The sequence below is a fragment of the Pristiophorus japonicus genome, chromosome 29 (assembly GCF_044704955.1).
Source record: "Pristiophorus japonicus isolate sPriJap1 chromosome 29, sPriJap1.hap1, whole genome shotgun sequence".
Lineage (NCBI taxonomy): Eukaryota > Metazoa > Chordata > Chondrichthyes > Pristiophoridae > Pristiophorus > Pristiophorus japonicus.
This window is the reverse complement of record NC_092005.1, coordinates 12818860-12961715: the sequence shown is the minus strand read 5'-3', so window position 1 is coordinate 12961715 and position 142856 is coordinate 12818860.

The following is a 142856-nucleotide window of genomic DNA, read 5'->3' as shown; positions in this document are numbered from 1 at the left end:
ATTGTGTAGAGTGATGTGCAGAGTGATGTTTTCAATGTTGTGTAGAGTGATGTGTAGAATGATGTTTTCAATGTTTTGCAGAGTGATGTGTAGTGTGATGATTTCAATGTTGTGTAGAGTGATGTGTAGCGTGATATTAAATGTTGTGGAGAGTGATGTGTAGAATGATGTTTTCAATGTTCTGTGGAGTGATCGATAGAGTGATGTATTCAATGTTGTGCAGAGTGGGGTACAGAGTGATTTTTTCAATGTTGTGTAGAGTCATGTGTAGAGTGATGTTTACAATGTTGTGTAGAGTGATGTATAGAGTGATGTTTTCAATGTTGTGTGGAGTGATGTGTAGAGTGATGTTTTAAATGTTGTGTAGAGTGATGTATAGAGTGATGTTTTCAATATTGTGTAGAGTGATGTGTCGAGTGATGTTTTCAATGTTGTGTAAAGTGAAGTGTAGAGTGATGTTTTCAATGTTGTGTAGAGTGCTGTGTAGAGTGATATTTTCAATATTGTGTAGAGTGATGTGTAGAGTGATGTTTTCAATGTTGTGTAGAGTGATGTGTAGAGTGATGTTTTCAATATTGTGTAGATTGTTGTGTAGAGTGATGTTTTCAATGTTGTGTAGAGTGCTGTGTAGAGTGATGTTTTCAATATTGTGTAGAGTGATGTGCAGAGTGATGTTTTCAATGTTGTGTAGAGTGATGTGTTGAGTGATGTTTTCAATGTTGTGTAGAGTGCTATTTGAGTGATGTTTTCAATATTGTTTAGAGTGATGTGCAGAGTGATGTTTTCAATGTTGTGCAGAGTGATGTGTTGAGTGATGTTTTCAATGTTGTGTAAAGTGAAGTGGAGAGTGATGTTTTCAATGTTGTGTAGAGTGCTGTGTAGAGTGATGTTTTCAATGTTGTGCTGAGTGATATGTAGAGTGATGTTTTCAATGTTGTGCAGAGTGATGTGTAGAGTGATGTTTTCAATATTGTGTAGAGTGATATGTAGAGTGATGTTTTCAATGTTGTGCAGAGTGATGTGTAGCGTGATATTTCAATGTTGTGGAGAGTGATGTGTAGAGTGATGTTTTCAATGTTCTGTAGAGTGATGTGTAGAGTGATGTTTTCAATGTTGTGCAGAATGATGTACAGAGTGACTTTTTCATTGTTGTGTAGACTCATGTGTAGAGTGATGTTTACAATGTTGTGTAGAGTGGTGTGTAGAGTGATGTTTTCAATGTTATGCCGAGTGATGTATAGAGTGATGTTTTCAATGTTGTGTAGAGTGATGTGTAGAGTGATGTTTTCAATATTCTGCAGAGTGATGTGTAGATTGATGTTTTCAATGTTGTGCAGATTGTTGTGTAGAGTGATGTTTTCAATGTTGTGTAGAGTGAAGTGTAGAGTGATGTTTTCAATGTTCTGTAGAGTGATCGATAGAGTGATGTATTCAATGTTGTGCAGAGTGGGGTACAGAGTGATTTTTTCAATGTTGTGTAGAGTCATGTGTAGAGAGATGTTTTCAACGTTGTGTAGAGTGCTGTGTAGAGTGATGTTTTCAATATTGTGTGGAGTGATGTGCAGAGTGATGTTTTCAATGTTGTGTAAAGTGATGTGTTGAGTGATGTTTTCAATGTTGTGTAAAGTGAAGTGGAGAGTGATGTTTTCAATGTTGTGTAGAGTGCTGTGTAGAGTGATGTTTTTAATGTTGTGCTGAGTGATATGTAGAGTGATGTTTTCAATGTTGTGCAGAGTGATGTGTAGAGTGATGTTTTCAATATTGTGTCGAGTGATGTGTAGAGTGATATTTTCAATGTTGTGCAGAGTGATGTGTAGCGTGATATTTCAATGTTGTGGAGAGTGATGTGTAGAGTGATGTTTTCAATGTTCTGTAGAGTGATGTGTAGAGTGATGTTTTCAATGTTGTGCAGAATGTTGTACAGAGTGACTTTTTCATTGTTGTGTAGACTCATGTGTAGAGTGATGTTTACAATGTTGTGTAGAGTGATGTGTAGAGTGATGTTTTCAATGTTGTGTCGAGTGATATATAGAGTGATGTTTTCAATGTTGTGTAGAGTGATGTGTAGAGTGATGTTTTCAATATTCTGCAGAGTGATGTGTAGATTGATGTTTTCAATGTTGTGTAGAGTCATGTGTAGAGTGATGTTTACAATGTTGTGTAGAGTGATGTATAGAGTGATGTTTTCAATGTTGTGTAGAGTGATGTATAGAGTGATGTTTTCAATGTTGTGTAGAATGCTGTGCAGAGTGATGTTTTCAATATTGTGTAGAGTGATGTGTAGAGTGATGTTTTCAATGTTATGTAGATTGTTGTGTTGAGTGATATTTTCAATGTTGTGTAGAGTGATGTGTAGAGTGATGTTTTCAATGTTGTGTAGATTGTTGTGTAGAGTGATGTTTTCAATGTTGTGTAGAGTGCTGTGTCGAGTGATGTTTTCAATATTGTGTAGAGTGATGTGCAGAGTGATGTTTTCAATGTTGTGTAGAGTGATGTGTAGAGTGATGTTTTCAATGTTTTGCAGAGTGATGTGTAGTGTGATGATTTCAATGTTGTGTAGACTGATGTGTAGCGTGATATTAAATGTTGTGTAGAGTGATGTGTAGAGTGATGTTTTAAATGTTGTGTAGAGTGCTGTGCAGAGTGATGTTTTCAATATTGTGTAGAGTGATGTGCAGAGTGATGTTTTCAATGTTGTGTACAGTGCTGTGTAGAGTGATGTTTTCAATATTGTGTAGAGTGATGTGTAGAGTGATGTTTTCAATGTTGTGTAGAGTGATGTGTAGAGTGATGTTTTCAATATTGTGTAGATTGTTGTGTAGAGTGATGTTTTCAATGTTGTGTAGAGTGCTGTGTAGAGTGATGTTTTCAATATTGTGTAGAGTGATGTGCAGAGTGATGTTTTCAATGTTGTGTAGAGTGATGTGTTGAGTGATGTTTTCAATGTTGTGTAGAGTGCTATGTAGAGTGATGTTTTCAATATTGTGTAGAGTGATGTGCAGAGTGATGTTTTCAATGTTGTGTAGAGTGATGTGTTGAGTGATGTTTTCAATGTTGTGTAAAGTGAAGTGGAGAGTGATGTTTTCAATGTTGTGTAGAGTGCTGTGTAGAGTGATGTTTTCAATGTTGTGCTGAGTGATATGTAGAGTGATGTTTTCAATGTTGTGCAGAGTGATGTGTAGAGTGATGTTTTCAATATTGTGTAGAGTGATGTGTAGAGTGATGTTTTCAATGTTGTGCAGAGTGATGTGTAGCGTGATATTTCAATGTTGTGGAGAGTGATGTGCAGAGTGATGTTTTCAATGTTCTGTAGAGTGATGTGTAGAGTGATGTTTTCAATGTTGTGCAGAATGATGTACAGAGTGACTTTTTCATTGTTGTGTAGACTCATGTGTAGAGTGATGTTTACAATGTTGTGTAGAGTGATGTGTAGAGTGATGTTTTCAATGTTATGCCGAGTGATGTATAGAGTGATGTTTTCAATGTTGTGTAGAGTGATGTGTAGGGTGATGTTTTCAATATTCTGCAGAGTGATGTGTAGATTGATGTTTTCAATGTTGTGCAGATTGTTGTGTAGAGTGATGTTTTCAATGTTGTGTAGAGTGAAGTGTAGAGTGATGTTTTCAATGTTCTGTAGAGTGATCGATAGAGTGATGTATTCAATGTTGTGCAGAGTGGGGTACAGAGTGATTTTTTCAATGTTGTGTAGTCATGTGTAGAGAGATGTTTACAATGTTGTGTAGAGTGATGTATAGAGTGATGTTTTCAATGTTGTGTAGAGTGATGGTAGAGTGATGTTTTCAATGTTGTGTAGAGTGCTGTGCAGAGTGATGTTTTCAATATTGTGTAGAGTGATGTGTAGAGTGATGTTTTCAATGTTGTGTAGATTGTTGTGTAGAGTGATATTTTCAATGTTGTGTAGAGTGATGTGCAGAGTGATGTTTTCAATGTTGTGTAGATTGTTGTGTAGAGTGATGTTTTCAATGTTGTGTAGAGTGCTGTGTCGAGTGATGTTTTCAATATTGTGTAGAGTGATGTGCAGAGTGATGTTTTCAATGTTGTGTAGAGTGATGTGTTGAGTGATGTTTTCAATGTTGTGTAAAGTGAAGTGGAGAGTGATGTTTTCAATGTTGTGTAGGTTGCTGTGTAGAGTGATGTTTTCAATGTTGTGCAGAGTGATATGTAGAGTGATGTTTTCAAAGTTGTGCAGAGTGATGTGTAGAGTGATGTTTTCAATATTGTGTAGAGTGATGTGTAGAGTGATGTTTTCAATGTTGTGCAGAGTGATGTGTAGCGTGCTATTTCAATGTTGTGGAGAGTGATGTGTAGAGTGATATTTTCAATGTTCTGTAGAGTGATGTGTAGAGTGATGTTTTCAATGTTGTGCAGAATGATGTACAGAGTGATTTTTTCAATGTTGTGTCGACTCATGTGTAGAGTGATGTTTTCAATGTTGTGTCGAGTGAAATGTAGAGTGATGTTTTCAATGTTGTGTCGAGTGATGTATAGAGTGATGTTTTCAATGTTGTGTAGAGTGATGTGTAGAGTGATGTTTTCAATATTCTGCAGAGTGATGTGTAGATTGATGTTTTCAATGTTGTGTAGATTGTTGTGTTGAGTGATGTTTTCAATGTTGTGTAGAGTGAAGTGTAGAGTGATGTTTTCAATGGTGTGCATAGTGATGTGTAGAGTGATGTTTACAATGTTGTGTCGAGTGATGTTTAGAGTGATGTTTTCAATGTTCTGTATAGTGATGTGTAGATTGATGTTTTCAATGTTGTTTAGAGTGAAGTGTTGAGTGATGTTTTCAGTGTTGTGTAGAGTGATGTGTAGAGTGATAGTTTCAATGTTGTGTACAGTGATGTGTAGAGTGATGTATTCAATGTTGTGCAGAGTGATGTCTAGAGTGATGTTTTCAATGTTGTGTAGAGTGATGTCTAGAGTGATGTTTTCAATGTTGTGTAGAGTGATGTCTAGAGTGATGTTTTCAATGTTGTGTAGAGTGATGTGTAGAGTGATGTTTTCAATGTGATGTAGAGTGATGTGTAGAGTGATGTTTTCAATGCTGTGTAGAGTGATGTCTAGAGTGATGTTTTCAATGTTGTGTAGAGTGATGTGTAGAGTGATGTTTTCAATGTTCTGCAGAGTGATGTGTAGTGTGATGATTTCAATGTTGTGTAGAGTGATGTGTAGCGTGATATTTAAATGTTGTAGAGAGTGATGTGTAGAGTGATGTTTTCAATGTTCTGTAGAGTGATCTATAGAGTGATGTATTCATTGTTGTGCAGAGTGGGGTACTGAGTGTTTTTTTCAATGTTGTGTAGAGTCATGTGTAGAGTGATGTTTACAATGTTGTGTAGAGTGATGTATAGAGCGATGTTTTCAATGTGATGTAGAGTGATGTGTAGAGTGATGTTTTCAATGCTGTGTAGAGTGCTGTGTAGAGTGATGTTTTCAATATTGTGCAGAGTGATGTGTAGAGTGATGTTTTCAATGTTGTGTAGATTGTTGTGTAGAGTGTTGTTTTCAATATTGTGCAGAGTGATGTCTAGAGTGATGTTTTCAATGTTGTGTAGAGTGATGTGTAGAGTGATGTTTTCAATGTTCTGCAGAGTGATGTGTAGTGTGATGATTTCAATGTTGTGTAGAGTGATGTGTAGCGTGATATTTAAATGTTGTAGAGAGTGATGTGTAGAGTGATGTTTTCAATGTTCTGTAGAGTGATCTATAGAGTGATGTATTCAATGTTGTGCAGAGTGGGGTACTGAGTGGTTTTTTCAATGTTGTGTAGAGTCATGTGTAGAGTGATGTTTACAATGTTGTGTAGAGTGATGTATAGAGTGATGTTTTCAATGTTATGTAGAGTGATGTGTAGAGTGATGTTTTCCATGCTGTGTAGAGTGCTGTGTAGAGTGATATTTTCAATATTGTGTAGAGTGATTTGTAGAGTGATGTTTTCAATGTTGTGTAGATTGTTGTGTAGAGTGATGTTTTCAATGTTGTGTAGAGTGATGTGTAGAGTGAAGTTTTCAATGTTGCGTAGATTGTTGTGTAGAGTGATGTTTTCAATGTTGTGCAGAGTGCTGTGTAGAGTGATGTTTTCAATATTGTGTAGAGTGATGTGCAGAGTGATGTTTTCAATGTTGTGTAAAGTGAAGTGTAGAGTGATGTTTTCAATGTTGTGTAGAGTGATGTGTAGAGTGATGTTTTCAATGTTGTGCAGAGTGATGTGTATCGTGATGTTTTCAATGTTGTGTCGAGTGATGTGTAGAGTGATGTTTTCAATGTTGTGTAGAGTGATGTGTAGAGTGATGTTTTCAATGTTCTGTAGAGTGATGTGTAGAGTGATGAATTCAATGTTGTGCAGAATGGGGTACAGAGTGATTTTTTCAATGTTGTGTAGAGTCATGTTTAGAGTGATGTTTACAATGTTGTGTAGAGTGATATATAGAGTGATGTTTTCAATGTTGTGTGGAGTGATGTGCAGAGTGATGTTTTCAATGCTGTGTAGAGTGCTGTGTAGAGTGATGTTTTCAATATTGTGCAGAGTGATGTGTAGTGTGATGTTTTCAATGTTGCGTAGATTGTTGTGTAGAGTGATGTTTTCAATGTTGTGTAGAGTGCTGTGTAGAGTTATGTTTTCAATATTGTGTAGAGTGATGTGCAGAGTGACGTTTTCAATGTTGTGTAGAGTGATGTGTTGAGTGATGTTTTCAATGTTGTGTAAAGTGAAGTGTAGAGTGATGTTTTCAATGTTGTGTAGAGTGATGTGTAGATTGATGTTTTCAATGTTATGCAGAGTGATGAACAGAGTGATGTTTTCAATGTTGTGTAAAGTGAAGTGGAGAGTGATGTTTTCAATGTTGTGTAGAGTGATGTGCAGAGTGATGTTTTCAATGTTGTGTAGAGTGATGTGTTGAGTGATGTTTTCAATGTTGTGTAAAGTGAAGTGGAGAGTGATGTTTTCAATGTTGTGTAGAGTGCTGTGTAGAGTGATGTTTTCAATGTTGTGCTGAGTGATATGTAGAGTGATGTTTTCAATGTTGTGCAGAGTGATGTGTAGAGTGATGTTTTCAATATTGTGTAGAGTGATGTGTAGAGTGATGTTTTCAATGTTGTGCAGAGTGATGTGTAGCGTGATATTTCAATGTTGTGGAGAGTGATGTGCAGAGTGATGTTTTCAATGTTCTGTAGAGTGATGTGTAGAGTGATGTTTTCAATGTTGTGCAGAATGATGTACAGAGTGACTTTTTCATTGTTGTGTAGACTCATGTGTAGAGTGATGTTTACAATGTTGTGTAGAGTGATGTGTAGAGTGATGTTTTCAATGTTATGCCGAGTGATGTATAGAGTGATGTTTTCAATGTTGTGTAGAGTGATGTGTAGGGTGATGTTTTCAATATTCTGCAGAGTGATGTGTAGATTGATGTTTTCAATGTTGTGCAGATTGTTGTGTAGAGTGATGTTTTCAATGTTGTGTAGAGTGAAGTGTAGAGTGATGTTTTCAATGTTCTGTAGAGTGATCGATAGAGTGATGTATTCAATGTTGTGCAGAGTGGGGTACAGAGTGATTTTTTCAATGTTGTGTAGTCATGTGTAGAGAGATGTTTACAATGTTGTGTAGAGTGATGTATAGAGTGATGTTTTCAATGTTGTGTAGAGTGATGGTAGAGTGATGTTTTCAATGTTGTGTAGAGTGCTGTGCAGAGTGATGTTTTCAATATTGTGTAGAGTGATGTGTAGAGTGATGTTTTCAATGTTGTGTAGATTGTTGTGTAGAGTGATATTTTCAATTTTGTGTAGAGTGATGTGCAGAGTGATGTTTTCAATGTTGTGTAGATTGTTGTGTAGAGTGATGTTTTCAATGTTGTGTAGAGTGCTGTGTCGAGTGATGTTTTCAATATTGTGTAGAGTGATGTGCAGAGTGATGTTTTCAATGTTGTGTAGAGTGATGTGTTGAGTGATGTTTTCAATGTTGTGTAAAGTGAAGTGGAGAGTGATGTTTTCAATGTTGTGTAGGTTGCTGTGTAGAGTGATGTTTTCAATGTTGTGCAGAGTGATATGTAGAGTGATGTTTTCAAAGTTGTGCAGAGTGATGTGTAGAGTGATGTTTTCAATATTGTGTAGAGTGATGTGTAGAGTGATGTTTTCAATGTTGTGCAGAGTGATGTGTAGCGTGATATTTCAATGTTGTGGAGAGTGATGTGTAGAGTGATATTTTCAATGTTCTGTAGAGTGATGTGTAGAGTGATGTTTTCAATGTTGTGCAGAATGATGTACAGAGTGATTTTTTCAATGTTGTGTCGACTCATGTGTAGAGTGATGTTTTCAATGTTGTGTCGAGTGAAATGTAGAGTGATGTTTTCAATGTTGTGTCGAGTGATGTATAGAGTAATGTTTTCAATGTTGTGTAGAGTGATGTGTAGAGTGATGTTTTCAATATTCTGCAGAGTGATGTGTAGATTGATGTTTTCAATGTTGTGTAGATTGTTGTGTTGAGTGATGTTTTCAATGTTGTGTAGAGTGAAGTGTAGAGTGATGTTTTCAATGGTGTGCATAGTGATGTGTAGAGTGATGTTTACAATGTTGTGTCGAGTGATGTTTAGAGTGATGTTTTCAATGTTCTGCAGAGTGATGTGTAGTGTGATGATTTCAATGTTGTGTAGAGTGATGTGTAGCGTGATATTTAAATGTTGTAGAGAGTGATGTGTAGAGTGATGTTTTCAATGTTCTGTAGAGTGATCTATAGAGTGATGTATTCAATGTTGTGCAGAGTGGGGTACTGAGTGGTTTTTTCAATGTTGTGTAGAGTCATGTGTAGAGTGCTGTTTACAATGTTGTGTAGAGTGATGTATAGAGTGATGTTTTCAATGTTATGTAGAGTGATGTGTAGAGTGATGTTTTCCATGCTGTGTAGAGTGCTGTGTAGAGTGATATTTTCAATATTGTGTAGAGTGATGTGTAGAGTGATGTTTTCAATGTTGTGTAGATTGTTGTGTAGAGTGATGTTTTCAATGTTGTGTAGAGTGATGTGTAGAGTGAAGTTTTCAATGTTGCGTAGATTGTTGTGCAGAGTGATGTTTTCAATGTTGTGCAGAGTGCTGTGTAGAGTGATGTTTTCAATATTGTGTAGAGTGATGTGCAGAGTGATGTTTTCAATGTTGTGTAAAGTGAAGTGTAGAGTGATGTTTTCAATGTTGTGTAGAGTGATGTGTAGAGTGATGTTTTCAATGTTGTGCAGAGTAATGTGTATCGTGATGTTTTCAATGTTGTGTCGAGTGATGTGTAGAGTGATGTTTTCAATGTTGTGTAGAGTGATGTGTAGAGTGATGTTTTCAATGTTCTGTAGAGTGATGTGTAGAGTGATGAATTCAATGTTGTGCAGAGTGGGGTACAGAGTGATTTTTTCAATGTTGTGTAGAGTCATGTTTAGAGTGATGTTTACAATGTTGTGTAGAGTGATATATAGAGTGATGTTTTCAATGTTGTGTGGAGTGATGTGCAGAGTGATGTTTTCAATGCTGTGTAGAGTGCTGTGTAGAGTGATGTTTTCAATATTGTGCAGAGTGATGTGTAGTGTGATGTTTTCAATGTTGCGTAGATTGTTGTGTAGAGTGATGTTTTCAATGTTGTGTAGAGTGCTGTGTAGAGTTATGTTTTCAATATTGTGTAGAGTGATGTGCAGAGTGACGTTTTCAATGTTGTGTAGAGTGATGTGTTGAGTGATGTTTTCAATGTTGTGTAAAGTGAAGTGTAGAGTGATGTTTTCAATGTTGTGTAGAGTGATGTGTAGATTGATGTTTTCAATGTTATGCAGAGTGATGAACAGAGTGATGTTTTCAATGTTGTGTAAAGTGAAGTGGAGAGTGATGTTTTCAATGTTGTGTAGAGTGATGTGCAGAGTGATGTTTTCAATGTTGTGTAGAGTGATGTGTTGAGTGATGTTTTCAATGTTGTGTAAAGTGAAGTGGAGAGTGATGTTTTCAATGTTGTGTAGAGTGCTGTGTAGAGTGATGTTTTCAATGTTGTGCTGAGTGATATGTAGAGTGATGTTTTCAATGTTGTGCAGAGTGATGTGTAGAGTGATGTTTTCAATATTGTGTAGAGTGATGTGTAGAGTGATGTTTTCAATGTTGTGCAGAGTGATATGTAGCGTGATATTTCAATGTTGTGGAGAGTGATGTGCAGAGTGATGTTTTCAATGTTCTGTAGAGTGATGTGTAGAGTGATGTTTTCAATGTTGTGCAGAATGATGTACAGAGTGACTTTTTCATTGTTGTGTAGACTCATGTGTAGAGTGATGTTTACAATGTTGTGTAGAGTGATGTGTAGAGTGATGTTTTCAATGTTATGCCGATTGATGTATAGAGTGATGTTTTCAATGTTGTGTAGAGTGATGTGTAGGGTGATGTTTTCAATATTCTGCAGAGTGATGTGTAGATTGATGTTTTCAATGTTGTGCAGATTGTTGTGTAGAGTGATGTTTTCAATGTTGTGTAGAGTGAAGTGTAGAGTGATGTTTTCAATGTTCTGTAGAGTGATCGATAGAGTGATGTATTCAATGTTGTGCAGAGTGGGGTACAGAGTGATTTTTTCAATGTTGTGTAGTCATGTGTAGAGAGATGTTTACAATGTTGTGTAGAGTGATGTATAGAGTGATGTTTTCAATGTTGTGTAGAGTGATGGTAGAGTGATGTTTTCAATGTTGTGTAGAGTGCTGTGCAGAGTGATGTTTTCAATATTGTGTAGAGTGATGTGTAGAGTGATGTTTTCAATGTTGTGTAGATTGTTGTGTAGAGTGATATTTTCAATGTTGTGTAGAGTGATGTGCAGAGTGATGTTTTCAATGTTGTGTAGATTGTTGTGTAGAGTGATGTTTTCAATGTTGTGTAGAGTGCTGTGTCGAGTGATGTTTTCAATATTGTGTAGAGTGATGTGCAGAGTGATGTTTTCAATGTTGTGTAGAGTGATGTGTTGAGTGATGTTTTCAATGTTGTGTAAAGTGAAGTGGAGAGTGATGTTTTCAATGTTGTGTAGGTTGCTGTGTAGAGTGATGTTTTCAATGTTGTGCAGAGTGATATGTAGAGTGATGTTTTCAAAGTTGTGCAGAGTGATGTGTAGAGTGATGTTTTCAATATTGTGTAGAGTGATGTGTAGAGTGATGTTTTCAATGTTGTGCAGAGTGATGTGTAGCGTGCTATTTCAATGTTGTGGAGAGTGATGTGTAGAGTGATATTTTCAATGTTCTGTAGAGTGATGTGTAGAGTGATGTTTTCAATGTTGTGCAGAATGATGTACAGAGTGATTTTTTCAATGTTGTGTCGACTCATGTGTAGAGTGATGTTTTCAATGTTGTGTCGAGTGAAATGTAGAGTGATGTTTTCAATGTTGTGTCGAGTGATGTATAGAGTGATGTTTTCAATGTTGTGTAGAGTGATGTGTAGAGTGATGTTTTCAATATTCTGCAGAGTGATGTGTAGATTGATGTTTTCAATGTTGTGTAGATTGTTGTGTTGAGTGATGTTTTCAATGTTGTGTAGAGTGAAGTGTAGAGTGATGTTTTCAATGGTGTGCATAGTGATGTGTAGAGTGATGTTTACAATGTTGTGTCGAGTGATGTTTAGAGTGATGTTTTCAATGTTCTGTATAGTGATGTGTAGATTGATGTTTTCAATGTTGTTTAGAGTGAAGTGTTGAGTGATGTTTTCAGTGTTGTGTAGAGTGATGTGTAGAGTGATAGTTTCAATGTTGTGTACAGTGATGTGTAGAGTGATGTATTCAATGTTGTGCAGAGTGATGTCTAGAGTGATGTTTTCAATGTTGTGTAGAGTGATGTCTAGAGTGATGTTTTCAATGTTGTGTAGAGTGATGTCTAGAGTGATGTTTTCAATGTTGTGTAGAGTGATGTGTAGAGTGATGTTTTCAATGTGATGTAGAGTGATGTGTAGAGTGATGTTTTCAATGCTGTGTAGAGTGATGTCTAGAGTGATGTTTTCAATGTTGTGTAGAGTGATGTGTAGAGTGATGTTTTCAATGTTCTGCAGAGTGATGTGTAGTGTGATGATTTCAATGTTGTGTAGAGTGATGTGTAGCGTGATATTTAAATGTTGTAGAGAGTGATGTGTAGAGTGATGTTTTCAATGTTCTGTAGAGTGATCTATAGAGTGATGTATTCATTGTTGTGCAGAGTGGGGTACTGAGTGTTTTTTTCAATGTTGTGTAGAGTCATGTGTAGAGTGATGTTTACAATGTTGTGTAGAGTGATGTATAGAGCGATGTTTTCAATGTGATGTAGAGTGATGTGTAGAGTGATGTTTTCAATGCTGTGTAGAGTGCTGTGTAGAGTGATGTTTTCAATATTGTGCAGAGTGATGTGTAGAGTGATGTTTTCAATGTTGTGTAGATTGTTGTGTAGAGTGTTGTTTTCAATATTGTGCAGAGTGATGTCTAGAGTGATGTTTTCAATGTTGTGTAGAGTGATGTGTAGAGTGATGTTTTCAATGTTCTGCAGAGTGATGTGTAGTGTGATGATTTCAATCTTGTGTAGAGTGATGTGTAGCGTGATATTTAAATGTTGTAGAGAGTGATGTGTAGAGTGATGTTTTCAATGTTCTGTAGAGTGATCTATAGAGTGATGTATTCAATGTTGTGCAGAGTGGGGTACTGAGTGGTTTTTTCAATGTTGTGTAGAGTCATGTGTAGAGTGATGTTTACAATGTTGTGTAGAGTGATGTATAGAGTGATGTTTTCAATGTTATGTAGAGTGATGTGTAGAGTGATGTTTTCCATGCTGTGTAGAGTGCTGTGTAGAGTGATATTTTCAATATTGTGTAGAGTGATGTGTAGAGTGATGTTTTCAATGTTGTGTAGATTGTTGTGTAGAGTGATGTTTTCAATGTTGTGTAGAGTGATGTGTAGAGTGAAGTTTTCAATGTTGCGTAGATTGTTGTGTAGAGTGATGTTTTCAATGTTGTGCAGAGTGCTGTGTAGAGTGATGTTTTCAATATTGTGTAGAGTGATGTGCAGAGTGATGTTTTCAATGTTGTGTAAAGTGAAGTGTAGAGTGATGTTTTCAATGTTGTGTAGAGTGATGTGTAGAGTGATGTTTTCAATGTTGTGCAGAGTGATGTGTATCGTGATGTTTTCAATGTTGTGTCGAGTGATGTGTAGAGTGATGTTTTCAATGTTGTGTAGAGTGATGTGTAGAGTGATGTTTTCAATGTTCTGTAGAGTGATGTGTAGAGTGATGAATTCAATGTTGTGCAGAGTGGGGTACAGAGTGATTTTTTCAATGTTGTGTAGAGTCATGTTTAGAGTGATGTTTACAATGTTGTGTAGAGTGATATATAGAGTGATGTTTTCAATGTTGTGTGGAGTGATGTGCAGAGTGATGTTTTCAATGCTGTGTAGAGTGCTGTGTAGAGTGATGTTTTCAATATTGTGCAGAGTGATGTGTAGTGTGATGTTTTCAATGTTGCGTAGATTGTTGTGTAGAGTGATGTTTTCAATGTTGTGTAGAGTGCTGTGTAGAGTTATGTTTTCAATATTGTGTAGAGTGATGTGCAGAGTGACGTTTTCAATGTTGTGTAGAGTGATGTGTTGAGTGATGTTTTCAATGTTGTGTAAAGTGAAGTGTAGAGTGATGTTTTCAATGTTGTGTAGAGTGATGTGTAGATTGATGTTTTCAATGTTATGCAGAGTGATGAACAGAGTGATGTTTTCAATGTTGTGTAAAGTGAAGTGGAGAGTGATGTTTTCAATGTTGTGTAGAGTGATGTGCAGAGTGATGTTTTCAATGTTGTGTAGAGTGATGTGTTGAGTGATGTTTTCAATGTTGTGTAAAGTGAAGTGGAGAGTGATGTTTTCAATGTTGTGTAGAGTGCTGTGTAGAGTGATGTTTTCAATGTTGTGCTGAGTGATATGTAGAGTGATGTTTTCAATGTTGTGCAGAGTGATGTGTAGAGTGATGTTTTCAATATTGTGTAGAGTGATGTGTAGAGTGATGTTTTCAATGTTGTGCAGAGTGATGTGTAGCGTGATATTTCAATGTTGTGGAGAGTGATGTGCAGAGTGATGTTTTCAATGTTCTGTAGAGTGATGTGTAGAGTGATGTTTTCAATGTTGTGCAGAATGATGTACAGAGTGACTTTTTCATTGTTGTGTAGACTCATGTGTAGAGTGATGTTTACAATGTTGTGTAGAGTGATGTGTAGAGTGATGTTTTCAATGTTATGCCGAGTGATGTATAGAGTGATGTTTTCAATGTTGTGTAGAGTGATGTGTAGGGTGATGTTTTCAATATTCTGCAGAGTGATGTGTAGATTGATGTTTTCAATGTTGTGCAGATTGTTGTGTAGAGTGATGTTTTCAATGTTGTGTAGAGTGAAGTGTAGAGTGATGTTTTCAATGTTCTGTAGAGTGATCGATAGAGTGATGTATTCAATGTTGTGCAGAGTGGGGTACAGAGTGATTTTTTCAATGTTGTGTAGTCATGTGTAGAGAGATGTTTACAATGTTGTGTAGAGTGATGTATAGAGTGATGTTTTCAATGTTGTGTAGAGTGATGGTAGAGTGATGTTTTCAATGTTGTGTAGAGTGCTGTGCAGAGTGATGTTTTCAATATTGTGTAGAGTGATGTGTAGAGTGATGTTTTCAATGTTGTGTAGATTGTTGTGTAGAGTGATATTTTCAATTTTGTGTAGAGTGATGTGCAGAGTGATGTTTTCAATGTTGTGTAGATTGTTGTGTAGAGTGATGTTTTCAATGTTGTGTAGAGTGCTGTGTCGAGTGATGTTTTCAATATTGTGTAGAGTGATGTGCAGAGTGATGTTTTCAATGTTGTGTAGAGTGATGTGTTGAGTGATGTTTTCAATGTTGTGTAAAGTGAAGTGGAGAGTGATGTTTTCAATGTTGTGTAGGTTGCTGTGTAGAGTGATGTTTTCAATGTTGTGCAGAGTGATATGTAGAGTGATGTTTTCAAAGTTGTGCAGAGTGATGTGTAGAGTGATGTTTTCAATATTGTGTAGAGTGATGTGTAGAGTGATGTTTTCAATGTTGTGCAGAGTGATGTGTAGCGTGATATTTTAATGTTGTGGAGAGTGATGTGTAGAGTGATATTTTCAATGTTCTGTAGAGTGATGTGTAGAGTGATGTTTTCAATGTTGTGCAGAATGATGTACAGAGTGATTTTTTCAATGTTGTGTCGACTCATGTGTAGAGTGATGTTTTCAATGTTGTGTCGAGTGAAATGTAGAGTGATGTTTTCAATGTTGTGTCGAGTGATGTATAGAGTAATGTTTTCAATGTTGTGTAGAGTGATGTGTAGAGTGATGTTTTCAATATTCTGCAGAGTGATGTGTAGATTGATGTTTTCAATGTTGTGTAGATTGTTGTGTTGAGTGATGTTTTCAATGTTGTGTAGAGTGAAGTGTAGAGTGATGTTTTCAATGGTGTGCATAGTGATGTGTAGAGTGATGTTTACAATGTTGTGTCGAGTGATGTTTAGAGTGATGTTTTCAATGTTCTGCAGAGTGATGTGTAGTGTGATGATTTCAATGTTGTGTAGAGTGATGTGTAGCGTGATATTTAAATGTTGTAGAGAGTGATGTGTAGAGTGATGTTTTCAATGTTCTGTAGAGTGATCTATAGAGTGATGTATTCAATGTTGTGCAGAGTGGGGTACTGAGTGGTTTTTTCAATGTTGTGTAGAGTCATGTGTAGAGTGCTGTTTACAATGTTGTGTAGAGTGATGTATAGAGTGATGTTTTCAATGTTATGTAGAGTGATGTGTAGAGTGATGTTTTCCATGCTGTGTAGAGTGCTGTGTAGAGTGATATTTTCAATATTGTGTAGAGTGATGTGTAGAGTGATGTTTTCAATGTTGTGTAGATTGTTGTGTAGAGTGATGTTTTCAATGTTGTGTAGAGTGATGTGTAGAGTGAAGTTTTCAATGTTGCGTAGATTGTTGTGCAGAGTGATGTTTTCAATGTTGTGCAGAGTGCTGTGTAGAGTGATGTTTTCAATATTGTGTAGAGTGATGTGCAGAGTGATGTTTTCAATGTTGTGTAAAGTGAAGTGTAGAGTGATGTTTTCAATGTTGTGTAGAGTGATGTGTAGAGTGATGTTTTCAATGTTGTGCAGAGTGATGTGTATCGTGATGTTTTCAATGTTGTGTCGAGTGATGTGTAGAGTGATGTTTTCAATGTTGTGTAGAGTGATGTGTAGAGTGATGTTTTCAATGTTCTGTAGAGTGATGTGTAGAGTGATGAATTCAATGTTGTGCAGAGTGGGGTACAGAGTGATTTTTTCAATGTTGTGTAGAGTCATGTTTAGAGTGATGTTTACAATGTTGTGTAGAGTGATATATAGAGTGATGTTTTCAATGTTGTGTGGAGTGATGTGCAGAGTGATGTTTTCAATGCTGTGTAGAGTGCTGTGTAGAGTGATGTTTTCAATATTGTGCAGAGTGATGTGTAGTGTGATGTTTTCAATGTTGCGTAGATTGTTGTGTAGAGTGATGTTTTCAATGTTGTGTAGAGTGCTGTGTAGAGTTATGTTTTCAATATTGTGTAGAGTGATGTGCAGAGTGACGTTTTCAATGTTGTGTAGAGTGATGTGTTGAGTGATGTTTTCAATGTTGTGTAAAGTGAAGTGTAGAGTGATGTTTTCAATGTTGTGTAGAGTGATGTGTAGATTGATGTTTTCAATGTTATGCAGAGTGATGAACAGAGTGATGTTTTCAATGTTGTGTAAAGTGAAGTGGAGAGTGATGTTTTCAATGTTGTGTAGAGTGATGTGCAGAGTGATGTTTTCAATGTTGTGTAGAGTGATGTGTTGAGTGATGTTTTCAATGTTGTGTAAAGTGAAGTGGAGAGTGATGTTTTCAATGTTGTGTAGAGTGCTGTGTAGAGTGATGTTTTCAATGTTGTGCTGAGTGATATGTAGAGTGATGTTTTCAATGTTGTGCAGAGTGATGTGTAGAGTGATGTTTTCAATATTGTGTAGAGTGATGTGTAGAGTGATGTTTTCAATGTTGTGCAGAGTGATATGTAGCGTGATATTTCAATGTTGTGGAGAGTGATGTGCAGAGTGATGTTTTCAATGTTCTGTAGAGTGATGTGTAGAGTGATGTTTTCAATGTTGTGCAGAATGATGTACAGAGTGACTTTTTCATTGTTGTGTAGACTCATGTGTAGAGTGATGTTTACAATGTTGTGTAGAGTGATGTGTAGAGTGATGTTTTCAATGTTATGCCGAGTGATGTATAGAGTGATGTTTTCAATGTTGTGTAGAGTGATGTGTAGGGTGATGTTTTCAATATTCTGCAGAGTGATGTGTAGATTGATGTTTTCAATGTTGTGCAGATTGTTGTGTAGAGTGATGTTTTCAATGTTGTGTAGAGTGAAGTGTAGAGTGATGTTTTCAATGTTCTGTAGAGTGATCGATAGAGTGATGTATTCAATGTTGTGCAGAGTGGGGTACAGAGTGATTTTTTCAATGTTGTGTAGTCATGTGTAGAGAGATGTTTACAATGTTGTGTAGAGTGATGTATAGAGTGATGTTTTCAATGTTGTGTAGAGTGATGGTAGAGTGATGTTTTCAATGTTGTGTAGAGTGCTGTGCAGAGTGATGTTTTCAATATTGTGTAGAGTGATGTGTAGAGTGATGTTTTCAATGTTGTGTAGATTGTTGTGTAGAGTGATATTTTCAATGTTGTGTAGAGTGATGTGCAGAGTGATGTTTTCAATGTTGTGTAGATTGTTGTGTAGAGTGATGTTTTCAATGTTGTGTAGAGTGCTGTGTCGAGTGATGTTTTCAATATTGTGTAGAGTGATGTGCAGAGTGATGTTTTCAATGTTGTGTAGAGTGATGTGTTGAGTGATGTTTTCAATGTTGTGTAAAGTGAAGTGGAGAGTGATGTTTTCAATGTTGTGTAGGTTGCTGTGTAGAGTGATGTTTTCAATGTTGTGCAGAGTGATATGTAGAGTGATGTTTTCAAAGTTGTGCAGAGTGATGTGTAGAGTGATGTTTTCAATATTGTGTAGAGTGATGTGTAGAGTGATGTTTTCAATGTTGTGCAGAGTGATGTGTAGCGTGATATTTCAATGTTGTGGAGAGTGATGTGTAGAGTGATATTTTCAATGTTCTGTAGAGTGATGTGTAGAGTGATGTTTTCAATGTTGTGCAGAATGATGTACAGAGTGATTTTTTCAATGTTGTGTCGACTCATGTGTAGAGTGATGTTTTCAATGTTGTGTCGAGTGAAATGTAGAGTGATGTTTTCAATGTTGTGTCGAGTGATGTATAGAGTGATGTTTTCAATGTTGTGTAGAGTGATGTGTAGAGTGATGTTTTCAATATTCTGCAGAGTGATGTGTAGATTGATGTTTTCAATGTTGTGTAGATTGTTGTGTTGAGTGATGTTTTCAATGTTGTGTAGAGTGAAGTGTAGAGTGATGTTTTCAATGGTGTGCATAGTGATGTGTAGAGTGATGTTTACAATGTTGTGTCGAGTGATGTTTAGAGTGATGTTTTCAATGTTCTGTATAGTGATGTGTAGATTGATGTTTTCAATGTTGTTTAGAGTGAAGTGTTGAGTGATGTTTTCAGTGTTGTGTAGAGTGATGTGTAGAGTGATAGTTTCAATGTTGTGTACAGTGATGTGTAGAGTGATGTATTCAATGTTGTGCAGAGTGATGTCTAGAGTGATGTTTTCAATGTTGTGTAGAGTGATGTCTAGAGTGATGTTTTCAATGTTGTGTAGAGTGATGTCTAGAGTGATGTTTTCAATGTTGTGTAGAGTGATGTGTAGAGTGATGTTTTCAATGTGATGTAGAGTGATGTGTAGAGTGATGTTTTCAATGCTGTGTAGAGTGATGTCTAGAGTGATGTTTTCAATGTTGTGTAGAGTGATGTGTAGAGTGATGTTTTCAATGTTCTGCAGAGTGATGTGTAGTGTGATGATTTCAATGTTGTGTAGAGTGATGTGTAGCGTGATATTTAAATGTTGTAGAGAGTGATGTGTAGAGTGATGTTTTCAATGTTCTGTAGAGTGATCTATAGAGTGATGTATTCATTGTTGTGCAGAGTGGGGTACTGAGTGTTTTTTTCAATGTTGTGTAGAGTCATGTGTAGAGTGATGTTTACAATGTTGTGTAGAGTGATGTATAGAGCGATGTTTTCAATGTGATGTAGAGTGATGTGTAGAGTGATGTTTTCAATGCTGTGTAGAGTGCTGTGTAGAGTGATGTTTTCAATATTGTGCAGAGTGATGTGTAGAGTGATGTTTTCAATGTTGTGTAGATTGTTGTGTAGAGTGTTGTTTTCAATATTGTGCAGAGTGATGTCTAGAGTGATGTTTTCAATGTTGTGTAGAGTGATGTGTAGAGTGATGTTTTCAATGTTCTGCAGAGTGATGTGTAGTGTGATGATTTCAATGTTGTGTAGAGTGATGTGTAGCGTGATATTTAAATGTTGTAGAGAGTGATGTGTAGAGTGATGTTTTCAATGTTCTGTAGAGTGATCTATAGAGTGATGTATTCAATGTTGTGCAGAGTGGGGTACTGAGTGGTTTTTTCAATGTTGTGTAGAGTCATGTGTAGAGTGATGTTTACAATGTTGTGTAGAGTGATGTATAGAGTGATGTTTTCAATGTTATGTAGAGTGATGTGTAGAGTGATGTTTTCCATGCTGTGTAGAGTGCTGTGTAGAGTGATATTTTCAATATTGTGTAGAGTGATGTGTAGAGTGATGTTTTCAATGTTGTGTAGATTGTTGTGTAGAGTGATGTTTTCAATGTTGTGTAGAGTGATGTGTAGAGTGAAGTTTTCAATGTTGCGTAGATTGTTGTGTAGAGTGATGTTTTCAATGTTGTGCAGAGTGCTGTGTAGAGTGATGTTTTCAATATTGTGTAGAGTGATGTGCAGAGTGATGTTTTCAATGTTGTGTAAAGTGAAGTGTAGAGTGATGTTTTCAATGTTGTGTAGAGTGATGTGTAGAGTGATGTTTTCAATGTTGTGCAGAGTGATGTGTATCGTGATGTTTTCAATGTTGTGTCGAGTGATGTGTAGAGTGATGTTTTCAATGTTGTGTAGAGTGATGTGTAGAGTGATGTTTTCAATGTTCTGTAGAGTGATGTGTAGAGTGATGAATTCAATGTTGTGCAGAGTGGGGTACAGAGTGATTTTTTCAATGTTGTGTAGAGTCATGTTTAGAGTGATGTTTACAATGTTGTGTAGAGTGATATATAGAGTGATGTTTTCAATGTTGTGTGGAGTGATGTGCAGAGTGATGTTTTCAATGCTGTGTAGAGTGCTGTGTAGAGTGATGTTTTCAATATTGTGCAGAGTGATGTGTAGTGTGATGTTTTCAATGTTGCGTAGATTGTTGTGTAGAGTGATGTTTTCAATGTTGTGTAGAGTGCTGTGTAGAGTTATGTTTTCAATATTGTGTAGAGTGATGTGCAGAGTGACGTTTTCAATGTTGTGTAGAGTGATGTGTTGAGTGATGTTTTCAATGTTGTGTAAAGTGAAGTGTAGAGTGATGTTTTCAATGTTGTGTAGAGTGATGTGTAGATTGATGTTTTCAATGTTATGCAGAGTGATGAACAGAGTGATGTTTTCAATGTTGTGTAAAGTGAAGTGGAGAGTGATGTTTTCAATGTTGTGTAGGTTGCTGTGAAGAGTGATGTTTTCAATGTTGTGCAGAGTGATATGTAGAGTGATGTTTTCAAAGTTGTGCAGAGTGATGTGTAGAGTGATGTTTTCAATATTGTGTAGAGTGATGTGTAGAGTGATGTTTTCAATGTTGTGCAGAGTGATGTGTAGCGTGATATTTCAATGTTGTGGAGAGTGATGTGTAGAGTGATATTTTCAATGTTGTGTAGAGTGATGTGTAGAGTGATGTTTTCAATGTTGTGCAGAATGATGTACAGAGTGATTTTTTCAATGTTGTGTCGACTCATGTGTAGAGTGATGTTTTCAATGTTGTGTCGAGTGAAATGTAGAGTGATGTTTTCAATGTTGTGTCGAGTGATGTATAGAGTGATGTTTTCAATGTTGTGTAGAGTGATGTGTAGAGTGATGTTTTCAATGTTGTGTAGATTGTTGTGTTGAGTGATGTTTTCAATGTTGTGTAGAGTGAAGTGTAGAGTGATGTTTTCAATGGTGTGCATAGTGATGTGTAGAGTGATGTTTACAATGTTGTGTCGAGTGATGTTTAGAGTGATGTTTTCAATGTTCTGTATCGTGATGTGTAGATTGATGTTTTCAATGTTGTTTAGAGTGAAGTGTTGAGTGATGTTTTCAGTGTTGTGTAGAGTGATGTGTAGAGTGATAGTTTCAATGTTGTGTACAGTGATGTGTAGAGTGATGTATTCAATGTTGTGCAGAGTGATGTCTAGAGTGATGTTTTCAATGTTGTGTAGAGTGATGTCTAGAGTGATGTTTTCAATGTTGTGTAGAGTGATGTCTAGAGTGATGTTTTCAATGTTGTGTAGAGTGATGTGTAGAGTGATGTTTTCAATGTGATGTAGAGTGATGTGTAGAGTGATGTTTTCAATGCTGTGTAGAGTGATGACTAGAGTGATGTTTTCAATGTTCTGTAGAGTGATCTATAGAGTGATGTATTCAATGTTGTGCAGAGTGGGGTACTGAGTGTTTTTTTCAATGTTGTGTAGAGTCATGTGTAGAGTGATGTTTACAATGTTGTGTAGAGTGATGTATAGAGCGATGTTTTCAATGTGATGTAGAGTGATGTGTAGAGTGATGTTTTCAATGCTGTGTAGAGTGCTGTGTAGAGTGATGTTTTCAATATTGTGCAGAGTGATGTGTAGAGTGATGTTTTCAATGTTGTGTAGATTGTTGTGTAGAGTGATGTTTTCAATGTTGTGCAGAGTGATGTCTAGAGTGATGTTTTCAATGTTGTGTAGAGTGATGTGTAGAGTGATGTTTTCAATGTTCTGCAGAGTGATGTGTAGTGTGATGATTTCAATGTTGTGTAGAGTGATGTGTAGCGTGATATTTAAATGTTGTAGAGAGTGATGTGTAGAGTGATGTTTTCAATGTTCTGTAGAGTGATCTATAGAGTGATGTATTCAATGTTGTGCAGAGTGGGGTACTGAGTGGTTTTTTCAATGTTGTGTAGAGTCATGTGTAGAGTGATGTTTACAATGTTGTGTAGAGTGATGTATAGAGTGATGTTTTCAATGTTGTGTAGAGTGATGTGTAGAGTGATGTTTTCCATGCTGTGTAGAGTGCTGTGTAGAGTGATATTTTCAATATTGTGTAGAGTGATGTGTAGAGTGATGTTTTCAATGTTCTGTAGAGTGATCTATAGAGTGATGTATTCAATGTTGTGCAGAGTGGGGTACTGAGTGTTTTTTTCAATGTTGTGTAGAGTCATGTGTAGAGTGATGTTTACAATGTTGTGTAGAGTGATGTATAGAGCGATGTTTTCAATGTGATGTAGAGTGATGTGTAGAGTGATGTTTTCAATGCTGTGTAGAGTGCTGTGTAGAGTGATGTTTTCAAGATTGTGCAGAGTGATGTGTAGAGTGATGTTTTCAATGTTGTGTAGATTGTTGTGTAGAGTGATGTTTTCAATGTTGTGCAGAGTGATGTCTAGAGTGATGTTTTCAATGTTGTGTAGAGTGATGTGTAGAGTGATGTTTTCAATGTTCTGCAGAGTGATGTGTAGTGTGATGATTTCAATGTTGTGTAGAGTGATGTGTAGCGTGATATTTAAATGTTGTAGAGAGTGATGTGTAGAGTGATTTTTCAATGTTCTGTAGAGTGATCTATAGAGTGATGTATTCAATGTTGTGCAGAGTGGGGTACTGAGTGGTTTTTTCAATGTTGTGTAGAGTCATGTGTAGAGTGATGTTTACAATGTTGTGTAGAGTGATGTATAGAGTGATGTTTTCAATGTTGTGTAGAGTGATGTGTAGAGTGATGTTTTCCATGCTGTGTAGAGTGCTGTGCAGAGTGATATTTTCAATATTGTGTAGAGTGATGTGTAGAGTGATGTTTTCAATGTTGTGTAGATTGTTGTGTAGAGTGATGTTTTCAATGTTGTGTAGAGTGATGTGTAGAGTGAAGTTTTCAATGTTGCGTAGATTGTTGTGTAGAGTGATGTTTTCAATGTTGTGTAGAGTGATGTGCAGAGTGATGTTTTCAATGTTGTGTAAAGTGAAGTGTAGAGTGATGTTTTCAATGTTGTGTAGAGTGATGTGTAGAGTGATGTTTTCAATGTTGTGCAGAGTGATGTGTATCGTGATGTTTTCAATGTTGTGTCGAGTGATGTGTAGAGTGATGTTTTCAATGTTGTGTAGAGTGATGTGTAGAGTGAAGTTTTCAATGTTGCGTAGATTGTTGTGTAGAGTGATGTTTTCAATATTGTGTAGAGTGATGTGCAGAGTGATGTTTTCAATGTTGTGTAAAGTGAAGTGTAGAGTGATGTTTTCAATGTTGTGTAGAGTGATGTGTAGAGTGATGTTTTCAATGTTGTGCAGAGTGATGTGTATCGTGATGTTTTCAATGTTGTGTCGAGTGATGTGTAGAGTGATGTTTTCAATGTAGTGTAGAGTGATGTGTAGAGTGATGTTTTCAATGTTCTGTAGAGTGATGTGTAGAGTGATGAATTCAATGTTGTGCAGAGTGGGGTACAGAGTGATTTTTTCAATGTTGTGTAGAGTCATGTTTAGAGTGATGTTTACAATGTTGTGTAGAGTGATATATAGAGTGATGTTTTCAATGTTGTGTGGAGTGATGTGCAGAGTGATGTTTTCAATGCTGTGTAGAGTGCTGTGTAGAGTGATGTTTTCAATATTGTGCAGAGTGATGTGTAGTGTGATGTTTTCAATGTTGCGTAGATTGTTGTGTAGAGTGATGTTTTCAATGTTGTGTAGAGTGCTGTGTAGAGTGATGTTTTCAATATTGTGTAGAGTGATGTGCAGAGTGACGTTTTCAATGTTGTGTAGAGTGATGTGTTGAGTGATGTTTTCAATGTTGTGTAAAGTGAAGTGTAGAGTGATGTTTTCAATGTTGTGTAGAGTGATGTGTAGAGTGATGTTTTCAATGTTATGCAGAGTGATGTGCAGAGTGATGTTTTCAATGTTGTGTAAAGTGAAGTGGAGAGTGATGTTTTCAATGTTGTGTAGGTTGCTGTGTAGAGTGATGTTTTCAATGTTGTGCAGAGTGATATGTAGAGTGATGTTTTCAAAGTTGTGCAGAGTGATGTGTAGAGTGATGTTTTCAATATTGTGTAGAGTGATGTGTAGAGTGATGTTTTCAATGTTGTGCAGAGTGATGTGTAGCGTGATATTTCAATGTTGTGGAGAGTGATGTGTAGAGTGATATTTTCAATGTTCTGTAGAGTGATGTGCAGAGTGATGTTTTCAATGTTGTGCAGAATGATGTACAGAGTGATTTTTTCAATGTTGTGTCGACTCATGTGTAGAGTGATGTTTTCAATGTTGTGTCGAGTGAAATGTAGAGTGATTTTTTCAATGTTGTGTCGAGTGATGTATAGAGTGATGTTTTCAATGTTGTGTAGAGTGATGTGTAGAGTGATGTTTTCAATATTCTGCAGAGTGATGTGTAGATTGATGTTTTCAATGTTGTGTAGATTGTTGTGTTGAGTGATGTTTTCAATGTTGTGTAGAGTGAAGTGTAGAGTGATGTTTTCAATGGTGTGCATAGTGATGTGTAGAGTGATGTTTACAATGTTGTGTCGAGTGATGTTTAGAGTGATGTTTTCAATGTTCTGTATAGTGATGTGTAGATTGATGTTTTCAATGTTGTTTAGAGTGAAGTGTTGAGTGATGTTTTCAGTGTTGTGTAGAGTGATGTGTAGAGTGATAGTTTCAATGTTGTGTACAGTGATGTGTAGAGTGATGTATTCAATGTTGTGCAGAGTGATGTCTAGAGTGATGTTTTCAATGTTGTGTAGAGTGATGTCTAGAGTGATGTTTTCAATGTTGTGTAGAGTGATGTCTAGAGTGATGTTTTCAATGTTGTGTAGAGTGATGTGTAGAGTGATGTTTTCAATGTGATGTAGAGTGATGTGTAGAGTGATGTTTTCAATGCTGTGTAGAGTGATGTCTAGAGTGATGTTTTCAATGTTGTGTAGAGTGATGTGTAGAGTGATGTTTTCAATGTTCTGCAGAGTGATGTGTAGTGTGATGATTTCAATGTTGTGTAGAGTGATGTGTAGCGTGATATTTAAATGTTGTAGAGAGTGATGTGTAGAGTGATGTTTTCAATGTTCTGTAGAGTGATCTATAGAGTGATGTATTCAATGTTGTGCAGAGTGGGGTACTGAGTGTTTTTTTCAATGTTGTGTAGAGTCATGTGTAGAGTGATGTTTACAATGTTGTGTAGAGTGATGTATAGAGCGATGTTTTCAATGTGATGTAGAGTGATGTGTAGAGTGATGTTTTCAATGCTGTGTAGAGTGCTGTGTAGAGTGATGTTTTCAATATTGTGCAGAGTGATGTGTAGAGTGATGTTTTCAATGTTGTGTAGATTGTTGTGTAGAGTGATGTTTTCAATGTTGTGCAGAGTGATGTCTAGAGTGATGTTTTCAATGTTGTGTAGAGTGATGTGTAGAGTGATGTTTTCAATGTTCTGCAGAGTGATGTGTAGTGTGATGATTTCAATGTTGTGTAGAGTGATGTGTAGCGTGATATTTAAATGTTGTAGAGAGTGATGTGTAGAGTGATGTTTTCAATGTTCTGTAGAGTGTTCTATAGAGTGATGTATTCAATGTTGTGCAGAGTGGGGTACTGAGTGGTTTTTTCAATGTTGTGTAGAGTCATGTGTAGAGTGATGTTTACAATGTTGTGTAGAGTGATGTATAGAGTGATGTTTTCAATGTTATGTAGAGTGATGTGTAGAGTGATGTTTTCCATGCTGTGTAGAGTGCTGTGTAGAGTGATATTTTCAATATTGTGTAGTGTGATGTGTAGAGTGATGTTTTCAATGTTGTGTAGATTGTTGTGTAGAGTGATGTTTTCAATGTTGTGTAGAGTGATGTGTAGAGTGAAGTTTTCAATGTTGCGTAGATTGTTGTGTAGAGTGATGTTTTCAATGTTGTGTAGAGTGCTGTGTAGAGTGATGTTTTCAATATTGTGTAGAGTGATGTGCAGAGTGATGTTTTCAATGTTGTGTAAAGTGAAGTGTAGAGTGATGTTTTCAATGTTGTGTAGAGTGATGTGTAGAGTGATGTTTTCAATGTTGTGCAGAGTGATGTGTATCGTGATGTTTTCAATGTTGTGTAGAGTGATGTGTAGAGTGATGTTTTCAATGTTGTGTAGAGTGATGTGTAGAGTGATGTTTTCAATGTTCTGTAGAGTGATGTGTAGAGTGATGAATTCAATGTTGTGCAGAGTGGGGTACAGAGTGATTTTTTCAATGTTGTGTAGAGTCATGTTTAGAGTGATGTTTACAATGTTGTGTAGAGTGATATATAGAGTGATGTTTTCAATGTTGTGTGGAGTGATGTGCAGAGTGATGTTTTCAATGCTGTGTAGAGTGCTGTGTAGAGTGATGTTTTCAATATTGTGCAGAGTGATGTGTAGTGTGATGTTTTCAATGTTGCGTAGATTGTTGTGTAGAGTGATGTTTTCAATGTTGTGTAGAGTGCTGTGTAGAGTGATGTTTTCAATATTGTGTAGAGTGCTGTGTAGAGTGATGTTTTCAATATTGTGTAGAGTGATGTGCAGAGTGACGTTTTCAATTATGTGTAGAGTGATGTGTTGAGTGATGTTTTCAATGTTGTGTAAAGTGAAGTGTAGAGTGATGTTTTCAATGTTGTGTAGAGTGATGTGTAGAGTGATGTTTTCAATGTTATGCAGAGTGATGTGCAGATTGATGTTTTCAATGTTGTGCAGAGTGATGTGTAGAGTGATATTTTCAATGTTGTGTAGAGTGATGTGTAGAGTGATGTTTTCAATGTTGTGTAGATTGTTGTGTAGAGTGATGTTTTCAATGTTGTGGAGAGTGATGTGTTGAGTGATGTTTGCAATGTTGTGGAGAGTGATATGAAGAGTGATATTTTCAATGTTGTGTAGAGTGATGTGTAGAGTGATGTTTTCAATGTTGTGTGGAGTGATGTGCAGAGTGATGTATTCAATATTGTATAGATTGATGTCTAGAGTGATGTTTTCAATGTTGTGTAGAGTGATGTGTAGAGTGATGTTTTCAATGTAGTGTAGAGTGATGATTTCAATGTTGTGTAGAGTGAAGTGTAGAGTGATGTTTTCAATGTTGTTTAGAGTGAGGTATAGAGTGATGTTTTCAATGTTGTGTAGAGTGATGTGATATGTATAGTGATGTTTTCAATGTTGTGCAGAGTGATATGTAGAGTGATGTTTTCAATGTTGTGTAGAGTGATGTGTAGAGTGATGTTTTCAAAGTTGTGCAGAGTGATATGTAGAGTGATGTTTTCAATGTTGTGTGGAGTGCTGTGTAGAGTGATGTTTTCAATGTTGTGTGGAGTGGGTTCTTGAGTGATGTTTTCAATGTTGTGTAGAGTGAAGTGTAGAGTGATGTTTTCAAATTTGTGCAGAGTGATGTGTGGAGTGATGTTTTCAATGTTGTGCAGAGTGATGTGTAGCCTGATGTTTTCAATATTGTGCTGTGTGATGTGTAGAGTGATGTTTTCAATGTTGTGTAGAGTGATGTATAGAGTGATGTTTTCAATGTTGTGCAGAGTGATGTGTAGAGTGATGATTTCAATGTTGTGTAGAGTGATGTGTAGCGTGATATTTCAATGTTGTGGAGAGTGATGTGTAGAGTGATGTTTTCAGTGTTCTGCAGAGTGACGTATAGAGTGATGTATTCAATGTTGTGCAGAGTGGGATACAGAGTGATTTTTTCAATGTTGTGTAGAGTCATGTGTAGAGTGTTGTTTACAATGTTGTGTCGAGTGATGTGTAGAGTGATGTTTTCAATGGTGTGCAGAGTGATGTGTAGAGTGATGTTTTCAATGTTGTGTAGAGTGATGTTTTCAATGTTGTGTAGAGTGATGTGTAGAGTGATGTATTCAATATTGTATAGATTGATGTGTGGAGTGATGTTTTCAATGTTGTGTAGAGTGATGTGTAGAGTGATATATTCAAAGTTGTGTAGAGTGATGTGTAGAGTAATGTTTTCAATGCTGTGCAGAGTGATGTGTAGAGTGATGTTTTCAATGTTGTGCTGAGTGGTGTGTAGAGTGATGTTTTCAATGTTGTGTGGAGTGATGTGTAGAGTGATGTTTTCAATGTCGTGTAGAGTGATGTGCAGAGTGATGTTCTCAATGTTGTGTCGAGTGATGTATAGAGTGTTGTTTTCAATGTTGTGCAGAGTGATGTGTAGAGTGATGTTTTCAATGTAGTGTATAGTGAGGTGTAGCGTGATGTTTTCAATGTTGTATAGAGTGATGTGATATGTATAGTGATGTTTTCAATGTTGTGCAGAGTGATATGTAGAGTGATGTTTTCAATGTTGTGTAGAGTGATGTGTAGAGTGATGTTTTCAATGTTGTGCAGAGTGATATGTAGAGTGATGTTTTCAATGTTGTGTGGAGTGATGTGTAGAGTGATGTATTCAATATTGTACAGATTGATGTGTAGAGTGATGTTTTCAATGTTGTGTTGAGTGATGTTTTCAATGTTGTGTAGAGTGCTGTGTGGAGTGATGTTTTCAATGTTGTGTAGAGTGGTGTGTTGAGTGATGTTTTCAATGTTGTGTAGAGTGAAGTGTAGAGTGATGTTTTCAAATTTGTGCAGAGTGATGTGTGGAGTGATGTTTTCAATGTTGTGCAGAGTGATGTGTAGCCTGATGTTTTCAATATTGTGCTGTGTGATGTGTAGAGTGATGTTTTCATTGTTGTGTAGAATGATGTATAGAGTGATGTTTTCAATGTTGTGCAGAGTGATGTGTAGAGTGATGATTTCAATGTTGTGTAGAGTGATGTGTAGCGTGATATTTCAATGTTGTGGAGAGTGATGTGTAGAGTGATGTTTTCAGTGTTCTGTAGAGTGACGTATAGAGTGATGTATTCAATGTTGTGCAGAGTGGGATACAGAGTGATTTTTTCAATGTTGTGTAGAGTCATGTGTAGAGTGATGGTTACAATGTTGTGTAGAGTGATGTATAAAGTGATGTTTTCAATGTTGTGCAGAGTGATGTGTAGAGTGATGTTTTCAATGTTGTGCAGAGTGATGTTTTCAATGTTGTGTAGAGTGATGTGTAGAGTGATCTTTTCAATGTTGTGTGGAGTGATGCGTAGAGTGATGTATTCAATATTGTATAGATTGATGTGTGGAGTGATGTTTTCAATGTTGTGTAGAGTGATGTGTAGAGTGATATATTCAAAGTTGTGTAGAGTGATGTGTAGAGTAATGTTTTCGATGCTGTGCAGAGTGATGTGTAGAGTGATGTTTTCAATGTTGTGCTGAGTGATGTGTAGAGTGATGTTTTCAATGTTGTGTGGAGTGATGTGTAGAGTGATGTTTTCAATGTCGTGTGGAGTGATGTGCAGAGTGATGTTCTCAATGTTGTGCAGAGTGATGTGCAGAGTGATTTTTTCAATGTTGTGTCGAGTGATGTATAGAGTGTTGTTTTCAATGTTGTGTAGAGTGATGTGTAGAGTGATGTTTTCAATGTAGTGTAGAGTGATATTTTCAATGTTGTGTAGAGTGAAGTGTAGAGTCATGTTTTCAATGTTGTTTAGAGTGAGGTGTAGAGTGATGTTTTCAATGTTGTGTAGAGTGCTGTGCAGAGTGATGTTTTCAATGTTGTGTAGAGTGATGTGTTGAGTGATGTTTTCAATGTTGTGTAGAGTGCTGTGTAGAGTGATGTTTTCAATATTGTGTAGAGTGATGTGCAGAGTGATGTTTTCAATGTTGTGTAGAGTGATGTGTTGAGTGATATTTTCAATGTTGTGTAAAGTGAAGTGGAGAGTGATGTTTTCAATGTTGTGTAGAGTACTGTGTAGAGTGATGTTTTCAATGTTGTGCAGAGTGATATGTAGAGTGATGTTTTCAATTTTGTGCAGAGTGATGTGCAGAGTGATGTTTTCAATGTTGTGCAGAGTGATGTGTAGAGTGATATTTTCAATGTTGTGTAGAGTGATGTGTAGAGTGATGTTTTCAATGTTGTGTAGATTGTTGTGTAGAGTGATGTTTTCAATGTTGTGGAGAGTGATGTGTTGAGTGATGTTTGCAATGTTGTGGAGAGTGATATGTAGAGTGATATTTTCAATCTTGTGTAGAGTGATGTGTAGAGTGATGTTTTCAATGTTGTGTGGAGTGATGTGCAGAGTGATGTATTCAATATTGTATAGATTGATGTCTAAAGTGATGTTTTCAATGTTGTGTAGAGTGATGTGTAGAGTGATGTTTTCAATGTAGTGTAGAGTGATGATTTCAATGTTGTGTAGAGTGAAGTGTAGAGTGATGTTTTCAATGTTGTTTAGAGTGAGGTATAGAGTGATGTTTTCAATGTTGTGTAGAGTGATGTGATATGTATAGTGATGTTTTCAATGTTGTGCAGAGTGATATGTAGAGTGATGTTTTCAATGTTGTGTAGAGTGATGTGTAGAGTGATGTTTTCAAAGTTGTGCAGAGTGATATGTAGAGTGATGTTTTCAATGTTGTGTGGAGTGCTGTGTAGAGTGATGTTTTCAAATTTGTGCAGAGTGATGTGTGGAGTGATGTTTTCAATGTTGTGCAGAGTGATGTGTAGCCTGATGTTTTCAATATTGTGCTGTGTGATGTGTAGAGTGATGTTTTCAATGTTGTGTAGAGTGATGTATAGAGTGATGTTTTCAATGTTGTGCAGAGTGATGTGTAGAGTGATGATTTCAATGTTGTGTAGAGTGATGTGTAGCGTGATATTTCAATGTTGTGGAGAGTGATGTGTAGAGTGATGTTTTCAGTGTTCTGCAGAGTGACGTATAGAGTGATGTATTCAATGTTGTGCAGAGTGGGATACAGAGTGATTTTTTCAATGTTGTGTAGAGTCATGTGTAGAGTGTTGTTTACAATGTTGTGTCGAGTGATGTGTAGAGTGATGTTTTCAATGGTGTGCAGAGTGATGTGTAGAGTGATGTTTTCAATGTTGTGTAGAGTGATGTTTTCAATGTTGTGTAGAGTGATGTGTAGAGTGATGTATTCAATATTGTATAGATTGATGTGTGGAGTGATGTTTTCAATGTTGTGTAGAGTGATGTGTAGAGTGATATATTCAAAGTTGTGTAGAGTGATGTGTAGAGTAATGTTTTCAATGCTGTGCAGAGTGATGTGTAGAGTGATGTTTTCAATGTTGTGCTGAGTGGTGTGTAGAGTGATGTTTTCAATGTTGTGTGGAGTGATGTGTAGAGTGATGTTTTCAATGTCGTGTAGAGTGATGTGCAGAGTGATGTTCTCAATGTTGTGTCGAGTGATGTATAGAGTGTTGTTTTCAATGTTGTGCAGAGTGATGTGTAGAGTGATGTTTTCAATGTAGTGTAGAGTGAGGTGTAGCGTGATGTTTTCAATGTTGTATAGAGTGACGTGATATGTATAGTGATGTTTTCAATGTTGTGCAGAGTGATATGTAGAGTGATGTTTTCAATGTTGTGTAGAGTGATGTGTAGAGTGATGTTTTCAATGTTGTGCAGAGTGATATGTAGAGTGATGTTTTCAATGTTGTGTGGAGTGATGTGTAGAGTGATGTATTCAATATTGTACAGATTGATGTGTAGAGTGATGTTTTCAATGTTGTGTAGAGTGATGTGTAGAGTGATGTTTTCAATGTTCTGCAGAGTGATGTGTAGTGTGATGATTTCAATGTTGTGTAGAGTGCTGTGTAGAGTGATGTTTTCAATATTGTGTAGAGTGATGTGCAGAGTGATGTTTTCAATGTTGTGTAGAGTGATGTGTTGAGTGATGTTTTCAATGTTGTGTAAAGTGAAATGTAGAGTGATGTTTTCAATGTTGTGTAGAGTGCTGTGTAGAGTGATGTTTTCAATGTTGTGCAGATTGTTGTGTAGAGTGATGTTTTCAATGTTGTGCAGAGTGATGTGTAGAGTGTTGTTTTCAATATTGTGTAGATTGTTGTGTAGAGTGATGTTTTCAATGTTATGTAGAGTGCTGTGCAGAGTGATGTTTTCAATATTGTGTAGAGTGACGTGCAGAGTGATGTTTTCAATGTTGTGTAGAGTGATGTGTTGAGTGATGTTTTCAATGTTGTGTAGAGTGCTGTGTAGAGTGATGTTTTCAATATTGTGTAGAGTGATGTGCAGAGTGATGTTTTCAATGTTGTGTAGAGTGATGTGTTGAGTGATGTTTTCAATGTTGTGTAAATTGAAGTGGAGAGTGATGTTTTCAATGTTGTGTAGAGTGCTGTGTTGAGTGATGTTTTCAATGTTGTGCTGAGTGATATGTAGAGTGATGTTTTCAATGTTGTGCAGAGTGATGTGTAGAGTGATGTTTTCAATATTGTGTAGAGTGATGTGTAGAGTGATGTTTTCAATATTGTGTAGAGTGATGTGTAGAGTGATGTTTTCAATGTTGTGCAGAGTGATGTGTAGCGTGATATTTCAATGTTGTGGAGAGTGATGTGTAGAGTGATGTTTTCAATGTTCTGTAGAGTGATGTGTAGAGTGATGTTTTCAATGTTGTGCAGAATGATGTACAGAGTGACTTTTTCGTTGTTGTGTAGACTCATGTGTAGAGTGATGTTTACAATGTTGTGTAGAGTGATGTGTAGTGTGATGTTTTCAATGTTGTGTCGAGTGATGTATAGAGTGATGTTTTCAATGTTGTGTAGAGTGATGTGTAGAGTGATGTTTTCAATATTCTGCAGAGTGATGTGTAGATTGATGTTTTCAATGTTCTGTAGATTGTTGTGTAGAGTGATGTTTTCAATGTTGTGTAAAGTGAAGTGTAGAGTGATGTTTTCAATGTTGTGTAGAGTGCTGTGTAGAGTGATGTTTTCAATATTGTGTAGAGTGATGTGTAGAGTGATGTTTTCAATGTTGTGTAGATTGTTTTGTAGAGTGATGTTTTCAATGTTGTGTAGAGTGATGCGTAGAGTGATGTTTACAATGTTGTGTAGAGTGATGTATAGAGTGATGTTTTCAATGTTATGTAGAGTGATGTGTAGAGTGATGTTTTCCATGCTGTGTAGAGTGCTGTGTAGAGTGATATTTTAAATATTGTGTAGAGTGATGTGTAGTGTGATGTTTTCAATGTTGTGTAGATTGTTGTGTAGAGTGATGTTTTCAATGTTGTGTAGAGTGATGTGTAGAGTGAAGTTTTCAATGTTGCGTAGATTGTTGTGTAGAGTGATATTTTCAATGTTGTGTAGAGTGCTGTGTAGAGTGATGTTTTCAATATTGTGTAGAGTGATGTGCAGAGTGATGTTTTCAATGTTGTGTAAAGTGAAGTGTAGAGTGATGTTTTCAATGTTGTGTAGAGTGATGTGTAGAGTGATGTTTTCAATGTTGTGCAGAGTGATGTGTATCGTGATGTTTTCAATGTTGTGTAGAGTCATGTGTAGAGTGATGTTTTCAATGTTGTGTAGAGTGATGTGTAGAGTGATGTTTTCAATGTTCTGTAGAGTGATGTGTAGAGTGATGAATTCAATGTTGTGCAGAGTGGGGTACAGAGTGATTTTTTCAATGTTGTGTAGAGTCATGTTTAGAGTGATGTTTACAATGTTGTGTAGAGTGATATATAGAGTGATGTTTTCAATGTTGTGTGGACTGATGTGCAGAGTGATGTTTTCAATGCTGTGTAGAGTGCTGTGTAGAGTGATGTTTTCAATATTGTGCAGAGTGATGTGTAGTGTGATGTTTTCAATGTTGCGTAGATTGTTGTGTAGAGTGATGTTTTCAATGTTGTGTAGAGTGCTGTGTAGAGTGATGTTTTCAATATTGTGTAGAGTGATGTGCAGAGTGACGTTTTCAATGTTGTGTAGAGTGATGTGTTGAGTGATGTTTTCAATGTTGTGTAAAGTGAAGTGTAGAGTGATGTTTTCAATGTTGTGTAGAGTGATGTGTAGAGTCATGTTTTCAATGTTATGCAGAGTGATGTGCAGAGTGATGTTTTCAATGTTGTGCAGAGTGATGTGTAGAGTGATATTTTCAATGTTGTGTAGAGTGATGTGTAGAGTGATGTTTTCAATGTTGTGTAGATTGTTGTGTAGAGTGATGTTTTCAATGTTGTGGAGAGTGATGTGTTGAGTGATGTTTGCAATGTTGTGGAGAGTGATATGTAGAGTGATATTTTCAATGTTGTGTAGAGTGATGTGTAGAGTGATGTTTTCAATGTTGTGTGGAGTGATGTGCAGAGTGATGTATTCAATATTGTATAGATTGATGTCTAGAGTGATGTTTTCAATGTTGTGTAGAGTGATGTGTAGAGTGATGTTTTCAATGTAGTGTAGAGTGATGATTTCAATGTTGTGTAGAGTGAAGTGTAGAGTGATGTTTTCAATGTTGTTTAGAGTGAGGTATAGAGTGATGTTTTCAATGTTGTGTAGAGTGATGTGATATGTATAGTGATGTTTTCAATGTTGTGCAGAGTGATATGTAGAGTGATGTTTTCAATGTTGTGTAGAGTGATGTGTAGAGTGATGTTTTCAAAGTTGTGCAGAGTGATATGTAGAGTGTTGTTTTCAATGTTGTGTGGAGTGCTGTGTAGAGTGATGTTTTCAATGTTGTGTGGAGTGGTGTCTTGAGTGATGTTTTCAATGTTGTGTAGAGTGAAGTGTAGAGTGATGTTTTCAAATTTGTGCAGAGTGATGTGTGGAGTGATGTTTTCAATGTTGTGCAGAGTGATGTGTAGCCTGATGTTTTCAATATTGTGCTGTGTGATGTGTAGAGTGATGTTTTCATTGTTGTGTAGAATGATGTATAGAGTGATGTTTTCAATGTTGTGCAGAGTGATGTGTAGAGTGATGATTTCAATGTTGTGTAGAGTGATGTGTAGCGTGATATTTCAATGTTGTGGAGAGTGATGTGTAGAGTGATGTTTTCAGTGTTCTGCAGAGTGACGTATAGAGTGATGTATTCAATGTTGTGCAGAGTGGGATACAGAGTGATTTTTTCAATGTTGTGTAGAGTCATGTGTAGAGTGTTGTTTACAATGTTGTGTCGAGTGATGTGTAGAGTGATGTTTTCAATGGTGTGCAGAGTGATGTGTAGAGTGATGTTTTCAATGTTGTGTAGAATGATGTTTTCAATGTTGTGTAGAGTGATGTGTAGAGTGATGTATTCAATATTGTATAGATTGATGTGTGGAGTGATGTTTTCAATGTTGTGTAGAGTGATGTGTAGAGTGATATATTCAAAGTTGTGTAGAGTGATGTGTAGAGTAATGTTTTCAATGCTGTGCAGAGTGATGTGTAGAGTGATGTTTTCAATGTTGTGCTGAGTGGTGTATAGAGTGATGTTTTCAATGTTGTGTGGAGCGATGTGTAGAGTGATGTTTTCAATGTCGTGTAGAGTGATGTGCAGAGTGATGTTCTCAATGTTGTGTCGAGTGATGTATAGAGTGTTGTTTTCAATGTTGTGCAGAGTGATGTGTAGAGTGATGTTTTCAATGTAGTGTAGAGTGAGGTGTAGCGTGATGTTTTCAATGTTGTATAGAGTGATGTGATATGTATAGTGATGTTTTCAATGTTGTGCAGAGTGATATGTAGAGTGATGTTTTCAATGTTGTGTAGAGTGATGTGTAGAGTGATGTTTTCAATGTTGTGCAGAGTGATATGTAGAGTGATGTTTTCAATGTTGTGTGGAGTGATGTGTAGAGTGATGTATTCAATATTGTACAGATTGATGTGTAGAGTGATGTTTTCAATGTTGTGTAGAGTGATGTTTTCAATGTTGTGTAGAGTGCTGTGTGGAGTGATGTTTTCAATGTTGTGTAGAGTGGTGTGTTGAGTGATGTTTTCAATGTTGTGTAGAGTGAAGTGTAGAGTGATGTTTTCAAATTTGTGCAGAGTGATGTGTGGAGTGATGTTTTCAATGTTGTGCAGAGTGATGTGTAGCCTGATGTTTTCAATATTGTGCTGTGTGATGTGTAGAGTGATGTTTTCATTGTTGTGTAGAATGATGTATAGAGTGATGTTTTCAATGTTGTGCAGAGTGATGTGTAGAGTGATGATTTCAATGTTGTGTAGAGTGATGTGTAGCGTGATATTTCAATGTTGTGGAGAGTGATGTGTAGAGTGATGTTTTCAGTGTTCTGTAGAGTGACGTATAGAGTGATGTATTCAATGTTGTGCAGAGTGGGATACAGAGTGATTTTTTCAATGTTGTGTAGAGTCATGTGTAGAGTGATGGTTACAATGTTGTGTAGAGTGATGTATAAAGTGATGTTTTCAATGTTGTGCAGAGTGATGTGTAGAGTGATGTTTTCAATGTTGTGCAGAGTGATGTTTTCAATGTTGTGTAGAGTGATGTGTAGAGTGATCTTTTCAATGTTGTGTGGAGTGATGCGTAGAGTGATGTATTCAATATTGTATAGATTGATGTGTGGAGTGATGTGTTCAATGTTGTGTAGAGTGATGTGTAGAGTGATATATTCAAAGTTGTGTAGAGTGATGTGTAGAGTAATGTTTTCGATGCTGTGCAGAGTGATGTGTAGAGTGATGTTTTCAATGTTGTGCTGAGTGATGTGTAGAGTGATGTTTTCAATGTTGTGTGGAGTGATGTGTAGAGTGATGTTTTCAATGTCGTGTGGAGTGATGTGCAGAGTGATGTTCTCAATGTTGTGCAGAGTGATGTGCAGAGTGATTTTTTCAATGTTGTGTCGAGTGATGTATAGAGTGTTGTTTTCAATGTTGTGTAGAGTGATGTGTAGAGTGATGTTTTCAATGTAGTGTAGAGTGATGTTTTCAATGTTGTGTAGAGTGAAGTGTAGAGTCATGTTTTCAATGTTGTTTAGAGTGAGGTGTAGAGTGATGTTTTCAATGTTGTGTAGAGTGCTGTGCAGAGTGATGTTTTCAATGTTGTGTAGAGTGATGTGTTGAGTGATGTTTTCAATGTTGTGTAGAGTGCTGTGTAGAGTGATGTTTTCAATATTGTGTAGAGTGATGTGCAGATTGATGTTTTCAATGTTGTGTAGAGTGATGTGTTGAGTGATATTTTCAATGTTGTGTAAAGTGAAGTGGAGAGTGATGTTTTCAATGTTGTGTAGAGTACTGTGTAGAGTGATGTTTTCAATGTTGTGCAGAGTGATATGTAGAGTGATGTTTTCAATGTTGTGCAGAGTGATGTGTAGAGTGATGTTTTCAATATTGTGTAGAGTGATGTGTAGAGTGATGTTTTCAATGTTGTGCAGAGTGATGTGTAGCGTTATATTTCAATGTTGTGGAGAGTGATGTGTAGAGTGATGTTTTCAATGTAGTGTAGAGTGAAGTGTAGAGTGATGTTTTCAATGGTGTGCAGAGTGATGTGTAGATTGATGTTTTCAATGTTGTGTAGATTGTTGTGTAGAGTGATGTTTTCAATGTTGTGTAGAGTGAAGTGTAGAGTGATGTTTTCAATGGTGTGCAGAGTGATGTGTAGAGTGATGTTTACAATGTTGTGTCGAGTGATGTTTAGAGTGATGTTTTCAATGTTCTGTAGAGTGATGTGTAGATTTATGTTTTCAATGTTGTTTAGAGTGAAGTGTTGAGTGATGTTTTCAATGTTGTGCAGAGTGATGTGTAGAGTGTTGTTTTCAATATTGTGTAGATTGTTGTGTAGAGTGACGTTTTCAATATTGTGCAGAGTGATGTGCAGAGTGATGTTTTCAATGTTGTGCAGAGTGATGTGCATAGTGATGTTTTCAATGTTGTGTCGAGTGATGTGTAGAGTGATGTTATCAATGTTGTGTAGAGTGATGTGTAGAGTGATGTTTTCAATGTTCTGCAGAGTGATGTGTAGTGTGATGATTTCAATGTTGTGTAGAGTGCTGTGTAGAGTGATGTTTTCAATATTGTGTAGAGTGATGTGCAGAGTGATGTTTTCAATGTTGTGTAGAGTGATGTGTTGAGTGATGTTTTCAATGTTGTGTAAAGTGAAATGTAGAGTGATGTTTTCAATGTTGTGTAGAGTGCTGTGTAGAGTGATGTTTTCAATGTTGTGTAGATTGTTGTGTAGAGTGATGTTTTCAATGTTGTGCAGAGTGATGTGTAGAGTGTTGTTTTCAATATTGTGTAGATTGTTGTGTAGAGTGATGTTTTCAATGTTATGTAGAGTGCTGTGCAGAGTGATGTTTTCAATATTGTGTAGAGTGACGTGCAGAGTGATGTTTTCAATGTTGTGTAGAGTGATGTGTTGAGTGATGTTTTCAATGTTGTGTAGAGTGCTGTGTAGAGTGATGTTTTCAATATTGTGTAGAGTGATGTGCAGAGTGATGTTTTCAATGTTGTGTAGAGTGATGTGTTGAGTGATGTTTTCAATGTTGTGTAAAGTGAAGTGGAGAGTGATGTTTTCAATGTTGTGTAGAGTGCTGTGTTGAGTGATGTTTTCAATGTTGTGCTGAGTGATATGTAGAGTGATGTTTTCAATGTTGTGCAGAGTGATGTGTAGAGTGATGTTTTCAATATTCTGCAGAGTGATGTGTAGATTGATGTTTTCAATGTTGTGTAGAGTGATGTGTTGAGTGATGTTTTCAATGTTGTGCTGAGTGATGTGTAGAGTGATGTTTTCAATGTTGTGCAGAGTGATGTGTAGCGTGATATTTCAATGTTGTGGAGAGTGATGTGTAGAGTGATGTTTTCAATGTTCTGTAGAGTGATGTGTAGAGTGATGTTTTCAATGTTGTGCAGAATGATGTACAGAGTGACTTTTTCGTTGTTGTGTAGACTCATGTGTAGAGTGATGTTTACAATGTTGTGTAGAGTGATGTGTAGTGTGATGTTTTCAATGTTGTGTCGAGTGATGTATAGAGTGATGTTTTCAATGTTGTGTAGAGTGATGTGTAGAGTGATGTTTTCAATATTCTGCAGAGTGATGTGTAGATTGATGTTTTCAATGTTCTGCAGATTGTTGTGTAGAGTGATGTTTTCAATGTTGTGTAAAGTGAAGTGTAGAGTGATGTTTTCAATGTTGTGTAGAGTGCTGTGTAGAGTGATGTTTTCAATATTGTGTAGAGTGATGTGTAGAGTGATGTTTTCAATGTTGTGTAGATTGTTGTGTAGAGTGATGTTTTCAATGTTGTGTAGAGTGATGCGTAGAGTGATGTTTTCAATATTGTGTAGATTGTTATGTAGAGTGATGTTTTCAATGTTATGTAGAGTGCTGTGTGGAGTGATGTTTTCAATGTTGTGTAGAGTACTGTGTAGAGTGATGTTTTCAATGTTGTGCAGAGTGATATGTAGAGTGATGTTTTCAATGTTGTGCAGAGTGATGTGTAGAGTGATGTTTTCAATATTGTGTAGAGTGATGTGTAGAGTGATGTTTTCAATATTGTGTAGAGTGCTGTGTAGAGTGATGTTTTCAATGTTGTGCAGAGTGATGTGTAGAGTGATGTTTTCAATGTTGTGAAGAGTGATGTGTAGAGTGTTGTTTTCAATATTGTGTAGATTGTTGTGTAGAGTGATGTTTTCAATGTTATGTAGAGTGCTGTGCAGAGTGATGTTTTCAATATTGTGTAGAGTGACGTGCAGAGTGATGTTTTCAATGTTGTGTAGAGTGATGTGTTGAGTGATGTTTTCAATGTTGTGTAGAGTGCTGTGTAGAGTGATGTTTTCAATATTGTGTAGAGTGATGTGCAGAGTGATGTTTTCAATGTTGTGTAGAGTGATGTGTTGAGTGATGTTTTCAATGTTGTGTAAAGTGAAGTGGAGAGTGATGTTTTCAATGTTGTGTAGAGTGCTGTGTTGAGTGATGTTTTCAATGTTGTGCTGAGTGATATGTAGAATGATGATTTCAATGTTGTGCAGAGTGATGTGTAGAGTGATGTTTTCAATATTGTGTAGAGTGATGTGTAGAGTGATGTTTTCAATATTGTGTAGAGTGATGTGTAGAGTGATGTTTTCAATGTTGTGCAGAGTGATGTGTAGCGTGATATTTCAATGTTGTGGAGAGTGATGTGTAGAGTGATGTTTTCAATGTTCTGTAGAGTGATGTGTAGAGTGATGTTTTCAATGTTGTGCAGAATGATGTACAGAGTGACTTTTTCGTTGTTGTGTAGACTCATGTGTAGAGTGATGTTTACAATGTTGTGTAGAGTGATGTGCAGTGTGATGTTTTCAATGTTGTGTCGAGTGATGTATAGAGTGATGTTTTCAATGTTGTGTAGAGTGATGTGTAGAGTGATGTTTTCAATATTCTGCAGAGTGATGTGTAGATTGATGTTTTCAATGTTCTGTAGATTGTTGTGTAGAGTGATGTTTTCAATGTTGTGTAAAGTGAAGTGTAGAGTGATGTTTTCAATGTTGTGTAGAGTGCTGTGTAGAGTGATGTTTTCAATATTGTGTAGAGTGATGTGTAGAGTGATGTTTTCAATGTTATGTAGATTGTTGTGTAGAGTGATGTTTTCAATGTTGTGTAGAGTGATGCGTAGAGTGATGTTTTCAATATTGTGTAGATTGTTGTGTAGAGTGATGTTTTCAATGTTGTGTAGAGTGCTGTGTGGAGTGATGTTTTCAATGTTGTGTAGAGTACTGTGTAGAGTGATGTTTTCAATGTTGTGCAGAGTGATATGTAGAGTGATGTTTTCAATGTTGTGCAGAGTGATGTGTAGAGTGATGTTTTCAATATTGTGTAGAGTGATGTGTAGAGTGATGTTTTCAATATTGTGTAGAGTGATGTGTAGAGTGATGTTTTCAATGTTGTGCAGAGTGATGTGTAGAGTGATGTTTTCAATGTTGTGTAGAGTGCTGTGTAGAGTGATGTTTTCAATATTGTGTAGAGTGATGTGTAGAGTGATGTTTTCAATGTTGTGTAGAGTGATGTGTAGAGTGATGTTTTCAATATTGTGTAGAGTGATGTGCAGAGTGATGTTTTCAATGTTGTGTAGAGTGATGTGTTGAGTGATGTTTTCAATGTTGTGTAAAGTGAAGTGTAGAGTGATGTTTTCAATGTTGTGTAGAGTGCTGTGCAGAGTGATGTTTTCAATGTTGTGTAGAGTGATGTGTTGAGTGATGTTTTCAATGTTGTGTAGAGTGCTGTGTAGAGTGATGTTTTCAATATTGTGCAGAGTGATGTGCAGAGTGATGTTTTCAATGTTGTGTAGAGTGATGTGTTGAGTGATGTTTTCAATGTTGTGTAAAGTGAAGTGGAGAGTGATGTTTTCAATGTTGTGTAGAGTACTGTGTAGAGTGATGTTTTCAATGTTGTGCAGAGTGATATGTAGAGTGATGTTTTCAATGTTGTGCAGAGTGATGTGTAGAGTGATGTTTTCAATATTGTGTAGAGTGATGTGTAGAGTGATGTTTTCAATGTTGTGCAGAGTGATGTGTAGCGTTATATTTCAATGTTGTGGAGAGTGATGTGTAGAGTGATGTTTTCAATGTTGTGTAGAGTGAAGTGTAGAGTGATGTTTTCAATGGTGTGCAGAGTGATGTGTAGATTGATGTTTTCAATGTTGTGTAGATTGTTGTGTAGAGTTATGTTTTCAATGTTGTGTAGAGTGAAGTGTAGAGTGATGTTTTCAATGGTGTGCAGAGTGATGTGTAGAGTGATGTTTACAATGTTGTGTCGAGTGATGTTTAGAGTGATGTTTTCAATGTTCTGTAGAGTGATGTGTAGATTTATGTTTTCAATGTTGTTTAGAGTGAAGTGTTGAGTGATGTTTTCAATGTTGTGCAGAGTGATGTGTAGAGTGTTGTTTTCAATATTGTGTAGATTGTTGTGTAGAGTGATGTTTTCAATATTGTGCAGAGTGATGTGCAGAGTGATGTTTTCAATGTTGTGCAGAGTGATGTGCATAGTGATGTTTTCAATGTTGTGTCGAGTGATGTGTAGAGTGATGTTTTCAATGTTGTGTAGAGTGATGTGTAGAGTGATGTTTTCAATGTTCTGCAGAGTGATGTGTAGTGTGATGGTTTCAATGTTGTGTAGAGTGCTGTGTAGAGTGATGTTTTCAATATTGTGTAGAGTGATGTGCAGAGTGATGTTTTCAATGTTGTGTAGAATGATGTGTTGAGTGATGATTTCAATGTTGTGTAGAGTGCTGTGTAGAGTGATGTTTTCAATGTTGTGTAGATTGTTGTGTAGAGTGATGTTTTCAATGTTGTGCAGAGTGATGTGTAGAGTGTTGTTTTCAATATTGTGTAGATTGTTGTGTAGAGTGATGTTTTCAATGTTATGTAGAGTGCTGTGCAGAGTGATGTTTTCAATATTGTGTAGAGTGACGTGCAGAGTGATGTTTTCAATGTTGTGTAGAGTGATGTGTTGAGTGATGTTTTCAATGTTGTGTAGAGTGCTGTGTAGAGTGATGTTTTCAATATTGTGTAGAGTGATGTGCAGAGTGAAGTTTTCAATGTTGTGTAGAGTGATGTGTTGAGTGATGTTTTCAATGTTGTGTAAAGTGAAGTGGAGAGTGATGTTTTCAATGTTGTGTAGAGTGCTGTGTTGAGTGATGTTTTCAATGTTGTGCTGAGTGATATGTAGAGTGATGTTTTCAATGTTGTGCAGAGTGATGTGTAGAGTGATGTTTTCAATATTGTGTAGAGTGATGTGTAGAGTGATGTTTTCAATATTGTGTAGAGTGATGTGTAGAGTGATGTTTTCAATGTTGTGCAGAGTGATGTGTAGCGTGATATTTCAATGTTGTGGAGAGTGATGTGTAGAGTGATGTTTTCAATGTTCTGTAGCGTGATGTGTAGAGTGATGTTTTCAATGTTGTGCAGAATGATGTACAGAGTGACTTTTTCGTTGTTGTGTAGACTCATATGTAGAGTGATGTTTACAATGTTGTGTAGAGTGATGTGTAGTGTGATGTTTTCAATGTTGTGTCGAGTGATGTATAGAGTGATGTTTTCAATGTTGTGTAGAGTGATGTGTAGAGTGATGTTTTCAATATTCTGCAGAGTGATGTGTAGATTGATGTTTTCAATGTTCTGTAGATTGTTGTGTAGAGTGATGTTTTCAATGTTGTGTAAAGTGAAGTGTAGAGTGATGTTTTCAATGTTGTGTAGAGTGCTGTGTAGAGTGATGTTTTCAATATTGTGTAGAGTGATGTGTAGAGTGATGTTTTCAATGTTGTGTAGATTGTTGTGTAGAGTGATGTTTTCAATGTTGTGTAGAGTGATGTGTAGAGTGATGTTTTCAATATTGTGTAGATTGTTGTGTAGAGTGATGTTTTCAATGTTGTGTAGAGTGCTGTGTGGAGTGATGTTTTCAATGTTGTGTAGAGTACTGTGTAGAGTGATGTTTTCAATGTTGTGCAGAGTGATATGTAGAGTGATGTTTTCAATGTTGTGCAGAGTGATGTGTAGAGTGATGTTTTCAATATTGTGTAGAGTGATGTGTAGAGTGATGTTTTCAATATTGTGTAGAGTGATGTGTAGAGTGATGTTTTCAATGTTGTGCAGAGTGATGTGTAGAGTGATGTTTTCAATGTTGTGTAGAGTGCTGTGTAGAGTGATGTTTTCAATATTGTGTAGAGTGATGTGTAGAGTGATGTTTTCAATGTTGTGTAGAGTGATGTGTAGAGTGATGTTTTCAATATTGTGTAGAGTGATGTGCAGAGTGATGTTTTCAATGTTGTGTAGAGTGATGTGTTGAGTGATGTTTTCAATGTTGTGTAAAGTGAAGTGTAGAGTGATGTTTTCAATGTTGTGTAGAGTGCTGTGCAGAGTGATGTTTTCAATGTTGTGTAGAGTGATGTGTTGAGTGATGTTTTCAATGTTGTGTAGAGTGCTGTGTAGAGTGATGTTTTCAATATTGTGCAGAGTGATGTGCAGAGTGATGTTTTCAATGTTGTGTAGAGTGATGTGTTGAGTGATGTTTTCAATGTTGTGTAAAGTGAAGTGGAGAGTGATGTTTTCAATGTTGTGTAGAGTACTGTGTAGAGTGATGTTTTCAATGTTGTGCAGAGTGATATGTAGAGTGATGTTTTCAATGTTGTGCAGAGTGATGTGTAGAGTGATGTTTTCAATATTGTGTAGAGTGATGTGTAGAGTGATGTTTTCAATGTTGTGCAGAGTGATGTGTAGCGTTATATTTCAATGTTGTGGAGAGTGATGTGTAGAGAGATGTTTTCAATGTTGTGTAGAGTGAAGTGTAGAGTGATGTTTTCAATGGTGTGCAGAGTGATGTGTAGATTGATGTTTTCAATGTTGTGTAGATTGTTGTGTAGAGTGATGTTTTCAATGTTGTGTCGAGTGAAGTGTAGAGTGATGTTTTCAATGGTGTGCAGAGTGATGTGTAGAGTGATGTTTACAATGTTGTGTCGAGTGATGTTTAGAGTGATGTTTTCAATGTTCTGTAGAGTGATGTGTAGATTTATGTTTTCAATGTTGTTTAGAGTGAAGTGTTGAGTGATGTTTTCAATGTTGTGCAGAGTGATGTGTAGAGTGTTGTTTTCAATATTGTGTAGATTGTTGTGTAGAGTGATGTTTTCAATATTGTGCAGAGTGATGTGCAGAGTGATGTTTTCAATGTTGTGCAGAGTGATGTGCATAGTGATGTTTTCAATGTTGTGTCGAGTGATGTGTAGAGTGATGTTTTCAATGTTGTGTAGAGTGATGTGTAGAGTGATGTTTTCAGTGTTCTGCAGAGTGATGTGTAGTGTGATGGTTTCAATGTTGTGTAGAGTGCTGTGTAGAGTGATGTTTTCAATATTGTGTAGAGTGATGTGCAGAGTGATGTTTTCAATGTTGTGTAGAGTGATGTGTTGAGTGATGATTTCAATGTTGTGTAGAGTGCTGTGTAGAGTGATGTGTTCAATGTTGTGTAGATTGTTGTGTAGAGTGATGTTTTCAATGTTGTGCAGAGTGATGTGTAGAGTGTTGTTTTCAATATTGTGTAGATTGTTGTGTAGAGTGATGTTTTCAATGTTATGTAGAGTGCTGTGCAGAGTGATGTTTTCAATATTGTGTAGAGTGACGTGCAGAGTGATGTTTTCAATGTTGTGTAGAGTGATGTGTTGAGTGATGTTTTCAATGTTGTGTAGAGTGCTGTGTAGAGTGATGTTTTCAATATTGTGTAGAGTGATGTGCAGAGTGATGTTTTCAATGTTGTGTAGAGTGATGTGTTGAGTGATGTTTTCAATGTTGTGTAAAGTGAAGTGGAGAGTGAAGTTTTCAATGTTGTGTAGAGTGCTGTGTTGAGTGATGTTTTCAATGTTGTGCTGAGTGATATGTAGAGTGATGTTTTCAATGTTGTGCAGAGTGATGTGTAGAGTGATGTTTTCAATATTGTGTAGAGTGATGTGTAGAGTGATGTTTTCAATATTGTGTAGAGTGATGTGTAGAGTGATGTTTTCAATGTTGTGCAGAGTGGTGTGTAGCGTGATATTTCAATGTTGTGGAGAGTGATGTGTAGAGTGATGTTTTCAATGTTCTGTAGAGTGATGTGTAGAGTGATGTTTTCAATGTTGTGCAGAATGATGTACAGAGTGACTTTTTCGTTGTTGTGTAGACTCATGTGTAGAGTGATGTTTACAATGTTGTGTAGAGTGATGTGTAGTGTGATGTTTTCAATGTTGTGTCGAGTGATGTATAGAGTGATGTTTTCAATGTTGTGTAGAGTGATGTGTAGAGTGATGTTTTCAATATTCTGCAGAGTGATGTGTAGATTGATGTTTTCAATGTTCTGTAGATTGTTGTGTAGAGTGATGTTTTCAATGTTGTGTAGAGTGAAGTGTAGAGTGATGTTTTCAATGGTGTGCAGAGTGATGTGTAGAGTGATGCTTTCAATGTTGTGCAGAGTAGTGTATAGAATGATGTCTTCAATGTTGTGTAGAGTGATGTGTACAGTGATGTTTTCAATGTTGTGCAGAGTGATGTGCAGAGTGATGTTTTCAATTTTGTGCAGAGTGATGTGCATAGTGATGTTTTCAATGTTGTGTCGAGTGATGTGTAGAGTGATGTTTTCAATGTTGTGTAGAGTGATGTGTAGAGTGATGTTTTCAATGTTCTGCAGAGTGATGTGTAGTGTGATGATTTCAATGTTGTGTAGAGTGATGTGTAGCGCGATATATAAATGTTGTGGAGAGTGATGTGTAGAGTGATGTTTTCAATGTTCTGTAGAGTGATCTATAGAGTGATGTATTCAATGTTGTGCAGAGTGGGGTACAGAGTGATTTTTTCAATGTTGTGGAGAGTCATGTGTAGAGTGATGTTTACAATGTTGTGTAGAGTGATGTATAGAGTGATGTTTTCAATGTTGTGTAGAGTGATGTGTAGAGTGATGTTTTCAATGTTCTGCAGAGTGATGTGTAGTGTGATGATTTCAATGTTGTGTAGAGTGCTGTGTAGAGTGATGTTTTCAATATTGTGTAGAGTGATGTGCAGAGTGATGATTTCAATGTTGTGTAGAGTGATGTGTTGAGTGATGTTTTCAATGTTGTGTAAAGTGAAATGTAGAGTGATGTTTTCAATGTTGTGTAGAGTGCTGTGTAGAGTGATGTTTTCAATGTTGTGTAGATTGTTGTGTAGAGTGATGTTTTCAATGTTGTGCAGAGTGATGTGTAGAGTGTTGTTTTCAATATTGTGTAGATTGTTGTGTAGAGTGATGTTTTCAATGTTATGTAGAGTGCTGTGCAGAGTGATGTTTTCAATATTGTGTAGAGTGACGTGCAGAGTGATGTTTTCAATGTTGTGTAGAGTGATGTGTTGAGTGATGTTTTCAATGTTGTGTAGAGTGCTGTTTAGAGTGATGTTTTCAATATTGTGTAGAGTGATGTGCAGAGTGATGTTTTCAATGTTGTGTAGAGTGATGTGTTGAGTGATGTTTTCAATGTTGTGTAAAGTGAAGTGGAGAGTGATGTTTTCAATGTTGTGTAGAGTGCTGTGTTGAGTGATGTTTTCAATGTTGTGCTGAGTGATATGTAAAGTGATGTTTTCAATGTTGTGCAGAGTGATGTGTAGAGTGATGTTTTCAATATTGTGTAGAGTGATGTGTAGAGTGATGTTTTCAATATTGTGTAGAGTGATGTGTAGCGTGATATTTCAATGTTGTGGAGAGTGATGTGTAGAGTGATGTTTTCAATGTTCTGTAGAGTGATGTGTAGAGTGATGTTTTCAATGTTGTGCAGAATTATGTACAGAGTGACTTTTTCGTTGTTGTGTAGACTCATGTGTAGAGTGATGTTTACAATGTTGTGTAGAGTGATGTGTAGTGTGATGTTTTCAATGTTGTGTCGAGTGATGTATAGAGTGATGTTTTCAATGTTGTGTAGAGTGATGTGTAGAGTGATGTTTTCAATATTCTGCAGAGTGATGTGTAGATTGATGTTTTCAATGTTCTGTAGATTGTTGTGTAGAGTGATGTTTTCAATGTTGTGTAGAGTGAAGTGTAGAGTGATGTTTTCAATGGTGTGCAGAGTGATGTGTAGAGTGATGCTTTCAATGTTGTGCAGAGTAGTGTATAGAATGATGTATTCAATGTTGTGTAGAGTGATGTGTACAGTGATGTTTTCAATGTTGTGCAGAGTGATGTGCAGAGTGATGTTTTCAATGTTGTGCAGAGTGATGTGCATAGTGATGTTTTCAATGTTGTGTCGAGTGATGTGTAGAGTGATGTTTTCAATGTTGTGTAGAGTGATGTGTAGAGTGATGTTTTCAATGTTCTGCAGAGTGATGTGTAGTGTGATGATTTCAATGTTGTGTAGAGTGATGTGTAGCGTGATATATAAATGTTGTGGAGAGTGATGTGTAGAGTGATGTTTTCAATGTTCTGTAGAGTGATCTATAGAGTGATGTATTCAATGTTGTGCAGAGTGGGGTACAGAGTGATTTTTTCAATGTTGTGGAGAGTCATGTGTAGAGTGATGTTTACAATGTTGTGTAGAGTGATGTATAGAGTGATGTTTTCAATGTTGTGTAGAGTGATGTGTAGAGTGATGTTTTAAATGTTCTGCAGAGTGATGTGTAGTGTGATGATTTCAATGTTGTGTAGAGTGCTGTGTAGAGTGATGTTTTCAATATTGTGTAGAGTGAAATGTAGAGTGATGTTTTCAATGTTGTGTAGAGTGCTGTGTAGAGTGATGTTTTCAATGTTGTGTAGATTGTTGTGTAGAGTGATATTTTCAATGTTGTGCAGAGTGATGTGCAGAGTATTGTTTTCAATATTGTGTAGATTGTTGTGTAGAGTGATGTTTTCAAAGTTATGTAGAGTGCTGTGCAGAGTGATGTTTTCAATATTGTGTAGAGTGATGTGCAGAGTGATGTTTTCAATGTTGTGTAGAGTGATGTGTTGAGTGATGTTTTCAATGTTGTGTAGAGTGCTGTGTAGAGTGATGTTTTCAATATTGTGTAGAGTGATGTGCAGAGTGATGTTTTCAATGTTGTGTAGAGTGATGTGTTGAGTGATGTTTTCAATGTTGTGTAAAGTGAAGTGGAGAGTGATGTTTTCAATGTTGTGTAGAGTGCTGTGTTGAGTGATGTTTTCAATGTTGTGCTGAGTGATATGTAGAGTGATGTTTTCAATGTTGTGCAGAGTGATGTGTAGAGTAATGTTTTCAATATTGTGTAGAGTGATGTGAATAGAGTGATGTTTTCAATATTGTGTAGAGTGATGTGTAGAGTGATGTTTTCAATGTTGTGCAGAGTGATGTGTAGCGTGATATTTCAATGTTGTGGAGAGTGATGTGTAGAGTGATGTTTTCAATGTTCTGTAGAGTGATGTGTAGAGTGATGTTTTCAATGGTGTGCAGAATGATGTACAGAGTGACTTTTTCGTTGTTGTGTAGACTCATGTGTAGAGTGATGTTTACAATGTTGTGTAGAGTGATGTGTAGAGTGATGTTTTCAATGTTGTGTCGAGTGATGTATAGAGTGATGTTTTCAATGTTGTGTAGAGTGATGTGTAGAGTGATGTTTTCAAAATTCTGCAGAGTGATGTGTAGATTGATGTTTTCAATGTTCTGTAGATTGTTTTGTAGAGTGATGTTTTCAATGTTGTGTAGAGTGAAGTGTAGAGTGATGTTTTCAATGGTGTGCAGAGTGATGTGTAGAGTGATGCTTTCAATGTTGTGCAGAGTAGTGTATAGAATGATGTCTTCAATGTTGTGTAGAGTGATGTGTAAAGTGATGTTTTCAATGTTGTGCAGAGTGATTTGCAGAGTGATGTTTTCAATGTTGTGCAGAGTGATGTGCATAGTGATGTTTTCAATGTTGTGTCGAGTGATGTGTAGAGTGATGTTTTCAATGTTGTGTAGAGTGATGTGTAGAGTGATGTTTTCAATGTTCTGCAGAGTGATGAGTAGTGTGATGATTTCAATGTTGTGTAGAGTGATGTGTAGCGTGATATATAAATGTTGTCGAGAGTGATGTGTAGAGTGATGTTTTCAATGTTCTGTAGAGTGATCTATAGAGTGATGTATTCAATGTTGTGCAGAGTGGGGTACAGAGTGATTTTTTCAATGTTGTGGAGAGTCATGTGTAGAGTGATGTTTACAATGTTGTGTAGAGTGATGTATAGAGTGATGTTTTCAATGTTGTGTAGAGTGATGTGTAGAGTGATGTTTTAAATGTTGTGTAGAGTGATGTATAGAGTGATGTTTTCAATATTGTGTAGAGTGATGTGTAGAGTGATGTTTTCAATGTTGTGTAAAGTGAAGTGTAGAGTGATGTTTTCAATGTTGTGTAGAGTGCTGTGTAGAGTGATGTTTTCAATATTGTGTAGAGTGATGTGCAGAGTGATGTTTTCAATGTTGTGTAGAGTGATGTGTTGAGTGATGTTTTCAATGTTGTGTAAAGTGAAGTGGAGAGTGATGTTTTCAATATTGTGTAGAGTGATGTGTAGAGTGATGTTTTCAATGTTGTGCAGAGTGATGTGTAGCGTGATATTTCAATGTTGTGTAGACTCATGTGTAGAGTGATGTTTACAATGTTGTGTAGAGTGATGTGTAGAGTGATGTTTTCAATGTTGTGTAGAGTGATGTGTAGAGTGATGTTTTCAATATTCTGCAGAGTGATGTGTAGATTGATGTTTTCAATGTTGTGTAGATTGTTGTGTAGAGTGATGTTTTCAATGTTGTGTAGAGTGAAGTGTAGAGTGATGTTTTCAATGGTGTGCAGAGTGAAGTGTAGAGTGATGTTTACAATGTTGTGTCGAGTGATGTTTAGAGTGATGTTTTCAATGTTCTGTAGAGTGATGTGTAGATTGATGTTTTCAATGTTGTTTAGAGTGAAGTGTTGAGTGATGTTTTCATTGTTGTGTAGAGTGATGTGTAGAGTGATGTTTTCAATGTTGTGTAGAGTGATGTGCAGAGTGATGTTTTCAATGTTGTGCAGAGTGATGTGTAGAGTGATGCTTTCAATGTTGTGTAGAGTGATGTGTAGAGTGATGTTTTCAATGTTGTGCAGAGTGATTTGCAGAGTGATGTATTCAATGTTGTGCAGAGTGATGTGTATAGTGATGTTTTCAATGTTGTGTCGAGTGATGTGTAGAGTGATGTTTTCAATGTTGTGTAGAGTGATGTGTAGAGTGATGTTTTCAATGTTTTGCAGAGTGATGTGTAGTGTGATGATTTCAATGTTGTGTAGAGTGATGTGTAGCGTGATATTTAAATGTTGTGGAGAGTGATGTGTAGAGTGATGTTTTCAATGTTCTGCAGAGTGATCGATAGAGTGATGTATTCAATGTTGTGCAGTGTGGGGTACAGAGTGATTTTTTCAATGTTGTGTAGAGTCATGTGTAGAGTGATGTATACAATGTTGTGTAGAGTGATGTATAGAGTGATGTTTTCAATGTTGTGTAGAGTGATGTGTAGAGTGATGTTTTAAATGTTGTGTAGAGTGCTGTGCAGAGTGATATTTTCAATATTGTGTAGAGTGATGTGTAGAGTGATGTTTTCAATGTTTTGTAAAGTGAAGGGTAGAGTGATGTTTTCAATGTTGTGTAGAGTGATGTGTAGAGTGATGTTTTCAATATTGTGTAGAGTGATGTGTAGAGTGATGTTTTCAATGTTGTGTAGAGTGATGTGTAGAGTGATGTTTTCAATGTTGTGTAGAGTGAAGTGTAGAGTGATGTTTTCAATGTTGTGTAGAGTGCTGTGTAGAGTGATGTTTTCAATATTGTGAAGAGTGATGTGCAGAGTGATGTTTTCAATGTTGTGTAGAGTGATGTGTAGAGTGATGTTTTAAATGTTGTGTAGAGTGCTGTGCAGAGTGATATTTTCAATATTGTGTAGAGTGATGTGTAGAGTGATGTTTTCAATGTTTTGTAAAGTGAAGGGTAGAGTGATGTTTTCAATGTTGTGTAGAGTGATGTGCAGAGTGATGTTTTCAATATTGTGTAGAGTGATGTGTAGAGTGATGTTTTCAATGTTGTGTAGAGTGATGTGTAGAGTGATGTTTTCAATTTTGTGTAGAGTGAAGTGTAGAGTGATGTTTTCAATGTTGTGTAGAGTGCTGTGTAGAGTGATGTTTTCAATATTGTGAAGAGTGATGTGCAGAGTGATGTTTTCAATGTTGTGTAGAGTGATGTGTTGAGTGATGTTTTCAACCTTGTGTAGAGTGCTGTGTAGAGTGATGTTTTCAATATTGTGTGGAGTGATGTGCAGAGTGATGTTTTCAATGTTGTGTGGAGTGATGTGTTGAGTGATGTTTTCAATGTTGTGTAAAGTGAAGTGGAGAGTGATGTTTTCAATGTTGTGTAGAGTGCTGTGTAGAGTGATGTTTTCAATGTTGTGCTGAGTGATATGTAGAGTGATGTTTTCAATGTTGTGCAGAGTGATGTGTAGAGTGATGTTTTCAATATTGTGTAGAGTGATGTGTAGAGTGATATTTTCAATGTTGTGCAGAGTGATGTGTAGCGTGATATTTCAATGTTGTGGAGAGTGATGTGTAGAGTGATGTTTTCAATGTTCTGTAGAGTGATGTGTAGAGTGATGTTTTCAATGTTGTGCACAATGATGTACAGAGTGACTTTTTCATTGTTGTGTAGACTCATGTGTAGAGTGATGTTTACAATGTTGTGTAGAGTGATGTGTAGAGTGATGTTTTCAATGTTGTGTCGAGTGATATATAGAGTGATGTTTTCAATGTTGTGTAGAGTGATGTGTAGAGTGATGTTTTCAATATTCTGCAGAGTGATGTGTAGATTGATGTTTTCAATGTTGTGCAGATTGTTTTGTAGAGTGATGTTTTCAATGTTGTGTAGAGTGAAGTGTAGAGTGATGTTTTCAATGTTCTGTAGCGTGATCGATAGAGTGATGTATTCAATGTTGTGCAGAGTGGGGTACAGAGTGATTTTTTCAATGTTGTGTAGAGTCATGTGTAGAGTGATGTTTACAATGTTGTGTAGAGTGATGTATAGAGTGATGTTTTCAATGTTGTGTAGAGTGATGTGTAGAGTGATGTTTTCAATGCTGTGTAGAATGCTGTGCAGAGTGATGTTTTCAATATTGTGTAGAGTGATGTGTAGAGTGATGTTTTCAATGTTATGTAGATTGTTGTGTAGAGTGATATTTTCAATGTTGTGTAGAGTGATGTGTAGAGTGATGTTTTCAATGTTGTGTAGATTGTTGTGTAGAGTGATGTTTTCAATGTTGTGTAGAGTGCTGTGTCGAGTGATGTTTTCAATATTGTGTAGAGTGATGTGCAGAGTGATGTTTTCAATGTTGTGTAGATTGATGTGTAGAGTGATGTTTTCAATGTTTTGCAGAGTGATGTGTAGTGTGATGATTTCAATGTTGTGTAGAGTGATGTGTAGCATGATATTAAATGTTGTGGAGAGTGATGTGTAGAATGATGTTTTCAATGTTCTGTGGAGTGATCGATAGAGTGATGTATTCAATGTTGTGCAGAGTGGGGTACAGAGTGATTTTTTCAATGTTGTGTAGAGTCATGTGTAGAGTGATGTTTACAATGTTGTGTAGAGTGATGTATAGAGTGATGTTTTCAATGTTGTGTGGAGTGATGTGTAGAGTGATGTTTTAAATGTTGTGTAGAGTGATGTATAGAGTGATGTTTTCAATATTGTGTAGAGTGATGTGTCGAGTGATGTTTTCAATGTTGTGTAAAGTGAAGTGTAGAGTGATGTTTTCAATGTTGTGTAGAGTGCTGTGTAGAGTGATGTTTTCAATATTGTGTAGAGTGATGTGTAGAGTGATGTTTTCAATGTTGTGTAGAGTGATGTGTAGAGTGATGTTTTCAATATTGTGTAGATTGTTGTGTAGAGTGATGTTTTCAATGTTGTGTAGAGTGCTGTGTAGAGTGATGTTTTCAATATTGTGTAGAGTGATGTGAAGAGTGATGTTTTCAATGTTGTGTAGAGTGATGTGTTGAGTGATGTTTTCAATGTTGTGTAGAGTGCTATGTAGAGTGATGTTTTCAATATTGTGTAGAGTGATGTGCAGAGTGATGTTTTCAATGTTGTGCAGAGTGATGTGTTGAGTGATGTTTTCAATGTTGTGTAAAGTGAAGTGGAGAGTGATGTTTTCAATGTTGTGTAGAGTGCTGTGTAGAGTGATGTTTTCAATGTTGTGCTGAGTGATATGTAGAGTGATGTTTTCAATGTTGTGCAGAGTGATGTGTAGAGTGATGTTTTCAATATTGTGTAGAGTGATGTGTAGAGTGATGTTTTCAATGTTGTGCAGAGTGATGTGTAGCGTGATATTTCAATGTTGTGGAGAGTGATGTGTAGAGTGATGTTTTCAATGTTCTGTAGAGTGATGTGTAGAGTGATGTTTTCAATGTTGTGCAGAATGATGTACAGAGTGACTTTTTCATTGTTGTGTAGACTCATGTGTAGAGTGATGTTTACAATGTTGTGTAGAGTGATGTGTAGAGTGATGTTTTCAATGTTATGCCGAGTGATGTATAGAGTGATGTTTTCAATGTTGTGTAGAGTGATGTGTAGAGTGATGTTTTCAATATTCTGCAGAGTGATGTGTAGATTGATGTTTTCAATGTTGTGCAGATTGTTGTGTAGAGTGATGTTTTCAATGTTGTGTAGAGTGAAGTGTAGAGTGATGTTTTCAATGTTCTGTAGAGTGATCGATAGAGTGATGTATTCAATGTTGTGCAGAGTGGGGTACAGAGTGATTTTTTCAATGTTGTGTAGAGTCATGTGTAGAGAGATGTTTTCAACGTTGTGTAGAGTGCTGTGCAGAGTGATGTTTTCAATATTGTGTGGAGTGATGTGCAGAGTGATGTTTTCAATGTTGTGTAAAGTGATGTGTTGAGTGATGTTTTCAATGTTGTGTAAAGTGAAGTGGAGAGTGATGTTTTCAATGTTGTGTAGAGTGCAGTGTAGAGTGATGTTTTCAATGTTGTGCTGAGTGATATGTAGAGTGATGTTTTCAATGTTGTGCAGAGTGATGTGTAGAGTGATGTTTTCAATATTGTGTGGAGTGATGTGTAGAGTGATATTTTCAATGTTGTGCAGAGTGATGTGTAGCGTGATATTTCAATGTTGTGGAGAGTGATGTGTAGAGTGATGTTTTCAATGTTCTGTAGAGTGATGTGTAGAGTGATGTTTTCAATGTTGTGCAGAATGATGTACAGAGTGACTTTTTCATTGTTGTGTAGACTCATGTGTAGAGTGATGTTTACAATGTTGTGTAGAGTGATGTGTAGAGTGATGTTTTCAATGTTGTGTCGAGTGATATATAGAGTGATGTTTTCAATGTTGTGTAGAGTGATGTGTAGAGTGATGTTTTCAATATTCTGCAGAGTGATGTGTAGATTGATGTTTTCAATGTTGTGCAGATTGTTGTGTAGAGTGATGTTTTCAATGTTGTGTAGAGTGAAGTGTAGAGTGATGTTTTCAATGTTCTGTAGAGTGATCGATAGAGTGATGTATTCAATGTTGTGCAGAGTGGGGTACAGAGTGATTTTTTCAATGTTGTGTAGAGTCATGTGTAGAGTGATGTTTACAATGTTGTGTAGAGTGATGTATAGAGTGATGTTTTCAATGTTGTGTAGAGTGATGTGTAGAGTGATGTTTTCAATGTTGTGTAGAATGCTGTGCAGAGTGATGTTTTCAATATTGTGTAGAGTGATGTGTAGAGTGATGGTTTCAATGTTATGTAGATTGTTGTGCAGAGTGATATTTTCAATGTTGTGTAGAGTGATGTGTAGAGTGATGTTTTCAATGTTGTGTAGATTGTTGTGTAGAGTGATGTTTTCAATGTTGTGTAGAGTGCTGTGTCGAGTGATGTTTTCAATATTGTGCAGAGTGATGTGCAGAGTGATGTTTTCAATGTTGTGTAGAGTGATGTGTAGAGTGATGTTTTCAATGTTTTGCAGAGTGATGTGTAGTGTGATGATTTCAATGTTGTGTAGACTGATGTGTAGCGTGATATTAAATGTTGTGGAGAGTGATGTGTAGAGTGATGTTTTCAATGTTCTGTGGAGTGATCGATAGAGTGATGTATTCAATGTTGTGCAGAGTGGGGTACAGAGTGATTTTTTCAATGTTGTGTAGAGTCATGTGTAGAGTGATGTTTACAATGTTGTGTAGAGTGATGTATAGAGTGATGTTTTCAATGTTGTGTAGAGTGATGTGTAGAGTGATGTTTTAAAAGTTGTGTAGAGTGATGTATAGAGTGATGTTTTCAATATTGTGTAGATTGTTGTGTAGAGTGATGTTTTCAATGTTGTGTAGAGTGCTGTGTAGAGTGATGTTTTCAATATTGTGTAGAGTGATGTGCAGAGTGATGTTTTCAATGTTGTGTAGAGTGCTGTGTAGAGTGATGTTTTCAATATTGTGTAGAGTGATGTGTAGAGTGATGTTTTCAATGTTGTGTAGAGTGATGTGTAGAGTGATGTTTTCAATATTGTGTAGATTGTTGTGTAGAGTGATGTTTTCAATGTTGTGTAGAGTGCTGTGTAGAGTGATGTTTTCAATATTGTGTAGAGTGATGTGCAGAGTGATGTTTTCAATGTTGTGTAGAGTGATGTGTTGAGTGATGTTTTCAATGTTGTGTAGAGTGCTATGTAGAGTGATGTTTTCAATATTGTGTAGAGTGATGTGCAGAGTGATGTTTTCAATGTTGTGTAGAGTGATGTGTTGAGTGATGTTTTCAATGTTGTGTAAAGTGAAGTGGAGAGTGATGTTTTCAATGTTGTGTAGAGTGCTGTGTAGAGTGATGTTTTCAATGTTGTGCTGAGTGATATGTAGAGTGATGTTTTCAATGTTGTGCAGAGTGATGTGTAGAGTGATGTTTTCAATATTGTGTAGAGTGATGTGTAGAGTGATGTTTTCAATGTTGTGCAGAGTGATGTGTAGCGTGATATTTCAATGTTGTGGAGAGTGATGTGTAGAGTGATGTTTTCAATGTTCTGTAGAGTGATGTGTAGAGTGATGTTTTCAATGTTGTGCAGAATGATGTACAGAGTGACTTTTTCATTGTTGTGTAGACTCATGTGTAGAGTGATGTTTACAATGTTGTGTAGAGTGATGTGTAGAGTGATGTTTTCCATGTTATGCCGAGTGATGTATAGTGTGATGTTTTCAATGTTGTGTAGAGTGATGTGTAGAGTGATATTTTCAATATTCTGCAGAGTGATGTGTAGATTGATGTTTTCAATGTTGTGCAGATTGTTGTGTAGAGTGATGTTTTCAATGTTGTGTAGAGTGAAGTGTAGAGTGATGTTTTCAATGTTCTGTAGAGTGATCGATAGAGTGATGTATTCAATGTTGTGCAGAGTGGGGTACAGAGTGATTTTTTCAATGTTGTGTAGTCATGTGTAGAGAGATGTTTACAATGTTGTGTAGAGTGATGTATAGAGTGATGTTTTCAATGTTGTGTAGAGTGATGTGTAGAGTGATGTTTTCAATGTTGTGTAGAGTGCTGTGCAGAGTGATGTTTTCAATATTGTGTAGAGTGATGTGTAGAGTGATGTTTTCAATGTTGTGTAGATTGTTGTGTAGAGTGATATTTTCAATGTTGTGTAGAGTGATGTGCAGAGTGATGTTTTCAATGTTGTGTAGATTGTTGTGTAGAGTGATGTTTTCAATGTTGTGTAGAGTGCTGTGTCGAGTGATGTTTTCAATATTGTGTAGAGTGATGTGCAGAGTGATGTTTTCAATGTTGTGTAGAGTGATGTGTTGAGTGATGTTTTCAATGTTGTGTAAAGTGAAGTGGAGCGTGATGTTTTCAATGTTGTGTAGAGTGCTGTGTAGAGTGATGTTTTCAATATTGTGCAGAGTGATGTGCAGAGTGATGTTTTCAATGTTGTGTAGGTTGCTGTGTAGAGTGATGTTTTCAATGTTGTGCAGAGTGATATGTAGAGTGATGTTTTCAAAGTTGTGCAGAGTGATGTGTAGAGTGATGTTTTCAATATTGTGTAGAGTGATGTGTAGAGTGATGTTTTCAATGTTGTGCAGAGTGATGTGTAGCGTGATATTTCAATGTTGTGGAGAGTGATGTGTAGAGTGATATTTTCAATGTTCTGTAGAGTGATGTGTAGAGTGATGTTTTCAATGTTGTGCAGAATGATGTACAGAGTGATTTTTTCAATGTTGTGTCGACTCATGTGTAGAGTGATGTTTTCAATGTTGTGTCGAGTGAAATGTAGAGTGATGTTTTCAATGTTGTGTCGAGTGATGTATAGAGTGATGTTTTCAATGTTGTGTAGAGTGATGTGTAGAGTGATGTTTTCAATATTCTGCAGAGTGATGTGTAGATTGATGTTTTCAATGTTGTGTAGATTGTTGTGTTGAGTGATGTTTTCAATGTTGTGTAGAGTGAAGTGTAGAGTGATGTTTTCAATGGTGTGCATAGTGATGTGTAGAGTGATGTTTACAATGTTGTGTCGAGTGATGTTTAGAGTGATTTTTTCAATGTTCTGTATAGTGATGTGTAGATTGATGTTTTCAATGTTGTTTAGAGTGAAGTGTTGAGTGATGTTTTCAGTGTTGTGTAGAGTGATGTGCAGAGTGATAGTTTCAATGTTGTGTACAGTGATGTGTAGAGTGATGTATTCAATGTTGTGCAGAGTGATGTCTAGAGTGATGTTTTCAATGTTGTGTAGAGTGATGTCTAGAGTGATGTTTTCAATGTTGTGTAGAGTGATGTCTAGAGTGATGTTTTCAATGTTGTGTAGAGTGATGTGTAGAGTGATGTTTTCAATGTGATGTAGAGTGATGTGTAGAGTGATGTTTTCAATGCTATGTAGAGTGATGTCCAGAGTGTTGTTTTCAATGTTGTGTAGAGTGATGTGTAGAGTGATGTTTTCAATGTTCTGCAGAGTGATGTGTAGTGTGATGATTTCAATGTTGTGTAGAGTGATGTGTGGCGTGATATTTAAATGTTGTAGAGAGTGATGTGTAGAGTGATGTTTTCAATGTTCTGCAGAGTGATCTATAGAGTGATGTATTCAATGTTGTGCAGAGTGGGGTACTGAGTGTTTTTTTCAATGTTGTGTAGAGTCATGTGTAGAGTGATGTTTACAATGTTGTGTAGAGTGATGTATAGAGCGATGTTTTCAATGTGATGTAGAGTGATGTGTAGAGTGATGTTTTCAATGCTGTGTAGAGTGCTGTGTAGAGTGATGTTTTCAATATTGTGCAGAGTGATGTGTAGAGTGATGTTTTCAATGTTGTGTAGATTGTTGTGTAGAGTGATGTTTTCAATGTTGTGTAGAGTGATGTCTAGAGTGATGTTTTCAATGTTGTGTAGAGTGATGTGTAGAGTGATGTTTTCAATGTTCTGCAGAGTGATGTGTAGTGTGATGATTTCAATGTTGTGTAGAGTGATGCGTAGCGTGATATTTAAATGTTGTAGAGAGTGATGTGTAGAGTGATGTTTTCAATGTTCTGTAGAGTGATCTATAGAGTGATGTATTCAATGTTGTGCAGAGTGGGGTACTGAGTGTTTTTTTCAATGTTGTGTAGAGTCATGTGTAGAGTGATGTTTACAATGTTGTGTAGAGTGATGTATAGAGTGATGTTTTCAATGTTATGTAGAGTGATGTGCAGAGTGATGTTTTCCATGCTGTGTAGAGTGCTGTGTAGAGTGATATTTTCAATATTGTGTAGAGTGATGTGCAGAGTGATGTTTTCAATGTTGTGTAGAGTGATGTGTTGAGTGATGTTTTCAATGTTGTGTAAAGTGAAGTGGAGAGTGATGTTTTCAATGTTGTGTAGGTTGCTGTGTAGAGTGATGTTTTCAATGTTGTGCAGAGTGATATGTAGAGTGATGTTTTCAAAGTTGTGCAGAGTGATGCGTAGAGTGATGTTTTCAATATTGTGTAGAGTGATGTGTAGAGTGATGTTTTCAATGTTGTGCAGAGTGATGTGTAGCGTGATATTTCAATGTTGTGGAGAGTGATGTGTAGAGTGATATTTTCAATGTTCTGTAGAGTGATGTGCAGAGTGATGTTTTCAATATTGTGTAGAGTGATGTGTAGAGTGATGTTTTCAATGTTGTGCAGAGTGATGTGTAGCGTGATATTTCAATGTTGTGGAGAGTGATGTGCAGAGTAATGCTTTCAATGTTCTGTAGAGTGATGTTTAGGGTGATGTTTTCAATGTTGTGCAGAACGATGTACAGAGTGATTTTTTCAATGTTGTGTGGAATCATGTGTAGAGTGATGTTTATAATGTTGTGTAGAGTGATGTGTAGAGTGATGTTTTCAATGTTGTGTCGAGTGATGTATAGAGTGATGTTTTCAATGTTGTGTAGAGTGATGTGTAGAGTGATGTTTTCAATATTCTGCAGAGTGATGTGTAGACTGATGTTTTCAATGTTGTGTAGATTGTTGTGTAGAGTGATGTTTTCAATGTAGTGCAGAGTTTTGTGTAGAGTGATGTTTTCAATGTTGTGTAGATTGTTGTGTAGATTGATGTTTTCAATGTTGTGCAGAATGATGTACAGAGTGATTTTTTCAATGTTGTGTAGACTCATGTGTAGAGTGATGTTTACAATGTTGTGTAGAGTGATGTGTAGAGTGATGTTTTCAATGTTGTGTAGAGTGATGTATAGAGTGATGTTTTCAATGTTCTGTAGTTGTTGTGTAGATTGATGTTTTCAATGTTGTGCAGAATGATGTACAGAGTGATTTTTTCAATGTTGTGTAGACTCATGTGTAGAGTGATGTTTACAATGTTGTGTAGAGTGATGTGTAGAGTGATGTTTTCAATGTTGTGTAGAGTGATGTATAGACTGATGTTTTCAATGTTGTGTAGAGTGATGTGTAGAGTGATGTTTTCAATATTCTGCAGAGTGATGTGTAGATTGATGTTTTCAATGTTGTGTAGTTTGTTGTTTAGAGTGATGTTTTCAATGTTGTGTAGAGTGAAGTGTAGAGTGATGTTTTCAATGGTGTGCAGAGTGATGTGTAGAGTGATGTTTACAATGTTGTGTCGAGTGATGTGTAGAGTGATGTTTTCAATGTTCTGTAGAGTGATGTGTAGATTGATGTTTTCAATGTTGTGTAGAGTGATGTGTTGAGTGATGTTTTCAGTGTTGTGTAGAGTGATGTGTAGAGTGATGTTTTCAATGGTGTGTAGAGTGATGTGTAGAGTGATGTTTTCAATGTTGTGTAGAGTGATGTGTAGAGTGATTTTTTTTCAATGTTGTGTCGTGTGATATATAGAATGTTGTTTTCAATGTTGTGTCGAGTGATGTGCAGAGTGATGTTTTCAATGTAGTGTAGAGTGATGTTTTCAATGTTGTGTAGATTGAAGTGTAGAGTGATGTTTTCAATGTTGTGTAGAGTGATGTGTAGAGTGATGTTTTCAATGTTGTGTAGAGTGATGTGTAGAGTGATGTGATATGTATAGTGATGTTTTCAATGTTGTGCAGAGTGATATGTAGAGTGATGTTTTCAATGTTGTGTAGAGTGATGTGTAGAGTGATGTTTTCAATGTTGTGTAGAGTGATGTGTAGGGTGATCTTTTCAATGTTGTGTAGATTATTGTGTAGAGTGATGTTTACAATGTTGTGTAGAGTGATGTGTAGAGTGATTTTTTCAATGTTGTGTCGAGTGATGTATAGAATGTTGTTTTCAATGTTGTGTAGAGTGATGTGTAGAGTGATGTTTTCAATGTATTGTATAGTGATGTTTTCAATGTTGTGTAGAGTGAAGTTTAGAGTGATGTTTTCAATGTAGTGTAGATGGATGTGTAGCGTGATGTTTTCAATGATGTGTAGAGTGATGTCTAGAGTGATGTGATATGTATAGTGATGTTTTCAATGTTGTGCAGAGTGATATGTAGAGTGATGTTTTCAATGTTGTGTAGAGTGATATGTAGAGTGATGTTTTAAATGTTGTGTGGAGTGATGTGTAGAGTGATGTATTCAATATTGTATAGATTGATGTGTAGAGTGATGTTTTCAATGTTGTGTAGAGTGATGTGTAGAGTGATCTTTTCAATGTTGTGTGGAGTGATGTGTAGAGGGATGTATTCAATATTGTATAGATTGATGTGTAGAGTGATGTTTTCAATGTTGTGTAGAGTGATGTGTGGAGTGATATTTTCAAAGTTGTGCAGAGTGATGTGTAGAGTGATGTTTTCAATGCTGTGCAGAGTGATGTGTAGAGTGATGTTTTCAATGTTGTGCTGAGTGATGTGTAGAGTGATGTTTTCAATGTTGTGTAGAGTGAAGTGTCGAGTGATGTTTTCAATGGTGTGCAGAGTGATGTGTAGAGTGATGTTTACAATGTTGTGTCGAGTGATGTATAGAGTGATGTTTTCAATGTTCTGTAGAGTGATGTGTAGATTGATATTTCCAATGTTGTGTAGAGTGATGTGTTGAGTGATGTTTTCAGTGTTGTGCAGAGTGATGTGTAGAGTGATGTTTTCAATGGTGTGTAGAGTGATGTGTAGAGTGATGTTTACAATGTTGTGTAGAGTGATGTGTAGAGTGATATTTTCAATGTTGTGTCGTGTGATATATAGAATGTTGTTTTCAATGTTGTGTAGAGTGATGTGCAGAGTGATGTTTTCAATGTAGTGTAGAGTGATGTTTTCAATGTTGTGTAGATTGAAGTGTAGAGTGATGTTTTCAATGTTGTGTAGAGTGATGTGTAGAGTGATGTGATATGTATAGTGATGTTTTCAATGTTGTGCAGAGTGATATGTAGAGTGATGTTTTCAATGTTGTGTAGAGTGATGTGTAGAGTGATATTTTCAATGTTGTGTAGAGTGATGTGTAGAGTGATCTTTTCAATGTTGTGTAGATTATTGTGTAGAGTGATGTTTACAATGTTGTGTAGAGTGATGTGTAGAGTAATTTTTTCAATGTTGTGTCGAGTGATGTATAGAGTGCTGTTTTCAATGTTGTGTAGAGTGATGTGTAGAGTGATGTTTTCAATGTATTGTATAGTGATGTTTTCAATGTTGTGTAGAGTGAAATGTAGAGTGATGTTTTCAATGTTGTGTAGATGGATGTGTAGAGTGATGTGATATGTATAGTGATGTTTTCAATGTTGTGCAGAGTGATATGTAGAGTGATGTTTTCAATGTTGTGTAGAGTGATATGTAGAGTGATGTTTTCAATGTTGTGTGGAGTGATGTGTAGAGTGATGTATTCAATATTGTATAGATTGATGTGTAGAGTGATGTTTGCAATGTTGTGTAGAGTGATGTGTAGAGTGATCTTTTCAATGTCTTGTGGAGTGATGTGTAGAGTGATGTATTCAATATTGTATAGATTGATGTGCAGAGTGATGTTTTCAATGTTGTGTAGAGTGATGTGTAGAGTGATATTTTCAAAATTGTGTAGAGTGATGTGTAGAGTGATGTTTTCAATGTTGTGGAGAGTGATGTGTAGAGTGTTCTTTTCAATGTCTTGTGGAGTGATGTATTCAATATTGTATAGATTGATGTGTAGAGTGATCTTTTCAATGTCTTGTGGAGTGATATGTATAGTGATGTTTTCAATGTTGTGCAGAGTGATATGTAGAGTGATGTTTTCAATGTTGTGTAGAGTGATGTGTAGAGTGATGTTTTCAATGTTGTGTAGAGTGATGTGTAGAGTGATGTTTTCAATGTATTGTATAGTGCTGTTTTCAATGTTGTGTAGAGTGAAATGTAGAGTGATGTTTTCAATGTTGTGTAGATGGATGTGTAGAGTGATGTGATATGTATAGTGATGTTTTCAATGTTGTGCAGAGTGATATGTAGAGTGATGTTTTCAATGTTGTGTAGAGTGATATGTAGAGTGATGTTTTCAATGTTGTGTGGAGTGATGTGTAGAGTGATGTATTCAATATTGTATAGATTGATGTGTAGAGTGATGTTTGCAATGTTGTGTTGAGTGATGTGTAGAGTGATCTTTTCAATGTCTTGTGGAGTGATGTGTAGAGTGATGTATTCAATATTGTATAGATTGATGTGTAGAGTGATGTTTTCAATGTTGTGTAGAGTGATGTGTAGAGTGATATTTTCAAAGTTGTGTAGAGTGATGTGTAGAGTGATGTTTTCAATGTTGTGGAGAGTGATGTGTAGAGTGATCTTTTCAATGTCTTGTCGAGTGATGTGTAGAGTGATGTATTCAATATTGTATAGATTGATGTGTAGAGTGATCTTTTCAATGTCTTGTGGAGTGATATGTATAGTGATGTTTTCAATGTTGTGCAGAGTGATATGTAGAGTGATGTTTTCAATGTTGTGTAGAGTGATGTGTAGAGTGATGTTTTCAATGTTGTGTAGAGTGATGTGTAGAGTGATCTTTTCAATGTTGTGTAGACTATTGTGTAGAGTGATGTTTACAATGTTGTGTAGAGTGATGTGTAGAGTGATTTTTTCAATGTTGTGTCGAGTGATGTATAGAATGTTGTGTAGAGTGATGTGTAGAGTGATCTTTTCAATGTTGTGTGGAGTGATGTGTAGAGTGATGTATTCAATATTGTATAGATTGATGTGTAGAGTGATGTTTTCAATGTTGTGTAGAGTGATGTGTGGAGTGATATTTTCAAAGTTGTGCAGAGTGATGTGTAGAGTGATGTTTTCAATGCTGTGCAGAGTGATGTGTAGAGTGATGTTTTCAATGTTGTGCTGAGTGATGTGTAGAGTGATGTTTTCAATGTTGTGTAGAGTGAAGTGTAGAGTGATGTTTTCAATGGTGTGCAGAGTGATGTGTAGAGTGATGTTTACAATGTTGTGTCGAGTGATGTATAGAGTGATGTTTTCAATGTTCTGTAGAGTGATGTGCAGATTGATATTTCCAATGTTGTGTAGAGTGATGTGTTGAGTGATGTTTTCAGTGTTGTGTAGAGTGATGTGTAGAGTGATGTTTTCAATGGTGTGTAGAGTGATGTGTAGAGTGATGTTTACAATGTTGTGTAGAGTGATGTGTAGAGTGATATTTTCAATGTTGTGTCGTGTGATATATAGAATGTTGTTTTCAATGTTGTGTAGAGTGATGTGCAGAGTGATGTTTTCAATGTAGTGTAGAGTGATGTTTTCAATGTTGTGTAGATTGAAGTGTAGAGTGATGTTTTCAATGTTGTGTAGAGTGATGTGTAGAGTGATGTGATATGTATAGTGATGTTTTCAATGTTGTTCAGAGTGATATGTAGAGTGATGTTTTCAATGTTGTGTAGAGTGATGTGTAGAGTGATGTTTTCAATGTTGTGTAGAGTGATGTGTAGAGTGAACTTTTCAATGTTGTGTAGATTATTGTGTAGAGTGCTGTTTACAATGTTGTGTAGAGTGATGTGTAGAGTGATTTTTTCAATGTTGTGTCGAGTGATGTATAGAGTGTTGTTTTCAATGTTGTGTAGAGAGATGTGTAGAGTGATGTTTTCAATGTATTGTATAGTGATGTTTTCAATGTTGTGTAGAGTGAAATGTAGAGTGATGTTTTCAATGTTGTGTAGATGGATGTGTAGAGTGATGTTTTCAATGTTGTGTAGAGTGATGTGTAGAGTGATGTGATATGTATAGTGATGTTTTCAATGTTGTGCAGAGTGATATGTAGAGTGATGTTTTCAATGTTGTGTAGAGTGATATGTAGAGTGATGTTTTCAATGTTGTGTGGAGTGATGTGTAGAGTGATCTATTCAATATTGTATAGATTGATGTGTAGAGTGATGTTTTCAATGTTGTGTAGAGTGATGTGTAGAGTGATCTTTTCAATGTCTTGTGGAGTGATGTGCAGAGTGATGTATTCAATATTGTATAGATTGATGTGTAGAGTGATGTTTTCAATGCTGTGTAGAGTGATGTGTGGAGTGATATTTTCAAAGTTGTGTAGAGTGATGTGTAGAGTGATGTTTTCAATGCTGTGCAGTGTGATGTGTAGAGTGATGTTTTCAATGTTGTGCTGAGTGATGTGTAGAGTGATGTTTTCAATATTGTATAGATTGATGTGTAGAGTGATGTTTTCAATGTTGTATAGAGTGATGTGTAGAGTGATGTTTTCAATGTTGTGCAGAGTGATATGTAGAGTGATGTTTTCAATGTTGTGTCGAGTGATGTGTAGAGTGATGTTTTCAATACTGTATAGATTGATGTGTAGAGTGATGTTTTCAATGTTGTGTTGAGTGATGTGTAGAGTGATTTTTTCAATGTTGTGTACATTGTTGTGTAGAGTGATGTTTTCAATGTTGGGTAGAGTGATGTGTAGAGTGATGTTTTCAATATTGTGTAGAGTGATGTGCAGAGTGATGTTTTCAATGTTGTGTAGTGTGATGTGTTGAGTGATGTTTTCAATGTTGTGTAAAGTGAAGTGTAGAGTGATGTTTTCAATGTTGTGTAGAGTGATGTGTAGAGTGATGTTTTCAATAATGTGCAGAGTGATGTGTAGAGTGATGTTTTCAATGTTGTGCAGAGTGATGTGTAGAGTGATGCTTTCAATGTTGTGCAGAGTGATGTGTAGAGTGATGTTTTCAATGTTGTGTAGAGTGATGTGTAGAGTGATGTTTTCAATGTTGTGCAGAGTGATGTGCAGAGTGATGTTTTCAATGTTGTGCAGAGTGATGTGTATAGTGATGTTTTCAATGTTGTGTCGAGTGATGTGTAGAGTGATGTTTTCAATGTTCTGCAGAGTGATGTGTAGTGTGATGATTTCAATGTTGTGTAGAGTGATGTGTAGCGTGATATTTAAATGTTGTGGAGAGTGATGTGTAGAGTGATGTTTTCAATGTTCTGTAGAGTGATCTATAGAGTGATGTATTCAATGTTGTGCAGAGTGGGGTACTGAGTGGTTTTTTCAATGTTGTGTAGAGTCATGTGTAGAGTGATGTTTACAATGTTGTGTAGAGTGATGTATAGAGTGATGTTTTCAATGTTATGTAGAGTGATGTGTAGAGTGATGTTTTCAATGCTGTGTAGAGTGATGTGTAGAGTGATGTTTTCAATATTGTGTAGAGTGATGTGTAGAGTGATGTTTTCAATGTTGTGTAGATTGTTGTGTAGAGTGATGTTTTCAATGTTGTGTAGAGTGATGTGTAGAGTGATGTTTTCAATGTTGTGTAAAGTGAAGTGTAGAGTGATGTTTTCAATGTTGTGTAGAGTGATGTGTAGAGTGATGTTTTCAATGTTCTGCAGAGTGATGTGTAGAGTGATGAATTCAATGTTTTGTAGAGTGATGTGTAGCGTGATATTTAAATGTTGTGGAGAGTGATGTGTAGAGTGATGTTTTCAATGTTCTGCAGAGTGATCTATAGAGTGATGTATTCAATGTTGTGCAGAGTGGGGTACAGAGTGATTTTTTCAATGTTGTGTAGAGTCATGTGTAGAGTGATGTTTACAATGTTGTGCAGAGTGATGTATAGAGTGATGTTTTCAATGTTGTGTAGAATGATGTGTAGAGTGATGTTTTCAATGCTGTGTAGAGTGCTGTGTAGAGTGATGTTTTCAATATTGTGTAGAGTGATGTGTAGAGTGATGTTTTCAATGTTGTGTAGATTGTTGTGTTGAGTGATGTTTTCAATGTTGTGTAAAGTGAATTGTAGAGTGATGTTTTCAATGTTGTGTAGAGTGATGTGTAGAGTGATGTTTTCAATGTTGTGCAGAGTGATGTTTTCAATGTTGTGCAGAGTGATGTGTAGAGTGATATTTTCAATGTTGTGTAGAGTGATGTGTAGAGTGATGTTTTCAATGTTGTGTAGATTGTTGTGTAGAGTGATGTTTTCAATGTTGTGGAGAGTGATGTGTAGAGTGATGTTTTCAATGTTGTGTAGAGTGCTGTGTAGAGTGATGTTTTCAATATTGAGTAGAGTGATGTGTAGAGTGATGTTTTCAATGTTGTGTAGATTGTTGTGTTGAGTGATGTTTTCAATGTTGTGTAAAATGAATAGTAGAGTGATGTTTTCAATGTTGTGTAGAGTGATGTGTAGAGTGTTGTTTTCAATGTTGTGCAGAGTGATGTGCAGAGTGATGTTTTCAATGTTGTGCAGAGTGATGTGTAGAGTGATATTTTCAATGTTGTGTAGAGTGATGTGTAGAGTGATGTTTTCAATGTTGTGTAGATTGTTGTGTAGAGTGATGTTTTCAATGTTGTGGAGAGTGATGTGTAGAGTGATGTTTTCAATGTTGTGTAGAGTGTTGTGTAGATTGATGTTTTCAATGTTGTGCAGAATGATGTACAGAGTAATTTTTTCAACGTTGTGTAGACTCATGCGAAGAGTGATGTTTACAATGTTGTGTAGAGTGATGTGTAGAGTGATGTTTTCAATGTTGTGTAGAGTGATGTTTTCAATGTTGTGTAGAATGATGTGTTGAGTGATGTTTTCAATGTTGTGTAAAGTGAAGTGGAGAGTGATGTTTTCAATGTTGTGTAGAGTGCTGTGTAGAGTGATGTTTTCAATGTTGTGCAGAGTGATATGTAGAGTGATGTTTTCAATGTTGTGCAGAGTGATGTGTAGAATGATGTTTTCAATATTGTGTAGAGTGATGTGTAGAGTGATGTTTTCAATTTTGTGCAGAGTGATGTGTCGAGTGATATTTCAATGTTGTGGAGAGTGATGTGTAGAGTGATGTTTTCAATGTTCTGTAGAGTGATGTGTAGAGTGATGTTTTCAATGTTGTGCAGAATGATGTACAGAGTGATTTTTTCAATGTTGTGTAGACTCATGTGTAGAGTGAAGTTTATAATGTTGTCTAGAGTGATGTGTAGAGTGATGTTTTCAATGTTGTGTCGAGTGATGTATAGAGTGATGTTTTCAATGTTGTGTAGAGTGATGTGTAGAGTGATGTTTTCAATATTCTGCAGAGTGATGTGCAGAGTGATGTTTTCAATGTTGTGTCGAGTGATGTATAGAGTGATGTTTTCAAAGTTGTGTAGAGTTTTGTGTAGAGTGATGTTTTCAACGTTGTGTAGATTGTTGTTTAGATTGATGTTTTCAATGTTGTGGAGAGTGATGTGTAGAGTGATGTTTTCAATGTTCTGTAGAGTGTTGTGTAGATTGATGTTTTCAATGTTGTGCAGAATGATATACAGAGTGATTTTTTCAATGTTGTGTAGACTCATGTGTAGAGTGATGTTTACAATTTTGTGTAGAGTGATGTGTAGAGTGATGTTTTCAATGTTGTGTAGAGTGATATATAGAGTGATGTTTTCAATGTTGTGTAGAGTGATGTGTAGATTGATGTTTTCAATGTTGTGTAGTTTGTTGTTTAGAGTGATGTTTTCAATGTTGTGTAGAGTGAAGTGTAGCGTGATGTTTTCAATGGTGTGCAGAGTGATGTGTAGAGTGATGTTTACAATGTTGTGTCGAGTGATGTGTAGAGTGATGTTTTCAATGTTCTGTAGAGTGATGTGTAGATTGATGTTTTCAATGTTGTGTAGAGTGATGTGTTGAGTGACGTTTTCAGTGTTGTGTAGAGTGATGTGTAGAGTGATGTTTTCAATGGTGTGTAGACTGATGTGTAGAGTGATGTTTACAATGTTGTGTAGAGTGATGTGTAGAGTGATTTTTTTCAATGTTGTGTCGTGTGATATATAGAGTGTTTTTTTCAATTTTGTGTAGATGATGTGCAGAGTGATGTTTTCAATGTAGTGTAGAGTGATGTTTTCAATGTTGTGTAGATTGAAGTGTAGAGTGATGTTTTCAATGATGTGTAGAGTGATGTGTAGAGTGATATTTTCAATGTTGTGTAGAGTGATGTGTAGAGTGATGTGATATGTATAGTTATGTTTTCAATGTTGTGCAGAGTGATGTGTAGAGTGATGTTTTCAATGTTGTGTAGAGTGATGTGTAGAGTGATATTTTCATTGTTGTGCAGAGTGATATGGAGAGTGATGTTTTCAATGTTGTGTAGAGTGATGTGTAGAGTGATGTATTCAATATTGTATAGATTGATGTGTAGAGTGATATTTTCAATGTTGTGTAGAGTGATGTGTAGAGTGATCTTTTCAATGTTGTGTAGATTATTGTGTAGAGTGATGTTTACAATGTTGTGTAGAGTGATGTGTAGAGTGATTTTTTCAATGTTGTGTCGAGTGATGTATAGAGTGTTGTTTTCAATGTTGTGTAGAGTGATGTGTGGAGTGATGTTTTCAATGTATTGTATGGTGATGTTTTCAATGTTGTGTAGAGTGAAGTTTAGAGTGATGTTTTCAATGTTGTGTAGATGGATGTGTAGAGTGATGTTCTCAATGTTGTGTAGAGTGATGTGTAGAGTGATGTGATATGTATAGTGATGTTTTCAATGTTGTGCAGAGTGATATGCAGAGTGATGTTTTCAATGTTGTGTAGAGTGATATGTAGAGTGATGTTTTCAATGTTGTGTGGAGTGATGTGTAGAGTGATGTATTCAATATTGTATAGATTGATGTGTAGAGTGATGTTTTCAATGTTGTGTAGAGTGATGTGTAGAGTGATCTTTTCAATGTTGTGTGGAGTGATGTGTAGAGTGATGTATTCAAATTGTATAGATTGATGTGTGGAGTGATGTTTTCAATGTTGTGTAGAGTGATGTGTAGAGTGATATATTCAAAGTTGTGTAGAGTGATGTGTAGAGTAATGTTTTCAATGCTGTGCAGAGTGATGTGTAGAGTGATGTTTTCAATGTTGTGCTGAGTGATGTGTAGAGTAATGTTTTCAATGTTGTGTGGAGTGATGTGTAGAGTGATGTTTTCAATGTTGTGCAGAGTGAGGTGCAGAGTGATGTTTTCGATGTTGTATAGAGTGATGTGTAGAGTGATGTTTTCAATGTTGTGCAGAATGATATGTAGAGTGATGTTTTCAATGTTGTGTCGAGTGATGTGTAGAGTGATGTTTTCAATATTGTATAGATTGATGTGTAGAGTGATGTTTCAATGTTGTGTTGAGTGATGTGTTGAGTGATGTTTTCAATATTGTGGAGAGTGATGTGTAGACTGATGTTTTTAATGTTGTGCAGTGTGAGGTGCAGAGTGATGTTTTCTATGTTGTATAGAGTGATGTGTAGAGTGATGTTTTCAATGTTGTGTAAAGTGAAGTGTAGAGTGATGTTTTCAATGTTGTGTAGAGTGATGTGTAGAGTGATGTTTTCAATGTTGTGCAGAGTGATGTGTAGAATGATGTTTTCAATGTTGTGCAGAGTGATGTGTGGCGTGATATTTCAATATTGTGGAGAGTGATGTGTAGAGTGATGTTTTTAATGTTGTGCAGTGTGAGGTGCAGAGTGATGTTTTCTATGTTGTATAGAGTGATGTGTAGAGTGATGTTTGCAATGTTGTGCAGAGTGATATGTAGAGTGATGTATTCAATGTTGTGTGGAGTGATGTGTAGAGTGATGTATTCAATATTGTATAGATTGATGTCTAGAGTGATGTTTTCAATGTTGTGTAGAGTGATGTGTAGAGTGATGTTTTCAATGTAGTGTAGAGTGATGTTTTCAATGTTGTGTAGAGTGAAGTGTAGAGTGATGTTTTCAATGTTGTTTAGAGTGAGGTGTAGAGTGATGTTTTCAATGTTGTGTAGAGTGATGTGATATGTATAGTGATGTTTTCAATGTTGTGCAGAGTGATATGCAGAGTGATGTTTTCAATGTTGTGTAGAGTGATGTGTAGAGTGATGTTTTCAAAGTTGTGCAGAGTGATATGTAGAGTGATGTTTTCAATGTTGTGTAGAGTGATGTGTAGAGTGATGTATTCAATATTGTACAGATTGATGTGTAGAGTGATGTTTTCAATGTTGTGTAGAGTGATGTTTTCAATGTTGTGTAGAGTGCTGTGTAGAGTGATGTTTTCAATGTTGTGTAGAGTGGTGTCTTGAGTGATGCTTTCAATGTTGTGTAGAGTGAAGTGTAGAGTGATGTTTTCAAATTTGTGCAGAGTGATGTGTGGAGTGATGTTTTCAATGTTGTGCAGAGTGATGTGTAGCCTGATGTTTTCAATATTGTGCTGTGTGATGTGTAGAGTGATCTTTTCAATGTTGTGTAGATTATTGTGTAGAGTGATGTTTACAATGTTGTGTAGAGTGATGTGTAGAGTGATTTTTTCAATGTTGTGTCGAGTGATGTATAGAGTGTTGTTTTCAATGTTGTGTAGAGTGATGTGTAGAGTGATGTTTTCAATGTATTGTATAGATTGATGTCTAGAGTGATGTTTTCAATGTTGTGTAGAGTGATGTGTAGAGTGATGTTTTCAATGTAGTGTAGAGTGATGTTTTCAATGTTGTGTAGAGTGAAGTGTAGAGTGATGTTTTCAATGTTGTTTAGAGTGAGGTGTAGAGTGATGTTTTCAATGTTGTGTAGAGTGATGTGATATGTATAGTGATGTTTTCAATGTTGTGCAGAGTGATATGTAGAGTGATGTTTTCAATGTTGTGTACAGTGATGTGTAGAGTGATGTTTTCAAAGTTGTGCAGAGTGATATGTAGTGATGTTTTCAATGTTGTGTGGAGTGATGTGTAGAGTGATGTATTCAATATTGTACAGATTGATGTGTAGAGTGATGTTTTCAATGTTGTGTAGAGTGATGTTTTCAATGTTGTGTAGAGTGCTGTGTAGAGTGATGTTTTCAATGTTGTGTAGAGTGAAGTGTAGAGTGATGTTTTCAAATTTGTGCAGAGTGATGTGTGGAGTGATGTTTTCAATGTTGTGCAGAGTGATGTGTAGCCTGATGTTTTCAATATTGTGCTGTGTGATGTGTAGAGTGATGTTTTCAATGTTGTGTAGAGTGATGTATAGAGTGATGTTTTCAATGTTGTGCAGAGTGATGTGTAGAGTGATGATTTCAATGTTGTGTAGAGTGATGTGTAGCCTGATTTTTTCAATGTTGTGGAGAGTGATGTGTAGAGTGATGTTTTCAGTGTTCTGCAGAGTGACGTATAGAGTGATGTATTCAATGTTGTGCAGAGTGGGATACAGAGTGATTTTTTCAATGTTGTGTAGAGTCATGTGTAGAGTGATGGTTACAATGTTGTGCAGAGTGATGTATAAAGTGATGTTTTCAATGTTGTGCAGAGTGATGTGTAGAGTGATGTTTTCAATGTTGTGTAGAGTGATGTTTTCAATGTTGTGTAGAGTGATGTGTAGAGTGATCTTTTCAATGTTGTGTGGAGTGATGTGTAGAGTGATGTATTCAATATTGTATAGATTGATGTGTGGAGTGATGTTTTCAATGTTGTGTAGAATGATGTGTAGAGTGATATATTCAAAGTTGTGTAGAGTGATGTGTAGAGTAATGTTTTCAATGCTGTGCAGAGTGATGTGTAGAGTGATGTTTTCAATGTTGTGCTGAGTGATGTGTAGAGTGATGTTTTCAATGTTGTGTGGAGTGATGTGTAGAGTGATGTTTTCAATGTCGTGTAGAGTGATGTGCAGAGTGATGTTCTCAATGTTGTGTCGAGTGATGTATAGAGTGTTGTTTTCAATGTAGTGTAGAGTGATGTGTAGAGTGATGTTTTCAATGTAGTGTAGAGTGAGGTGTAGAGTGATGTTTTCAATGTTGTGTAGAGTGATGTGATATGTATAGTGATGTTTTCAATGTTGTGCAGAGTGATATGTAGAGTGATGTTTTCAATGTTGTGTGGAGTGATGTGTAGAGTGATGTTTTCAATGTTGTGCAGAGTGATATGTAGAGTGATGTTTTCAATGTTGTGTGGAGTGATGTGTAGAGTGATGTATTCAATATTGTACAGATTGATGTGTAGAGTGATGTTTTCAATGTTGTGTAGAGTGATGTTTTCAATGTTGTGTAGAGTGCTGTGTGGAGTGATGTTTTCAATGTTGTGTAGAGTGGTGTGTTGAGTGATGTTGTCAATGTTGTGTAGAGTGAAGTGTAGAGTGATGTTTTCAAATTTGTGCAGAGTGATGTGTGGAGTGATGTTTTCAATGTTGTGCAGAGTGATGTGTAGCCTGATGTTTTCAATATTGTGCTGTGTGATGTGTAGAGTGATGTTTTCATTGTTGTGTAGAGTGATGTATAGAGTGATGTTTTCAATGTTGTGCAGAGTGATGTGTAGAGTGATGATTTCAATGTTGTGTAGAGTGATGTGTAGCGTGATATTTCAATGTTGTGGAGAGTGATGTGTAGAGTGATGTTTTCAGTGTTCTGTAGACTGACGTATAGAGTGATGTATTCAATGTTGTGCAGAGTGGGATACAGAGTGATTTTTTCAATGTTGTGTAGAGTCATGTGTAGAGTGATGGTTACAATGTTGTGTAGAGTGATGTATAAAGTGATGTTTTCAATGTTGTGCAGAGTGATGTGTAGAGTGATGTTTTAAATGTTGTGTAGAGTGATGTTTTCAATGTTGTGCAGAGTGATGTGTAGAGTGATCTTTTCAATGTTGTGTGGAGTGAGGCGTAGAGTGATGTATTCAATATTGTATAGATTGATGTGTGGAATGATGTTTTCAATGTTGTGCAGAGTGATGTGTAGAGTGATGTTTTCAATGTTGTGCTGAGTGATGTGTAGAGTGATGTTTTCAATGTTGTGTGGAGTGATGTGTAGAGTGATGTTTTCAATGTCGTGTGGAGTGATGTGCAGAGTGATGTTCTCAATGTTGTGCAGAGTGATGTGCAGAGTGATGTTTTCAATGTTGTGTCGAGTGATGTATAGAGTGTTGTTTTCAATGTTGTGTAGAGTGATGTGTAGAGTGATGTTTTCAATGTAGTGTAGAGTGATGTTTTCAATGTTGTGTAGAGTGAAGTGTAGAGTCATGTTTTCAATGTTGTTTAGAGTGCGGTGTAGAGTGATGTTTTCAATGTTGTGTAGAGTGATGTGATATGTATAGTGATGTTTTCAATGTTGTGCAGAGTGATATGTAGAGTGATGTTTTCAATGTTGTGTAGAGTGATGTGTAGAGTGATCTTTTCAATGTTGTGCAGAGTGATATGTAGAGTGATGTTTTCAATGTTGTGTGGAGTGATGTGTAGAGTGATGTATTCAATATTGCATAGATTGATGTGTAGAGTGATGTTTTCAATGTTGTGTAGGGTGATGTTTTCAATGTTGTGTAGAGTGCTGTGTAGAGTGATGTTTTCAATGTTGTGTAGAGTGGTGTGTTGAGTGATGTTTTCAATGTTGTGTAGAGTGAAGTGTAGATTGATGTTTTCAATGTTGTATAGAGTGATGTATAGAGTGATGTTTTCAATGTTGTGCAGAGTGATGTGTAGAGTGATGATTTCAATGTTGTGTAGAGTGATGTGTAGCGTGATATTTCAATGTTGTGTCGAGTGATGTGTAGAGTGATGTTTTCAAGGTTCTGTAGAGTGACGTATAGAGTGATGTATTCAATGTTGTGCAGAGTGGGATACAGAGTGATTTTTTCAATGTTGTGTAGAGTCATGTGAAGAGTGATGTTTTCAATGTTGTGTAGAGTGCAGTGTAGATTGATGTTTTCAATGTTGTGTCGAGTGATGTGTAGAGTGATGTTTTCAATGTTGTGTAGAGTGATGTGTAGCGTGATGTTTTCAATATTGTGCAGAGTGATGTGTAGAGTGATGATTTCAATGTTGTGTAGAGTGATGTGTAGAGTGATATTTCAATGTTGTGGAGAGTGAGGTGTAGAGTGATGTTTTCAATGTTCTGTACGTGACATATACAGTGATGTATTCAATGTTGTGTAGAGTCATGTGTAGAGTGATGTTTACAATGTAGTGTAGAGTGATGTAAAGAGTGATGTTTTCAATGTTGTGCAGAGTGATGTGTAGAGTGATGTTTTCAATGTTCTGTAGAGTGATATGTAGAGTAATGTTTTCAATGTTGTGTCGAGTGATGTGTAGAGTGATGTTTTCAATGTTGTGTAGAGTGATGTGCAGAGTGATGTACTCAATGTTGTGCAGAGTGATGTGTAGAGTGATGTTTACAATGCTGTGTAGAGTGATGTATAGAGTGATGTTTTCAATGTTGTGTAGAGTGATGTGCAGAGTGATGTTCTCAATGTTGTGCAGAGTGATGTGTAGAGTGATTTTTTCATTGTTGTGTCGAGTGATGTATAGAGTGTTGTTTTCAATGTTGTGTAGAGTGATGTGTAGAGTGATGTTTTCAATGTAGTGTAGAGTGATGTTTTCAATGTTGTGTAGAGTGAAGTGTAGAGTGATGTTTTCAATGTTGTTTAGAGTGATGTGTAGAGTGATGTTTTCAATGTTGTGTAGAGTGATGTGATATGTATATTGATGTTTTCAATGTTGTGCAGAGTGATATGTAGAGTGATGTTTTCAATGTTGTGTACAGTGATGTGTAGAGTGATGTTTTCAATGTTGTGCAGAGTGATATGTAGAGTGATGTTTTCAATGTTGTGTGGAGTGATGTGTAGAGTGATGTATTCAATATTGTATAGATTGATGTGTAGAGTGATGTTTTCAATGTTGTGTAGAGTGATGTGTAGAGTGATCTTTTCAATGTTGTGTAGATTGTTGTGTAGAGTGATCTTTTCAATGTTGTTTAGAGTGCTGTGTAGAGTGATGTTTTCAATGTTGTGTAGAGTCATGTGCAGAGTGATGTTTTCAATATTGTGTAGAGTGATGTGTTGAGTGATGTTTTCAATGTTGTGTGGAGTGAGGTGTAGAGTGATATTTTCAAAGTTGTGTAGAGTGATGTGTAGAGTGATGTTTTCAATGTTGTGCAGAGAGATCTGTAGAGTGATGTTTTCAATGTTGTGCTGAGTGATGTGTAGAGTGATGTTTTCAATGTTGTGTGGAGTGATGTGTAGAGTGTTGTTTTCAATGTTGTGCAGAGTGAGGTGCAGAGTGATGTTTTCTATGTTTTATAGAGTGATGTGCAGAGTGAAGTTTTCAATGTTGTGCAGAGTGATATGGAAAGTGATGTTTTCAATGTTGTGTCGAGTAATGTGTAGAGTGATGTTCTCAATATTGTATAGATTGATGTGTAGAGTGATGTTTTCAATGTTGTGTTGAGTGATGTGTAGAGTGATTTTTTCAATGTTGTGTAGATTGTTGTGTAGAGTGATGTTTTCAATGTTGGGTAGAGTGCTGTGTAGAGTGATGTTTTCAATATTGTGTAGAGTGATGTGCAGAGTGATGTTTTCAATGTTGTGTAGAGTGATGTGTTGAGTGATGTTTTCAATGTTGTGTAAAGTGAAGTGTAGAGTGATGTTTTCAATGTTGTGTAGAGTGATGTGTAGAGTGATGTTTTCAATGTTGTGCAGAGTGATGTGTAGAGTGGTGTTTTCAATGTTGTGCAGAGTGATGTGTGGAGTGATGTTTTCAATGTTGTGTAGAGTGATGTGTAGAGTGATGTTTACAATGCTGTGTAGAGTGATGTATAGAGTGATGTTTTCAATGTTGTGTAGAGTGATGTGCAGAGTGATGTTCTCAATGTTGTGCAGAGTGATGTGTAGAGTGATTTTTTCATTGTTGTGTCGAGTGATGTATAGAGTGTTGTTTTCAATGTTGTGTAGAGTGATGTGTAGAGTGATGTTTTCAATGTAGTGTAGAGTGATGTTTTCAATGTTGTGTAGAGTGAAGTGTAGAGTGATGTTTTCAATGTTGTTTAGAGTGATGTGTAGAGTGATGTTTTCAATGTTGTGTAGAGTGATGTGATATGTATATTGATGTTTTCAATGTTGTGCAGAGTGATATGTAGAGTGATGTTTTCAATGTTGTGTACAGTGATGTGTAGAGTGATGTTTTCAATGTTGTGCAGAGTGATATGTAGAGTGATGTTTTCAATGTTGTGTGGAGTGATGTGTAGAGTGATGTATTCAATATTGTATAGATTGATGTGTAGAGTGATGTTTTCAATGTTGTGCAGAGTGATGTAAAGAGTGATCTTTTCAATGTTGTGTAGAGTGATGTGTTGAGTAATGTTTTCAATGTTGTGTAGAGTGCTGTGTAGATTGATGTTTTCAATGTTGTGTCGAGTGATGTGTAGAGTGATGTTTTCAATGTTGTGTAGAGTGATGTGTAGAGTGATGTTTTCAATGTTGTGCAGGGTGATGTGTAGAGTGATGATTTCAATGTTGTGTAGAGTGATGTGTAGCGTGATATTTCAATGTTGTGGAGAGTGAGGTGTAGAGTGGTGTTTTCAAAGTTCTGTAGAGTGACGTATAGAGTGATGTATTCAATGTTGTGCAGAGTGGGATACAGAGTGATTTTTTCAGTGTTGTGTAGAGTCATGTGTAGAGTGATGTTTACATTGTTGTGTAGAGTGATGTATAAAGTGATGTTTTCAATGTTGTGCAGAGTGATGTGTAGAGTGATGTTTTCAATGTAGTGTAGAGTGATGTTTTCAATGTTGTGTAGAGTGAAGTGTAGAGTGATGTTTTCAATGTTGTTTAGAGTGAGGTGTGGAGTGATGTTTTCAATGTTGTGTAGAGTGATGTGATATGTATAGTGATGTTTTCAATGTTGTGCAGAGTGATATGTAGAGTGATGTTTTCAATGTTGTGTAGAGTGATGTGTAGAGTGATGTTTTCAATGTTGTGCAGAGTGATATGTAGAGTGATGTTTTCAATGTTGTGTGGAGTGATGTGTAGAGTGATGTATTCAATATTGTATAGATTGATGTGTAGAGTGATGTTTTCAATGTTCTGTAGAGTGATGTTTTCAATGTTGTGTAGAGTGCTGTGTAGAGTGATGTTTTCAATGTTGTGTAGAGTGGTGTGTTGAGTGATGTTTTCAATGTTGTGTAGAGTGAAGTGTAGCCTGATGTTTTCAATATTGTGCTGTGTGATGTGTAGAGTGATGTTTTCAATGTTGTGTAGAGTGACGTATAGAGTGATGTATTCAATGTTGTGCAGAGTGGGATACAGAGTGATTTTTTCAATGTTGTGTAGAGTCATGTGTAGAGTGATGGTTACAATGTTGTGTAGAGTGATGTATAAAGTGATGTTTTCAATGTTGTGCAGAGTGATGTGTAGAGTGATGTGTTCAATGTTCTGTTGAGTGATATGTAGCGTAATGTTTTCAATGTTGTGTCGAGTGATGTGTAGAGTGATGTTTTCAATGTTGTGTAGAGTGATGTGCAGAGTGATGTTCTCAATGTTGTGCAGAGTGATGTGTAGAGTGATGTTTACAATGCTGTGTAGAGTGATGTACAGAGTGATGTTTTCAATGATGTGTAGAGTGATGTGCAGAGTTATGTTCTCAATGTTGTGCAGAGTGATGTGTAGAGTGATTTTTTCAATGTTGTGTCGAGTGATGTTTTCAATGTTGTGTAGAGTGAAGTGGAGAGTGATGTTTTCAATGTTGTGTAGAGTGATGTGATATGTATAGTGATGTTTTCAATGTTGTGCAGAGTGATATGTAGAGTGATGTTTTCAATGTTGTGTAGCGTGATATGTAGAGTGATGTTTTCAATGTTGTGTGGAGTGATGTGTAGAGTGATGTTTTCAATGTTGTGCAGAGTGAGGTGCAGAGTGATGTTTTCTATGTTGTATAGAGTGATGTGTAGAATGATGTTTTCAATGTTGTGCAGAGTGATATGTAGAGTGATGTTTTCAATGTTGTGTCTAGTGATGTGTAGAGTGATGTTTTCAATGTTGTGCAGAGTGATATGTAGAGTGATGTTTTCAATGTTGTGTGGAGTGATGTGTAGAGTGATGTTTTCAATATTGTACAGATTGATGTGTAGAGTGATGTTTTCAATGTTGTGTTGATTGATGTGTAGAGTGATTTTTTTCAATGTTGTGTAGATTGTTGTGTAGAGTGATGTTTTCAATGTTGGGTAGTGTGCTGTGTAGAGTGATGTTTTCAATATTGTGTAGTGTGATGTGCAGAGTGATGTTTTCAATGTTGTGTAGAGTGATGTGTTGAGTGATGTTTTCAATGTTGTGTAAAGTGAAGTGTAGAGTGATGTGTTCAATGTTGTGTAGAGTGATGTGTAGAGTGATGTTTTCAATGTTCTGTTGAGTGATGTGTAGAGTGATGTTTTCAATTTTGTGCAGAGTGATATGTGGAGTGATGTTTTCAATGTTGTGCAGAGTGATGTGTAGAGTGATGTTTTCAATGTTGTGCAGAATGATGTGCAGAGTGATGTTTTGAATGTTGTGCAGAGTGCTGTAAAGAGTGATGTTTTCAATGTTGTGTAGAGTGATGTGTTGAGTAATGTTTTCAATGTTGTGTAGAGTGCTGTGTAGATTGATGTTTTCAATGTTGTGTCGAGTGATGTGTAGAGTGATGTTTTCAATGTTGTGTAGAGTGATGTGTAGAGTGATGTTTTCAATGTTGTGCAGAGTGATGTGTAGAGTGATGATTTCAATGTTGTGTAGAGTGATGTGTAGAGTGATATTTCAATGTTGTGGAGAGTGAGGTGTAGAGTGATGTGTTCAATGTTCTGTAGAGTGACGTATACAGTGATGTATTCAATGTTGTGTAGAGTCATGTGTAGAGTGATGTTTACAATGTTGTTTAGAGTGATGTATAGAGTGATGTTTTCAATGTTGTGCAGAGTGATGTGTAGAGTGATGTTTTCAATGTTCTGTAGAGTGATATGTAGTGTAATGTTTTCAATGTTGTGTCGAGTGATGTGTAGAGTGATGTTTTCAATTTTGTGTAGAGTGATGTGCAGAGTGATGTACTCAATGTTGTGCAGAGTGATGTGTAGAGTGATGTTTACAATGCTGTGTAGAGTGATGTATAGAGTGATGTTTTCAATGTTGTGAAGAGTGATGTGCAGAGTGCTGTTCTCAATGTTGTGCAGAGTGATGTGTAGAGTGATTTTTTCATTGTTGTGTCGAGTGATGTATAGAGTGTTGTTTTCAATGTTGTGTAGAGTGATGTGTAGAGTGATGTTTTCAATGTAGTGTAGAGTGATATTTTCAATGTTGTGTAGAGTGAAGTGTAGAGTGATGTTTCCAATGTTGTTTAGAGTGATGTGTAGAGTGATGTTTTCAATGTTGTGTAGAGTGATGTGATATGTATATTGATGTTTTCACTGTTGTGCAGAGTGATATGTAGAGTGATGTTTTCAATGTTGTGTAGAGTGATGTGTAGAGTGATGTTTTCAATGTTGTGCAGAGTGATATGTAGAGTGATGTTTTCAATGTTGTGTGGAGTGATGTGTAGAGTGATGTATTCAATATTGTATAGATTGATGTGTAGAGTGATGTTTTCAATGTTGTGTAGAGTGATGTGTAGAGTGATCTTTTCAATGTTGTGTAGATTGTTGTGTAGAGTGATCTTTTCAATGTTGTTTAGAGTGCTGTGTAGCGTGATGTTTTCAATGTTGTGTAGAGTCATGTGCAGAGTGATGTTTTCAATGTTGTGTAGAGTGATGTGTTGAGTGATGTTTTCAATGTTGTGTGGAGTGAAGTGTAGAGTGATATTTTCAAAGTTGTGTAGAGTGATGTGTAGAGTGATGGTTTCAATGTTGTGCAGAGTGATGTGTAGAGTGATGTTTTCAATGTTGTGCTGAGTGATGTGTAGAGAGATGTTTTCAATGATGTGTGGAGTGATGTGCAGAGTGATGTTTTCAATGTTGTGCAGAGTGAGGTGCAGAGTGATGTTTTCTATGTTGTATAGAGTGATGTGTAGAGTGATGTTTTCAATGTTGTGCAGAGTGATATGAAAAGTGATGTTTTCAATGTTGTGTCGAGTGATGTGTAGAGAGATTTATTCAATATTGTATAGATTGATGTGTAGAGTGATGTTTTCAATGTTGTGTTGAGTGATGTGTAGAGTGATTTTTTCAATGTTGTGTAGATTGTTGTGTAGAGTGATGTTTTCAATGTTGGGTAGAGTGCTGTGTAGAGTGATGTTTTCAATATTGTGTAGAGTGATGTGCAGAGTGATGTTCTCAATGTTGTGCAGAGTGATGTGTAGAGTGATGTTTACAATGCTGTGTAGAGTGATGTACAGAGTGATGTTTTTAATGATGTGTAGAGTGATGTGCAGAGTTATGTTCTCAATGTTGTGCAGAGTGATGTGTAGAGTGATTTTTTCAATGTTGTGTCGAGTGATGTTTTCAATGTTGTGTAGAGTGAAGTGGAGAGTGATTTTTTCAATGTTGTGTAGAGTGATGTGATATGTATAGTGATGTTTTCAATGTTGTGCAGAGTGATATGTAGAGTGATGTTTTCAATGTTGTGTAGCGTGATATGTAGAGTGATGTTTTCAATGTTGTGTGGAGTGATGTGTAGAGTGATGTTTTCAATGTTGTGCAGAGTGAGGTGCAGAGTGATGTTTTCTATGTTGTATAGAGTGATGTGTAGAATGATGTTTTCAATGTTGTGCAGAGTGATATGTAGAGTGATGTTTTCAATGTTGTGTCTAGTGATGTGTAGAGTGATGTTTTCAATGTTGTGCAGAGTGATATGTAGAGTGATGTTTTCAATGTTGTGTGGAGTGATGTGTAGAGTGATGTTTTCAATATTGTACAGATTGATGTGTAGAGTGATGTTTTCAATGTTGTGTTGATTGATGTGTAGAGTGATTTTTTTCAATGTTGTGTAGATTGTTGTGTAGAGTGATGTTTTCAATGTTGGGTAGTGTGCTGTGTAGAGTGATGTTTTCAATATTGTGTAGTGTGATGTGCAGAGTGATGTTTTCAATGTTGTGTAGAGTGATGTGTTGAGTGATGTTTTCAATGTTGTGTAAAGTGAAGTGTAGAGTGATGTGTTCAATGTTGTGTAGAGTGATGTGTAGAGTGATGTTTTCAATGTTCTGTTGAGTGATGTGTAGAGTGATGTTTTCAATTTTGTGCAGAGTGATATGTGGAGTGATGTTTTCAATGTTGTGCAGAGTGATGTGTAGAGTGATGTTTTCAATGTTGTGCAGAATGATGTGCAGAGTGATGTTTTGAATGTTGTGCAGAGTGCTGTAAAGAGTGATGTTTTCAATGTTGTGTAGAGTGATGTGTTGAGTAATGTTTTCAATGTTGTGTAGAGTGCTGTGTAGATTGATGTTTTCAATGTTGTGTCGAGTGATGTGTAGAGTGATGTTTTCAATGTTGTGTAGAGTGATGTGTAGAGTGATGTTTTCAATGTTGTGCAGAGTGATGTGTAGAGTGATGATTTCAATGTTGTGTAGAGTGATGTGTAGAGTGATATTTCAATGTTGTGGAGAGTGAGGTGTAGAGTGATGTGTTCAATGTTCTGTAGAGTGACGTATACAGTGATGTATTCAATGTTGTGTAGAGTCATGTGTAGAGTGATGTTTACAATGTTGTTTAGAGTGATGTATAGAGTGATGTTTTCAATGTTGTGCAGAGTGATGTGTAGAGTGATGTTTTCAATGTTCTGTAGAGTGATATGTAGAGTAATGTTTTCAATGTTGTGTCGAGTGATGTGTAGAGTGATGTTTTCAATTTTGTGTAGAGTGATGTGCAGAGTGATGGACTCAATGTTGTGCAGAGTGATGTGTAGAGTGATGTTTACAATGCTGTGTAAAGTGATGTATAGAGTGATGTTTTCAATGTTGTGAAGAGTGATGTGCAGAGTGCTGTTCTCAATGTTGTGCAGAGTGATGTGTAGAGTGATTTTTTCATTGTTGTGTCGAGTGATGTATAGAGTGTTGTTTTCAATGTTGTGTAGAGTGATGTGTAGAGTGATGTTTTCAATGTAGTGTAGAGTGATGTTTTCAATGTTGTGTAGAGTGAAGTGTAGAGTGATGTTTTCAATGTTGTTTAGAGTGATGTGTAGAGTGATGTTTTCAATGTTGTGTAGAGTGATGTGATATGTATATTGATGTTTTCAATGTTGTGCAGAGTGATATGTAGAGTGATGTTTTCAATGTTGTGTAGAGTGATGTGTAGAGTGATGTTTTCAATGTTGTGCAGAGTGATATGTAGAGTGATGTTTTCAATGTTGTGTGGAATGATGTGTAGAGTGATGTATTCAATATTTTATAGATTGATGTGTAGAGTGATGTTTTCAATGTTGTGTAGAGTGATGTGTAGAGTGATCTTTTCAATGTTGTGTAGATTGTTGTGTAGAGTGATCTTTTCAATGTTGTTTAGAGTGCTGTGTAGCGTGATGTTTTCAATGTTGTGTAGAGTCATGTGCAGAGTGATGTTTTCAATGTTGTGTAGAGTGATGTGTTGAGTGATGTTTTCAATGTTGTGTGGAGTGAAGTGTAGAGTGATATTTTCAAAGTTGTGTAGAGTGATGTGTAGAGTGATGGTTTCAATGTTGTGCAGAGTGATGTGTAGAGTGATGTTTTCAATGTTGTGCTGAGTGATGTGTAGAGAGATGTTTTCAATGATGTGTGGAGTGATGTGCAGAGTGATGTTTTCAATGTTGTGCAGAGTGAGGTGCAGAGTGATGTTTTCTATGTTGTATAGAGTGATGTGTAGAGTGATGTTTTCAATGTTGTGCAGAGTGATATGAAAAGTGATGTTTTCAATGTTGTGTCGAGTGATGTGTAGAGAGATTTATTCAATATTGTATAGATTGATGTGTAGAGTGATGTTTTCAATGTTGTGTTGAGTGAGGTGTAGAGTGATTTTTTCAATGTTGTGTAGATTGTTGTGTAGAGTGATGTTTTCAATGTTGGGTAGAGTGCTGTGTAGAGTGATGTTTTCAATATTGTGTAGAGTGATGTGCAGAGTGATGTTTTCAATGTTGTGTAGAGTGATGTGTTGAGTGATGTTCTCAATGTTGTGTAAAGTGAAGTGTAGAGTGATGTTTTCAATGTTGTGTAGAGTGATGTGTAGAGTGATGTTTTCAATGTTGTGCAGAGTGATGTGTAGAGTGAAGTTTTCAATGTTGTGCAGAGTGATGTGTGGAGTGATGTTTTCAATGTTGTGTAGAGTGATGTTTTCAATGTTGTGTAGAGTGATGTGTAGAGTGATGTTTTCAATGTTGTGTAGAGTGATGTGTAGAGTGATGTTTTCAATGTTGTGCAGAGTGATGTGTAGAGTGATTATTTCAATGCTGTGTAGAGTGATGTGTAGCGTGGTATTTCAATGTTGTGGAGAGTGAGGTGTAGAGTGATGTTTTCAATGTTCTGTACAGTGACGTATAGAGTGATGTATTCAATGTTGTGCAGAGTGGGATACAGAGTGATTTTTTCAATGTTGTGTAGAGTCATGTCTAGAGTGATGGTTACAATGTTGTGTAGAGTGATGTATAAAGTGATGTTTTCAATGTTGTGCAGAGTGATGTGTAGAGTGATGTTTTCAATGTTCTGTAGAGTGATATTTAGAGTAATGGTTTCAATGTTGTGTCGAGTGATGTTTTCAATGTTGTGTAGAGTGATGTGCAGAGTGATGTTCTCAATGTTGTGCAGAGTGATGTGTAGAGTGATGTTTACAATGCTGTGTAGAGTGATGTATAGAGTGATGTTTTCAATGATGTGTAGAGTGATGTGCAGAGTGATGTTGTCAATGTTGTGCAGAGTGATGTGTAGAGTGATTTTTTCAATGTTGTGTCGAGTGATGTATAGAGTGTTGTTTTCAATGTTGTGTAGAGTGATGTGTAGAGTGATGTTTTCAATGTAGTGTAGAGTGATGTTTTCAATGTTGTGTAGAGTGAAGTGTAGAGTGATGTTTTCAATGTTGTTTAGAGTGATGTGTAGAGTGATGTTTTCAATGTTGTGTAGAGTGATGTGTTGAGTAATGTTTTCAATGTTGTGTAGAGTGCTGTGTAGATTGATGTTTTCAATGTTGTGTCGAGTGATGTGTAGAGTGATGTTTTCAATGTTGTGCAGAGTGATGTGCAGAGTGATGTTTTCAATGTTGTGCAGAGTGATATAAAGAGTGATGTTTTCAATGTTGTGTAGAGTGATGTGTTGAGTAATGTTTTCAATATACTGTAGAGTGCTGTGTAGATTGATGTTTTCAATGTTGTGTCGAGTGATGTGTAGAGTGATGTTTTCAATGTTGTGTAGAGTGATGTGTAGAGTGATGTTTTCAATGTTGTGCAGAGTGATGTGTAGAGTGATGATTTCAATGTTGTGTAGATTGATGTGTAGAGTGATGTTTTCAATGTTGTGTAAAGTGAACTGTAGAGTGATGTTTTCAATGTTGTGTAGAGTGATGTGTAGAGTGATGTTTTCAATGTTGTGTAGAGTGATGTGTAGAGTGATATTTCAATGTTGTGGAGAGTGAGGTGTAGAGTGATGTGTTCAATGTTCTGTAGAGTGACGTATACAGTGATGTATTCAATGTTGTGTAGAGTCATGTGTAGAGTGATGTTTACAATGTTGTTTAGAGTGATGTATAGAGTGATGTTTTCAATGTTGTGCAGAGTGATGTGTAGAGTGATGTTTTCAATGTTCTGTAGAGTGATATGTAGAGTAATGTTTTCAATGTTGTGTCGAGTGATGTGTAGAGTGATGTTTTCAATTTTGTGTAGAGTGATGTGCCGAGTGATGTACTCAATGTTGTGCAGAGTGATGTGTAGAGTGATGTTTACAATGCTGTGTAGAGTGATGTAGAGAGTGATGTTTTCAATGTTGTGAAGAGTGATGTGCAGAGTGCTGTTCTCAATGTTGTGCAGAGTGATGTGTAGAGTGATTTTTTCATTGTTGTGTCGAGTGATGTATAGAGTGTTGTTTTCAATGTTGTGTAGAGTGATGTGTAGAGTGATGTTTTCAATGTAGTGTAGAGTGATGTTTTCAATGTTGTGTAGAGTGAAGTGTAGAGTGATGTTTTCAATGTTGTTTAGAGTGATGTGTAGAGTGATGTTTTCAATGTTGTGTAGAGTGATGTGATATGTATATTGATGTTTTCAATGTTGTGCAGAGTGATATGTAGAGTGATGTTTTCAATGTTGTGTACAGTGATGTGTAGAGTGATGTTTTCAATGTTGTGCAGAGTGATATGTAGAGTGATGTTTTCAATGTTGTGTGGAGTGATGTGTAGAGTGATGTATTCAATATTGTATAGATTGATGTGTAGAGTGATGTTTTCAATGTTGTGTAGAGTGATGTGTAGAGTGATCTTTTCAATGTTGTGTAGACTGTTGTGTAGAGTGATCTTTTCAATGTTGTTTAGAGTGCTGTGTAGAGTGATGTTTTCAATGTTGTGTAGAGTCATGTGCAGAGTGATGTTTTCAATGTTGTGTAGAGTGATGTGTTGAGTGATGTTTTCAATGTTGTGTGGAGTGAAGTGTAGAGTGATGTTTTCAAAGTTGTGTAGAGTGATGTGTAGAGTGATGTTTTCAATGTTGTGCAGAGTGATGTGTAGAGTGATGTTTTCAATGTTGTGCTGAGTGATGTGTAGAGTGATGTTTTCAATGATGTGTGGAGTGATGTGCAGAGTGATGTTTTCAATGTTGTGCAGAGTGAGGTGCAGAGTGATGTTTTCTATGTTGTATAGAGTGATGTGTAGAGTGATGTTTTCAATGTTGTGCAGAGTGATATGAAAAGTGATGTTTTCAATGTTGTGTCGAGTGATGTGTAGAGTGATTTATTCAATATTGTATAGATTGATGTGTAGAGTGATGTTTTCAATGTTGTGTTGAGTGATGTGTAGAGTGATTTTTTCAATGTTGTGTAGATTGTTGTGTAGAGTGATGTTTTCAATGTTGGGTAGAGTGCTGTGTAGAGTGATGTTTTCAATATTGTGTGGAGTGATGTGCAGAGTGATGTTTTCAATGTTGTGTAGAGTGATGTGTTGAGTGATGTTCTCAATGTTGTGTAAAGTGAAGTGAAGAGTGATGTTTTCAATGTTGTGTAGAGTGATGTGTAGAGTGATGTTTTCAATGTTGTGCAGAGTGATGTGTAGAGTGAAGTTTTCAATGTTGTGCAGAGTGATGTGTGGAGTGATGTTTTCAATGTTGTGTAGAGTGATGTTTTCAATGTTGTGTAGAGTGATGTGTTGAGTGATGTTTTCAATATTGTGCTGTGTGATGTGTAGAGTGATGTTTTCAATGTTGTGTAGAGTGATGTGTAGAGTGATGTTTTCAATGTTGTGCAGAGTGATGTGTAGAGTGATTATTTCAATGTTGTGTAGAGTGATGTGTAGCGTGGTATTTCAATGTTGTGGAGAGTGAGGTGCAGAGTGATGTTTTCAATGTTCTGTACAGTGACGTATAGAGTGATGTATTCAATGTTGTGCAGAGTGGGATACAGAGTGATTTTTTCAATGTTGTGTCGAGTCATGTCTAGAGTGATGGTTACAATGTTGTGTAGAGTGATGTATAAAGTGATGTTTTCAATGTTGTGCAGAGTGATGTGTAGAGTGATGTTTTCAATGTCTGTAGAGTGATATTTAGAGTAATGGTTTCAATGTTGTGTCGAGTGATGTTTTCAATGTTGTGTAGAGTGATGTGCAGAGTGATGTTCTCAATGTTGTGCAGAGTGATGTGTAGAGTGATGTTTACAATGCTGTGTAGATTGATGTATAGAGTGATGTTTTCAATGATGTGTAGAGTGATGTGCAGAGTGATGTTGTCAAAGTTGTGCAGAGCGATGTTTAGAGTGATTTTTTCAATGTTGTGTCGAGTGATGTATAGAGTGTTGTTTTCAATGTTGTGTAGAGTGATGTGTAGAGTGATGTTTTCAATGTAGTGTAGAGTGATGTTTTCAATGTTGTGTAGAGTGAAGTGTAGAGTGATGTTTTCAATGTTGTTTAGAGTGATGTGTAGAGTGATGTTTTCAATGTTGTGTAGAGTGATGTGTTGAGTAATGTTTTCAATGTTGTGTAGAGTGCTGTGTAGATTGATGTTTTCAATGTTGTGTCGAGTGATGTGTAGAGTGATGTTTTCAATGTTGTGCAGAGTGATGTGCAGAGTGATGTTTTCAATGTTGTGCAGAGTGATATAAAGAGTGATGTTTTCAATGTTGTGTAGAGTGATGTGTTGAGTAATGTTTTCAATATACTGTAGAGTGCTGTGTAGATTGATTTTTTCAATGTTGTGTCGAGTGATGTGTAGAGTGATGTTTTCAATGTTGTGTAGAGTGATGTTTTCAATGTTGTGCAGAGTGATGTGTAGAGTGATGATTTCAATGTTGTGTACATTGATGTGTAGAGTGATGTTTTCAATGTTGTGTAAAGTGAACTGCAGAGTGATGTTTTCAATGTTGTGTAGAGTGATGTGTAGAGTGATGTTTTCAATGTTGTGCAGAGTGTTGTGCAGAGTGATGTTTTCAATGTTGTGCAGAGTGATGTGTAGAGTGATGTTTTCAATGTTGTGTAGAGTGATGTGATATGTATAGTGATGTTTTCAATGTTGTGCAGAGTGATATGTAGAGTGAAATTTTCAATTTTGTGTAGAGTGATGTGTAGAGTGATGTTTTCAATGTTGTGCAGAGTGATATGTAGAGTGATGTTTTCAATGTTGTGTGGAGTGATGTGTAGAGTGATGTATTCAATATTGTATAGATTGATGTGTAGAGTGATGTTTTCAATGTTGTGTAGAGTGATGGGTAGAGTGATGTTTTCAATGTTGTGTATATTGTTGTGTAGAGTGATGTTTTCAATGTTGCGTAGAGTGCTGTGTAGAGTGATGTTTTCAATGTTGTGTAGAGTGATGTGTTGAGTGATGTTTTCAATGTTGTGTGGAGTGAAGTGTAGAGTGATATTTTCAAAGTTGTGTAGAGTGATGTGTAGAGTGATGGTTTCAATGTTGTGCAGAGTGATGTGTAGAGTGATGTTTTCAATGTTGTGCTGAGTGATGTGTAGAGAGATGTTTTCAATGATGTGTGGAGTGATGTGCAGAGTGATGTTTTCAATGTTGTGCAGAGTGAGGTGCAGAGTGATGTTTTCTATGTTGTATAGAGTGATGTGTAGAGTGATGTTTTCAATGTTGTGCAGAGTGATATGAAAAGTGATGTTTTCAATGTTGTGTCGAGTGATGTGTAGAGAGATTTATTCAATATTGTATAGATTGATGTGTAGAGTGATGTTTTCAATGTTGTGTTGAGTGATGTGTAGAGTGATTTTTTCAATGTTGTGTAGATTGTTGTGTAGAGTGATGTTTTCAATGTTGGGTAGAGTGCTGTGTAGAGTGATGTTTTCAATGTTGTGTAGATTGTTGTGTAGAGTGATGTTTTCAATGTTGTGTAGAGTGCTGTGTCGAGTGATGTTTTCAATATTGTGTAGAGTGATGTGCAGAGTGATGTTTTCAATGTTGTGCAGAGTGATGTGTAGAGTGAAGTTTTCAATGTTGTGCAGAGTGATGTGTGGAGTGATGTTTTCAATGTTGTGTAGAGTGATGTTTTCAATGTTGTGTAGAGTGATGTGTTGAGTGATGTTTTCAATATTGTGCTGTGTGATGTGTAGAGTGATGTTTTCAATGTTGTGTAGAGTGATGTGTAGAGTGATGTTTTCAATGTTGTGCAGAGTGATGTGTAGAGTGATTATTTCAATGCTGTGTAGAGTGATGTGTAGCGTGGTATTTCAATGTTGTGGAGAGTGAGGTGTAGAGTGATGTTTTCAATGTTCTGTACAGTGACGTATAGAGTGATGTATTCAATGTTGTGCAGAGTGGGATACAGAGTGATTTTTTCAATGTTGTGTAGAGTCATGTCTAGAGTGATGGTTACAATGTTGTGTAGAGTGATGTATAAAGTGATGTTTTCAATGTTGTGCAGAGTGATGTGTAGAGTGATGTTTTCAATGTTCTGTAGAGTGATATTTAGAGTAATGGTTTCAATGTTGTGTCGAGTGATGTTTTCAATGTTGTGTAGAGTGATGTGCAGAGTGATGTTCTCAATGTTGTGCAGAGTGATGTGTAGAGTGATGTTTACAATGCTGTGTAGAGTGATGTATAGAGTGATGTTTTCAATGATGTGTAGAGTGATGTGCAGAGTGATGTTGTCAATGTTGTGCAGAGTGATGTGTAGAGTGATTTTTTCAATGTTGTGTCGAGTGATGTATAGAGTGTTGTTTTCAATGTTGTGTAGAGTGATGTGTAGAGTGATGTTTTCAATGTAGTGTAGAGTGATGTTTTCAATGTTGTGTAGAGTGAAGTGTAGAGTGATGTTTTCAATGTTGTTTAGAGTGATGTGTAGAGTGATGTTTTCAATGTTGTGTAGAGTGATGTGTTGAGTAATGTTTTCAATGTTGTGTAGAGTGCTGTGTAGATTGATGTTTTCAATGTTGTGTCGAGTGATGTGTAGAGTGATGTTTTCAATGTTGTGCAGAGTGATGTGCAGAGTGATGTTTTCAATGTTGTGCAGAGTGATATAAAGAGTGATGTTTTCAATGTTGTGTAGAGTGATGTGTTGAGTAATGTTTTCAATATACTGTAGAGTGCTGTGTAGATTGATGTTTTCAATGTTGTGTCGAGTGATGTGTAGAGTGATGTTTTCAATGTTGTGTAGAGTGATGTGTAGAGTGATGTTTTCAATGTTGTGCAGAGTGATGTGTAGAGTGATGATTTCAATGTTGTGTAGATTGATGTGTAGAGTGATGTTTTCAATGTTGTGTAAAGTGAACTGTAGAGTGATGTTTTCAATGTTGTGTAGAGTGATGTGTAGAGTGATGTTTTCAATGTTGTGTAGAGTGATGTGTAGAGTGATATTTCAATGTTGTGGAGAGTGAGGTGTAGAGTGATGTGTTCAATGTTCTGTAGAGTGACGTATACAGTGATGTATTCAATGTTGTGTAGAGTCATGTGTAGAGTGATGTTTACAATGTTGTTTAGAGTGATGTATAGAGTGATGTTTTCAATGTTGTGCAGAGTGATGTGTAGAGTGATGTTTTCAATGTTCTGTAGAGTGATATGTAGAGTAATGTTTTCAATGTTGTGTCGAGTGATGTGTAGAGTGATGTTTTCAATTTTGTGTAGAGTGATGTGCCGAGTGATGTACTCAATGTTGTGCAGAGTGATGTGTAGAGTGATGTTTACAATGCTGTGTAGAGTGATGTAGAGAGTGATGTTTTCAATGTTGTGAAGAGTGATGTGCAGAGTGCTGTTCTCAATGTTGTGCAGAGTGATGTGTAGAGTGAATTTTTCATTGTTGTGTCGAGTGATGTATAGAGTGTTGTTTTCAATGTTGTGTAGAGTGATGTGTAGAGTGATGTTTTCAATGTAGTGTAGAGTGATGTTTTCAATGTTGTGTAGAGTGAAGTGTAGAGTGATGTTTTCAATGTTGTTTAGAGTGATGTGTAGAGTGATGTTTTCAATGTTGTGTAGAGTGATGTGATATGTATATTGATGTTTTCAATGTTGTGCAGAGTGATATGTAGAGTGATGTTTTCAATGTTGTGTAGAGTGATGTGTAGAGTGATGTTTTCAATGTTGTGCAGAGTGATATGTAGAGTGATGTTTTCAATGTTGTGTGGAGTGATGTGTAGAGTGATGTATTCAATATTGTATAGATTGATGTGTAGAGTGATGTTTTCAATGTTGTGTAGAGTGATGTGTAGAGTGATCTTTTCAATGTTGTGTAGACTGTTGTGTAGAGTGATCTTTTCAATGTTGTTTAGAGTGCTGTGTAGAGTGATGTTTTCAATGTTGTGTAGAGTCATGTGCAGAGTGATGTTTTCAATGTTGTGTAGAGTCATGTGCAGAGTGATGTTTTCAATGTTGTGTAGAGTCATGTGCAGAGTGATGTTTTCAATGTTGTGTAGAGTGATGTGTTGAGTGATGTTTTCAATGTTGTGTGGAGTGAAGTGTAGAGTGATATTTTCAAAGTTGTGTAGAGTGATGTGTAGAGTGATGGTTTCAATGTTGTGCAGAGTGATGTGTAGAGTGATGTTTTCAATGTTGTGCTGAGTGATGTGTAGAGTGATGTTTTCAATGATGTGTGGAGTGATGTGCAGAGTGATGTTTTCAATGTTGTGCAGAGTGAGGTGCAGAGTGATGTTTTCTATGTTGTATAGAGTGATGTGTAGAGTGATGTTTTCAATGTTGTGCAGAATGATATGAAAAGTGATGTTTTCAATGTTGTGTCGAGTGATGTGTAGAGTGATTTATTCAATATTGTATAGATTGATGTGTAGAGTGATGTTTTCAATGTTGTGTTGAGTGATGTGTAGAGTGATTTTTTCAATGTTGTGTAGATTGTTGTGTAGAGTGATGTTTTCAATGTTGGGTAGAGTGCTGTGTAGAGTGATGTTTTCAATATTGTGTAGAGTGATGTGCAGAGTGATGTTTTCAATGTTGTGTAGAGTGATGTGTTGAGTGATGTTCTCAATGTTGTGTAAAGTGAAGTGAAGAGTGATGTTTTCAATGTTGTGTAGAGTGATGTGTAGAGTGATGTTTTCAATGTTGTGCAGAGTGATGTGTAGAGTGAAGTTTTCAATGTTGTGCAGAGTGATGTGTGGAGTGATGTTTTCAATGTTGTGTAGAGTGATGTTTTCAATGTTGTGTAGAGTGATGTGTTGAGTGATGTTTTCAATATTGTGCTGTGTGATGTGTAGAGTGATGTTTTCAATGTTGTGTAGAGTGATGTGTAGAGTGATGTTTTCAATGTTGTGCAGAGTGATGTGTAGAGTGATTATTTCAATGTTGTGTAGAGTGATGTGTAGCGTGGTATTTCAATGTTGTGGAGAGTGAGGTGCAGAGTGATGTTTTCAATGTTCTGTACAGTGACGTATAGAGTGATGTATTCAATGTTGTGCAGAGTGGGATACAGAGTGATTTTTTCAATGTTGTGTCGAGTCATGTCTAGAGTGATGGGTACAATGTTGTGTAGAGTGATGTATAAAGTGATGTTTTCAATGTTGTGCAGAGTGATGTGTAGAGTGATGTTTTCAATGTCTGTAGAGTGATATTTAGAGTAATGGTTTCAATGTTGTGTCGAGTGATGTTTTCAATGTTGTGTAGAGTGATGTGCAGAGTGATGTTCTCAATGTTGTGCAGAGTGATGTGTAGAGTGATGTTTACAATGCTGTGTAGATTGATGTATAGAGTGATGTTTTCAATGATGTGTAGAGTGATGTGCAGAGTGATGTTGTCAAAGTTGTGCAGAGTGATGTTTAGAGTGATTTTTTCAATGTTGTGTCGAGTGATGTATAGAGTGTTGTTTTCAATGTTGTGTAGAGTGATGTGTAGAGTGATGTTTTCAATGTAGTGTAGAGTGATGTTTTCAATGTTGTGTAGAGTGAAGTGTAGAGTGATGTTTTCAATGTTGTTTAGAGTGATGTGTAGAGTGATGTTTTCAATGTTGTGTAGAGTGATGTGTTGAGTAATGTTTTCAATGTTGTGTAGAGTGCTGTGTAGATTGATGTTTTCAATGTTGTGTCGAGTGATGTGTAGAGTGATGTTTTCAATGTTGTGCAGAGTGATGTGCAGAGTGATGTTTTCAATGTTGTGCAGAGTGATATAAAGAGTGATGTTTTCAATGTTGTGTAGAGTGATGTGTTGAGTAATGTTTTCAATATACTGTAGAGTGCTGTGTAGATTGATTTTTTCAATGTTGTGTCGAGTGATGTGTAGAGTGATGTTTTCAATGTTGTGTAGAGTGATGTTTTCAATGTTGTGCAGAGTGATGTGTAGAGTGATGATTTCAATGTTGTGTAGATTGATGTGTAGAGTGATGTTTTCAATGTTGTGTAAAGTGAACTGCAGAGTGATGTTTTCAATGTTGTGTAGAGTGATGTGTAGAGTGATGTTTTCAATGTTGTGCAGAGTGTTGTGCAGAGTGATGTTTTCAATGTTGTGCAGAGTGATGTGTAGAGTGATGTTTTCAATGTTGTGTAGAGTGATGTGATATGTATAGTGATGTTTTCAATGTTGTGCAGAGTGATATGTAGAGTGAAATTTTCAATGTTGTGTAGAGTGATGTGTAGAGTGATGTTTTCAATGTTGTGCAGAGTGATATGTAGAGTGATGTTTTCAATGTTGTGTGGAGTGATGTGTAGAGTGATGTATTCAATATTGTATAGATTGATGTGTAGAGTGATGTTTTCAATGTTGTGTAGAGTGATGGGTAGAGTGATGTTTTCAATGTTGTGTATATTGTTGTGTAGAGTGATGTTTTCAATGTTGCGTAGAGTGCTGTGTAGAGTGATGTTTTCAATGTTGTGTAGAGTGATGTGTTGTGTGATGTTTTCAATGTTGTGTAGAGTGAAGTGTAGAGTGATGTTTTCAAAGTTGTGTAGAGTGATGTGTGGAGTGATGTTTTCAATGTTGTGCAGAGTGATGTGTAGAGTGATGTTTTCAATATTGTGCTGTGTGATGTGTAGAGTGATGTTTTCAATGTTGTGTGGAGTGATGTGTAGAGTGATGTTTTCAATGTTGGGCAGAGTGAGGTGCAGAGTGATGTTTTCTATGTTGTATAGAGTGATGTGTAGAGTGATGTTTTCAATGTTGTGCAGAGTGATATGTAATGTTTTCAATGTTGTGTCGAGTGATGTGTAGAGTGATGTTTTCATTGTTGTGCAGAGTGATATGCAGAGTGATGTTTTCAATGTTGTGTGGAGTGATGTGTCGAGTGATGTTTTCAATATTGTATAGATTGATGTGTAGAGTGATGTTTTCAATGTTGTGTAGATTGTTGTGTAGAGTGATGTTTTCAAAGTTGTGTAGAGTGCTGTGTAGAGTGATGTTTTCAATATTGTGTAGAGTGATGTGCAGAGTGATGTTTTCAATGTTGTGTAGAGTGATGTGTTGAGTGATGTTTTCAATGTTGTGTAAAGTGAACTGTAGAGTGATGTTTTCAATGTTGTGTAGAGTGATGTGTAGAGTGATGTTTTCAATGTTGTGCAGAGTGTTGTGCAGAGTGATGTTTTCAATGTTGTGCAGAGTGATGTGTAGAGTGATGTTTTCAATGTTGTATAGAGTGATGTTTTCAATGTTGTGCAGAGTGATGTGCAGAGTGATGTTTTCAATGTTGTGCAGAGTGATGTAGAGAATGATGTTTTCAATGTTGTGTAGAGTGATGTGTTGAGTAATGTTTTCAATGTTGTGTAGAGTGCTGTGTAGATTGATGTTTTCAATGTTGTGTAGAGTGATGTGTAGAGTGATGTTTTCAATGTTGTGTAGAGTGATGTGTAGAGTGATGATTTCAATGTTGTGTAGAGTGATGTGTAGCGTGATATTTCAATGTTGTGGAGAGTGAGGTGCAGAGTGATGTTTTCAATGTTCTGTAGAGTGATGTATAGAGTGATGTATTCAATGTTGTGCAGAGTGGGGTACAGAGTGATTTTTTCAATGTTGTGTAGAGTCATTTGTAGAGTGATGTTTACAATGTTGTGTAGAGTGATGTATAGAGTGATGGTTTTAATGTTGTGCAGAGTGATGTGGAGAGTAATGTTTTCAATGTTCTGTAGAGTGATGTGTAGAGTAATGTTTTCAATGTTGTGTCGAGTGATGTGTAGAGTGATGTTTTCAATGTTGTGTAGAGTGATGTGCAGAGTGATGTTCTCAATGTTGTGCAGAGTGATGTGTAGAGTTATGTGCACAATGCTGTGTAGAGTGATGTATAGAGTGATGTTTTCAATGTTGTGTAGAGTGGTGTGTAGAGTGATGTGATATGTAGAGTGATGTTTTCAATGTTGTGCAGAGTGATATGTAGAGTGTTTTTTTCAATGTTGTGTGGAGTGATGTTTAGAGTGAGGTTTTCAATGTTGTGCAGAGTGATATGTAGAGTGATGTTTTCAATGTTGTGTGGAGTGATGTGTAGAGTGATGTTTTCAATATTGTATAGATTGATGTGTAGAGTGATGTTTTCAATATTGTGTAGAGAGAAGTGTAGTGATGTGTTCAATGTTGTGTAGAGTGATGTGTAGAGTGATGTTTTCAATGTTCTGTAGAGTGATTTATAGAGTGATGTTTTCAATGTTGTGTAGAGTGATGTGTAGAGTGATGTTTTCAATATTCTGTCGAGTGATGTGTAGATTGATGTTTTCAATGTTGTGTAGAGTGTTGTGTAGAGTGATGTTTTCAATATTCTGTCGAGTGATGTGTAGATTGATGTTTTCAATGTTGTGTCGAGTGATGTGTTGAGTGATGTTTTCAGTGTTGTGTAGAGTGATGTGTAGAGTGATGTTTTCAATGGGGTGTAGAGTGATGTGTAGAGTGATGTTTACAATGTTGTGTAGAGTGATGTGTAGAGTGATGTTTTCAATGTTGTGTAGAGTGATGTGTAGAGTGAGGTTTTCAATGTTGTGTAGAGTGATGTGTAGAGTGATGTAATGTGTAGGGTAATGTTTTCAATGTTGTGCAGAGTGATACGTAGAGTGAAGTTTCCAATGTTGTGCAGATTGATGTGTACAGTGATGTTTTCAATGTTGTGCAGAGTGAGGTGCAGAGTGATGTTTTCCATGTTGTATAGAGTGATGTGTAGACTGATTTTTTCAATGTTGTGTAGAGTGATGTGTAGAGTGATGTTTTCAATGTTGTGTAGAGTGATGTTTTCAATTTTGTGCAGAGTGATGTGTAGAGAGATGTTTTCAATGTTGTGCAGAGTGATGTGTAGCGTGATATTTCAATGTTGTGGAGAGTGATGTGCAGAGTGATGTTTTCAATGTTCTGTAGAGTGATATGTAGAGTGATGTTTTCAATGTTGTGCAGAATGATGTACAGAGTGTTTTTTTCAATGTTGTGTAGAGTCAAGTGCAGAGTGATGTTTTCAAAGTTGTTACGAGTGATGTGTAGAGTGATGTTTTCAATGTTGGGCAGAGTGATGTGTAGAGTGATGTTTTCAATGTTGTGCTGAGTGATGTGTAGAGTGATGTTTTCAATGTTGTGTAGAGTGATGAGTAGAGTGATGTTTTCAATGTTGTGCAGAGAAAGGTGCAGAGAGATGTTTCTATGTTGTATAGAGTGATGTGTAGAGTGATGTTTTCAATGTTGTGTAGAGCGATGTGTAGAGTGATGTTTTCAATGTTGTGTAGAGTGATGTGTAGAGTGATGTTTTCAATGTTGTGCAGAGTGATATGTAGAGTGATGTTTTCAATGCTGTGCAGAGTGATGTGTAGCGTCATATTTCAATGTTGTGGAGAGTGATGTGTAGAGTGATGTTTTCAATGTTCTGTAGAGTGATGTGTAGAGTGATGTTTTCAATGTTGTGCAGAATGATGTAGAGAGTGAATTTTTCAATGTTGTGTAGAGTGATGTGTAGAGTGATGTTTTCAATATTCTGCAGAGTGATGTGCAGATTGAATTTTTCAATGTTGTGTAGAGTGATGTGTTGAGTGATGTTTTCAGTGTTGTGTAGAGTGAAGTGTAGAGTGATGTTATCAATGGTGTGTAGAGTGATGTGTAGAGTGGTGTTTACAATGTTGTGTAGAGTGATGTGTAGAGTGATTTTTTCAATGTTGTGTCGAGTGATGTGTAGAGTGATGTGATATGTAGAGTGATTTTTTCATTGTTGTGCAGAGTGATATGTAGAGTGAAGTTTTCAATGTTGTGATGAGTGATGTGTCGAGTGAGGTTTTCAATGTTGTGCAGAGTGATATGTAAAGTGATGTTTTCAATGTTGTGTGGAGTGATGTTTAGAGTGATATATTCAATATTGTATAGATTGATGTGTAGAGTGATGTTTTCAATGTTGTGTAGAGTGATTTGTAGAGTGATGTTTTCAATGTTGTGTAGATTGTTGTGTAGAGTGATGTTTTCAATGTTGTGTAGAGTGCTGTGTAGAGTGATGTTTTCAATGTTGAGTAGAGTGATGTGCAGAGTGATGTATTCATTGTTGTGTAGAGTGATGTGTAGAGTGATGTTTTCAATGTTGTGTAGAGTGAAGTGTAGACTGATTTTTTCAAAGTTGTGTAGAGTGATGTGTAGAGTGTTGTTTTCAATGTTGTGCAGAGTGATGTGTGGAGTGATGTTTTCAATATTGTGCTGAGTGATGTGTAGAGTGATATTTTCAATGTTGTGTAGAGTGATGTGTAGAGTGATGTTTTCAATGTTGTGCAGAGTGAGGTGCAGAGTGATGTTTTCTATGTTGTATAGAGTGATGTGTAGAGTGATGATTTCAATGTTGTGCAGAGTGATATGTAGAGTGATGTTTTCAATGTTGTGTAGAGTGATGTGCAGAGTGATGTTTTCAATGTTGTGCAGAGTGATATGTAGAGTGATGTTTTCAATATTGTATAGATTGATGTGTAGAGTGATGTTTTCAATGTTGTGTAGAGTGATGTGCAGAGAGATGTTTTCTATGTTGTATAGAGTGATGTGTAGAGTGATGTTTTCAATGTTGTGTAGAGTGAAGTGTAGAGTGTTGTTTTCAATGTTGTGTAGAGTGATGTGTAGAGTGATGTTTTCAATGTTGTGCTGAGTGATGTGTAGAGTGATGTTTTCAATGTTGTGTAGAGTGATGTGTAGAGTTGATGTTTTCAATGTTGTGCAGAGTGAGGTGCAGAGAGATGTTTTCTATGTTGTATAGAGTGATGTGTAGAGTGATGTTTTCAATGTTGTGTAGAGTGAAGTGTAGACTGATTTTTTCAAAGTTGTGTAGAGTGATGTGTAGAGTGTTGTTTTCAATGTTGTGCAGAGTGATGTGTGGAGTGATGTTTTCAATATTGTGCTGAGTGATGTGTAGAGTGATATTTTCAATGTTGTGTAGAGTGATGTGTAGAGTGATGTTTTCAATGTTGTGCAGAGTGAGGTGCAGAGTGATGTTTTCTATGTTGTATAGAGTGATGTGTAGAGTGATGATTTCAATGTTGTGCAGAGTGATATGTAGAGTGATGTTTTCAATGTTGTGTAGAGTGATGTGCAGAGTGATGTTTTCAATGTTGTGCAGAGTGATATGTAGAGTGATGTTTTCAATATTGTATAGATTGATGTGTAGAGTGATGTTTTCAATGTTGTGTAGAGTGATGTGTAGAGTGATGTTTTCAATGTTTTGTAGATTGCTGTGTAGAGTGATGTTTTCAATGTTGTGTTGAGTGCTGCGTAGAGTGATGTTTTCAATATTGTGTAGAGTGATGTGCAGAGTGATGTTTTCAATGTTGAGTAGAGTGATGTGTAGAGTGATGTTTTCAATGTTGTGCAGAGTGATGTGTAGAGTGATGTTTTCAATGTTGTGCTCAGTGATGTGTAGAGTGATGTTTTCAATGTTGTGTTGAGTGATGTGTCGAGTGATGTTTTCAATGTTGTGTAGAGTGATGTGCAGAGTGATGTTTTCAATGTTGTGCAGAGTGATGTGTATAGTGATGTTTTCAATGTTGTGTCGAGTGATGTGTAGAGTGATGTTTTCAATGTTGTGTAGAGTGATGTCTAGAGTGAAGTTTTCAATGTTGTGCAGAGTGATGTGTAGAGTGATGATTTCAATGTTGTGTAGAGTGATGTGTAGCGTGATATTTAAATGTTGTGGAGAGTGATGTGTAGAGTGATGTTTTCAATGTTCTGTAGAGTGATGTATAGAGTGATGTATTCAATGTTGTGCAGAGTGGGGTACAGAGTGATTTTTTCAATGTTGTGTAGAGTCATGTGTAGAGTGATGTTTACAATGTTGTGTAGAGTGATGTATAGAGTGATGTTTTCAATGTTGTGTAGAGTGATGTGTAGTGTGATGTTTTCAATGGTGTGTAGAGTGCTGTGTAGAGTGATTTTTTCAATATTGTGTAGAGTGATGTGTCGAGTGATGTTTTCAATGTTGTGTAGATTGTTGTGTAGATTGATGTTTTCAATGTTGTGTAGCATGATGTGTAGAGTAATGTTTTCAATGTTGTGTAGATTGTTGTGTAGAGTGATGTTTTCAATGTTGTGTAGAGTGCTGTGTAGAGTGATGTTTTCAATATTGTGTAGAGTGATGTGCAGTGTGATGTTTTCAATGTTGTGTAGAGTGATGTGTTGGGTGATCTTTTCAATGTTGTGTAAAGTGAAGTGTAGAGTGATGTTTTCAATGTTGTGTAGAATGATGTGTAGAGTGATGTTTTCAATGTTGTGCAGAGTGATGTGTAGAGTGTTGTTTTCAATGTTGTGCAGAGTGATGTGTCGAGTGATGTTTTCAATATTGTGTAGAGTGATGTGTAGAGTGTTGTTTTCAATGTTGTGCAGAGTGATGTGTAGCGTGATATTTCAATGTTGTGGAGAGTGATGTGTAGAGTGATGTTTTCAATGTTATGTAGAGTGATGTGTAGAGTGATGTTTTCAATGTTGTGCTGAATGATGTACAGAGTGATTTTTTCAATGTTGTGTAGACTCATGTGTAGAGTGATGTTTAAAATGTTGTGTAGAGCGATGTGTAGAGTGATGTTTTCAATGTTGTGTAGAGTGATGTATAGAGTGATGTTTTCAATGTTGTGTAGAGTGAAGTGTATAGTGATGTTTTCAATGGTGTGCAGAGTGATGTGTAGAGTGATGTTTACAATGTTGTGTCGAGTGATGTGTCGAGTGATGTTTTCAATGTTCTGTAGACTGATGTGTAGATTGATGTTTTCAATGTTGTTTAGAGTGAAGTGTTGAGTGATGTTTTCAGTGTTGTGTAGAGTGATGTGTAGAGTGATGTTTTCAATGGTGTGTAGAGTGATGTTTAGAGTGATGTCTACAATGTTGTGTAGACTGATGTGTAGAGTGATTTTTTCAATGTTGTGTCGAGTGATGTATAGAGTGTTGTTTTCAATGTTGTGTAGAGTGATGTGTAGAGTGATGTTTTCAATGTTGTGCTGAGTGATGTGTAGAGTGATGTTTTCAATGTTGTGTAGAGTGATGTGTAGAGTGATGTTTTCAATGTTGTGCAGAGTGAGGTGCAGAGAGATGTTTTCTATGTTGTATAGAGTGATGTGTAGAGTGATGTTTACAATGTTGTGTAGAGCGATGTGTAGAGTGATGTTTTCAATGTTGTGTAGAGTGATGTGTAGAGTGATGTTTTCAATGTTGTGCAGAGTGATATGTAGAGTGATGTTTTCAATGCTGTGCAGAGTGATGTGTAGCGTCATATTTCAATGTTGTGGAGAGTGATGTGCAGAGTGATGTTTTCAATGTTCTGTAGAGTGATGTGTAGAGTGATGTTTTCAATGTTGTGCAGAATGATGTACAGAGTGAATTTTTCAATGTTGTGTAGAGTGATGTGTAGAGTGATGTTTTCAATATTCTGCAGAGTGATGTGTAGATTGATGTTTTCAATGATGTGTAGAGTGATGTGTTGAGTGATGTTTTCAGTGTTGTGTAGAGTGAAGTGTAGAGTGATGTTATCAATGGTGTGTAGAGTGATGTGTAGAGTGGTGTTTACAATGTTGTGTAGAGTGATGTGTAGAGTGATTTTTTCAATGTTGTGTCGAGTGATGTAAAGAGTGTTGTTTTCAATGTTGTGTAGAGTGATGTGTAGAGTGATGTTTTCAATGTAGTGTAGAGTGATGTTTTCAATGTTGTGTAGAGTGAAGTGTAGAGTGAAGTTTTCAATGTTGTGCAGAGTGATGTGTAGAGTGATGTTTTCAATGTTGTGTGGAGTGATGTGTCGAGTGATGTGATATGTATAGTGATGTTTTCAATGTTGTGCAGAGTGATATGTAGAGTGAAGTTTTCAATGTTGTGTTGAGTGATGTGTCGAGTGAGGTTTTCAATGTTGTGCAGAGTGATATGTAAAGTGATGTTTTCACTGTTGTGTGGAGTGATGTGTAGAGTGATATATTCAATATTGTATAGATTGATGTGTAGAGTGATGTTTTCAATGTTGTGTAGATTGCTGTGTAGAGTGATGTTTTCAATGTTGTGTAGAGTGCTGTGTAGAGTGATGTTTTCAATGTTGAGTAGAGTGATGTGCAGAGTGATGTTTTCAATGTTGTGTAGAGTGATGTGTAGAGTGATGTTTTCAATGTTGTGTAGAGTGAAGTGTAGACTGATTTTTTCAAAGTTGTGCAGAGTGATGTGTAGAGTGTTGTTTTCAATGTTGTGCAGAGTGATGTGTAGAGTGATGTTTTCAATGTTGTGCTGAGTGATGTGTAGAGTGATATTTTCAATGTTGTGTAGAGTGATGTGTAGAGTGATGTTTTCAATGTTGTGCAGAGTGAGGTGCAGAGTGATGTTTTCTATGTTGTACAGAGTGATGTGTAGAGTGATGATTTCAATGTTGTGCAGAGTGATATGTAGAGTGATGTTTTCAATATTGTATAGATTGATGTGTAGAGTGATGTTTTCAATGTTGTGTAGAGTGATGTGCAGAGTGATGTTTTCAATATTTTGTAGATTGCTGTGTAGAGTGATGTTTTCAATGTTGTGTTGAGTGCTGTGTAGAGTGATGATTTCAATATTGTGTAGAGTGATGTGCAGAGTGATGTTTTCAATGTTGAGTAGAGTGATGTGTAGAGTGATGTTTTCAATGTTGTGCAGAGTGATGTGTAGAGTGATTTATTCAATGTTGTGCTCAGTGATGTGTAGAGTGATGTTTTCAATGTTGTGTTGAGTGATGTGTAGAGTGATGTTTTCAATGTTGTGTAGAGTGATGTGCAGAGTGATGTTTTCAATGTTGTGCAGAGTGATGTGTAGAGTGATGTTTTCAATGTTGTGTAGAGTGATGTCTAGAGTGAAGCTTTCAATGTTGTGTAGAGTGATGTGTAGAGTGATGATTTCAATGTTGTGTAGAGTGATGTGTCGCGTGATATTTAAATGTTGTGGAGAGTGATGTGTAGAGTGATGTTTTCAATGTTGTGTAGAGTGATGTGTAGAGTGATGTTTTCAATGGTGTGTAGAGTGCTGTGTAGAGTGATGTTTTCAATATTGTGTAGAGTGATGTGTCGAGTGATGTTTTCAATGTTGTGTAGATTGTTGTGTAGATTGATGTTTTCAATGTTGTGTAGCATGATGTGTAGAGTAATGTTTTCAATGTTGTGTAGATTGTTGTGTAGAGTGATGTTTTCAATGTTGTGTAGAGTGCTGTGTAGAGTGATGTTTTCAATATTGTGTAGAGTGATGTGCAGTGTGATGTTTTCAATGTTGTGTAGAGTGATGTGTTGGGTGATGTTTTCAATGTTGTGTAAAGTGAAGTGTAGAGTGATGTTTTCAATGTTGTGTAGATTGATGTGTAGAGTGATGTTTTCAATGTTGTGCAGAGTGATGTGTAGAGTGATGTTTTCAATGTTGTGCTGAATAATGTACAGAGTGATTTTTTCAATGTTGTGTAGACTCATGTGTAGAGTGATGTTTACAATGTTGTGTAGAGTGATGTGTAGAGTGATGTTGTCAATGTTGTGTAGAGTGATGTATAGAGTGATCTTTTCAATGTTGTGTAGAGTGAAGTGTATAGTGATGTTTTCAATGGTGTGCAGCGTGATGTGTAGAGTGATGTTTACAATGTTGTGTCGAGTGATGTGTCGAGTGATGTTTTCAATGTTCTGTAGAGTGATGTGTAGATTGATGTTTTCAATGTTGTTTAGAGTGAAGTGTTGAGTGATGTTTTCAGTGTTGTGTAGAGTGATGTGTAGAGTGATGTTTTCAATGGTGTGTAGAGTGATGTTTAGAGTGATGTCTACAATGTTGTGTAGACTGATGTGTAGAGTGATTTTTTCAATGTTGTGTCGAGTGATGTATAGAGTGTCGTTTTCAATGTTGTGTAGAGTGATGTGTAGAGTGACGTTTTCAATGTTGTGTAGAGTGATGTGTAGAGTGATGTTTTCAATGTTGTGTAGAGTGAAGTGTATAGTGATGTTTTCAATGGTGTGCAGAGTGATGTGTAGAGTGATGTTTACAATGTTGTGTCGAGTGATGTGTAGAGTGATGTTTTCAATGTTGTGTGGAGTGATGTGTCGAGTGATGTGATATGTATAGTGATGTTTTCAATGTTGTGCAGAGTGATATGTAGAGTGAAGTTTTCAATGTTGTGTTGAGTGATGTGTCGAGTGAGGTTTTCAATGTTGTGCAGAGTGATATGTAAAGTGATGTTTTCACTGTTGTGTGGAGTGATGTGTAGAGTGATATATTCAATATTGTATAGATTGATGTGTAGAGTGATGTTTTCAATGTTGTGTAGATTGCTGTGTAGAGTGATGTTTTCAATGTTGTGTAGAGTGCTGTGTAGAGTGATGTTTTCAATGTTGAGTAGAGTGATGTGCAGAGTGATGTTTTCAATGTTGTGTAGAGTGATGTGTAGAGTGATGTTTTCAATGTTGTGTAGAGTGAAGTGTAGACTGATTTTTTCAAAGTTGTGCAGAGTGATGTGTAGAGTGTTGTTTTCAATGTTGTGCAGAGTGATGTGTAGAGTGATGTTTTCAATGTTGTGCTGAGTGATGTGTAGAGTGATATTTTCAATGTTGTGTAGAGTGATGTGTAGAGTGATGTTTTCAATGTTGTGCAGAGTGAGGTGCAGAGTGATGTTTTCTATGTTGTACAGAGTGATGTGTAGAGTGATGATTTCAATGTTGTGCAGAGTGATATGTAGAGTGATGTTTTCAATATTGTATAGATTGATGTGTAGAGTGATGTTTTCAATGTTGTGTAGAGTGATGTGCAGAGTGATGTTTTCAATATTTTGTAGATTGCTGTGTAGAGTGATGTTTTCAATGTTGTGTTGAGTGCTGTGTAGAGTGATGATTTCAATATTGTGTAGAGTGATGTGCAGAGTGATGTTTTCAATGTTGAGTAGAGTGATGTGTAGAGTGATGTTTTCAATGTTGTGCAGAGTGATGTGTAGAGTGATGTATTCAATGTTGTGCTCAGTGATGTGTAGAGTGATGTTTTCAATGTTGTGTTGAGTGATGTGTAGAGTGATGTTTTCAATGTTGTGCAGAGTGATGTGTAGAGTGATGTTTTCAATGTTGTGTAGAGTGATGTCTAGAGTGAAGCTTTCAATGTTGTGTAGAGTGATGTGTAGAGTGATGATTTCAATGTTGTGTAGAGTGATGTGTCGCGTGATATTTAAATGTTGTGGAGAGTGATGTGTAGAGTGATGTTTTCAATGTTGTGTAGAGTGATGTGTAGAGTGATGTTTTCAATGGTGTGTAGAGTGCTGTGTAGAGTGATGTTTTCAATATTGTGTAGAGTGATGTGTCGAGTGATGTTTTCAATGTTGTGTAGATTGTTGTGTAGATTGATGTTTTCAATGTTGTGTAGCATGATGTGTAGAGTAATGTTTTCAATGTTGTGTAGATTGTTGTGTAGAGTGATGTTTTCAATGTTGTGTAGAGTGCTGTGTAGAGTGATGTTTTCAATATTGTGTAGAGTGATGTGCAGTGTGATGTTTTCAATGTTGTGTAGAGTGATGTGTTGGGTGATGTTTTCAATGTTGTGTAAAGTGAAGTGTAGAGTGATGTTTTCAATGTTGTGTAGATTGATGTGTAGAGTGATGTTTTCAATGTTGTGCAGAGTGATGTGTAGAGTGATGTTTTCAATGTTGTGCTGAATAATGTACAGAGTGATTTTTTCAATGTTGTGTAGACTCATGTGTAGAGTGATGTTTACAATGTTGTGTAGAGTGATGTGTAGAGTGATGTTGTCAATGTTGTGTAGAGTGATGTATAGAGTGATCTTTTCAATGTTGTGTAGAGTGAAGTGTATAGTGATGTTTTCAATGGTGTGCAGCGTGATGTGTAGAGTGATGTTTACAATGTTGTGTCGAGTGATTTGTCGAGTGATGTTTTCAATGTTCTGTAGAGTGATGTGTAGATTGATGTTTTCAATGTTGTTTAGAGTGAAGTGTTGAGTGATGTTTTCAGTGTTGTGTAGAGTGATGTGTAGAGTGATGTTTTCAATGGTGTGTAGAGTGATGTTTAGAGTGATGTCTACAATGTTGTGTAGACTGATGTGTAGAGTGATTTTTTCAATGTTGTGTCGAGTGATGTATAGAGTGTCGTTTTCAATGTTGTGTAGAGTGATGTGTAGAGTGATGTTTTCAATGTTGTGTAGAGTGAAGTGTATAGTGATGTTTACAATGTTGTGTCGAGTGATGTGTAGAGTGATGTTTTCAATGTTCTGTAGAGTGATGTGTAGAGTGACGTTTTCAATGTTGTGTAGAGTGATGTGTAGAGTGATGTTTTCAATGTTGTGTAGAGTGAAGTGTATAGTGATGTTTTCAATGGTGTGCAGAGTGATGTGTAGAGTGATGTTTACAATGTTGTGTCGAGTGATGTGTAGAGTGATGTTTTCAATGTTCTGTAGAGTGATGTGTAGATTGATTTTTTCAATGTTGTTTAGAGTGAAGTGTTGAGTGATGTTTTCAATGGTGTGTAGAGTGATGTGTAGAGTGATGTCTACAATGATGTGTAGAGTGATGTGTAGAGTAATTTTTTCAATGTTGTGCAGAGTGAGGTGCAGAGTGATGTTTTCAATGTTGTGTAGAGTGATGTGTAGAGTGATGTTTTCAATGTTGTGCTCAGTGATATGTAGAGTGATGTTTTCAATGTTGTGTAGAGTGATGTGTAGAGTGATGTTTTCAATGTTGTGCAGAGTGATGTGCAGAGTGATGTTTTCAATGTTGTGCAGAGTGATGTGTATAGTGATGTTTTCAATGTTGTGTCGAGTGATGTGTAGAGTGAAGTTTTCATTGTTGTGTCGAGTGATGTCTAGAGTGATGTTTTCAATGTTGTGCTGAGTGATGTGTAGAGTGATGATTTCAATGATGTGTAGAGTGATGTGTAGCGTGATATTTAAATGTTGTGGAGAGTGATGTGTAGAGTGATGTTTTCAATGTTCTGTAGAGTGATGTATAGAGTGATGTATTCAATGTTGTGCAGAGTGGGGTACAGTGTGATATTTTCAATGTTGTGTAGAGTGAAGTGTAGTGTGATGTTTTCAAAGTTGTGTAGAGTGATGTGTAGAGTGATGTTTTCAATGTTGTGCAGAGTGAAGTTTAGAGTGATATTTTCAATGTTGTGCTGAGTGATGTGCAGAGTGATGTTTTCAATGTTGTGTAGAGTGATGTGTAGAGTGATGTGATATGTAGAGTGATGTTTTCAATGTTGTGCAGAGTGATAGGTAAAGTGATGTTTTCAATGTTGTGTGGAGCGATGTGTAGAGTGATGTATTCAATATTGTATAGGTTGATGTCTAGAGTGATGTTTTCAATGTTGTGTAGATATGTGTAGAGTGATGTTTTCAATGTTGTGTAGATTGTTGTGTAGAGTGATGTTTTCAATGTTGTGTAGAGTGATGTGTCGAGTGATGTTTTCAATGATGTGCAGAGTGAGGTGCAGAGTGATGTTTTCTATGTTGTATAGAGTGATGTGTAGAGTGATGTTTTCAATGTTGTGTTGAGTGCTGTGTAGAGTGATGTTTTCAATATTGTGTAGAGTGATGTGCAGAGTGATGTTTTCAATGTTGTGTAGAGTGATGTGTTGAGTGATGTTTTCCATGTTGTGCAGAGTGATGTGCAGAGTGATGTTTTCAATGTTGCGCAGAGTGATGTGTATAGTGATGTTTTCAATGTTGTGTCGAGTGATGTGTAGAGTGATGTTTTCATTGTTGTGTAGAGTGATGTGTAGAGTGATGTTTTCAATGTTGTGCAGAGTGATCTGTAGAGTGATGATTTCAATGTTGTGTAGAGTAATGTGTAGCGTGATATTTAAATGTTGTGGAGAGTGATGTGTAGAGTGATGTTTTCAATGTTCTGTAGAGTGATGTATTGAGTGATGTATTCAATATTGTGCAGAGTGGGGTACAGAGTGATATTTTCAATGTTGTGTAGAGTCATGTGTAGAGTGATGTTTACAATGTTGTGTAGAGTGATGTTTTCAATGTTGTGTAGAGTGACGTGTAGAGTGATATTTCCAATGTTGTGTAGAGTGCTGTGTAGAGAGATGTTTCCAATATTGTGTAAAGTGAAGTGTAGAGTGATGTTTTCAATGTTGTGTAGAGTGATGTGTAGAGTGAGGTTTTCAATGTTGTGAAAATTGATGTGTAGAGTGATGTTTTCAATGTTGTGCAGAGTGATGTGTAGAGTGATGTTTTCAATATTGTGTAGAGTGATGTGTAGAGTGATGTTTTCAATGTTGTGCAGAGTGATGTGAAGCGTGATATTTCAATGTTGTGGAGAGTGATGTGTAGAGTGATGTTTTCAATGTTCTGTAGAGTGATGTGTAGAGTGATGTTTTCAATGTTGTGCAGAATGATGTACAGAGTGATTTTTTCAATGTTGTGTAGACTCATGTGTAGAGTGATGTTTACAATGTTGTGTAGAGTGTTGTGTAGAGTGATGTTTTCAATGTTGTGTTGAGTGATGTATAGAGTGATGTTTTCAATGTTGTGTAGAGTGATGTGTAGGATGATGTTTTCAATGTTGTGTGGAGTGATGTGTAGACTGATGTTTCCAATAGTGTATAGATTGATGTGTAGAGTGATGTTTTCAATGTTGTGTAGAGTGATGTGTAGAGTGATGTTTTCAATGTTGTGTAGATTGTTGTGTAGAGTGATGTTTTCAATGTTGTGTAGAGTGCTGTGTAGAGTGATGTTTTCAATGTTGAGTAGAGTGATGTGCAGAGTGATGTATTCAATGTTGTGTAGAGTGATGTGTAGAGTGATGTTTTCAATGTTGTGTAGAGTGAAGTGCAGACTGATTTTTTCAAAGTTGTGTAGAGTGATGTGTAGAGTGTTGTTTTCAATGTTGTGCAGAGTGATGTGTAGAGTGATGTTTTCAATATTGTGCTGAGTGAAGTGTAGAGTGATATTTTCAATGTTGTGTAGAGTGATGTGTAGAGTGATGTTTTCAATGATGTGCAGAGTGAGGTGCAGAGTGATGTTTTCTATGTTGTATAGAGTGATGTGTAGAGTGATGATTTCAATGTTGTGCAGAGTGATATGTAGAGTGATGTTTTCAATGTTGTGTAGAGTGATGTGCAGAGTGATGTTTTCAATGTTGTGCAGAGTGATATGTAGAGTGATGTTTTCAATATTGTATAGATTGATGTGTAGAGTGATGTTTTCAATGTTGTGTAGATTGATGTGTAGAGTGTTGTTTTCAATGTTGTGCAGAGTGATGTATCGAGTGTTGTTTTCAATGTTGTGCAGAGTGATGTGTCGAGTGATGTTTTCAATATTGTGTGGAGTGATGTGTAGAGTGATGTTTTCAATGTTGTGCAGAGTGATGTGTAGCGTGATATTTCAAAGTTGTGGGGAGTGATGTGTAGAGTGATGTTTTCAATGTTATGTAGAGTGATGTATAGAGTGATGTTTTCAATGTTGTGCTGAATGATGTACAGAGTGATTTTTTCATTGTTGTGTAGACTCATGTGTAGAGTGATGTTTACAATGTTGTGTAGAGTGATGTGTAGAGTGATGTTTTCAATGTTGTGTAGAGTGATGTATAGAGTGATCTTTTCAATGTTGTGTAGAGTGAAGTGTATAGTGATGTTTTCAATGGTGTGCAGCGTGATGTGTAGAGCGATGTTTACAATGTTGTGTCGAGTGATGTGTCGAGTGATGTTTTCAATGTTCTGTAGAGTGATGTGTAGATTGATGTTTTCAATGTTGTTTAGAGTGAAGTGTTGAGTGATGTTTTCAGTGTTGTGTAGAGTGATGTGTAGAGTGATGTTTTCAATGGTGTGTAGAGTGATGTGTAGAGTGATGTTTTCAATGTTGTGTAGAGTGATGTGTAGAGTGATGTTTTCAATGTTGTGTAGAGTGAAGTGTATAGTGATGTTTTCAATGGTGTGCAGAGTGATGTGTAGAGTGATGTTTACAATGTTGTGTCGAGTGATGTGTAGAGTGATGTTTTCAATGTTCTGTAGAGTGATGTGTAGATTGATGTTTTCAATGTTGTTTAGAGTGAAGTGTTGAGTGATGTTTTCAGTGTTGTGTAGAGTGATGTGTAGAGTGATGTTTTCAATGTTGTGTAGATTGTTGTGTAGAGTGATGTTTTCAATGTTGTGTAGAGTGCTGTGTAGTGTGATGTTTTCAATGTTGAGTAGAGTGATGTGCAGAGTGATGTTTTCAATGTTGTGTAGAGTGATGTTTTGAGTGATGTTTTCAATGTTGTGTAGAGTGAAGTGTAGAGTGATGTTTTCAAAGTTGTGTAGAATGATGTGTAGAGTGATGTTTTCAATGTTGTGCAGAGTGATGTGTAGAGTGATATTTTCAATGTTGTGCTGAGTGATGTGTAGAGTGATATTTTCAATGTTGTGTAGAGTGATGTGTCGAGTGATGTTTTCAATGATGTGCAGAGTGAGGTGCAGAGTGATGTTTTCTATGTTGTATAGAGTGATGTGTAGAGTGATGTTTTCAATGTTGTGTTGAGTGCTGTGTAGAGTGATGTTTTCAATATTGTGTAGAGTGATGTGCAGAGTGATGTTTTCAATGTTGTGTAGAGTGATGTGTTGAGTGATGTTTTCAATGTTGTGCAGAGTGATGTGCAGAGTGATGTTTTCAATGTTGCGCAGAGTGATGTATATAGTGATGTTTTCAATGTTGTGTCGAGTGATGTGTAGAGTGATGTTTTCAATGTTGTGTAGAGTGATGTGTAGAGTGATGTTTTCAATGTTGTGCAGAGTGATCTGTAGAGTGATGATTTCAATGTTGTGTAGAGTAATGTGTAGCGTGATATTTAAATGTTGTGGAGAGTGATGTGTAGACTGATGTTTTCAATGTTCTGCAGAGTGATGTATTGAGTGATGTATTCAATATTGTGCAGAGTGGGGTACAGAGTGATATTTTCAATGTTGTGTAGAGTCATGTGTAGAGTGATGTTTACAATGTTGTGTAGAGTGATGTTTTCAATGTTGTGTAGAGTGACGTGTAGAGTGATATTTTCAATGTTGTGTAGAGTGCTTTGTAGAGAGATGTTTCCAATATTGTGTAAAGTGAAGTGTAGAGTGATGTTTTCAATGTTGTGTAGAGTGATGTGTAGAGTGAGGTTTTCAATGTTGTGAAAATTGATGTGTAGAGTGATGTTTTCAATGTTGTGCAGAGTGATGTGTAGAGTGATGTTTTCAATATTGTGTAGAGTGATGTGTAGAGTGATGTTTTCAATGTTGTGCAGAGTGATGTGAAGCGTGATATTTCAATGTTGTGGAGAGTGATGTGTAGAGTGATGTTTTCAATGTTCTGTACAGTGATGTGTCGAGTGATGTTTTCAATGTTGTGCAGAATGATGTACAGAGTGGTTTTTCAATGTTGTGTAGACTCATGTGTAGAGTGATGTTTACAATGCTGTGTAGAGTGTTGTGTAGAGTGATGTTTTCAATGTTGTTTTGAGTGATGTATAGAGTGATGTTTTCAATGTTGTGTAGAGTGATGTGTAGGATGATGTTTTCAATGTTGTGTGGAGTGATGTGTAGACTGATGTTTCCAATAGTGTATAGATTGATGTGTAGAGTGATGTTTTCAATGTTGTGTAGAGTGATGTGTAGAGTGATGTTTTCAATGTTGTGTAGAGTGATGTGCAGAGTGATGTATTCAATGTTGTGTAGAGTGATGTGTAGAGTGATATTTTCAATGTTGTGTAGAGTGATGTGTAGAGTGATGTTTTCAATGTTGTGCAGAGTGAGGTGCAGAGTGATGTTTTCTATGTTGTATAGAGTGATGTGTAGAGTGATGATTTCAATGTTGTGAAGAGTGATATGTAGAGTGATGTTTTCAATGTTGTGTAGAGTGATGTGCAGAGTGATGTTTTCAATGTTGTGCAGAGTGATATGTAGAGTGATGTTTTCAATATTGTATAGATTGATGTGTAGAGTGATGTTTTCAATGTTGTGTAGAGTGATGTGTGGAGTGATGTTTTCAATGTTTTGTAGATTGCTGTGTAGAGTGATGTTTTCAATGTTGTGTTGAGTGCTGTGTAGAGTGATGTTTTCAATATTGTGTAGAGTGATGTGCAGCGTGATGTTTTCAATGTTGAGTAGAGTGATGTGTAGAGTGATGGTTTCAATGTTGTGCAGAGTGATGTGTAGAGTGATGTTTTCAATGTTGTGCTCAGTGATGTGTAGAGTGATGTTTTCAATGCTGTGTTGAGTGATGTGTCGAGTGATGTTTTCAATGTTGTGTCGAGTGATGTGCAGAGTGATGTTTTCAATGTTGTGCAGAGTGATGTGTATAGTGATGTTTTCAATGTTGTGTCGAGTGATGTGTAGAGTGATGTTTTCAATGTTGTGTAGAGTGATGTCTAGAGTGAAGTTTTCAATGTTGGGCAGAGTGATGTGTAGAGTGATGATTTCAATGTTGTGTAGAGTGATGTGTAGCGTGATATTTAAATGTTGTGGAGAGTGATGTGTAGAGTGATGTTTTCAATGTTCTGTAGAGTGATGTATAGAGTGATGTATTCAATGTTGTGCAGAGTGGGGTACAGAGTGATTTTTTCAATGTTGAGTAGAGTCATGTGTAGAGTGATGTTTACAATGTTGTGTAGAGTGATGTATAGAGTGATGTTTTCAATGTTGTGTAGAGTGATGTGTAGTGTGATGTTTTCAATGGTGTGTAGAGTGATGTGTAGAGTGATGTTTTCAATATTGTGTAGAGTGATGTGTCGAGTGATGTTTTCAATGTTGTGTAGATTGTTGTGTAGATTGATGTTTTCAATGTTGTGTAGCATGATGTGTAGAGTAATGTTTTCAATGTTGTGTAGATTGTTGTATAGAGTGATGTTTTCAATGTTGTGTAGAGTGCTGTGTAGAGTGATGTTTTCAATATTGTGTAGAGTGATGTGCAGTGTGATGTTTTCAATGTTGTGTAGAGTGATGTGTTGGGTGATGTTTTCAATGTTGTGTAAAGTGAAGTGTAGAGTGATGTTTTCAATGTTGTGTAGAATGATGTGTAGAGTGATGTTTTCAATGTTGTGCAGAGTGATGTGTCGAGTGTTGTTTTCAATGTTGTGCAGAGTGATGTGTCGAGTGATGTTTTCAATATTGTGTAGAGTGATGTGTAGAGTGATGTTTTCAATGTTGTGCAGAGTGATGTGTAGAGTGATGTTTTCAATGTTGTGTAGAGTGATGTATAGAGTGATGTTTTCAATGTTGTGTAGAGTGAAGTGTATAGTGATGTTTTCAATGGTGTGCAGAGTGATGTGTAGAGTGATGTTTACAATGTTGTGTCGAGTGATGTGTCGAGTGATGTTTTCAATGTTCTGTAGAGTGATGTGTAGATTGATGATTTCAATGTTGTTTAGAGTGAAGTGTTGAGTGATGTTTTCAGTGTTGTGTAGAGTGATGTGTAGAGTGATGTTTTCAATGGTGTGTACAGTGATGTTTAGAGTGATATCTACAATGTTGTGTAGACTGATGTGTAGAGTGATTTTTTCAATGTTGTGTCGAGTGATGTATAGAGTGTTGTTTTCAATGTTGTGTAGAGTGATGTGTAGAGTGATGTTTTCAATGTTGTGCTGAGTGATGTGTAGAGTGATGTTTTCAATGTTGTGTAGAGTGATGTGTAGAGTGATGTTTTCAATGTTGTGCAGAGTGAGGTGCAGAGAGATGTGTTCTATGTTGTATAGAGTGATGTGTAGAGTGATGTTTACAATGTTGTGTAGAGCGATGTGTAGAGTGATGTTTTCAATGTTGTGTAGAGTGATGTGTAGAGTGATGTTTTCAATGTTGTGCAGAGTGATATGTAGAGTGATGTTTTCAATGCTGTGCAGAGTGATGTGTAGCGTCATATTTCAATGTTGTGGAGAGTGATGTGTAGAGTGATGTTTTCAATGTTCTGTAGAGTGATGTGTAGAGTGATGTTTTCAATGTTGTGCAGAATGATATACAGAGTGAATTTTTCAATGTTGTGTAGAGTGATGTGTAGAGTAATGTTTTCAATATTCTGCAGAGTGATGTGTAGATTGATGTTTTCAATGATGTGTAGAGTGATATGTTGAGTGATGTTTTCAGTGTTGTGTAGAGTGAAGTGTAGAGTGATGTTATCAATGTTGTGTAGAGTGATGTGTAGAGTGATGTTTTCAATGTAGTGTAGAGTGATGTTTTCAATGTTGTGTAGAGTGAAGTGTAGAGTGATGTTTTCAATGTTGTGTAGAGTGATGTGTCGAGTGGTGTTTACAATGTTGTGTAGAGTGATGTGTAGAGTGATTTTTTCAATGTTGTGTCGAGTGATGTAAAGAGTGTTGTTTTCAATGTTGTGTAGAGTGATGTGTAGAGTGATGTTTTCAATGTAGTGTAGAGTGATGTTTTCAATGTTGTGTAGAGTGAAGTGTAGAGTGATGTTTTCAATGTTGTGTAGAGTGATGTGTAGAGTGATGTTTTCAATGTTGTGTGGAGTGATGTGTCGAGTGATGTGATATGTATAGTGATGTTTTCATTGTTGTGCAGAGTGATATGTAGAGTGAAGTTTTCAATGTTGTGTTGAGTGATGTGTCGAGTGAGGTTTTCAATGTTGTGCAGAGTGATATGTAAAGTGATGTTTTCAATGTTGTGTGGAGTGATGTGTAGAGTGATATATTCAATATTGTATAGATTGATGTGTAGAGTGATGTTTTCAATGTTGAGTAGAGTGATTTGTAGAGTGATGTTTTCAATGTTGTGTAGATTGTTGTGTAGAGTGATGTTTTCAATGTTGTGTAGAGTGCTGTGTAGAGTGATGTTTTCAATGTTGAGTAGAGTGATGTGCAGAGTGATGTTTTCAATGTTGTGTAGAGTGATGTGTAGAGTGATGTTTTCAATGTTGTGCTGAGTGATGTGTAGAGTGATATTTTCAATGTTGTGTAGAGTGATGTGTAGAGTGATGTTTTCAATGTTGTGCAGAGTGAGGTGCAGAGTGATGTTTTCTATGTTGTACAGAGTGATGTGTAGAGTGATGATTTGAATGTTGTGCAGAGTGATATGTAGAGTGAAGTTTTCAATGTTGTGTAGAGTGATGTGCAGAGTGATGTTTTCAATGTTGTGCAGAGTGATATGTAGAGTGATGTTTTCAATATTGTATAGATTGATGTGTAGAGTGATGTTTTCAATGTTGTGTAGAGTGATGCGCAGAGTGATGTTTTCAATGTTTTGTAGATTGCTGTGTAGAGTGATGTTTTCAATGTTGTGTTGAGTGCTGTGTAGAGTGATGTTTTCAATATTGTGTAGAGTGATGTGCAGAGTGATGTTTTCAATGTTGAGTAGAGTGATGTGTAGAGTGATGTTTTCAATGTTGTGCAGAGTGATGTGTAGAGTGATGTTTTCAATGTTGTGCTCAGTGATGTGTAGAATGATGTTTTCAATGTTGTGTTGAGTGATGTGTAGAGTGATGTTTTCAATGTTGTGTAGAGTGATGTGCAGAGTGATGTTTTCAATGTTGTGCAGAGTGATGTGTATAGTGATGTTTTCAATGTTGTGTCGAGTGATGTGTAGACTGATGTTTTCAATGTTGTGTAGAGTGATGTCTAGAGTGAAGTTTTCAATGTTGTGCAGAGTGATGTGTAGAGTGATGATTTCAATGTTGTGTAGAGTGATGTGTCGCGTGATATTTAAATGTTGTGGAGAGTGATGTGTAGAGTGATGCTTTCAATGTTGTGTAGAGTGATGTGTAGAGTGATGTTTTCAATGGTGTGTAGAGTGCTGTGTAGAGTGATGTTTTCAATATTGTGTAGAGTGATGTGTCGAGTGATGTTTTCAATGTTGTGTAGATTGTTGTGTAGATTGATGTTTTCAATGTTATGTAGCATGATGTGTAGAGTAATGTTTTCAATGTTGTGTAGATTGTTGTGTAGAGTGATGTTTTCAATGTTGTGTAGAGTGCTGTGTAGAGTGATGTTTTCAATATTGTGTAGAGTGATGTGCAGTGTGATGTTTTCAATGTTGTGTCGAGTGATGTGTTGGGTGATGTTTTCAATGTTGTGTAAAGTGAAGTGTAGAGTGATGTTTTCAATGTTGTTTAGATTGATGTGTAGAGTGATGTTTTCAATGTTGTGCAGAGTGATGTGTAGAGTGTTGTTTTCAATGTTGTGCAGAGTGATGTGTCGAGTGATGTTTTCAATATTGCGTGGAGTGATGTGTAGAGTTATGTTTTCAATGTTGTGCAGAGTGATGTGCAGCGTGATATTTCAAAGTTGTGGAGAGTGATGTGTGGAGTAATGTTTTCAATGTTATGTAGAGTGATGTATAGAGTGATGTTTTCAATGTTGTGCTGAATGATGTACAGAGTGATTTTTTCAATGTTGTGTAGACTCATGTGTAGAGTGATGTTTACAATGTTGTGTAGAGTGATGTGTAGAGTGATGTTTTCAATGTTGTGTAGAGTGATGTATAGAGTGATCTTTTCAATGTTCTGTAGAGTGAAGTGTATAGTGATGTTTTCAATGGTGTGCAGCGTGATGTGTAGAGTGATGTTTACAATGTTGTGTCGAGTGATGTGTCGAGTGATGTTTTCAATGTTCTGTAGAGTGATGTGTAGATTGATGTTTTCAATGTTGTTTAGAGTGAAGTGTTGAGTGATGTTTTCAGTGTTGTGTAGAGTGATGTGCAGAGTGATGTTTTCAATGGTGTGTAGAGTGATGTTTAGAGTGATGTCTACAATGTTGTGTAGACTGATGTGTAGAGTGATTTTTTCAATGTTGTGTCGCGTGATGTACAGAGTGTTGTTTTCAATGTTGTGTAGAGTGATGTGTAGAGTGATGTTTTCAATGTTGTGTAGAGTGATGTGTAGAGTGATGTTTTCAATGTTGTGTAGAGTGAAGTGTTGGGTGATGTTTTCAATGTTGTGTAAAGTGAAGTGTAGAGTGATGTTTTCAATGTTGTGTAAAGTGAAGTGTAGAGTGATGTTTTCAATGTTGTGCAGAGTGATGTGTAGCGTGATATTTCAAAGTTGTGGAGAGTGATGTGTAGAGTGATGTTTTCAATGTTATGTAGAGTGATGTATAGAGTGATGTTTTCAATGTTGTGCTGAATGATGTACAGAGTGATTTTTTCAATGTTGTGTAGACTCATGTGCAGAGTGATGTTTACAATGTTGTGTAGAGTGACGTGTAGAGTGATGTTTTCAATGTTCTGTAGAGTGATGTGTAGAGTGATGTTTTCAATGTTGTGTAGAGTGAAGTGTAGACTGATTTTTTCAAAGTTGTGTAGAGTGATGTGTAGAGTGTTGTTTTCAATGTTGTGCAGAGTGATGTGTAGAGTGATGTTTTCAATGTTGTGCTGAGTGATGTGTAGAGTGATATTTTCAATGTTGTGTAGAGTGATGTGTAGAGTGATGTTTTCAATGTTGTGCAGAGTGAGGTGCAGAGTGATGTTTTCTATGTTGTACAGAGTGATGTGTAGAGTGATGATTTCAATGTTGTGCAGAGTGATATGTAGAGTGAAGTTTTCAATGTTGTGTAGAGTGATGTGCAGAGTGATGTTTTCAATGTTGTGCAGAGTGATATGTAGAGTGATGTTTTCAATATTGTATAGATTGATGTGTGGAGTGATGTTTTCAATGTTGTGTAGAGTGATGTGCAGAGTGATGTTTTCAATGTTTTGTAGATTGCTGTGTAGAGTGATGTTTTCAATGTTGTGTTGAGTGCTGTGTAGAGTGATTTTTTCAATATTGTGTAGAGTGATGTGCAGAGTGATGTTTTCAATGTTGAGTAGAGTGATGTGTAGAGTGATGTTTTCAATGTTGTGCAGAGTGATGTGTAGAGTGATGTTTTCAATGTTGTGCTCAGTGATGTGTAGAGTGATGTTTTCAATGTTGTGTTGAGTGATGTGTAGAGTGATGTTTTCAATGTTGTGTAGAGTGATGTGCAGAGTGATGTTTTCAATGTTGTGCAAAGTGATGTGTATAGTGATGTTTTCAATGTTGTGTCGAGTGATGTGTAGAGTGATGTTTTCAATGTTGTGTAGAGTGATGTCTAGAGTGAAGTTTTCAATGTTGTGCAGAGTGATGTGTAGAGTGATGATTTCAATGTTGTGTAGAGTGATGTGTCGCGTGATATTTAAATGTTGAGGAGAGTGATGTGTAGAGTGATGTTTTCAATGTTGTGTAGAGTGATGTGTAGAGTGATGTTTTCAATGGTGTGTAGAGTGCTGTGTAGAGTGATGTTTTCAATATTGTGTAGAGTGATGTGTCGAGTGATGTTTTCAATGTTGTGTAGATTGTTGTGTAGATTGATGTTTTCAATGTTGTGTAGCATGATGTGTAGAGTAATGTTTTCAATGTTGTGTAGATTGTTGTGTAGAGTGATGTTTTCAATGTTGTGTAGAGTGCTGTGTAGAGTGATGTTTTCAATATTGTGTAGAGTGATGTGCAGTGTGATGTTTTCAATGTTGTGTAGAGTGATGTGTTGGGTGATGTTTTCAATGTTGTGTAAAGTGAAGTGTAGAGTGATGTTTTCAATGTTGTGTAGATTGATGTGTAGAGTGATGTTTTCAATGTTGTGTGGAGTGATGTGTAGAGTGATGTTTTCAATGTTGTGCAGAGTGATGTGTAGCGTGATATTTCAAAGTTGTGGAGAGTGATGTGTAGAGTGATGTTTTCAATGTTATGTAGAGTGATGTATAGAGTGATGTTTTCAATGTTGTGCTGAATGATGTACAGAGTGATTTTTTCAATGTTGTGTAGACTCATGTGTAGAGTGATGTTTACAATGTTGTGTAGAGTGATGTGTAGAGTGATGTTTTCAATGTTGTGTAGAGTGATGTATAGAGTGATCTTTTCAATGTTGTGTAGAGTGAAGTGTATAGTGATGTTTTCAATGGTGTGCAGCATGATGTGTAGAGTGATGTTTACAATGTTGTGTCGAGTGATGTGTCGAGTGATGTTTTCAATGTTCTGTAGAGTGATGTGTAGATTGATGTTTTCAATGTTGTTTAGAGTGAAGTGTTGAGTGATGTTTTCAGTGTTGTGTAGAGTGATGTGTAGAGTGATGTTTTCAATGGTGTGTAGAGTGATGTTTAGAGTGATGTCTACAATGTTGTGTAGACTGATGTGTAGAGTGATTTTTTCAATGTTGTGTGGAGTGATGTATTGAGTGTTGTTTTCAATGTTGTGTAGAGTGATGTGTAGAGTGATGTTTTCAATGTTGTGTAGAGTGATGTGTAGAGTGATGTGTTCAATGTTGTGTAGAGTGAAGTGTATAGTGATGTTTTCAATGGTGTGCAGAGTGATGTGTAGAGTGATGTTTACAATGTTGTGTAAAGTGAAGTGTAGAGTGATGTTTTCAATGTTGTGCAGAGTGATGTGTAGCGTGATATTTCAAAGTTGTGGAGAGTGATGTGTAGAGTGATGTTTTCAATGTTATGTAGAGTGATGTATAGAGTGATGTTTTCAATGTTGTGCTGAATGATGTACAGAGTGATTTTTTCAATGTTGTGTAGACTCATGTGTAGAGTGATGTTTACAATGTTGTGTAGAGTGACGTGTAGAGTGATGTTTTCAATGTTCTGTAGAGTGATGTGTAGAGTGATGTTTTCAATGTTGTGTAGAGTGAAGTGTAGACTGATTTTTTCAAAGTTGTGTAGAGTGATGTGTAGAGTGTTGTTTTCAATGTTGTGCAGAGTGATGTGTAGAGTGATGTTTTCAATGTTGTGCTGAGTGATGTGTAGAGTGATATTTTCAATGTTGTGTAGAGTGATGTGTAGAGTGATGTTTTCAATGTTGTGCAGAGTGAGGTGCAGAGTGATGTTTTCTATGTTGTACAGAGTGATGTGTAGAGTGATGATTTCAATGTTGTGCAGAGTGATATGTAGAGTGAAGTTTTCAATGTTGTGTAGAGTGATGTGCAGAGTGATGTTTTCAATGTTGTGCAGAGTGATATGTAGAGTGATGTTTTCAATATTGTATAGATTGATGTGTGGAGTGATGTTTTCAATGTTGTGTAGAGTGATGTGCAGAGTGATGTTTTCAATGTTTTGTAGATTGCTGTGTAGAGTGATGTTTTCAATGTTGTGTTGAGTGCTGTGTAGAGTGATTTTTTCAATATTGTGTAGAGTGATGTGCAGAGTGATGTTTTCAATGTTGAGTAGAGTGATGTGTAGAGTGATGTTTTCAATGTTGTGCAGAGTGATGTGTAGAGTGATGTTTTCAATGTTGTGCTCAGTGATGTGTAGAGTGATGTTTTCAATGTTGTGTTGAGTGATGTGTAGAGTGATGTTTTCAATGTTGTGTAGAGTGATGTGCAGAGTGATGTTTTCAATGTTGTGCAAAGTGATGTGTATAGTGATGTTTTCAATGTTGTGTCGAGTGATGTGTAGAGTGATGTTTTCAATGTTGTGTAGAGTGATGTCTAGAGTGAAGTTTTCAATGTTGTGCAGAGTGATGTGTAGAGTGATGATTTCAATGTTGTGTAGAGTGATGTGTCGCGTGATATTTAAATGTTGAGGAGAGTGATGTGTAGAGTGATGTTTTCAATGTTGTGTAGAGTGATGTGTAGAGTGATGTTTTCAATGGTGTGTAGAGTGCTGTGTAGAGTGATGTTTTCAATATTGTGTAGAGTGATGTGTCGAGTGATGTTTTCAATGTTGTGTAGATTGTTGTGTAGATTGATGTTTTCAATGTTGTGTAGCATGATGTGTAGAGTAATGTTTTCAATGTTGTGTAGATTGTTGTGTAGAGTGATGTTTTCAATGTTGTGTAGAGTGCTGTGTAGAGTGATGTTTTCAATATTGTGTAGAGTGATGTGCAGTGTGATGTTTTCAATGTTGTGTAGAGTGATGTGTTGGGTGATGTTTTCAATGTTGTGTAAAGTGAAGTGTAGAGTGATGTTTTCAATGTTGTGTAGATTGATGTGTAGAGTGATGTTTTCAATGTTGTGCAGAGTGATGTGTAGAGTGTTGTTTTCAATGTTGTGCAGAGTGATGTGTCGAGTGATGTTTTCAATATTGTGTGGAGTGATGTGTAGAGTGATGTTTTCAATGTTGTGCAGAGTGATGTGTAGCGTGATATTTCAAAGTTGTGGAGAGTGATGTATTGAGTGATGTTTTCAATGTTATGTAGAGTGATGTATAGAGTGATGTTTTCAATGTTGTGCTGAATGATGTACAGAGTGATTTTTTCAATGTTGTGTAGACTCATGTGTAGAGTGATGTTTACAATGTTGTGTAGAGTGATGTGTAGAGTGATGTTTTCAATGTTGTGTAGAGTGATGTATAGAGTGATCTTTTCAATGTTGTGTAGAGTGAAGTGTATAGTGATGTTTTCAATGGTGTGCAGCATGATGTGTAGAGTGATGTTTACAATGTTGTGTCGAGTGATGTGTCGAGTGATGTTTTCAATGTTCTGTAGAGTGATGTGTAGATTGATGTTTTCAATGTTGTTTAGAGTGAAGTGTTGAGTGATGTTTTCAGTGTTGTGTAGAGTGATGTGTAGAGTGATGTTTTCAATGGTGTGTAGAGTGATGTTTAGAGTGATGTCTACAATGTTGTGTAGACTGATGTGTAGAGTGATTATTTCAATGTTGTGTGGAGTGATGTATTGAGTGATGTTTTCAATGTTGTGTAGAGTGATGTGTAGAGTGATGTTTTCAATGTTGTGCAGAGTGATGTGCAGAGTGATGTTTTCAATGTTGTGCAGAGTGATGTGTATAGTGATGTTTTCAATGTTGTGTCGAGTGATGTGTAGAGTGAAGTTTTCATTGTTGTGTCGAGTGATGCCTAGAGTGATGTTTTCAATGTTGTGTAGAGTGATGTGTAGAGTGATGTTTTCAATGTTGTGTAGAGTGATGTGTAGAGTGATGTTTTCAATGTTGTGTAGAGTGAAGTGTATAGTGATGTTTTCAATGGTGTGCAGAGTGATGTGTAGAGTGATGTTTACAATGTTGTGTCGAGTGATGTGTAGAGTGATGTTTTCAATGTTCTGTAGAGTGATGTGTAGATTGATGTTTTCAATGTTGTTTAGAGTGAAGTGTTGAGTGATGTTTTCAGTGTTGTGTAGAGTGATGTGTAGAGTGATGTTTTCAATGGTGTGTAGAGTGATGTGTAGAGTGATGTCTACAATGATGTGTAGAGTGATGTGTAGAGTGATTTTTTCAATGTTGTGCAGAGTGAGGTGCAGAGTGATGTTTTCAATGTTGTGTAGAGTGATGTGTAGAGTGATGTTTTCAATGTTGTGCTCAGTGATGTGTAGAGTGATGTTTTCAATGTTGTGTAGAGTGATGTGTAGAGTGATGTTTTCAATGTTGTGCAGAGTGATGTGCAGAGTGATGTTTTCAATGTTGTGCAGAGTGATGTGTATAGTGATGTTTTCAATGTTGTGTCGAGTGATGTGTAGAGTGAAGTTTTCATTGTTGTGCCGAGTGATGTCTAGAGTGATGTTTTCAATGTTGTGCTGAGTGATGTGTAGAGTGATGATTTCAATGTTGTGTAGAGTGATGTGTAGCGTGATATGTAAATGTTGTGGAGAGTGATGTGTAGAGTGATGTTTTCAATGTTCTGTGGAGTGATGTATAGAGTGATGTATTCAATGTTGTGCAGAGTGGGGTACAGTGTGATATTTTCAATGTTGTGTAGAGTGAAGTGTAGTGTGATGTTTTCAAAGTTGTGTAGAGTGATGTGTAGAGTAGTGTTTTCAATGTTGTGCAGAGTGAAGTTTAGAGTGATGTTTTCAATGTTGTGCTGAGTGATGTGCAGAGTGATGTTTTCAATGTTGTGTAGAGTGATGTGTAGAGTGATGTGATATGTAGAGTGATGTTTTCAATGTTGTGCAGAGTGATAGGTAAAGTGATGTTTTCAATGTTGTGTGGAGCGATGTGTAGAGTGATGTATTCAATATTGTATAGGTTGATGTCTAGAGTGATGTTTTCAATGTTGTGTAGAGTGATGTGTAGAGTGATGTTTTCAATATTGTGTAGATTGTTGTGTAGAGTGATGTTTTCAATGTTGTGTAGAGTGCTGTGTAGAGTGATGTTTTCAATGTTGAGTAGAGTGATTTGCAGAGTGATGTTTTCAATGTTGTGTAGAGTGATGTTTTGAGTGATGTTTTCAATGTTGTGTAGAGTGAAGTGTAGAGTAATGTTTTCAAAGTTGTGTAGAATGATGTGTAGAGTGATGTTTTCAATGTTGTGCAGAGTGATGTGTAGAGTGATATTTTCAATGTTGTGCTGAGTGATGTGTAGAGTGAAGTTTTCATTGTTGTGTCGAGTGATGTCTAGAGTGATGTTTTCAATGTTGTGCTGAGTGATGTGTAGAGTGATGATTTCAATGTTGTGTAGAGTGATGTGTAGCGTGATATGTAAATGTTGTGGAGAGTGATGTGTAGAGTGATGTTTTCAATGTTCTGTGGAGTGATGTATAGAGTGATGTATTCAATGTTGTGCAGAGTGGGGTACAGTGTGATATTTTGAATGTTGTGTAGAGTGAAGTGTAGTGTGATGTTTTCAAAGTTGTGTAGAGTGATGTGTAGAGTGATGTTTTCAATGTTGTGCAGAGTGAAGTTTAGAGTGATGTTTTCAATGTTGTGCTGAGTGATGTGCAGAGTGATGTTTTCAATGTTGTGTAGAGTGATGTGTAGAGTGATGTGATATGTAGAGTGATGTTTTCAATGTTGTGCAGAGTGATAGGTAAAGTGATGTTTTCAATGTTGTGTGGAGCGATGTGTAGAGTGATGTATTCAATATTGTATAGGTTGATGTCTAGAGTGATGTTTTCAATGTTGTGTAGAGTGATGTGTAGAGTGATGTTTTCAATATTGTGTAGATTGTTGTGTAGAGTGATGTTTTCAATGTTGTGTAGAGTGCTGTGTAGAGTGATGTTTTCAATGTTGAGTAGAGTGATTTGCAGAGTGATGTTTTCAATGTTGTGTAGAGTGATGTTTTGAGTGATGTTTTCAATGTTGTGTAGAGTGAAGTGTAGAGTAATGTTTTCAAAGTTGTGTAGAATGATGTGTAGAGTGATGTTTTCAATGTTGTGCAGAGTGATGTGTAGAGTGATATTTTCAATGTTGTGCTGAGTGATGTGTAGAGTGATATTTTCAATGTTGTGTAGAGTGATGTGTCGAGTGATGTTTTCAATGATGTGCAGAGTGAGGTGCAGAGTGATGTTTTCTATGTTGTATAGAGTGATGTGTAGAGTGATGTTTTCAATGTTGTGTTGAGTGCTGTGTAGAGTGATGTTTTCAATATTGTGTAGAGTGATGTGCAGAGTGATGTTTTCAATGTTGTGTAGAGTGATGTGTTGAGTGATGTTTTCAATGTTGTGCAGAGTGATGTGCAGAGTGATGTTTTCAATGTTGCGCAGAGTGTTGTATATAGTGATGTTTTCAATGTTGTGTCGAGTGATGTGTAGAATGATGTTTTCAATGTTGTGTAAAGTGATGTGTAGAGTGTTGTTTTCAATGTTGTGCAGAGTGATCTGTAGAGTGATGATTTCAATGTTGTGTAGAGTAATGTGTAGCGTGATATTTAAATGTTGTGGAGAGTGATGTGTAGAGTGATGTTTTCAATGTTCTGTAGAGTGATGTATTGAGTGATGTATTCAATATTGTGCAGAGTGGGGTACAGAGTGATATTTTCAATGTTGTGTAGAGTCATGTGTAGAGTGATGTTTACAATGTTGTGTAGAGTGATGTTTTCAATGTTGTGTAGAGTGACGTGTAGAGTGATATTTTCAATGTTGTGTAGAGTGCTGTGTAGAGAGATGTTTTCAATATTGTGTAAAGTGAAGTGTAGAGTGATGTTTTCAATGTTGTGTAGAGTGATGTGTAGAGTGAGGTTTTCAATGTTGTGAAAATTGATGTGTAGAGTGATGTTTTCAATGTTGTGCAGAGTGATGTGTAGAGTGATGTTTTCAATATTGTGTAGAGTGATCTGTAGAGTGATGTTTTCAATGTTGTGCAGAGTGATGTGAAGCGTGATATTTCAATGTTGTGGAGAGTGATGTGTACAGTGATGTTTTCAATGTTCTGTAGAGTGATGTGTAGAGTGATGTTTTCAATGTTGTGCAGAATGATGTACAGAGTGATTTTTTCAATGTTGTGTAGACTCATGTGTAGAATGATGTTTACAATGTTGTGTAGAGTGTTGTGTAGAGTGATGTTTTCAATGTTGTGTTGAGTGATGTATAGAGTGATGTTTTCAATGTTGTGTAGAGTGATGTGTAGAGTGATGTTTTCAATGTTGTGTGGAGTGATGTGTAGACTGATCTTTCCAATAGTGTATAGATTGATGTGTAGAGTGATGTTTTCAATGTTGTGTAGAGTGATGTGTAGAGTGATATTTTCAATGTTGTGTAGAGTGATGTGTAGAGTGATGTTTTCAATGATGTGCAGAGTGAGGTGCAGAGTGATGTTTTCTATGTTGTATAGAGTGATGTGTAGAGTGATGTATTCAATGTTGTGCAGAGTGATATGTAGAGTGAAGTTTTCAATGTTGTGTGAAGTGTTGTGTCGAGTGATGTTTTCAATATTGTATAGATTGATGTGTAGAGTGATGTTTTCAATGTTGTGTAGATTGTTGTGTAGAGTGATGTTTTCAATGTTGTGTTGAGTGCTGTGCAGAGTGATGTTTTCAATGTTGCGCAGAGTGATGTGTATAGTGATGTTTTCAATGTTGTGTCGAGTGATGTGTAGAGTGATCTTTTCAATGTTGTGTAGAGTGATGTGTAGAGTGTTGTTTTCAATGTTGTGCAGAGTGATCTGTAGAGTGATGATTTCAATGTTGTGTAGAGTAATGTGTAGCGTGATATTTAAATGTTGTGGAGAGTGATGTGTAGAGTGATGTTTTCAATGTTCTGTAGAGTGATGTATTGAGTGATGTATTCAATATTGTGCAGAGTGGGGTACAGAGTGATATTTTCAATGTTGTGTAGAGTCATGTGTAGAGTGATGTTTACAATGTTGTGTAGAGTGATGTTTTCAATGTTGTGTAGAGTGACGTGCAGAGTGATATTTTCAATGTTGTGTAGACTGCTGTGTAGGGAGATGTTTTCAATATTGTGTAAAGTGAAGTGTAGAGTGATGTTTTCAATGTTGTGTAGAGTGATGTGTAGAGTGAGGTTTTCAATGTTGTGAAAATTGATGTGTAGAGTGATGTTTTCAATGTTGTGCAGAGTGATGTGTAGAGTGATGTTTTCAATGTTGTGCAGAGTGATGTGAAGCGTGATATTTCAATGTTGTGGAGAGTGATGTGTACAGTGATGTTTTCAATGTTCTGTAGAGTGATGTGTAGAGTGATGTTTTCAATGTTGTGCAGAATGATGTACAGAGTGATTTTTTCAATGTTGTGTAGACTCATGTGTAGAGTGATGTTTACAATGTTGTGTAGAGTGTTGTGTAGAGTGATGTTTTCAATGTTGTTTTGAGTGATGTATAGAGTGATGTTTTCAATGTTGTGTAGAGTGATGTGTAGAGTGATGTTTTCAATATTCTGCAGAGTGATGTGTAGATTGATGATTTCAATGTATTGTAGATTGTTGTGTAGAGTGATGTTTTCAATGTTGTGTAGAGTGAAGTGTAGAGTGATGTTTTCAATGGTGTGCAGAGTGATGTGTAGAGTGATGTTTTCAATGTTGTGTCGAGTGAAGTGTAGAGTGATGTTTTCAAAGTTGTGTAGAGTGATATGTAGAGTGATGTTTTCAATGTTGTGCAGAGTGATGTGTAGAGTGATGTTTTCAATGTTGTGCTGAGTGATGTGTAGAGTGATATTTTCAATGTTGTGTAGAGTGATGTGTAGAGTGATGTTTTCAATGATGTGCAGAGTGAGGTGCAGAGTGATGTTTTCTATGTTGTATAGAGTGATGTGTAGAGTGATGTTTTCAATGTTGTGCAGAGTGATATGTAGAGTGAAGTTTTCAATGTTGTGTGAAGTGGTGTGTCGAGTGATGTTTTCAATATTGTATAGATTGATGTATAGAGTGATGTTTTCAATGTTGTGTAGATTGTTGTGTAGAGTGATGTTTTCAATGTTGTGTTGAGTGCTGTGTAGAGTGATGTTTTCAATGTTGCGCAGAGTGATGTGTATAGTGATGTTTTCAATGTTGTGTCGAGTGATGTGTAGAGTGATGTTTTCAATGTTGTGTAGAATGATGTGTAGAGTGATGTTTTCAATGTTGTGCAGAGTGATCTGTAGAGTGATGATTTCAATGTTGTGTAGAGTAATGTGTAGCGTGATATTTAAATGTTGTGGAGAGTGATGTGTAGAGTGATGTTTTCAATGTTCTGTAGAGTGATGTATAGAGTGATGTATTCAATATTGTGCAGAGTGGGGTACTGAGTGATATTTTCAATGTTGTGTAGAGTCATGTGTAGAGTGATGTTTACAATGTTGTGTAGAGTGATGTATATAGTGATGTTTTCAATGTTGTGTAGAGTGACGTGTAGAGTGATATTTTCAATGTTGTGGAGAGTGATGTGTAGAGTGATGTTTTCAATGTTCTGCAGAGTGATGTGTAGAGTGATGTTTTCAATGTTGTGCAGAATGATGTACAGAGTGATTTTTTCAATGTTGTGTAGACTCATGTGTAGAGTGATGTTTACAATGTTGTGTAGAGTGATGTGTAGAGTGATGTTTTCAATGTTGTGTCGAGTGATGTATAGGGTAATGTTTTCAATGTTGTGTAGAGTGATGTGTAGAGTGACGTTTTCAATATTCTGCAGAGTGATGTGTAGATTGATGTTTTCAATGTTGTGTCGATTGTTGTGTGGAGTGATGTTTTCAATGTTGTGTAGAGTGAAGTGTAGAGTGATGTTTTCAATGGTGTGCAGAGTGATGTGTAGAGTGATGTTTGCAATGTTGTGTCGAGTGATGTGTAGATTGATGTTTTCAATGTTGTTTAGAGAGAAGTGTTGAGTGATGTTTTCAGTGTTGTGTAGAGTGATGTGTAGAGTGATTTTTTCAATGTTGTGTCGAGTGATGTATAGAGTGTTGTTTTCAATGTTGTGTAGAGTGATGTGTAGAGTGATGTTTTCAGTGTTGTGTAGAGTGATGTGTAGAGTGATGTGATATGTATAGTGTTGTTTTCAATGTTGTGCAGAGTGATATGTAGAGTGATGTATTCAATGTTGTGTGGAGTGATATGTAGAGTGATGTTTTCAATGTTGTGTGGAGTGCTGTGTAGAGTGATGTATTCAATATTGTATAGATTGATGTGTAGAGTGATGTTTTCAATGTTGTGTAGATTGTTCTGTAGAGTGATGTTTTCAATGTTGTGTAGAGTGCTGTGTAGAGTGACGTTTTCAATGTTGTGTAGAGTGATGTGCAGAGTGATGTTTTCAATGTGGTGTAGCGTGATGTGTTGAGTGATGTTTTCAATGTTGTGTAGAGTGAAGTGCAGAGTGATGTTTTCAAAGTTGTGTAGAGTGATGTGTACAGTGATGTTTTCAATGTTGTGCTGAGTGATGTGTAGAGTGATGTTTTCAATGTTGTGTGGAGTGATGTGTAGAGTGATGTTTTCAATGTTGTGCAGAGTGAGGTGCAGAGTGATGTTTTCTATGTTGTATAGAGTGATGTGTAGAGTGATGTTTTCAATGTTGTGCAGAGTGATGTGTAGAGTGATGTTTTCAATATTGTGTAGAGTGATCTGTAGAGTGATGTTTTCAATGTTGTGCAGAGTGATGTGAAGCGTGATATTTCAATGTTGTGGAGAGTGATGTGTACAGTGATGTTTTCAATGTTCTGTAGAGTGATGTGTAGAGTGATGTTTTCAATGTTGTGCAGAATGATGTACAGAGTGATTTTTTCAATGTTGTGTAGACTCATGTGTAGAATGATGTTTACAATGTTGTGTAGAGTGTTGTGTAGAGTGATGTTTTCAATGTTGTGTTGAGTGATGTATAGAGTGATGTTTTCAATGTTGTGTAGAGTGATGTGTAGAGTGATGTTTTCAATGTTGTGTGGAGTGATGTGTAGACTGATCTTTCCAATAGTGTATAGATTGATGTGTAGAGTGATGTTTTCAATGTTGTGTAGAGTGATGTGTAGAGTGATGTTTTCAATGTTGTGCAGAGTGATGTGTAGAGTGATGTTTTCAATGTTGTGCTGAGTGATGTGTAGAGTGATATTTTCAATGTTGTGTAGAGTGATGTGTAGAGTGATGTTTTCAATGATGTGCAGAGTGAGGTGCAGAGTGATGTTTTCTATGTTGTATAGAGTGATGTGTAGAGTGATGTATTCAATGTTGTGCAGAGTGATATGTAGAGTGAAGTTTTCAATGTTGTGTGAAGTGTTGTGTCGAGTGATGTTTTCAATATTGTATAGATTGATGTGTAGAGTGATGTTTTCAATGTTGTGTAGATTGTTGTGTAGAGTGATGTTTTCAATGTTGTGTTGAGTGCTGTGCAGAGTGATGTTTTCAATGTTGCGCAGAGTGATGTGTATAGTGATGTTTTCAATTTTGTGTCGAGTGATGTGTAGAGTGATCTTTTCAATGTTGTGTAGAGTGATGTGTAGAGTGTTGTTTTCAATGTTGTGCAGAGTGATCTGTAGAGTGATGATTTCAATGTTGTGTAGAGTAATGTGTAGCGTGATATTTAAATGTTGTGGAGAGTGATGTGTAGAGTGATGTTTTCAATGTTCTGTAGAGTGATGTATTGAGTGATGTATTCAATATTGTGCAGAGTGGGGTACAGAGTGATATTTTCAATGTTGTGTAGAGTCATGTGTAGAGTGATGTTTACAATGTTGTGTAGAGTGATGTTTTCAATGTTGTGTAGAGTGACGTGCAGAGTGATATTTTCAATGTTGTGTAGACTGCTGTGTAGGGAGATGTTTTCAATATTGTGTAAAGTGAAGTGTAGAGTGATGTTTTCAATGTTGTGTAGAGTGATGTGTAGAGTGAGGTTTTCAATGTTGTGAAAATTGATGTGTAGAGTGATGTTTTCAATGTTGTGCAGAGTGATGTGTAGAGTGATGTTTTCAATGTTGTGCAGAGTGATGTGAAGCGTGATATTTCAATGTTGTGGAGAGTGATGTGTACAGTGATGTTTTCAATGTTCTGTAGAGTGATGTGTAGAGTGATGTTTTCAATGTTGTGCAGAATGATGTACAGAGTGATTTTTTCAATGTTGTGTAGACTCATGTGTAGAGTGATGTTTACAATGTTGTGTAGAGTGTTGTGTAGAGTGATGTTTACAATGTTGTTTTGAGTGATGTATAGAGTGATGTTTTCAATGTTGTGTAGAGTGATGTGTAGAGTGATGTTTTCAATATTCTGCAGAGTGATGTGTAGATTGATGTTTTCAATGTTGTGTAGATTGTTGTGTAGAGTGATGTTTTCAATGTTGTGTAGAGTGAAGTGTAGAGTGATGTTTTCAATGGTGTGCAGAGTGATGTGTAGAGTGATGTTTTCAATGTTGTGTCGAGTGAAGTGTAGAGTGATGTTTTCAAAGTTGTGTAGAGTGATATGTAGAGTGATGTTTTCAATGTTGTGCAGAGTGATGTGTAGAGTGATGTTTTCAATGTTGTGCTGAGTGATGTGTAGAGTGATATTTTCAATGTTGTGTAGAGTGATGTGTAGAGTGATGTTTTCAATGATGTGCAGAGTGAGGTGCAGAGTGATGTTTTCTATGTTGTATAGAGTGATGTGTAGAGTGATGTTTTCAATGTTGTGCAGAGTGATATGTAGAGTGAAGTTTTCAATGTTGTGTGAAGTGGTGTGTCGAGTGATGTTTTCAATATTGTATAGATTGATGTGTAGAGTGATGTTTTCAATGTTGTGTAGATTGTTGTGTAGAGTGATGTTTTCAATGTTGTGTTGAGTGCTGTGTAGAGTGATGTTTTCAATGTTGCGCAGAGTGATGTGTATAGTGATGTTTTCAATGTTGTGTCGAGTGATGTGTAGAGTGATGTTTTCAATGTTGTGTAGAATGATGTGTAGAGTGATGTTTTCAATGTTGTGCAGAGTGATCTGTAGAGTGATGATTTCAATGTTGTGTAGAGTAATGTGTAGCGTGATATTTAAATGTTGTGGAGAGTGATGTGTAGAGTGATGTTTTCAATGTTCTGTAGAGTGATGTATAGAGTGATGTATTCAATATTGTGCAGAGTGGGGTACAGAGTGATATTTTCAATGTTGTGTAGAGTCATGTGTAGAGTGATGTTTACAATGTTGTGTAGAGTGATGTATATAGTGATGTTTTCAATGTTGTGTAGAGTGACGTGTAGAGTGATATTTTCAATGTTGTGGAGAGTGATGTGTAGAGTGATGTTTTCAATGTTCTGCAGAGTGATGTGTAGAGTGATGTTTTCAATGTTGTGCAGAATGATGTACAGAGTGATTTTTTCAATGTTGTGTAGACTCATGTGTAGAGTGATGTTTACAATGTTGTGTAGAGTGATGTGTAGAGTGATGTTTTCAATGTTGTGTCGAGTGATGTATAGGGTAATGTTTTCAATGTTGTGTAGAGTGATGTGTAGAGTGACGTTTTCAATATTCTGCAGAGTGATGTGTAGATTGATGTTTTCAATGTTGTGTCGATTGTTGTGTGGAGTGATGTTTTCAATGTTGTGTAGAGTGAAGTGTAGAGTGATGTTTTCAATGGTGTGCAGAGTGATGTGTAGAGTGATGTTTGCAATGTTGTGTCGAGTGATGTGTAGATTGATGTTTTCAATGTTGTTTAGAGAGAAGTGTTGAGTGATGTTTTCAGTGTTGTGTAGAGTGATGTGTAGAGTGATTTTTTCAATGTTGTGTCGAGTGATGTATAGAGTGTTGTTTTCAATGTTGTGTAGAGTGATGTGTAGAGTGATGTTTTCAGTGTTGTGTAGAGTGATGTGTAGAGTGATGTGATATGTATAGTGTTGTTTTCAATGTTGTGCAGAGTGATATGTAGAGTGATGTATTCAATGTTGTGTGGAGTGATATGTAGAGTGATGTTTTCAATGTTGTGTGGAGTGCTGTGTAGAGTGATGTATTCAATATTGTATAGATTGATGTGTAGAGTGATGTTTTCAATGTTGTGTAGATTGTTCTGTAGAGTGATGTTTTCAATGTTGTGTAGAGTGCTGTGTAGAGTGACGTTTTCAATGTTGTGTAGAGTGCTGTGCAGAGTGATGTTTTCAATGTGGTGTAGCGTGATGTGTTGAGTGATGTTTTCAATGTTGTGTAGAGTGAAGTGCAGAGTGATGTTTTCAAAGTTGTGTAGAGTGATGTGTAGAGTGATGTTTTCAATGTTGTGTGGAGTGATGTGTAGAGTGATGTTTTCAATGTTGTGCAGAGTGAGGTGCAGAGTGATGTTTTCTATGTTGTATAGAGTGATGTGTAGAGTGATGTTTTCAATGTTGTGCAGAGTGATATGTCGAGTGATGTTTTCAATGTTGTGTAGAGTGATGTGTAGAGTGATGTTTTCAATGTTGTGCAGAGTGATATGTAGAGTGATGTTTTCAATGTTGTGTGGAGTGATGTGTCGAGTGATGTTTTCAATATTGTATAGATTGATGTGTAGAGTGAAGTTTTCAATGTTGTGTAGATTGTTGTGTAGAGTGATATTTTCAATGTTGTGTCGAGTGCTGGGTAGAGTGATGTTTTCAATGTTGTGTAGAGTGATGTGTAGAGTGATGTTTTAAATGTTGTGCAGAGTGATGTGTAGAGTGATGTTTTCAATGTTGTGCAGAGTGATGTGTAGGGTGATGTTTTCAATGTTGTGTCGAGTGCTGTGTAGAGTGATGTTTTCAATATTGTGTGGAGTGATGTGTAGAGTGATGTTTTCAATGTTTTGTAGAGTGATGTGTTGAGAGATGTTTTCAATGTTGTGTGAAGTGAAGTGTAGAGTGATGTTTTCAATGTTGTGTAGAGTGATGTGTAGAGTGATGTTTTCAATGTTGTGCAGAGTGATGTGTAGAGTGATGTTTTCAATGTTGTGCAGAGTGATGTATAGAGTGATGTTTTCAATGTTGTGCAGAATGATGTAAAGAGTGAGGTTTTAAATGTTGTGTAGAGTGATGTGTTGAGTGATGTTTTCAATGTTGTGTAGAGTGCAGCGTAGATTGATGTTTTCAATGTTGTGTAGAGTGATGTGTAGCGTGATGTTTTCAATGTTCTGTAGAGTGATGTATAGAGTGATGTATTCAATGTTTTTCAGAGTTAGGTACAGAGTGATTTTTTCAATGTTGTGTAGAGTCATGTGTAGAGTGATATTTACAATGTTGTGTAGAGTGATGTATAGAGTGATGTTTTCAATGTTGTGTAGAGTGATGTGAAGAGTGATGTTTTCAATGTTCTGTAAAGTGATGTGTAGAGTAATGTTTTCAATGTTGTGTCGAGTGATGTGTAGAGTGATGTTTTCAATGTTGTGCAGAGTGATATGTAGAGTGATGTTTTCAATATTGTGTGGAGTGATGTGTAGAGTGATGTTTTCAATATTGTATAGATTGATGTGTAGAGTGATGTTTTCAATGTTCTGTTTGTGATGTGTAGAGTAATGTTTTCAATGTTGTGCAGAATGATGTATAGAGTGATTTTTTCAATGTTGTGTAGACTCATGTGTCGAGTGATGTTTACAATGTTGTGTAGAGTGATGTGTAGAGTGATGTTTTCAGTGTTGTGTAGAGTGATGTGTAGAATGATGTTTTCAATGGTGTGTAGAGTGCTGTGTAGAGTGATGTCTACAATGTTGTGTAGATTGTTCTGTAGAGTGATGTTTTCAATGTTGTGTAGAGTGCTGTGTAGAGTAATGTTTTCAATGTTGTGTAGAGTGATGTGCAGAGTGATGTTTTCAATGTGGTGTAGAGTGATATGTTGAGTGATGTTTTCAATGTTGTGTAGAGTGAAGTGTAGAGTGATGTTTTCCATGTTGCACAGAGTGATATATAGAGTGATGTTTTCAATGTTGTGTCGAGTGATGTGTAGAGTGATGTTTTCAATGTTGTGCAGAGTGATATGTAGCGTGATGTTTTCAAAGTTGTGTAGAGTGATATGTAGAGTGATGTTTTCAATGTTGTGCAGAGTGATGTGTAGAGTGATGTTTTCAATGTTGTGCTGAGTGATGTGCAGAGTGATGTTTTCAATGTTGTGCAGAGTGATATGTAGAGTGAAGTTTTCAATGTTGTGTGAAGTGGTGTGTCGAGTGATGTTTTCAATGTTGTGTAGATTGATGTGTAGAGTGATGTTTTCAATGTTGTGTAGATTGTTGTGTTGAGTGATGTTTTCAATGTTGTGTTGCGTGCTGTGTAGAGTGATGTTTTCAATGTTGCGCAGAGTGATGTGTATAGTGATGTTTTCAATGTTGTGTCGAGTGATGTGTAGAGTGATGTTTTCAATGTTGTGTAGAATGATGTGTAGTGTGATGTTTTCAATGTTGTGCAGAGTGATCTGTAGAGTGATGATTTCAATGTTGTGTAGAGTAATGTGTAGCGTGATATTTAAATGTTGTGGAGAGTGATGTGTAGAGTGATGTTTTCAATGTTTTGTAGAGTGATGTATAGAGTGATGTATTCAATATTGTGCAGAGTGGGGTACAGAGTGATATTTTCAATGTTGTGTAGAGTCATGTGTAGAGTGATGTTTACAATGTTGTGTAGAGTGATGTATATAGTGATGTTTTCAATGTTGTGTAGAGTGACGTGTAGAGTGATATTTTCAATGTTGTGGAGAGTGATGTGTAGAGTGATGTTTTCAATGTTCTGCAGAGTGATGTGTAGAGTGATGTTTTCAATGTTGTGCAGAATGATGTACAGAGTGATTTTTTCAATGTTGTGTAGACTCATGTGTAGAGTGATGTTTACAATGTTGTGTAGAGTGATGTGTAGAGTGATGTTTTCAATGTTGTGTCGAGTGATGTATAGAGTGATGTTTTCAATGTTGTGTAGAGTGATGTGTAGAGTGACGTTTTCAAAATTCTGCAGAGTGATGTGTAGATTGATGTTTTCAATGTTGTGTCGATTGTTGTGTGGAGTGATGTTTTCAATGTTGTGTAGAGTGAAGTGTAGAGTGATGTTTTCAATGGTGTGCAGAGTGATGTGTAGAGTGATGTTTGCAATGTAGTGTCGAGTGATGTGTAGATTGATGTTTTCAATGTTGTTTAGAGAGAAGTGTTGAGTGATGTTTTCAGTGTTGTGTAGAGTGATGTGTAGAGTGATGTTTTCAATGGTGTGTAGAGTGATGTGTGGAGTGATGTCTACAATGTTGTGTAGAGTGATGTGTAGAGTGATTTTTTCAATGTTGTGTCGAGTGATGTATAGAGTGTTGTTTTCAATGTTGTGTAGAGTGATGTGTAGAGTGATGTTTTCAGTGTTGTGTAGAGTGATGTGTAGAGTGATGTGATATGTATAGTGTTGTTTTCAATGTTGTGCAGAGTGATATGTAGAGTGATGTATTCAATGTTGTGTAGAGTGATATGTAGAGTGATGTTTATAATGTTGTGTGGAGTGCTGTGTAGAGTGATGTATTCAATATTGTATAGATTGATGTGTAGAGTGATGTTTTCAATGTTGTGTAGAGTGATGTGTAGAGTGATGTTTTCAATGTTGTGTAGATTGTTCTGTAGAGTGATGTTTTCAATGTTGTGTAGAGTGCTGTGTAGAGTGACGTTTTCAATGTTGTGTAGAGTGATGTGCAGAGTGATGTTTTCAATGTGGTGTAGCGTGATGTGTTGAGTGATGTTTTCAATGTTGTGTAGAGTGAAGTGCAGAGTGATGTTTTCAAAGTTGTGTAGAGTGATGTGTACAGTGATGTTTTCAATGTTGTGCAGAGTGATGTGTAGAGTGATGTTTTCAATGTTGTGCTGAGTGATGTGTAGAGTGATGTTTTCAATGTTGTGTGGAGTGATGTGTAGAGTGATGTTTTCAATGTTGTGCAGAGTGAGGTGCAGAGTGATGTTTTCTATGTTGTATAGAGTGATGTGTAGAGTGATGTTTTCAATGTTGTGCAGAGTGATATGTCGAGTGATGTTTTCAATGTTGTGTAGAGTGATGTGTAGAGTGATGTTTTCAATGTTGTGCAGAGTGATATGTAGAGTGATGTTTTCAATGTTGTGTGGAGTGATGTGTCGAGTGATGTTTTCAATATTGTATAGATTGATGTGTAGAGTGATGTTTTCAATGTTGTGTAGATTGTTGTGTAGAGTGATGTTTTCAATGTTGTGTCGAGTGCTGTGTAGAGTGATGTTTTCAATGTTGTGTAGAGTGATGTGTAGAATGATGTTTTCAATGGTGTGTAGAGTGCTGTGTAGAGTGATGTCTACAATGTTGTGTAGATTGTTCTGTAGAGTGATGTTTTCAATGTTGTGTAGAGTGCTGTGTAGAGTGATGTTTTCAATGTTGTGTAGAGTGATGTGCAGAGTGATGTTTTCAATGTGGTGTAGAGTGATATGTTGAGTGATGTTTTCAATGTTGTGTAGAGTGAAGTGTAGAGTGACGTTTTCAAAGTTGTACAGAGTGATGTGTAGAGTGATGTTTTCAATGTTGTATAGAGTGATGTGTAGAGTGATGTTTTCAATGTTGCACAGAGTGATATATAGAGTGATGTTTTCAATGTTGTGTCGAGTGATGTGTAGAGTGATGTTTTCAATGTTGTGCAGAGTGATATGTAGCGTGATGTTTTCAATGTTGTGTGGAGTGATGTGTCGAGTGATGTTTTCAATGTTGTGTAGATTGTTGTGTAGAGTGATGTTTTCAATGGTGTGTCGAGTGCTGTGTAGAGTGATGTTTTCAATATTGTGTGGAGTGATGTGCAGAGTGATGTTTTCAATGTTGTGTAGCGTGATGTGTTGAGTGATGTTTTCAATGTTGTGTAAAGTGAAGTGTAGAGTGATGTTTTCAATGTTGTGCAGAGTAATCTGTAGAGTGATGTTTTCAATGTTGTGTAGAATGATGTGTAGAGTGACGTGTTCAATGTTGTGCAGAGTGATGTGTAGCGTTATATTTCAATGTTGTGGAGAGTGCTGTGTAGAGTGATGTTTTCAATGTTGTGTGGAGTGATGTGTCGAGTAATTTTTTCAATGTTGTGTAGACTCATGTGTAGAGTGATGTTTACAATGTTGTGTAGAGTGATGTGTAGAGTGATGTGTTCAGTGTTGTGTAGAGTGATGTGTAGAGTGATGTTTTCAATATTGTGTAGAGTGATGTGTAGAGTGATGTTTTCCATGTTGTGCAGAGTGATGTGTAGCGTGATATTTCAATGTTGTGGAGAGTGATGTGTAGAGTGATGTTTTCAATATTCTGCAGAGTGATGTGTAGATTGATGTTTTCAATGTTGTGTAGATTGTTGTGTAGAGTGATGTTTTCAATGTTGTGTAGAGTGAAGTGTAGAGTGATGTTTTCAATGGTGTGCAGAGTGATGTGTAGAGTGATGTTTACAATGTTGTGTAGAGTGATGTGTAGAGTGATGTTTTCAATGTTCTGTAGAGTGATGTGTAAATTGATGTTTTCAATGTTGTTTAGAGAGAAGAGTTGAGTGATGTTTTCAGTGTTGTGTAGAGTGATGTGTAGAGTGATGTGTTCAATGGTGTGTAGAGTGATGTGTGGAGTGATGTCTACAATGTTGTGTAGAGTGATGTATAGAGTGTTGTTTTCAATGTTGTGCTGAGTGATGTGTAGAGTGATATTTTCAATGTTGTGTAGAGTGATGTGTAGAGTGATGTTTTCAATGATGTGCAGAGTGAGGTGCAGAGTGATGTTTTCTATGTTGTATAGAGTGATGTGTAGAGTGATGTTTTCAATGTTGTGCAGAGTGATATGTAGAGTGAAGTTTTCAATGTTGTGTGAAGTGGTGTGTCGAGTGATGTTTTCAATATTGTATAGATTGATGTGTAGAGTGATGTTTTCAATGTTGTGTAGATTGTTGTGTAGAGTGATGTTTTCAATGTTGTGTTGAGTGCTGTGTAGAGTGATGTTTTCAATGTTGCGCAGAGTGATGTGTATAGTGATGTTTTCAATGTTGTGTCGAGTGATGTGTAGAGTGATGTTTTCAATGTTGTGTAGAATGATGTGTAGAGTGATGTTTTCAATGTTGTGCAGAGTGATCTGTAGAGTGATGATTTCAATGTTGTGTAGAGTAATGTGTAGCGTGATATTTAAATGTTGTGGAGAGTGATGTGTAGAGTGATGTTTTCAATGTTCTGTAGAGTGATGTATAGAGTGATGTATTCAATATTGTGCAGAGTGGGGTACAGAGTGATATTTTCAATGTTGTGTAGAGTCATGTGTAGAGTGATGTTTACAATGTTGTGTAGAGTGATGTATATAGTGATGTTTTCAATGTTGTGTAGAGTGACGTGTAGAGTGATATTTTCAATGTTGTGGAGAGTGATGTGTAGAGTGATGTTTTCAATGTTCTGCAGAGTGATGTGTAGAGTGATGTTTTCAATGTTGTGCAGAATGATGTACAGAGTGATTTTTTCAATGTTGTGTAGACTCATGTGTAGAGTGATGTTTACAATGTTGTGTAGAGTGATGTGTAGAGTGATGTTTTCAATGTTGTGTCGAGTGATGTATAGGGTAATGTTTTCAATGTTGTGTAGAGTGATGTGTAGAGTGACGTTTTCAATATTCTGCAGAGTGATGTGTAGATTGATGTTTTCAATGTTGTGTCGATTGTTGTGTGGAGTGATGTTTTCAATGTTGTGTAGAGTGAAGTGTAGAGTGATGTTTTCAATGGTGTGCAGAGTGATGTGTAGAGTGATGTTTGCAATGTTGTGTCGAGTGATGTGTAGATTGATGTTTTCAATGTTGTTTAGAGAGAAGTGTTGAGTGATGTTTTCAGTGTTGTGTAGAGTGATGTGTAGAGTGATTTTTTCAATGTTGTGTCGAGTGATGTATAGAGTGTTGTTTTCAATGTTGTGTAGAGTGATGTGTAGAGTGATGTTTTCAGTGTTGTGTAGAGTGATGTGTAGAGTGATGTGATATGTATAGTGTTGTTTTCAATGTTGTGCAGAGTGATATGTAGAGTGATGTATTCAATGTTGTGTGGAGTGATATGTAGAGTGATGTTTTCAATGTTGTGTGGAGTGCTGTGTAGAGTGATGTATTCAATATTGTATAGATTGATGTGTAGAGTGATGTTTTCAATGTTGTGTAGATTGTTCTGTAGAGTGATGTTTTCAATGTTGTGTAGAGTGCTGTGTAGAGTGACGTTTTCAATGTTGTGTAGAGTGCTGTGCAGAGTGATGTTTTCAATGTGGTGTAGCGTGATGTGTTGAGTGATGTTTTCAATGTTGTGTAGAGTGAAGTGCAGAGTGATGTTTTCAAAGTTGTGTAGAGTGATGTGTACAGTGATGTTTTCAATGTTGTGCTGAGTGATGTGTAGAGTGATGTTTTCAATGTTGTGTGGAGTGATGTGTAGAGTGATGTTTTCAATGTTGTGCAGAGTGAGGTGCAGAGTGATGTTTTCTATGTTGTATAGAGTGATGTGTAGAGTGATGTTTTCAATGTTGTGCAGAGTGATATGTCGAGTGATGTTTTCAATGTTGTGTAGAGTGATGTGTAGAGTGATGTTTTCAATGTTGTGCAGAGTGATATGTAGAGTGATGTTTTCAATGTTGTGTGGAGTGATGTGTCGAGTGATGTTTTCAATATTGTATAGATTGATGTGTAGAGTGAAGTTTTCAATGTTGTGTAGATTGTTGTGTAGAGTGATATTTTCAATGTTGTGTCGAGTGCTGTGTAGAGTGATGTTTTCAATGTTGTGTAGAGTGATGTGTAGAGTGATGTTTTAAATGTTGTGCAGAGTGATGTGTAGAGTGATGTTTTCAATGTTGTGCAGAGTGATGTGTAGGGTGATGTTTTCAATGTTGTGTCGAGTGCTGTGTAGAGTGATGTTTTCAATATTGTGTGGAGTGATGTGTAGAGTGATGTTTTCAATGTTTTGTAGAGTGATGTGTTGAGAGATGTTTTCAATGTTGTGTGAAGTGAAGTGTAGAGTGATGTTTTCAATGTTGTGTAGAGTGATGTGTAGAGTGATGTTTTCAATGTTGTGCAGAGTGATGTGTAGAGTGATGTTTTCAATGTTGTGCAGAGTGATGTATAGAGTGATGTTTTCAATGTTGTGCAGAATGATGTAAAGAGTGAGGTTTTAAATGTTGTGTAGAGTGATGTGTTGAGTGATGTTTTCAATGTTGTGTAGAGTGCAGCGTAGATTGATGTTTTCAATGTTGTGTAGAGTGATGTGTAGCGTGATGTTTTCAATGTTCTGTAGAGTGATGTATAGAGTGATGTATTCAATGTTTTTCAGAGTTAGGTACAGAGTGATTTTTTCAATGTTGTGTAGAGTCATGTGTAGAGTGATATTTACAATGTTGTGTAGAGTGATGTATAGAGTGATGTTTTCAATGTTGTGTAGAGTGATGTGAAGAGTGATGTTTTCAATGTTCTGTAAAGTGATGTGTAGAGTAATGTTTTCAATGTTGTGTCGAGTGATGTGTAGAGTGATGTTTTCAATGTTGTGCAGAGTGATATGTAGAGTGATGTTTTCAATATTGTGTGGAGTGATGTGTAGAGTGATGTTTTCAATATTGTATAGATTGATGTGTAGAGTGATGTTTTCAATGTTCTGTTTGTGATGTGTAGAGTAATGTTTTCAATGTTGTGCAGAATGATGTATAGAGTGATTTTTTCAATGTTGTGTAGACTCATGTGTCGAGTGATGTTTACAATGTTGTGTAGAGTGATGTGTAGAGTGATGTTTTCAGTGTTGTGTAGAGTGATGTGTAGAATGATGTTTTCAATGGTGTGTAGAGTGCTGTGTAGAGTGATGTCTACAATGTTGTGTAGATTGTTCTGTAGAGTGATGTTTTCAATGTTGTGTAGAGTGCTGTGTAGAGTAATGTTTTCAATGTTGTGTAGAGTGATGTGCAGAGTGATGTTTTCAATGTGGTGTAGAGTGATATGTTGAGTGATGTTTTCAATGTTGTGTAGAGTGAAGTGTAGAGTGATGTTTTCCATGTTGTGCAGAGTGATATGTAGCGTGATGTTTTCAAAGTTGTGTAGAGTGATATGTAGAGTGATGTTTTCAATGTTGTGCAGAGTGATGTGTAGAGTGATGTTTTCAATGTTGTGCTGAGTGATGTGCAGAGTGATGTTTTCAATGTTGTGCAGAGTGATATGTAGAGTGAAGTTTTCAATGTTGTGTGAAGTGGTGTGTCGAGTGATGTTTTCAATGTTGTGTAGATTGATGTGTAGAGTGATGTTTTCAATGTTGTGTAGATTGTTGTGTTGAGTGATGTTTTCAATGTTGTGTTGCGTGCTGTGTAGAGTGATGTTTTCAATGTTGCGCAGAGTGATGTGTATAGTGATGTTTTCAATGTTGTGTCGAGTGATGTGTAGAGTGATGTTTTCAATGTTGTGTAGAATGATGTGTAGTGTGATGTTTTCAATGTTGTGCAGAGTGATCTGTAGAGTGATGATTTCAATGTTGTGTAGAGTAATGTGTAGCGTGATATTTAAATGTTGTGGAGAGTGATGTGTAGAGTGATGTTTTCAATGTTTTGTAGAGTGATGTATAGAGTGATGTATTCAATATTGTGCAGAGTGGGGTACAGAGTGATATTTTCAATGTTGTGTAGAGTCATGTGTAGAGTGATGTTTACAATGTTGTGTAGAGTGATGTATATAGTGATGTTTTCAATGTTGTGTAGAGTGACGTGTAGAGTGATATTTTCAATGTTGTGGAGAGTGATGTGTAGAGTGATGTTTTCAATGTTCTGCAGAGTGATGTGTAGAGTGATGTTTTCAATGTTGTGCAGAATGATGTACAGAGTGATTTTTTCAATGTTGTGTAGACTCATGTGTAGAGTGATGTTTACAATGTTGTGTAGAGTGATGTGTAGAGTGATGTTTTCAATGTTGTGTCGAGTGATGTATAGAGTGATGTTTTCAATGTTGTGTAGAGTGATGTGTAGAGTGACGTTTTCAAAATTCTGCAGAGTGATGTGTAGATTGATGTTTTCAATGTTGTGTCGATTGTTGTGTGGAGTGATGTTTTCAATGTTGTGTAGAGTGAAGTGTAGAGTGATGTTTTCAATGGTGTGCAGAGTGATGTGTAGAGTGATGTTTGCAATGTAGTGTCGAGTGATGTGTAGATTGATGTTTTCAATGTTGTTTAGAGAGAAGTGTTGAGTGATGTTTTCAGTGTTGTGTAGAGTGATGTGTAGAGTGATGTTTTCAATGGTGTGTAGAGTGATGTGTGGAGTGATGTCTACAATGTTGTGTAGAGTGATGTGTAGAGTGATTTTTTCAATGTTGTGTCGAGTGATGTATAGAGTGTTGTTTTCAATGTTGTGTAGAGTGATGTGTAGAGTGATGTTTTCAGTGTTGTGTAGAGTGATGTGTAGAGTGATGTGATATGTATAGTGTTGTTTTCAATGTTGTGCAGAGTGATATGTAGAGTGATGTATTCAATGTTGTGTAGAGTGATATGTAGAGTGATGTTTATAATGTTGTGTGGAGTGCTGTGTAGAGTGATGTATTCAATATTGTATAGATTGATGTGTAGAGTGATGTTTTCAATGTTGTGTAGAGTGATGTGTAGAGTGATGTTTTCAATGTTGTGTAGATTGTTCTGTAGAGTGATGTTTTCAATGTTGTGTAGAGTGCTGTGTAGAGTGACGTTTTCAATGTTGTGTAGAGTGATGTGCAGAGTGATGTTTTCAATGTGGTGTAGCGTGATGTGTTGAGTGATGTTTTCAATGTTGTGTAGAGTGAAGTGCAGAGTGATGTTTTCAAAGTTGTGTAGAGTGATGTGTACAGTGATGTTTTCAATGTTGTGCAGAGTGATGTGTAGAGTGATGTTTTCAATGTTGTGCTGAGTGATGTGTAGAGTGATGTTTTCAATGTTGTGTGGAGTGATGTGTAGAGTGATGTTTTCAATGTTGTGCAGAGTGAGGTGCAGAGTGATGTTTTCTATGTTGTATAGAGTGATGTGTAGAGTGATGTTTTCAATGTTGTGCAGAGTGATATGTCGAGTGATGTTTTCAATGTTGTGTAGAGTGATGTGTAGAGTGATGTTTTCAATGTTGTGCAGAGTGATATGTAGAGTGATGTTTTCAATGTTGTGTGGAGTGATGTGTCGAGTGATGTTTTCAATATTGTATAGATTGATGTGTAGAGTGATGTTTTCAATGTTGTGTAGATTGTTGTGTAGAGTGATGTTTTCAATGTTGTGTCGAGTGCTGTGTAGAGTGATGTTTTCAATGTTGTGTAGA